The sequence below is a fragment of the Pinus tabuliformis genome, chromosome 5_2 (assembly GCF_031772625.1).
Source record: "Pinus tabuliformis cultivar Carrire ecotype Pingquan chromosome 5_2, CPIR1, whole genome shotgun sequence".
In the NCBI taxonomy this organism is placed as follows: domain Eukaryota; kingdom Viridiplantae; phylum Streptophyta; class Pinopsida; order Pinales; family Pinaceae; genus Pinus; species Pinus tabuliformis.
The window spans coordinates 1,082,547,098-1,082,691,276 of record NC_142306.1 but is presented as its reverse complement, the minus strand read 5'-3'; the positions used below and the strand labels follow the sequence as shown (position 1 = coordinate 1,082,691,276).

General features: G+C 40.4%; 1 protein-coding gene across 1 annotated transcript; it reads left to right on the top strand.

Annotated features, from left to right (window-relative positions):
* The first annotated feature begins 67,365 nt into the window (after positions 1 to 67,365).
* Positions 67,366 to 132,978, top strand: LOC149163015 (putative phospholipid-transporting ATPase 11). The gene is made up of 10 exons (XM_089435887.1): positions 67,366 to 67,510; positions 85,086 to 85,430; positions 85,702 to 85,800; positions 85,961 to 86,173; positions 86,393 to 86,458; positions 86,664 to 86,813; positions 97,468 to 97,682; positions 97,788 to 97,957; positions 125,936 to 126,079; positions 132,703 to 132,978. The coding sequence occupies exons 1-10, from the start codon at positions 67,382 to 67,384 to the stop codon at positions 132,927 to 132,929; spliced, it is 1,758 nt and encodes a 585-aa protein (XP_089292013.1). The 5' UTR covers positions 67,366 to 67,381; the 3' UTR covers positions 132,930 to 132,978.
* Positions 132,979 to 144,179: the final 11,201 nt, after the last annotated feature.

Below are 144,179 nucleotides of genomic sequence, written 5' to 3'. Positions count from 1 at the left end.
CTAACACAATAATATTGGACAGATTCACCGGCATTCTGTTTGATTTGCTCATATTCGGACAGAATTTGAAGGGGATTCTTTTTCACTTCCCACCGGTTCAAAAATTTTCTTTGTAGCTCAGCCAAGGTAGTGATACTTGTAGCCGTCAAACCTCAGAACCATTTCCTCACATCACCTGCAAATGTTTGTACAAAGAGCCTCATTGCCACATTCTCCGCATCGATCTCATGAAGTTCATAGAAGTCTGCCATTTTGTCTATAGGTTGCTGAGTAGTAATGCTGTTAGGAGTGCCATAAAAAATTGGGATTTTACTTTGATAACCATTTGGCATGCCATCTAGGACTTGGGGCAGAGCAAGGAGTGTGAAACGGGCAGCCATCATTCTCGGTGGATTTGGCCTTGGAGGTGTTGGAGGAGTGTGCACAATTTGCAAGGGGCTTACAATTGGAGTTTGGGGCTATGCTGCAATGTAATTATCAATTAATCTATTGGCTCTTTCTGTTTCAAGGCCTACAAGAAATTGCGGATTGGGGACGGTATAGTCAACAACCCTTTTGGATTTAGACTCAAACAAAGATATTTCAAATCGTTCGTCAAACTCAAGCTCTTCAAGATACTCAAAAATGTTGGGACATGAATGGGATTTGAACACGGGAGTTATGGTGCTTTCTTGATGAAGAAGTCTTGGGATCAAATTGGGGTTTTTGTAAATATGAGGAGGGTCTGGGTCTGGATTTTCTCTGGTATATCGTCTCGAAGCCAGCGTGCTATTGAGAGAAATTACGGGACACAACCAACTTACTCAGCCTTTACAATCCTAATCTCATCATCCGGAAGCCTAGAATTATTATGAAACAAGGGGATTTGACTTTCAACTTTCTCCCCAGTGAAGTTGCCACTATGTTAGCAACTAAATCTGCTTAGGCTGAAGGAAGGCAAAAATTAGTGTAACCACAAACCACACTCAGTCTGGTAGCTAGCCCTACCAGAGCAGGAGAGGGCTCTCTCCAAGTCACTCTCAGTGAATGGATAAGCAAAAGGGTCTGAGATGACTTACAATGCAATATTTACCTTAGGCTAGTAAGTGAAAGTGGATACAAGAAACATTTTTTATAAATGACCTAGCTTCTGGGATGATATGGGACCGGTGCTCAACAATGAATAGAGAATTTAGTATGAAGGCACAGATTATTCCGTGAGGCAAGGCAGGCGGAAAGTGCAGCAATTTCAGTTTAAGGTAACGCGGAATGGAAAGATTGCTGAAGAGAGTGAAAAGGGCATAGTCGCATGAATCCTTTTCAACAGAAGAATAACATTGTACATGAAATTTTCCCATAGACAGAGAAATATAAATTGAATTCTACCTAATCTCACTTAGAAAATTTCACTAAAATGAAACATGAATTGAATTATGGAACATAACAAGATACATATGGAACATAAGAACACATTTGCTACACTCACAACCACAAGAATCTCATGAAACAGAGCCGATGCCTTTCATTAATTCTCTGTCAAATTTACACAATGAAGAAATAAAGTTTCTTTCCCACAGTCTCCCAGAAGTTACAAGCCAACCAACCCTTTGCAAATAACTTGCATAAAATATATAGAATGTGTGAGGGAGAGATAGAATGCCCAAGGGTTGGGGAGCTACTCGAATCATTGCGAAATGGAGATGGAGAGCCAACCATTAGCTACAGGTGCAGCCGATCCAGATTTAAATAGGAACGCAACAAATTACAGAGATAACCATATACACAAAGATGCAGCTGAAATAATACTTCATTTCATTAATGGAAAATACTAAAATATGCTTACAACCAGAAATGGAAATAAACCAGCTAGGGCGATGGTAGCTTATCTCTGAGAAGAGATGTGGTGGCTACATGCCTATGAACTGTGTTACAATGAGGCTCGAAGGCCTATTTATTGTTGAGAAACAATGGAAAACCCTTAACATTCCAAAACCTAACCCTAGGAGATGAAACGCCAAACTGTGGGCCCCGTTTGGGAGTAAATTGGTAAATCAACTTCCCGGGGTCGTAACTTTGGCATATGATCTCCGTTTGACACGTACAATAGCTCATTAGAAAGATCTATCCGAGCACTATCATTGTTGGAACGGGCAACATCGGTCCATTCCATGGACCCATGTGTTGTTGGGAAAAGTATCCAATACGGAATGACCCTATCCCACTCTAAGGGTGATAGTACCTCAACAACAACCGAATGCAAAGCTATCTAAGATTTCTTCTTTATGAAAGTAAAAGGGGAGAAAGGGATCCACTAACCGATGTCTTCCGCTAATGGTTGATCCAATCTTCTCTCCTTGATGCTTGTTCCCAGCTCCTTGCTTTTTCACCGGCCCAGCTACAACAAGATCCTGCAAAATGACAAGAGAGGGAAACTACAAGAACCATACATTCATAATTGATTCAAGGATTAGAATAAATCAAATACACAAGTATAACAATACATCATTGAGACACATGCATATAGAAGAACCTCGAATGCTTTATTAATGGAAGAAGTAAAGTTCTGAGAGTGTTACAACCATAAGAGGCCCAATCTAGCAACACCTCCCAGCAGAAAGAAATATCCTCTTCATCTCCTTCAAGAAAATCACCCAATAGCTCTATACTCAAACCAACAGCATTTCTTTACATTCACCAAATTCCAGCCTCCTTAGACCTCATGAGAGAGCTCTATATATAGGAGTTTTGGAGAAAGGATGAGTCAGCTTGAGGTTGGCATGAAGCTGACTAGTGTCCTCTCCCACTTCAGTTATTCTTCAATTCTTGAGTCCACTTGGAGTTTCTTGCTTCCACTTGGAGATCTAGATCCTCTTACTCATCACAAGGCGAATTCCCTGATCCAAGTGTCATTTTGGAAGCTTCCTGGGCATTTGACACCTTGAGGAATGACTGTGCCACTTGGCCAATCTCGCCCAGCGCATGTAGCCTTCATTAAAGTTGACATTCAGCACAGGTACAGAGTGGAGCAGTTGACATTCAGCGCAGATGCTCAGTGGAGCAGTTGACATGATCCAGAATTAGCTTGTTTTTGAGTGTTTTCAGGTGGAGAACTGATATTTAGTGCTGTGGTTTGCTGACCTTGTTCCTCTAGGGGTAGGAACAACATGTTTAGGGACTTTGGATCCCTTAGATTATTGACATTTCATGCTTCATGCTGTAAGGCACAAAAATGTCTATAACAGTTGCCCCCTAAAGTATGAGGTCGTTTATCGGGTGAAATGCTTTATCAGGAGGATCCGAAGTTCATTCAATCGCTGAGAGGTGACCTGTAATAAAATACAATACAATACATTATTTTTCATTCTGCTTTCATGATCTAGCTGAGGCGGGCATTCCCATGCTCAGCTTTATAAATTCATTTTGGTACATAGAACAGACGATCGTCTGATGGTAGACTGATAATTCTCTGCTGAAATTATCATCCTTTGAGTAGGATGATCATCTGCTGCAATGATGTACATATCAAATGTCTTTATATTTCCTGAATATATATCGTAGCCCGGATGGATGAAATTAGATCCGGGGTCTTCAAACTCGTTCGATCTTCACTCTAAGTACAAGTCGATCCATGTGAGAATTGTGCTGAAGTCGAACATGGAAAGACATCGCTTGATTACCGGTCAATGATGTAAACCGTTAACAAGCGCGAGAGGAATCAACGATAATGATAATGATCCTCAAGGTACTGCAGTACAATTCACGTGGTGTGAATAAAGGACTTGGCGTCGAACACCACGCAAAATCTTTTGGTCGAAGGTCATTGATGTATACCTGTCGCCGGAAGTGAGAAACTTGCCATTGAGGCATGCAAGCTTCAAAGTACTGAGGGGGGTGTTCCTAGATCAACTTCTTGGATAATGAGCTGAAGTCGACAAGAAGTGATCCGTCAAAGGAGGGCCTTAATGAATCCCACATCAGTGACACGGAACGGAGCTAATGATTTTAGTGGAGGTGAAAACAATCTGTGATATCTGATTCAGGGTGGCGATCATGGGTGGATGAAGGATAATGTATGGCAGTGGATGGGACACGGTTGACTCTTGTTGAACAACATCTCTTGAACATATAACGACACTGATGTGATGGATCGGTAGCATTACCCCAAATGTGGATGGTTTGGCGAAGACCATGGTGATGAGACCAGTGAATGAAACAACCCAACCCGATGTGATACGGAGGACAAAGTGTCATGTTCAAGAGCGACTTGCTACCATTAAAGCTTTGAGGTTCTCCCAATTTTTCCCCAGTCATTTCTGACCAGTACCTCTTTATTTTTGTCAAGCTTGAGGAGGATAACATATGCTTGTTCTATAACCTGCCCTTCAGGCAAGCCCATCGCTACGTTTTAACGAGCCTAGCGATAGGGAAACTCGTTCTCGTCTAAAGACAAGTTTGTCGCTATTTAATCATTTTAACGAGTCTAACGACAAGGAAAACTCGGTCCTTTTCATTTTTAGAGAGTCTGAAAAGGTACAGAAAGTTAACTCCAAAATTCCTTTTTCGTCATCTAATCCCTTAAGTCCGAAAAAGTATAAAACAATACAGAAGGGATGAGTTTTCGATAACTTTAACGAGCCGAATAAAACAAGCGCTCAACCTTTTTGTGCAATAATCCCTCAAATCCAAAAAGATTAAAATCTAGAGGAGGGATAGCTCTTCTGGTCGTTTAACGAGCTGGTAGGAAAAAACTCGGCTATCTTTTCATATTTTACGAGTCAGTGAAAAGAGCTTAAAGAAGACTCGTCTTTTGAGGAACGAGTGATGAACAGGGCAGCAGCAGATTCCAAGTACAGGTTGGAATATTCCAATCACGGCAGTGTCACAAGGATGGCTTAGTGAAATCACTCTTCGCAGTTGTTCCTCAAAATGGGTAAACAATCATATGGAGGTGAACGATCGGCCAAATGAAAAGTGGAGGTGACGGTGCACAAACACGACCAAGGCTTTTATTTTATGGCTGATGGGTTACATTTACCAAGGTTATTTACCGGGATGGGTTCGTTTTTTAACGAGCTTGAACACTGCTCAAACTTATGTTTATTTTTTAACGAGCATGAACATTGCTAAAACTGCTCGAATCCTACGTTTATTTTTTAACGAGCATGAACATTGCCAAAACTGCTCGATGATAAGTTTGCATGCCCCCAGCATAACAACGTAAATCGAGGTGCATGCCCCCCAAGCTTCATTGCATTCAATTTGGTGGATGGAATGAAGGTTTACCTTTGAGATTTGGAAAGGGGATTTGTTTCATTTTTTAATGAGGTTGACACAAGATAAGAACCATCCTCGACTCCTTGTTTCATTTTTTAATGAGGTTGACACGAGATAAGAACCGTCCTCGGAGCCCACTGTATTTACAGTATTTCTATTAGGGCGATGATCCATGCTGACAAAATGTTTAGGAATCTTCCGAATCCATTAGATATAGAAGATTTCATATTGTAGGTTTCCACTGTGGCCATTTCTGCCAGATTACTTGCAGGCGATAGGGAAAAAGTACCCATTAAGGCAGGGTCTTTTAGGAGACCTACTCCAATATTTTGAAGCGAATGATTGCTTCCATGGATCATTGGAATGCTTCCCGTAACTTGTGAACTGTCGGGGAGGAAAGTTTGTTGGTCGATGACTATAATTCCTCCTTGAAAGGGAAATGCAATCTTCCTGAAGTAGGTCGACACAACTACGGCCATGGCATATATCCAGGGCCTTCCCAGTAGGATGTTGTAATCGAGGTTTCCATCGATTACTTCAACATCAACTTCTACTGTTTTGCCCCCCAGTTCAACTTGCAAGTTACTTAAAATCCCATATGGAGTGTATGATCGTCCATCAAATGCTTTTAACGTCGTTGACGATTTTGACAAGGGTGGTGAGCCTAAATTTTTCCAGCAACTCATCGACATAAGACATGTAGATGCCCCCTCATCAATAATTGTTCGATGAACAATTTTGTTGAGGGCTTTCACTTGAATAAGGAAAGCTAGTTGAGCTGGTAACTTAGGGTCATATCCTTTATGATCAAAGGCCACAAGATTGGAATCCCTTGGGCCAACCCCACCTATTGCTGATAATAAAACCTGCTCTTGGGAGAGGCAATTTTGCGGTACCTCAAGTGTCGACATAGCGGACGACGATTGGGCCAAGTCCTCTACTATATTATAATTCTGTGCTACTTTGGCACGAGGATTAAATGTCGATTTGTGTACTCCTCCCTTTGGCGACTTTATCATTGGTTCAGGAATGATGGGTGGCACAACTTCGGTCAAAGTTGTCGTCGAACTACTAGGTTGTTCATTAGCCTTGTTATTCGACAGCTGTGGATTCCCGTAATCTTTATTCCTTGTCAAAGCATCATTTTGTTGTTTTGAGACAGACAACATAAGCACTTGGGATCAGGAAGTATTTTGATTAGCAACCAGTTTGGTTCTCGGGTTTGGAAACGGATCTGCTGAGGTTTTTGAATTCTTAAAGAGTTTCTTAACTTCAGCTATATGTGGACAATCTTTCGTCCAATGATCCTCACCGCATATATGACACCCCGTAGGGGGTTTCCTTTTTCTCCCTGATTTTTTCTTCTTGCCCCCTGGTTGCTTCAGTTGTTTGCCCTTGTCGGTCGACGTGGCATTTACTTCCGAGGCAAGAAGTTCCTCATTTGCATTTTGACCGGAAATCTTACAGACCCTTTTAGATGTAGCCCTTGTCGATTTCGCGTTTGTCATGCCAATCATGCCATCGCCGACGTGAGAGTCATTGTTCGAATTAGGAGGAGGAGGAATTTAGAATTCCGGTCTAGGGGCATCAGGTATTTTGTCGTAGAGCGTGCCAGACTGAGTATAAACCAAGTCTATATATTGTGCACGAGCTATAACTTGCTCTTCTGTTACGACTCCCCCTTTCGCCACATCTTCCGTTATGGCAGGAAGTAATGACTTGATAAACCGTTCAGCTAATAGCTGATCGGGAACGTACGTTTTTACCATCCTACGACGACGTCGCCACTCATGTATATGATCAGATATGTGGGTGGCCGTCGTCTGTTTGAAGTTGGTAAGGAGTTCTGTTCCTGTTTCATACCTTATCAGTAATTGAAAATGGGTTAAAAAGGTTGTGGCTAAGGTACTGAATTTGTCGAACGAAGCTCTAGGCAATTCAATGTACCATTTTGCCGCTGGACCCGTTAACGTCCTCTGAAAAAGGCGAAGTCTATCATTCAGGGTGTTTGATGAACACCATAGATGGAATGTCATCACATGATTCGACGGGTCTTCACCCGGATTTCCATTAAATTTAGGAATATCTGACGGAAGTTTATGCGGAATCGCTGGCCACCAAGGGGCATAAGCAATTGGATCATTCGTCAGCCGGTTTAGATCTGGTAATTCTAGAGTTGCTACAAAGGGCAACTGTTGATTCAGGTTAGGCGAAGCATATCCAGGATAAGATGGAATCGCCTGAGCAGTGGGTCATACCAGCATAATGTTGGCAACTTTGACAAGGTTGATGGGCATAACCATTATAGTATGGTTGCCCATTACTTACAAAGACTTGTTGCTCAGGTCCTTGATATGATTGCTGGAATGGCGGTTGTTGAGTTTGAACCAGCTCTGGTTGTTGAACCATTTGTTGTTGACCAATACTGGATGATTGACCAAGATGAGGAGCCACAGTACTTGTTTGATCCTGAGTCGCTCCAGATAAGGCGGCACTAATCTGAGGTTGTGATTGAGTCATTGAGACAAGAGGCTGTTGTATGGCAACCTGAGAAACTTGGGGTTGACATGCAACAGGTAGCGCTTGTACTTGCGATGCAATCACCATACCAGGTATAGTGGCAACATTCGACACAGGGTGGACTGGTTGCATTGAATATGCAACCCTTGGTTGCTGAGGCAGTATTGGTACCCATCCGCTGGATGTAATTCCAGTTTGACCTGAACTTTGTTGTAAACTCCCATATGGTTGTTCTCCGGGGGGGAACAATGAAAAGGCATACTGTCCTCCATATGGTGGCAATCCAGTACTCAAAGGGTAGATTGGCCTTTGAAGACACATTGGATCGATTTGTTGAGTTTCAACATAAGAAATACCAAATGATAATCCGGATGAAGAAATAAGAACTAACCTTGTCGTCGAAGCAGTCCCTGATGGGACTCCGGCTTGTTGTTGATAACTTGCCGGGACAGATGGTATACCAGCGAACATCGTGGGAGTAGCAGCAGGAGGCTCTGCCGCTGCTACGTCTGATGACACAGTCCTGTATGTCAATGGTTGTTCAGACATATCTAGTCTATCCAAAAGATTTCTCTAGCGATTCTACAAGAACTTCCACTCGCGGTAGAGTAACTTCGAAGATCAACGAGGGAAAGGTGATGATTATTCCGTTTAAAATAAATTTTATTAACGATGCTTTAGACACAACTTGCTTTTTCAGTTTTAAAGAGTCGAGAAAAAGCTAAAGATGACTCTAGTCTGCTTTGATGTTTTAACGAGCCTGAAGTGACAAATGCTCGGATGGACTTTTTCTGTTATAGAGTCTGAAAAAGGCCAAAAGAAACTGCTCTGGAGTTCTAGGTAGAGGGTGTGCCAAACTCTTCGCAAAACCACAGAATACGTTTTATGGTACGGGTGGTCGATCTTCGTGAATGCTGTGTTCACTGCATTGCGAATCGTAGGGCGGCTGACACGGCTTCCTATGGATAAAGGCTTTATTCCTATAGGGGTCTCCCAATATATACGCGACGGTACGTGGGAGCACAAGTCCGTATTGATACTTATTGCTTCACCGTGGAGGAATCACCCAACCACTCAACGCTAAGATATCACGTTTAACGACACCGGAACACGTCTCTAGCTTAGACCTCTATGTGTTTGCGTTATGTTTCAATGCGTTGTTATGTAAATTCAATTTATTTTAAGGTTGATCTTGTTTAGCAGTTTGCCTTTATGGATCACCACGAGATGTATGATAACACTCCTAAATGCAGTCTAAGATGATAAGCAAGCTTTTCAATCTTTCAACTCTGAAAATCTTAACTATTGAGGGAAAAGAAAGACATCATCTTTTCACACAGATCATAGAGCACACACTAATGCACTTTTCCCTAAATCAACATGCAAGCTGTCAAAATGCACATGCACAATGCAGGTATTTCTTTTCTCTTTCTTAATGTTGATGTATTACAAAATGAAAGCTTTTTATATAACTTTGAATTCAATTTCAAGTGAAAGCAAACAAGCTTGTCCAAAATCGAAAGACACCTTAAGATTTACTTGTTTCGATACTAAAAATATATAAATTCAAACCATATGACGAAAGCAAAAGCTCAATCAGCTATGAACAGCGAACAAACTAACTCTTAAGATCAGAAAGACACTTATCACAGGTCTAGATCTAAGAGGCCACAGCAAGACTAGTTCACTTTTCGTTATGGGAAACTGCAAGTGATGTAAGAAATACACAAAGAACAAATACAGTTTCTTTATATAACCGAGGCGGAATAGTGGCAAAGAAAAGTGGTTTCAGATAGGTACATTGACTGGTAACAGGCTGCAAAACAAGGGTGAAAACAGGGCAAGAAACAGCAGGAAACCCCAGTAGCACAAGGCAAGACTGGTTCAGCGCAGGTAGTACACAGGCAGTTTGACCTTCAGCGCAGGTAGCCCCTTCGGGAACTGCGCTGAAATGCAGACAGCCTTCACACAGCCTGCACTGAAGAACGAAACTTTCGTTTCTCTTGGTTTCCGGGTCACAGATTGCTCAAAAATTCACAGTTTTTGGCCAAATTAGAAGCTATCAGTCAAGTACACACTAAGGGATGAAAAGGAGGATGAAAAGCTATCACTAAGAGCTTATCAAAGTCCTTGTGGATCAGCTCTTCAAGTCATAAACATGCCCAGAAACTGAGCTAGAGTAGTTGCCCTCTACTTTGCATTTGGAAGATCCAAATGCTGTTCGATTTGGTACTCCCTGTGTTTAGGAAATGAATAGCAAAAACACAAACAACCAACAAGATACAATCCCCAGCGGAGTCGCCAATTTGTTGTTGGGAAAAGTATCCAATACGGAATGACCCTATCCCACTCTAAGGGTGATAGTACCTCAGCAACAACCGAATGCAAAGCTATCTAAGATTTCTTCTTTATGAAAGTAAAAGGGGAGAAAGGGATCCACTAACCGATGTCTTCCGCTAATGGTTGATCCAATCTTCTCTCCTTGCTGCTTGTTCCCAGCTCCTTTATTTTTCACCGGCCCAGCTACAACAAGATCCTGCAAAATGACAAGAGAGGGAAACTACAAGAAGCATACATTCATAATTGATTCAAGGATTAGAATAAATCAAATACACAAGTATAACAATACATCATTGAGACACATGCATATAGAAGAACCTCGAATGCTTTATTAATGGAAGTAAAGTTCTGAGAGTGTTACAACCATAAGAGGCCCAATCTAGCAACACCTCCCAGCAGAAAGAAATCTCCTCTTCACCTCCTTCAAGAAAATCACCCAATAGCTCTATACTCAAACCAACAGCATTTCTTTACATTCACAAAATTCCAGCCTCCTTAGACCTCATGAGAGAGCTCTATATATAGGAGTTTTGGAGAAAGGATGAGTCAGCTTGAGGCTGGCATGAAGCTGACTAGTGTCCTCTCCCACTTCAGTTATTCTTCAGTTCTTGAGTCCACTTGGAGTTTCTTGCTTCCACTTGGAGATCTAGATCCTCTTACTCATCACAAGGCGAATTCCCTGATCCAAGTGTCATTTTGGAAGCTTCCTGGGCATTTGACACCTTGAGGAATGACAGTGCCACTTGGCCAATCTCGCCCAGCGCAGGTAGCCTTCATTAAAGTTGACATTCAGCGCAGGTACAGAGTGGAGCAGTTGACATTCAGCGCAGATGCTCAGTGGAGCAGTTGACATGATCCAGAATTAGCTTGTTTTTTAGTGTTTTCGGGTGGAGAACTGATATTTAGTGCTGTGGTTTGCTGACCTTATTCCTCTAGGGGTAGGAACAACATGTTTAGGGACTTTGGATCCCTTAGATTATTGACATTTCATGCTTCATGCTGCAAGGCACAAAAATGTCTATAACACCATGTTGCCCCCAGATTCCCCAAAAAATGTCGTTTAGGGCCTCAAAACGGCTCCGGAAGTTCAGGACCCGAAAAACTGCTAAAAATAGTAAGTTGTGCTACAATTAAGGAAACTAAAAATGCTGAGAAAGACAATGGTGGGGTTCCAGGTGGACTTGGCAGGTGGCCACCAATATCCACCTGGATCATTCCTCCCCCCTTAGGAAGCAATGGTCCCCATTGCGTTGAGCTCCTCCATGAGATGAGGAAACTTCTGCTGAACTTGTTCCCTGGTGAGCCACTTGCCCTGGTGAAGGAGTTGGCCTGCTTTGACAACTCGATACAGTTGGATATTCTGTTGGCGAGTGTTCCTGATCTGTGTGTCCATGATCCGATCAGTTGCAGCTTGTTCCATGCAATCCAGATTTAATTCTGTGGGTTTGAGCTGTTCTGCAATGTCGGATGTGTCTAGCAATGGTGGAAAGTATGGCCAAAGGCGGTCCACATTGAACACTGGGTGCAGGCCAAGGAATGGGGGAATGCTGAGCTCAAATGCATTGTCTCCCATAGCCTTAGTAATGGTGTAAGGACCATATCGGAGTGGTCTCAATTTCCGATAGGCTCCAGTAAGGCGTTCCTTTTGCAAATTCAACCAGACTTTGTCGCCCACCTGAAACTTGTGTGGCACCCGATGTTGATCATGTCGCTGCTTGTACTTAGCATTTGATTTCTCAAGAATGTCATGGACCTACTGCCGAATATGTTGGATGCGCTCAATGAAGTTGGTGGCCTTATCTGTTTCGGATTGGACATGAGCTGAATTCATGTGAGTAGCTGCAAGTGGCATGGCCACATCAATGGGGCATAGTGGCTGGAATCCCAAACCCACCTGAAAAGGGTTATGGCCAGTGGAGCTGTGAAGAGCTCGGTTGTAGCTGTGCTGAACATAGGGGAGGCTCTCGTCCCATGTGCGTGGATGCTTTGAGTTATACATGCGCAGAATGTGAAAAATCATCCTATTGACAACCTCTGTCTGGCCATCAGTTTGAGGATGGAAGGCTGTGGACTTCGTGAGTTTGGTGTCCAGCATTGACCAGAGACTGGACCAAAATGTGTTGAGAAACTGACTGTCCCGATCTTAGATGATAGACTGTGGGATCCCAAAGTGCACCCACACTCGTTCAAAGAAGAGTTTAGTAGTGGCTTCTGCTGTGATATTCTTCTTGCAGGCCGCCATAATGGCCATCTTCGAGAACCTATCGACGACCACAAAAACACAATCATTTCCATACTTAGTGGAAGGAAGGCCTGACATGTAATCCATGGAGATGGATTCCCAAGGTCGACTAGGGGTAGGCAACGGGGTATAGAGGTCGTGCTTCTTAATGGTCGGTTTGGCAATGGCACAGGCAGTACATGATCGGATGTACTTCCCAACATCTTGTCGAAGATTCGGCCAATAGAAATAATTTTGCAGTACTGCCACTGTTTTCTCGACCTCGAAATGCCCAGCAGCCCGACTGTAGTGTGCTTCCCAAATCATCTTGGCACGCTCGCTTGAAGGGACACAAAGGTGACCGAGGTGGCATAATAGGGCATCCTGGAGGTGAAAATCTGCAACATGCCGACCCTCCAAGAGTGTCTGGTATGTGTGGCCAAATTCTGGGTCGCTTTTGTAGAGAAGTGGCCACTCAGAAGTCTCGTGCCCACAAGAGTTGAGCACGGTGGTCAGTGCCATGATCGGTGGTCGACTGAGGCAATCTGCAACATTATTGGTGCTGCCCTTTTTATACTTGATATTCAAGTGAAACTGTTGCAGGTATGTAGACCACTTCTGATGGCGATCATTCTACAATTTCCCTTGGGTCTGTATGAACTGTAGGGATCGGTGGTCTGTGTGGATGACCGTTTCCTTCCCCAAAATGTAATCCTTCCATTGTCGGCAGGCCTGTACAATGGAATACATCTCTTTATCATAAGTGGGGTACTTCCGGACTGTGTCTGAAAGTGTTTCGCTCTGATATGCCACTGGATGTCCATGTTGAGTAAGGACTGCCCCAATAGCATAGTCAGAGGCATCCGTCTCGACCTCAAATGGTTGTTGTAAATCTGGTAATGCGAGCACTGGTGTCGTGCAGAGGCGATCCTTCAACTCCCTGAATGCCTTCTGTTGAGATTCAGACCAAAAGAATTTTGCTTTCGCCCCTCCCTTGGTGACTTGACTCAAGGGCCAAGAAATATGAGAAAACCCCAACACAAACCTGCGGTAGAAGTTGACAAGACCTAGAAAGCTGCGGAGCTCTGTTAGAGTGGTTGGAGAGGGCCAATCTCGAATGACTTGGACCTTGGCTGGATCGACATGCACCCCCTGTTCATCAATGATGTATCCCAGATACTGAACCTGGGTCATGCCAAAAGTGCATTTCTCCAAATTGGCACATAGCTTGTGTTGCCGCAGTGTTTGGAGAACTTGTCGGATGTGGTGGAGGTGCTCTTCCCAACTCTGACTGAAGATCAGAATGTCATCCAAGTATACTACTACAAAGGAGTTGGTGAATGGCCGCAAGATGTCATCCATTAGCCTCATAAAGGTTACAGGAGCATTCGTCAATCCGAAAGGCATGACCAACCATTCGAAGAGGCCCTCCTTGGATTTGAAGGCAGTCTTCCACACATCTGAGGGTTCGATTGGTACCTGGTGATATCCTGACTTCAGATCGATTTAGCTAAAATATTTCACCCCCTTTAGTTGGTTTAGGAGGTCATCAATCCGCGGGATCGGGTACCTATTACAGACAGTGATCTTGTTCAGTGCCCGATAGTCAATACAGAGTCTCCATGTCCCATCCTTCTTCTGTACCAACACGATCGGGCTCCCACAGGGCGATGAACTCGGACGGATGTGACCTTTCTGCAGGAGCTCCTGAATCTGCCTCTTGATTTCATCGTTCTCCAGAACAGAGAGCCGATAAATTGGACCATTAGGTAGCGGCGCACCTGGGGTCAGATCGATGGAGTGCTTAACTTGACAGTGCAGAGGAACCCCTGCCGGGGAGGTGAAGATGTCCTCGTACTCCTCCACAATCTTGTCCATCTATAGTTGTCGTGCAGAGGGACCCCGTTTGGAGGCCGCAGCCACTGTCTTCTTCTTTCCTTGAGGGCGTATCATCAGGAAAACAAATTTCCTGGTTTTGGAAATGATCTTACTGCATTGTTTTGCAGTAATCAAAGAGATGGCGGCAGGTGGTGCTACCTCTGGTATCCTGAACAACTTATTTCCCAGTGTAATAATAACAGCACGGGGCCTTGATTCATACACAACATGTCGCTTCCACAAGTATGGTTGTCCTAGTAATACATCACAAACTTCAAGGGGAGAAATGTCACACAATACCTCATCCGTGAAGGGCTTGATGTTGTATGGAAGGCGACACTGCTGGCTCACGCGAAGATCTCGTCCTTGGTGAAGCCACCCAATGGTGTATGGTTGTGGATGTGCTGTGGTCGGTAAGCCCAACCGCTTCATGACCTCTGCCGAAATGAGGTTCTTTTGACTCCCGCTATCAACAATGAACTGTATCGGGGAGCCCTTTACCCACATCTGGGAGTGGAAGAGACGCTCCTCCTCCTCTGGACCTTCGGGTTCATTTTTCTGGATCTTTGCGGTAGCAACAGTGGCGCTGGGATCCGCATCAATGATCTGCTTCCCTTTTTCATACCCCTTATCGGGTTCTGACTCAGAGTCGGCACATACATCTGATTCTGAAACCTTTAGCTCAGCCACCAGTGACTGCTTGGCCCGACACTCACTTGTGTTGTGAGTGGAGCTCTTATGGAACTCGCACCATTTTCCAGTGTCCTTTCTCGGCTTTGCGGCGTTGTTCTTTTCTTGCAGCTTCGGCTGGTTGTCTTGGGTTGTCCCGCCTTGGCTTTGTCCTTTGTTCTGTGGTTTAGGAGCACCTTTCCCCTGCTTTGGATTCGTAGATCCAAAGTCTCACTTCTTTTGTTTAAACTTCTGCTCGACCTTGACGGCATATCAGTATGCTGCGCCGAGCGAGGGGATGTTTAGGAATTGTATTTCTTCCTGGATGTACTTGTGCAGGTAGCCACGGTATTTGAGTATCAAATGTTGCTCCGAATCCTTGATACCCAACTTTGTGCGAAGGGTATGGAAAAGATTGGTGAACTCCGGCACGTCTTGGTCCCTTCCCTGCCGCAGCGTGGTCCACTTTATGTATTCATCCTCATAGCTTCCGACAGGGTAGTACTGCTCCTTGATGGCATCCCGAAACGAATCCCAGGTGGGTGCGGCTGAAAATAGTGAGCCAGTACTTTCATCCTTCTGCTCGCAGTAGGTTTCCCACCAGTCCTTGACGTGGGGGGCTGCTTTGAGAAGAGAAAAAACAATCTTTTCCCGACTCGAAAATTCATGAACAGAAAAATAACCCTCTAGCAGATTTAACCATTTATCTACGGCATCTGCGTCTATCTGACCCTCGAATATGGGGATTTCAAAGTTAACTTGTACCTTAAAGGGTGTGGTGTTTCCAGAGTAGCTGCTGGAAGCCGATGCGTTGCTTCTGGGTAGCCGATGAAGGATCTGGGCAAAGCTGTCCATCATCGCGTTCTGTTGTCGCTCGAGGGCTTCTTCGAGCAAGATTTTGATGGGATCTCGTGCCCCCTCGTCTTTCTTCTCGTCCGCCATGGGAGGCCGTCGGGATTTGCGAGGCTGGTCTTGCAAAGGTTCAACCAGTTCAAGCCCTAAATCCTTATATCCCGACCTTGTTGGGGACATGCAAAGAAAAACATAGAAAAAGCAGACCGCTCTGATACCACTGATCCAGATTTAAACAGGAACGCAACAAATTACAGAGATAACCATATACACAAAGATGCAGCTGAAATAATACTTCATTTCATTAATGGAAAATACTGAAATATGCTTACAACCAGAAATGGAAATAAACCAGCTAGGGCGATGGTAGTTTATCTCTGAGAAGAGATGTGGTGGCTACATGCCTCTGAACTATGTTACAATGAGGCTCGAAGGCCTATTTATTGTTGAGAAACAATGGAAAACCCTTAACATTCCAAAACCTAACCCTAGGAGATGAAACGCCAAACTGTGGGCCCCGTTTGGGAGTAAATTGGTACATCAACTTCCCGGGGTCGTAACTTTGGCATATGATCTCCGTTTGACGCATACAATAGCTCATTAGAAAGATCTATCCGAGCACTATCATTGTTGGAACGGGCAACATTGGTACCATGTTGCCCCCGGATTCCCCAAAAAACGTCGTTTAGGGCCTCAAAACGGCTCCGGAAGTTCAGGACCCGAAAAACTGCTAAAAATAGTAAGTTGTGCTACAATTAAGGAAACTAAAAATGCTGAGAAAGACAATGGTGGGGGTCCAGGTGGACTTGGCAGGTGGCCACCAATATCCACCTGGATCAGCAGCGTTGCAAACATGACATTTGGCATTGGGGTGACCATTTGCCTTCCTTCGCCACTTGGATAGAAGCCCATCTGGAGAAAAAAATATTTAAATGCCGACTTTGGTGCCAAAAAACCAAAGCGTAGATGACCGGACCCACTTGGAGAAGTCGTGACCCGAAATTTCGCGAAACGAGAGCAAATATGCAGTTTTTTTTCCTTTGTGCGCCGCGCCAAATTCACTGTGTGTCGTGCCACTTTGGAGCCTGTTTTGGGGCACTTGTAGGTGTCCAAAATGTGGCAAAGTGGGCTTGTTGGAAATCCTGTCCTGTCTACTTTCTAACCCCACTGGAATTTCCAAATTTTGTGCTCATTTGTCCCTCCAAATCTTCATTCTCCCCAGACTTCTTTCTGTGTGTCAAAAAAGTGGTAGAGAGGCCATTTTTGGGTGTTTTTTGACCTTTAGGAGACCCAGATCTTGTCAAAATTTCTTGCCCAGACACCAGTAGTCATAATTGTTTATGCTGAATCCAAATATGCAAGTCGTTCCTTGATTGGAGCCCTAGAATTTGACCATCGCGCCAGTGGCGCGGAGCACAGGGAGGAATTTCCTGTTTTTTGTCCAAAAAATCACCATGTGACCAAAATTTGCCCAAATTTTTTGAAATTTGGGTTGGAATTTCTCTATGAAGTGCTATGTTGTGCTACGAAAGCCTCAGCCAAGATTCGAAGCCGATATTGCTCCTTTGCCTCCTTTGCCTCTTTTGTCGCTTTGCTCAATCTTGCCTTTAGGCTCCTGATTCTTGCTTTGGAGCTCATGTTTTGGGCCATGTAGTGGTGAGTCATGCGCCTCAGCATGTCTTTCTCCATGTTAGCCTTATCCAACCGCTGCTCGAAGTGAACGATCACTTTCTCTAACACTCGTCTCTTTGCTCCATAGGTCTGCCTTGTACTGCCAGGATGTGTTTCCGGTTTTCCTTGATCATTTGCAACTCTGTTTTAGCTAGCCGATCCTCAAGTTGCTTGTTCCTCTGCTCCGGATACTGTACGTTCCACTTGGCCCTTTCTAAGTCCAGGGATAAGTTCTCATTCACTGATTGCTGCTCCTAAATGATCTCCTGAAGCTCAGCATTTGTTGGTTCTGCATCTGTCTCATCATCCTGGAGGAGAAAAAACTCGGTCTCTCGCTCACCTAATGGCCCTTCCTCCTGTACTGGCTCCTTGCCCTTACCCTACTCTTGTGATGCTGATGTCGGAAGCGAGGCCCCTTCCACCCCGGGTGGAGATAACACTCGCTTTGCTGCTGCAAATAAGGGTTTATTGCTTTTCTGATAGGTGATGTATACTGGCATGGTGGTAGTCTCATGGCACTCAAACTGATGTGAAGGAACCCCACCTCATGCTCTGCCTCTGATACCACCGATGGAGCACTGAAGAAATCACAGGAGATGAAGTCCTCCAAAGCAATACCCTGCAATTCCAACTGATGGTCCACCAAAATCCGGATGAGAGAAAAATGATAGACACTGTTTAGCTGCTGTCGAGGGGTCTTGTGCTGCATGAAGTTTTTCATCTTCTCAATGTTGTTGCAAATGAAAAATGGGAGGCTCATCATCCACAACCTGGTGAAGTGCATGAGCAACCTGATGTGATAGGAATAGAGGCGGGAAAACCTTCCCTCACAACTGAAATACTTCATGATCAACCTCATGAGTGGGGCATACTCATCCCTCAAAAATCTGAATGGAAAAACTCTGGTGAGCTGGCTCAAACAGCTGTTCTTGATGTAACTTAGGAAAATTTTAAGGATGGAAAATTTTCTTGAAGTTTAAAACATTGGCGAATCTCACTAATCCCTAATATGCAAATTATAAAATGTTTATTGATATATTTGTAAACTTATTCAAATTTATAATGATTTTATATATAGCCTTTATATAATGTTGGCGATTTTTAAGGTAAAATAATTTTATATTCTAAAATTTGGGCGAATCGTCTTTTATAAAATTAGGAATTTGCGAATCTTTTTTGTGGAAAAATCATGGAAATTAGCCCACTGGGCGAACATTAGCCCCTAAAATTTTCCATGGATGTAAGGCTCATAATGATGCCTCTCCACCTTCTTTTTCTTGTGCCATTGTTCCCCAATGTTCGGTATTCCTGTTGCCACTGATATGGTTTTCGGTGTCAATGTGAAAGTGAACCCAACCAGGATAGATTGACCTCCCTATAGATGAAGTGCAAAAAGATGAGCCAACTCATGATGGACTCTAACATTTGCCACCCTTCGAAAAAATTCATAGCATGCCAAGTGCTGAAAACAAGACATGGCAAGAGGGCATGCCTGCGGCTCAGTGAGGGTGTTCGGCTCATCTCTAAGATGTCTGCCACTCCGGTGATGTCTCCTATGGGCCCTCTCTCCTGAAGATGTGTCGCTGTGGGTCCTCTCCTCATACTTTGATGAAACTTCTGATGGCATTACTGATGTTTGTAGCCTGAGTTTTATGCTGCCCTCTGAATCTAATGGAACTAGTAAAAGATCTGAAAATATGTCACCAAGGGGACAATAAAACAGGGAGTATTAGGAGAGGAATGATGAAATGGTTATAGGGGCTAAAGGGAGAGATTTATCATGGATTTGGGAGTGTTTTGGGGTATGGTGTCGATGGGGTAGGGTTTTGAATTTGTTTTAATAGGTTTGGGTTTTTGAGTCATATGAGGAGGGGGAAAAGAAGGGATATGATTTCAGCATGTCTTTCTCCATGTTAGCCTTATCCAACCGCTGCTCGAAGTGAACGATCACTTTCTCTAACACTCGTCTCTTTGCTCCATAGGTCTGCCTTGTACTGCCAGGATGTGTTGCCGGTTTTCCGTGATCATTTGCAACTTTGTTTTAGCTAGCCGATCCTCAAGTTGCTTGTTCCTCTGCTCCAGATACTGTACGTTCCACTTGGCCCTTTCCAAGTCCAGGGATAAGTTCTCAATCACTGATTGCTGCTCCTAAATGATCTCCCGAAGCTCAGCATTTGTTGGTTCTGCATCTGTCTCATCATCCTGGAGGAGAAAAAACTTGGTCTCTCGCTCACCTAATGGCCCTTCCTCCTGTACTGGCTCCTTGCCCTTACCCTACTCTTGTGATGCTGACGTCGGAAGTGAGGCCCCTTCCACCCCGGGTGGAGATAACACTCGCTTTGCTGCTGCAAATAAGGGTCTATTTCTTTTCTGATAGGTGATGTATACTGGCATGGTGGTAGTCTCATGGCACTCAAACTGATGTGAAGGAACCCCACCTCATGCTCTGCCTCTGATACCACCGATGGAGAACTGAAGAAATCACGGGAGATGAAGTCCTCCAAAGCAATACCCTGCAATTCCAACTGATGGTCCACCAAAATCCGGATGAGAGAAAAATGATAGACACTGTTTAGCTGTTGTCGAGGGGTCTTGTGCTGCATGAATTTTTTCATCTTCTCAACGTTGTTGCAAATGAAAAATGGGAGGCTCATCATACGCAACCTGGTGAAGTGCATGAGCAACCTGATGTGATAGGAATAGAGGCAGGAAAACCTTCCCTCACAACTGAAATACTTCATGATCAACCTCATGAGTGGGGCATACTCATCCCTCAAAAAACTGAATGGAAAAACTCTGGTGAGCTGGCTCAAATAGCTGTTCTTGATGTAAGGCTCATAATGATGCCTCTCCACCTTCTTTTTCTTGTGCCATTGTTCCCCAATGTTCGGTATTCCTGTTGCCACTGATATGGTTTTCGGTGTCAATGTGAAAGTGAACCCAACCAGGATAGATTGACCTCCCTATAGATGAAGTGCAAAAAGACGAGCCAACTCATGATGGACTCTAACATTTGCCACCCTTCGAAAAAATTCATAGCATGCCAAGTGCTGGAAACACGACATGGCAAGAGGGCATGCTTGTGGCTCAGTGAGGGTGTTCAGCTCATCTCTAAGATGTCTGCCACTCCGGTGATGTCTCCTATGGGCCCTCTCTCCTGAAGATGTGTCGCTATGGGTCCTCTCCTCATACTCTGATGAAACTTCTGATGCCATTACTGATGTTTGTAGCCTGAGTTTTATGCTTCCCTCTGAATCTAATGGAACTAGTAAAAGATCTGAAAATATGTCACCAAGGGGACAATAAAACAGGGAGTATTAGGAGAGGAATGATGAAATGGTTATAGGGGCTAAAGGGAGAGATTTCTCATGGATTTGGGAGTGTTTTTGGGTATGATGTCGATGGGGTAGGGTTTTGAATTTGTTTTAATAGGTTTGGGTTTTTGAGTCATATGAGGAGGGGGAAAAAAAGGGATATGATTTCATTGGTGCTAGGGTGATGATTAAGGGAAAATGATACAGGGAAATTAGTTAATAGGAGTGGGGTAGAAGGATACTTTGGCACCACTGTCACTGTAGCAAAACCCTAGTTCCTTGATTTTTCTTTGTGTCTTCTTTGGTGGGCTTTATCGAAACTTTTGCATTTAATTCATAGTCTCAAAATCATGTTACTCTTCTCAATTTTGAAGTAAGAGTGAAAGTAGTTGGTTTGCCTTTCAAGTTTAATAGGCATTCACAAAAATTTTAGGAGAATTTGTGGTTTTATGGGCTTATATGTCTGTGCGCCGCGTGCTCTTCCCAGTGTGCCGCGCCAGTGGCAATTTTACACTGTGGTCGGGCTCCCAGTGTGCCGCACGCCCTGAGTGCACTGCGCCTCCTCGTGTGTGCGCCGCGTGCTGCCAAAGTCACCTAGACTTGCTTGGAAGAATAGGGGGAGGGTTTTAGTGGTGGATCTAGGGCACCTGTAGGGAAAAATGGTCAAGGGGAGATGGGGAAAAATGAGAGGAGAGGGAAAACAAACAGGGGAGGGGAGCGACCTTGGTGCTAACATCATAATCTTGCAACCTCATCCATTGTTTTTCTTGGTGATTTTTCATGGTAGGCCATTGTTCTTTATGGTACCATTTAAACATCTTATACAAACCATATATATAACAAAATTGATGGAGAAGAGGTGTCAACAGGGAATACCTCTTGTTTTTCTAGCCCTCACCAAGATTTGAAGCGGTTTGGCAATTTTTTTATGCCTCTGGCTATGTGTGTCGCGCGCCAGGCCCAGTGCGCCGCACGCTGAGTGTACGTCACGCCCTTGAGAAAACTAAATGGTGGGCAGGCTGCGTGTGCGCTGCGCCCTCTGTGTGTGCCGTGCTCCTTGGTGTATGTGCCGCGTGCTCTGAAAACCAGCTCTCCTTCACCCAAACTCTCATGATTTCGCTCTCTCACCTTTGGAATGTCTCTCCAAGTCTTGCAAGAGCACAATGGCTTTGATTTGCAAAAAAACAAGTATATATAGGCTTGGGAGAGATGGGTTTGATTTTTTCTTCCTTGAAAACCCACTTTCTAATGTTTGTGTTTTTCACTTTTTTAATTGACTTTAAAACACCCTGATTTTCATTTTTCCTTTGAAATTTTGGCTCACATGATGGGATTTTCGGCATTTATTTGCGGGGATTGTGTGATTGGGAATTTGGCCATGGGAACCATGGATGCATCTGAAAAATCAACTAGTGCATTTTTGGAAAATTTTGTCATAAATGACCTTGTTTGACTTTTCTTCAAAACAGAGTTTTGAAGAAGAGTCGAAGTCTCTTCAGGTGATGATGAAGCTTTCTGAACCATAGCTGTGTAAGGCCTCCCTCTGGCCTGCATGGCTTGTTCTGGACATGTTTTCAAAGACCAAATTGATGATTTCCTAGACCCAATCATAAAAATGACTTTGCCCTGTAAAGGACCAGACCTTGATTGTCACGAGCTTCAGTGACTATGGATAAGACCTAAACCAGCAGGGGCCAGACATGAGGGAAAATGACTAGCATGACTTTCTCCGTCAGATCATGGCATGTCCCTAGCGAAATGCAGCTGAGTGAATGGAGCGGGACACCTAAAATTGAAATGCACAAAGATTTTTGATCTCTGACGAAGAGCTGACCAGACCGACTCTAACAATCCCCTCCTCCTTTGGTAGGGGGAAACCTATTGTTGTTGTACCTCAAATCGGTAATCAACATTATTATACTCCTATTTATCTTGGAATGGATTCCAGTGTTTGGAAACTTACTTTTCCCATTCAACTTGGTTCATTTTGGGACTGATTGTTGAATCCTCAACTTGGTTCATAGTATGGCGTAGTCCCAATTGAGCCCAACTTATCATTAGGCAATGAAAAACCCCATTGGGAAACAATATGGACAATATCAAGCACCTTTTCAAGGAAAACAAGCCCAAACCCAACCATTCCAACATCTTTATCATCATTGTGCAGCTAGACAACACAGTCACTTGTATACTGGTTATTTGAATCCTCCTTATCCTATTACCCAGGTTCCGTATCATCAGAACCCTCCTTATCCAGGGTTACAAGTGCCTGGTACTCAGGCTATTCCTTCATACCCAGTTCATCCACCTTTGTTATTTGACCAACAATTTCCTTTTGTGTCTACTCTCGAATTGCCAAACTTGACTCAGCTCACTAATGACCCCATCACTCATTCACCATGGTGTCCGATTATTCCCACTAAACTGTCACCTGATATCCCAAAATTCAATGGGAATCTAGGATAAGACCTGTCGATGCATGTTATGACATATCATATATGGTGTTCTTCAAACTCCCTTATAAATGATTCCATTAAACTTCATATTTTCCAATGAACTCTTAAATGTACAGCAACTAAATGTTATATTGAATTACCTAGAGATTTGTTTCATGATTTCAACACTTTAGCCACCACCTTCCTCATGCATTTCCAACTGCCCATCAGATATGAAACTGAAACGAAACTATTGACCAAATTTAAACAATCAGATTCCACTCACATCTCATATCACATTCATGAGTGGAGGCATCATCACCTATTAGTCCAGACTTATGTTCCTGATTAGTTGTTAGCGGAATGGTTTGTCAATCTCTATTAGCTCCTATAATAGAAGACATGGCTAAAGGTGGAGTCATGGTTGAAGAGAAATTTATCGCTCATGCACAATATTTGGACCTTGTTTATGTTATGCAACTTGCTCACAAAATAGAAGAAAAGATAGATCAACGCCATCAAAATCAGCCTCTTCGAGGGGGAAGCCTCCTTTACATTACACAAATGAATGATTCTTGGATGATACAAATGAAAAAACCTCCTTTATATATATAGGAGTATAAGGGGTCACAATATAATCAAAGCCAGCATAACAATAATAATATAAGGGCACAAAAATAACAATAGTGGGATTCTATGGGCACAATAATAAAAATATGGGGATAATAGGGGCACAACAGTAATAATAAGGGCAACAATGAAAATAGTAATGGGGGAATCACTAGTATTATAGGGACCTAACATGCCCCTCTCCTTCAAAAAAGTTTTTTCCTCAATGTTTGACTAGTTATGGATGCTTCTGTATAAAATTCGCACCCTCCCATGTGGAATCTTCAGTGGGTAAGTTCTTCCACTTGATGAGATACTCCAAAATTGATCGATTTCGTAGTTTTCAAGTTCTTGTTTCTGCGACTTCTTTATGTTCCAATAAAATTTTCCTTCCTCATCAAGTTTTGGAAATATTGTTTGAACTGGGATTTTGTCACCTACAACCTTCTTTAAGCATGAAACATCTAACACTAGGTGCACTTGGGAAGCTATAGGAAGCTCCAATTTGTATTCCATAGTACCAATCTTTTGCAACACCTTGTACAGACCATAATACTTTGGTGATAATTTATTATCCTTCTTAGCTTACTTGAGGGACATATGTTTATATGGTTGTAGCCATAGGAATACCCAGTCACCTACATCAAAACTTCTTTCACTACTATGTTGATATGCCTGTTCTTTCATTCTATTATGCGGCAAAGTGATGTTATCCTTTAAGATTTGGAGAACCTAGTGTTGATGCTCGATGTGACCTTCCACCCGTTGAACCTTATAATTTTCTCTTAAATATGATGGGATGGAGGCTTGATGATATCCATAAAGTGCCATAAATGGGGTATTTTTTTTGTAGTATGGAAGGAAGTGTTATACCACCATTCATCTAGAGGAAACCATTTGACCCATTGTGTTTGTTTATCAGATACAAAGAAACGAAGATATCCTTCCAAACATTTGTTTATTTTCTCAGCTTTCCCATCAGATTGAGCATGATAAGATGAGCTATGAGCTAATTGAGTACAAACATAAGAAAATAATTTTGTCCAAAAATTTCCAGTGAAAATGGGATCTCTGTTGCTTACAATAATATTTTCGTTTCCATGTAGCTTTTGAATTGTTTCCATAAATGTAGTAGACACTGTACTTGCTTTAAATGGATGCAATAAGGCACAAAAGTGTGCATACTTGGTAAGTCTATCAACTACCACCATGATGACACTCTTTCCTTCAGACTTGGGTAAACTTGTGATAAAATTCATTGAAACCTCCTCCCAATGTTGGCTTGGAATGGATAAAAGGTTGTAATAGACCTGGGTTCTTAATTGTTTAAAATTTATTTTGTTGGCAAACCAAACATTCCACCACAAACTTTTGAATATCCAATTTAAGGCCATCCCAAAAAAATTCCTTCTTAACCCTGTGGTAATTTTTTAAAAATCCCGAGTCACACTGTCCTAAGGGAGAGGTGTGAAATTCCATAAAAATCTTTTGTTTGAGTTTGGAATTCTTACTTGGGTATAAGCGATCTTTGTACCATAACGAATCATTTTTCTAGCTAAATGTATCAGATGTACTGAGATCTTGTTTTAACTTTTGAATAAGTGCCCACACTTCTTCGTCATTCTTCCATTCTTCCATTCATCCCTTGATTAATTTATTCAATCTGGTTGGATAATAGAAATGGTATAAAGAAATGCTTCCACGTCCTCATCCTTTCTTGAGAGTGCATTTGCCACAACATTTTGCTTCCTTTTTTTGTAGATGATTTCAAATTCATAACCCAACATCTTTGTGACCCATTTTTTTTGCTATTCTGAAGATAATATTTGTTATAAAAAGTATTTAAGATTATCATGATCTATTTTGACCTTGAAGTGTCTTTCCATTAGCTAGGGTTGCCATTTTTTAAGTGCATGCAATATTGCCAACATTTCCTTCTCATAAATAGCTTTGTGTAAATACTTTCCTTTGATTGGATAACTTTCGAAAGCAATGTGTCTTTCTTCTTGCATTAAAACAACACCAATTCCATTTCTTGAGGCATCACATTCCACAATAAATGTTTTTGTGAAGTCCGACGTAGCTAAGACTAGTGCTTGGCACATTGCCTCTTTAAGATGTTCAAAGGCTTTCGTTGCTTTCGGAGTCCATGAAAATTCATCTTTCTTCAATAATGTTGTTAGAGGTGCTGCTATTCTTCCATAATTTGTAACAAACTTTTGATAATACCCTGTCAACCCGATAAATCCTCGTAGATGCTTTATGGATGTGGGTATTTTCCATTCCTTAATGGCTTTAGTTTTTCTAGGTTCTACCTTAACACCTTCATGAGATACAATATGACCCAGATATTCCACCACTTGTACTCCAAAGAAACATTTGGAAAGTTTTTCATATAATTGTTTCCCCAATAGTTTGAGCACCCTCTCAACATGTTGAACATGATCCTTCCACGACTTGCTATATATTAGTATATCATAAAAAATACTAACACAAATTTTCTAAGGAAGGGTTTGAAAATGGAATTCATCAAACCTTGAAATGTAGAAGGTGCATTGGTAAGGACAAAAGTCATGACCAAAAGTTCATAATGACCCTCATGAGTTCTAAATGATTTTCTTAGAATGTATTTAGTCTTCATTCTGATTTGATGATATCCTGAATGAAGATCAAACTTGGTGAAGTAAATTGATCCATGAAATTGATCCAATAATTCATCAATGACAGGAATGGGAAATTTATCTTTAATAGTGAGCTTTTTGAGATCCCTATAATCCGGACACATGTGCCATGACCCATCCTTCTTGTGAACCAATACTACTGGAGAAGAGAAAGAACTTTGGCTAGGTTGAATTATACCGGCCTCTAACATTTCTGCAACCATATGTTCAATTTCACTCTTTTGTGCATAGGGATATCCGTAAGGCCCAATGTTTGGAGGAACACTTCCTAAAATCAAACGAATAGAATGATCATGATCATGAATATGTGGGAAGCCTTTGGGAGTCTAAAATACCTTGGAATGATTGTCCAAGACTTTTTGGAGATCTGGAGAAATAGATGATTTCAATGTGGGAACCTTTAGAGAACATAATTGTGAAATTACGCCTCGTTGTTATTTCTTTAGAAGCTTTGTAATTCTGTTAGAGATGATTATCTTTCTTGGTTTCCTTTCAATACCCCTTAATTCATATTCCTTTCCTTTCGAAGAAAATTTCATAAAAAGTTCTTGAAAATTAAAATCTATTGTTCCCAAGGATTGTAGCCATTGGAATCCTAGTACAACATCAACACCACCCATTGGAATGGAAATAATTGGGCTATTCAATACATATTCTCCCATGGATAGCTTGATATTATGGCACTTTCTAGAGAAATTTATGGTTCCTCCACTTGCAACCATCACTTGACACTCTGGTGCTAGATATAGGAAGAAATTCAATTCCTTGGCTATCTTACAATGGATAAAATTATGGGTACTGCCCAAATCAATCAACATTATTACCTTTTTCTTCTTGATATGTCCTTCTATATTGATAGCTTGAGGAGTGGTAATTCTAGCCAATGCATTACAAGATATGGTTGGATTCAATTCTTCTTTCTCTAGGGTTTGTTCCTGGTGTATATCCTCTTCTTTTAACGTTTCCTATTCCTTTTCTTCCCCTCTTCACAATCTATGTAAAATAATTTCTTCTCAACACACTTATGACCTTTAGTGTATTTTCTATCGCAACTGCAACAAAGCCCTTTTGCTCTTTTTTCTTCCAATTGTTGTGGTGTCAACCTTGTAGGTTGTGGAAGGTTAGGAGCAACAACACTTCCATCTTTATAGTTGTGAGTGGTATGCTCCCTTGTTGCCATAATTTTTCTTTCCAACCGGAATGCATTCTCTAATGAATCAGGTTCCCAAAGGCGAACCTCATCTTAGATGTTATCCTTTAAATTCCTTATGAACATGTCAATCCTATTCTCCTCTGGAATGTCTTTTACCCTTATAGTCAATTTTTGGAAGTCCTCAATGTGCTCCATCATTGAACCCTTTTGTTTGAGATTTATCAATTGTATAAAAAGGGTGTTTCTTTTTGTATCCTCATAATTTCCTATCATTTATTCTGTAAAAATTTCCCAAGTGACAATTTGTTTACGAGAGAAAAGCCATCGATACCATTCAAATTGATTTGGTTCCAAATATTAAGTTTCAATGCGTACCTTTTGTGTGTTTTTCACATTATGGAAATCAAAATATTCTTCCATCTATAGTATCCATGTTACAGGATCCTTGCCATCCAATTCCTCATATCAATATTTGGAACATGATGAGTCTTTTTTGCAATGTTAGAGTCTATGAATTCATGATTAACATTTATTTTGTTTTCATTATGAGTTTCCTCTACTACCTTTTCACCATTAGGAAGTCTTTCTTATAGCAACATTGCCAAACCTTCCTTCAACCTTCCATGTATTTCTTCCAATATTCAATGTTGTCTTTCATACCATCTATCTTAGCTTCCATGCCTTTCTTTAAACCATCCATCCTAGATTTTGTTACTTTTTGTGAGAGTGAAATTTGTTGCACTTGGTCTCGTAATTTTGATATATCATGTTGCATTTCTTCCTCTTCTTCATGAGTCATACTGGAGATTTTATATTGCTTACTAGTTGTTTCCATTTTCTTTCTTTGGGGCATCAATTAATGATAAAAATGCTTCACCATGCCCTTTGAATTCCTTCAAACTAAATTTTTAAACCAAACTTCTGTAAAATTAAAAAAAAAACCACACATCTTTTTTCGCTTTGTAGGATCTCGATATTGAATCTATTGTATCACTGTAATTTAGGATATCCAAGGTCTGAAATTGAGTCCCGCGGTAGCCCTCTGAGTCCTCTTTCTAACCATATAAGTATGATAAATATTGGATTCTCCAAGAAAATTTTATGTCAAATCTCCCACGATGACCTGATTATAGACTAGTTCAGTAGTGCGAACTTCTACGAAGTTCTACGTGTTATTGTTTCGACCTTAGGACCTAAAATCCATACACAAAAAACTAAAGGCCATTTCCTTTCTGTAACTTCTGACAAAATTTCAATGTGCTGATCAGAAAGAAATTTATGACGATTTTCCCTAGGTCACTTGTTTGAGATATAATTCAGGACCCTGCAAAAACCCTAGTTTCCTTGGATCATATCTCCAAAAATAAGGCGAGACAAGATCTGAAATTCTGACCTAAGGTTTAGAGAGATTTCGGCTAAAATGTATTTTTATTTTAGCTTCTGAAACATCATAGAAAAAAAGTTATAGAGAAAATACCACGATGACCTATTTGGAGCAGAAAAACCCTAGAATCCAGAGCTCTGATACCAAATGTTATGCATCCCACTCACAAAATAGAAGAACAGATAGATCAACACTTTCAAAATTAGCCTCTTCAAGGCAGAAATCTCCTTTACATTACACAAATGAACAATTCTTGGATGATACAAATGAAAAAATATCCTTTATATATATAGGAGTCTAAGGGGTCACAATATAATCAAAGCTGACATAACGATAATAATATAAGGGAACAATAATAACAATAGTGGGCTTTTATGGGGCACAATAATAATAATATGGGGACAATATGGGCAAAACAATAGCAATAAGGGCCACAATGACAATAGTAATGGGGGAATCACTAGTATTATAGGGATGTAATAGTTTATACCCAATCAGGCACGCTCTATGATTAGATACCAAATGCTCTAAGACCTTTGAATATTGTTCCTCCTCCAACTGGTAAGGAATCTCATGTCACTGATGGCATAATTAGTTTCACTAGCTCACAATTGGTGAGTAAACCATTTGGTATTTCTCTTACCGTATCTACTCAATACCATTAATCCCATCCTCTTGTAGCTTCTTCTTCCGAGATTAATGTCATTTCATCTGATAAAGGAAAATCTCAACAAAAACCTGGAAGCAAGAAGAAAGGTAAATGTAAGAAGAAGAAAGACCCCTCTTTGCAGGACAAACAAACACATCATTCCTCCGATGAGAAACAGAAGCCTCGATACTCATGCTTAATTTTCAACAAGGATCACTTTACACATGATTCTCTACACCGTGCTAAAGTGAATCATTTTATTAAATCCTCCACTTCTCTTTCCATGTTTACCAACCCATTTCCCAAATAGGAGACTCATATGGTTTCCTGAGACCCTTCTTCCTCTAACACAGTTTTGATTCTTTCCTCCTCAAATATGAAGTCTGATGTTATGATGGTTGCTTGGAGCAAGGACTATGGTAATGTGAATCGACCGAACGGTCAACATACTAGTCAACCTGCCAGTTCAACAACACATTCATCTGATCCTACTCCACCTTTGATTCCTACGGAATTGACTATCAAGCCTCGGAAGGGTGTTATTCATAAGTCTGATTTCAACCCTCATTGAAGAGATGCCCAGAATTATAACGTAGTTGAAGACTTGGTTCAATCTCCATCAGCTATGTCAACTCTTGAGGTGTTGTGAAATTTCCTCGCTCAATAGAAGGCCTTGTTATGAGCTATCGAATGGGTCGATCCATCGAATTCAAACCTAGCGGTTTTCTTGCATGAAAACTACACCCCTTTACTTCCAACTCAGTTAGCCTTTATAATACAGGGTGTCTTCTGTGGAAAGAAAATTCATATCTCTATTGTGGATGAGGGAGCCTTGACATACATTATGTCCTTGTCTTGCTGGAAGGCGATTGGTTCACCTCAACTGAGTCAATCGACCACCACATTCAAAAATTTTGATGGAAGAACTTACTTGTGGGATTTCAAATTCCCTCCAAGTAGAACTCAAGGAAAAAACCATTTCCATAGAAGTCAAAGTTATCGATGGACCTCTTGATTACAATCTTATACTGGGATGTACATTGGTTTACGCCATGGCTATTGACATTTTGACCTACTTTCGTATGATCGCCTATCCTCATAAAGGAGGGATTTTAGCCATATATGAACTCACCTTTTTCGCCTTTGATTTGGATGTTACTAGAAGTATCCCTCTTGTAGGGGAAACTCTACATTCCTATCAAGTTGTTGGAGTTCAATTATTGAAGGATTCTTCACTTATGGGGACACTTTCGCTACCTCCTCCCATCCTTCCCAAAAGCTCATATTTGGTTGCTTATATCAACATGATATCATATTCTATTGTCCTGGCTTATCCCTAGATCGTACCTAATGAAACTAACATCCAAAGTTTTGGCGACCAAATTCTAATTAACCCCATTGAGCTAGATTATAAAGCCATCTATTCAGATTGTGCGACTTCCACCTTTTCTTTGATTAAATGGGTAGATTGATCACTAGATTTGCATGTCTTTTTATCCTTCCTCTTGCATATTCTCTACTAATGAGAGCATCATGGAGATCATGATTCCAGATCATGGGCCATTACGTGAACATCATCACCATTCCTCCTTACCAGATTCCATAGATGATAATCTCAATCAGGTATATTTTCCTGATTTTATCGAGCCCTTTACAAATTCGGCCTCTATTCATGAGGTCGAATCTGAAACAAACCTTTTGAATATCGAAGAGACAATACCTCTTGATATTTTGAGCAAACTAGGAATATTCAAAAATTTATACATTGGAGCATCTTGTTCTCCATATGAGATCGAGATTTATACAACCCTTTTCTATGAGTTTCAGGATGTCTTTGTCTGGTCTTATGAGGAAATTCCAGGCATCGACCCAAATATCGTAGTGCATGACATTAAGATGTATCCTAATGCCAAATCTGTCTGATAGTGCCTCCGTCTGGTCAATCACTAGAAGGTTATTGGGATTAAAGCTAAAGTTGAAATGCCTCTTCGGGTTTGTTTCATATATCCCATTCCTTTAACTGATTGGGTATTGAAAATTTTCCCTGTTATGAAGAAAATTGACATGATCAAAGTATGTGTGGATTACTGGGATGTGAATCATGCTTTTCTAAAGGAAAACTATCTGACCCCATTTATTGACCAGATTTTTTATGAATGCGCTGGCTATGATAATTATTATTTCATGGATGGATTCTCGGGCTATAATCAAATCAAAATTCTTCCAGCGGACCAACCTAAGACTGCATTTATTTGTCCCTGGGGTACTTTTTCTTATCAAAATCTCCCATTCAATCTGAATAACGTTGGGGCCATTTTTGAGTATTCCATGGATTATGCTTTCCATGATATTAAACATATCATGCAACCATATTTGGACGATCTCCCCACTCATTCCAAACATCGAGATGATCACCCAATGCATCTGAGGGCTATTTTCTACCATTGTAGACATTACAAAATTTGACTTAACCCACACAAATCTGTGTTCTGCGTAGGTTCTGGTCAACTCCTGGGTTTGTCATTTCAAAAGAAGGAATTTTTATTGATCCTTTGAAAGTGCATGAAATCGTTGACTTGCCTGCACCTTATTCTCTTGTTTAGTTACAAAGACTCCAAGGGATAGTTAACGTCGTACAGAGGTTTGTTCCTAATTACGTCAAGTTGACCAAATGATTCACTCACTTACTAAGAAAGTGGGTCGACTTCCATTGAGACGACGTTGCACATAAATCATTTGATGCCTTGAAAGATGTAATTGTTCAGGCATCTCTTTTATACACCCCTGAATATCATCATGATTATTTCTTGTATCTCGCTACTGCCATTTCTACTATAGAAATGGTATTGGTCCAAGAAGATGATATAGGGATGGAAAATCCCATTTATTATCTAGTTCATATACTTAATGATACCGAAATAAGATATGATCATGTAGAAAAGTTGGCTTTGGAGGTCATTCAAGCCGTCCAAAGATTTTGCCATTACATCTTGCTTAAGAAAAGTACAGTAATTTTGGATTGAAACCCTATGGCATACATATTGTCACATAAAATGCTAGGGGGCAAGTACTCTAAGTGGACCATTATTCTCCAATAGTTTTACCTAGAGTTAATCAAGTTCAAGTTGAAGAAATCCCTAGTTTTCGCTGAGCTAATTGGTGATCTCCCTTCCCCTATTTTGAAATCTACATCTGAAGATTCCATCCCTGACAAGTCATTGTTTCTAATTTCGTCATCTAACCCATGGTATGGAGATTTCCTAATTTATCTCTAGAACTAGACTTTCTGACCTAATACGTCTCTCTCTAAGCAGCAACGTATTCGACACCAATACTATAATTACATTATTATCGGCGACACCCTTTACCGTTGTGGTATCGATACAATTCAATGGATGTGCCTCACTCTTAAGGAGGCTGATAAAGTCTTGAATGAAGGCCACTCGAGGGCGTGTGGTTGACATCTATTTGGTTACGCTACCATGTAGACAATCTTACGCATCGGTTACTTTTGGCCTACTATCTTTTGGGATTGCATTCTCGCTGTCCAGAAGTGTCACGCGTGCCATATCTATGATTGTAAGATCCATGGTATGCCTGCCCCATTGCATCTCGTTGTAGCTCTTGGTCCCTTTGTGAAATGGGTTATCAACTTTATGACATTTAATCCTCACTCGACCAGGGGGCATGGATATATATGATCCAGGTGGATATTGGTGGCCACCTGCCAAGTCCACCTGGACCCCCACCATTGTCTTTCTCAACATTTTTCAGTTTCCTTAATTGTAGCACAACTTACTATTTTTAGCAGTTTTTCGGGTCCTGAACTTCCGGAGCCGTTTTGAGGCCCTAAACGACGTTTTTTGGGGAATCTGGGGGCAATGATAGTGCTCGGATAGATCTTTCTAATGAGCCATTGTACGCGTCAAACAGAGATCATATGCCAAAGTTACGACCCCGGGAAGTTGATGTACCAATTTACTCCCAAACGGGGCCCACAGTTTGGCGTTTCATCTCCTAGGGTTAAGTTTTGTAATGTTAAGGGTTTTCCATTGTTTCTCAACAATAAATAGGCCTTCGAGCCTCATTGTAACACAGTTCAGAGGCATGTAGCCACCACATCTCTTCTCAGAGATAAGCTACCATCGCCCTAGCTGGTTTATTTCCATTTCTGGTTGTAAGCATATTTCAGTATTTTCCATTAATGAAATGAAGTATTATTTCCGCTGCATCTTTGTGTATATGGTTATCTCTGTAATTTGTTGCGTTCCCATTTAAATCTGGATCAGTGGTATCAGAGCGGTCTGCTTTTTCTCTGTTTTTCTTTGCATGTCCCCAACAAGGTCAGGATATAAGGAGTTAGGGCTTGAAATGGTTGAACCTTTGCAAGACCAGCCTCGAAAATCCCGACGGCCTCCCATGGCGGACGAGAAGAAAGACGAGGGGGCAGGAGATCCCATCAAAATCTTGCTCGAAGAAGCCCTCGAGCGACAACGGAATGCGATGATGGACAGCTTTGCCCAGATCCTTCAGCGGCTACCCAGAAGTAACGCATCGGCTTCCAGCAGCTACTCTGGAAATGCCACACCCTTTAAGGTACAAGTTAACTTTGAAATCCCCATATTCGAGGGTCAGATAGACGCAGATGCCGTAGATAAATGGTTAAATCTTCTAGAGGGTTATTTTTCTGTTCATGAATTTTCGAGTCGAGAAAAGATTGTTTTTGCTCTTCTCAAAGCAGCCCCCCACGTCAAGGACTGGTGGGAAACCTACTGCGAACAGAAGGATGAAAGTACTGGCTCACTATTTTCAACCGCACCCACCTGGGATTCATTCCGGGATGCCATCAAGGAGCAATACTACCCTGTCGGAAGCTATGAGGATGAATACATAAAGTGGACCATGCTGCGGCAGGGAAGGGACCAAGACGTGCCGGAGTTCACCAATCTTTTCCACACCCTTCGCACAAAGTTGGGTATCAAGGATTCGGAGCAACATTTGATATTCAAATACCGTGGCTGCCTGCACAAGTACATCCAGGAAGAAATACAATTCCTAAACATCCCCTCGCTCGGCGCAGCATACCGATATGCCGTCAAGGTCGAGCAGAAGTTAAAACAAAAGAAGCGAGACTTTGGATCTGCGAATCCAAAGCAGGGGAAAGGTGCTCCTAAACCACAGAACAAAGGACAAAGCCAAGGCGGGACAGCCCAAGACAACCAGCCAAAGCTGCAAGCAAAGAACAATGCCGCAAAGCCGAGAAAGGACACTGGAAAATGGTGCGAGTTCCATAAGAGCTCCACTCACAACACAAGTGAGTGTCGGGCCAAGCAGTCACTGGTGGCTGAGCTAAAGGTTTCAGAATCAGATGCATGTTTCGACTCTGAGTCAGAACCCGATAAGGGGTATGAAAAAGGGAAGCAGATCATTGATGCGGATCCCAGCGCCACTGTTGCTACCGCAAAGATCCAGAAAGATGAACGCGAAGATCCAGAGGAGGAGGAGCATCTCTTCCACTCCCAGATGTGGGTAAAGGGCTCCCCGATACAGTTCATTGTTGATAGTGGGAGTCAAAAGAACCTCATTTCGGCAGAGGTCGTGAAGCGGTTGGGCTTACCGACCACAGCACATCCACAACCATACACCATTGGGTGGCTTCACCAAGGACGAGATCTTCGCGTGAGCCAGCAGTGTCGCCTTCCATACAACATCAAGCCCTTCACGGATGAGGTATTGTGTGACATTGCTCCCCTTGAAGTTTGTGATGTACTACTAGGACAACCATACTTGTGGAAGCGACATGATGTGTATGAATCAAGGCCCCGTGCTGTTATTATTACACTGGGAAATAAGTTGTTCAGGATACCAGAGGTAGCACCACCTACCGCCATATCTTTGATTACTGCAAAACAATGCAGTAAGATCATTTCCAAAACTAGGAAATTTGTTTTCCTGATGATATGCCCTCAAGGAAAGAAGAAGACAGTGGCCGCGGCCTCCAAACGGGGTCCCTCTGCACGACAACTACAGATGGACAAGATTGTGGAGGAGTACGAGGACATCTTCACCTCCCCGGCAGGGGTTCCTCTGCACTGTCAAGTTAAGCACTCCATCGATCTGACCCCAGGTGCGCCGCTACCCAATGGACCAATTTATCAACGCTCCGTTCTGGAGAACGATGAAATCAAGAGGCAGATTCAGGAGCTCCTGCAGAAAGGTCACATCCGTCCGAGTTCATCGCCCTGTGGGAGCCCGATCGTGTTGGTACAGAAGAAGGATGGGACATGGAGACTCTGTATTGACTATCGGGCGCTGAACAAGATCACTGTCCGTAATAGGTACCCGATCCCGCAGATTGATGACCTCCTAGACCAACTAAAGGGGGCGAAATATTTCAGCAAGATCGATCTGAAGTCAGGATATCACCAGTTACCAATCGAACCCTCAGATGTGTGGAAGACTGCCTTCAAATCCAAGGAGGGCCTCTTCGAATGGTTGGTCATGCCTTTCGGATTGACGAATGCTCCTGCAACCTTTATGAGGCTAATGGATGACATCTTGCGGCCATTCACCAACTCCTTTGTAGTAGTATACTTGGATGACATTCTGATCTTCAGCCAGAGTTGGGAAGAGCACCTCCACCACATCCGACAGGTTCTCCAAACACTGCGGCAACACAAGCTATGTGCCAATTTGGAGAAATGCACTTTTGGCATGACCCAGGTTCAGTATCTGGGATACATCATTGATGAACAGGGGATGCATGTCGACCCAGCCAAGGTCCAAGTCATTCGGGATTGGCCCTCTCCAACCACTCTAACAGAGCTCCGCAGCTTTCTAGGTCTTGCCAACTTCTACCGCAGGTTTGTGTTGGGGTTTTCTCATATTTCTTGGCCCTTGAGTCAAGTCACCAAGGGAGGGACGAAAGTAAAATTCTTTATGTCTGAATCTCAACAGAAGGAATTCAGGGAGTTGAAGGATCGCCTCTGCACGGCACCAGTGCTCGCATTACCAGATTTACAACAACCATTTGAGGTCGAGACAGATGCCTCTGACTATGCTATTGGGGCAGTCCTTACTCAACATGGACATCCAGTGGCATATCACAGTGAAACACTTTCGGACACAGTCCGGAAGTACCCCACTTATGATAAAGAGATGTATTCCATTGTACAGGCCTGCCGACAATGGAAGCATTACATTTTAGGGAAGGAAACGGTCATCCACACAAACCACCGACCCCTGCAGTTCATACAGACCCAAGGGAAATTGCAGAATGATCGCCATCAGAAGTGGTCTACATACCTGCAACAGTTTCACTTGAATATCAAGTATAAAAAGGGCAGCACCAATAATGTTGCAGATTGCCTCAGTCGACCACCGATCATGGCGCTGACCACCGTGCTCAACTCTTGTGGGCACGAGACTTCTGAGTGGCCACTTCTCTACAAAAGTGACCCAGAATTCGGCCACACATACCAGACACTCTTGGAGGGTCGGCATGTTGTAGATTTTCACCTCCAGGATGCCCTATTATGCCACCTCGGTCACCTTTGTGTTCCTTCAAGAGAGCGTGCCAAGATGATTTGGGAAGCACACTACAGTCGGGCTGTTGGGCATTTCGGGGTCGAGAAAACAGTGGCAGTACTGCAAAATTATTTCTATTGGCCGAATCTTCGACAGGATGTTGGGAAGTACATCCGATCATGTACTGCCTGTGCCATTGCCAAACCGACCATTAAGAAGCACGGCCTCTATACCCCATTGCCTACCCCTAGTCGACCTTGGGAATCCATCACCATGGATTACATGTCAGGCCTTCCTTCCACTAAGCATGGAAATGATTGTGTTTTTGTGGTCGTCGACAGGTTCTCGAAGATGGCCATTATGGTGGCCTGCAAGAAGAATATCACAGCAGAAGCCATTGCTAAACTCTTCTTTGAACGAGTGTGGGTGCACTTTGGGATCCCACAGTCTATCATCTCAGATCGGGACAGTCGGTTTCTCAGCACATTTTGGTCCAATCTTTGGTCAATGCTGGACACCAAACTCACGAAGTCCACAGCCTTCCATCCTCAAACTGATGGCCAGACAGAGGTTGTCAATAGGATGATTGTGCACATTCTGCGCATGTATAACTCAAAGCATCCATGCACATGGGACGAGAGCCTCCCCTATGTTCAGCACAGCTACAACCGAGCCCTTCACAGCTCCACTGGCCATAGCCCTTTTCAGGTGGGTTTGGGATTCCAGCCACTATGCCCCATTGATGTGGCCATGCCACTTGCAGCTACTCACATGAATTTAGCTCATGTCCAGTCCGAAACAGATAAGGCCACCAGCTTCATTGAGCGCATCCAACATATTCGCCAGCAGGTCCATGACATTCTTGAGAAATCAAATTCCAAGTACAAGCAGCGACATGATCAACATCGGGTGCCACACAAGTTTCAGGTGGACGACAAAGTCTGGTTGCATTTGCAAAAGGAACGCCTTACTGGAGCCTATCGGAAATTGAGACCACTCCGATATGGTCCTTACATCATTACTAAGGCTATGGGAGACAATGCATTTGAGCTCAGCATTCCCCCATTCCTTGGCCTGCACCCAGTGTTCAATGTGGACCGCCTTCGGCCATACTTTCCACCATTGCTAGACACATCCGACATTGCAGAACAGCTCAAACCCACAGAATTAAATCCGGATTGCAGGGAACAAGCTGCAACTGATCGGATCATGGACAAACAGATCAAGAACACTCGCCAACAGAATATCCAACTGTATCGAGTTGTCAAAGCAGGCCAACTCCTTCAGCAGGGCAAGTGGCTCACCAGGGAACAAGTTCAGCAGAAGTTTCCTCATCTCATGGAGGAGCTCAACGCAATGGGGACCATTGCTTCCTAAGGGGGGAGGAATGATCCAGGTGGATATTGGTGGCCACCTGCCAAGTCCACCTGGACCCCCACCATTGTCTTTCTCAGCATTTTCAGTTTCCTTAATTGTAGCACAACTTACTATTTTTAGTAGTTTTTCGGGTCCTGAACTTCCGGAGCCGTTTTGAGGCCCTAAACGACGTTTTTTGGGGAATCTGGGGGCAACATGGGTCCATAGAATGGACCGATGTTGCCCGTTCCAACAATGATAGTGCTCGGATAGATCTTTCTAATGAGCTATTGTACGCGTCAAACGGAGATCATATGCCAAAGTTACGACCTCGGGAATTTGATGTACCAATTTACTGCCAAACGGGGCCCACAGTTTGGCATTTCATCTCCTAGGGTTAGGTTTTGGAATGTTAAGGGTTTTCCATTGTTTCTCAACAATAAATAGGCCTTTGAGCCTCATTGTAACACAGTTCAGAGGCATGTAGCCACCACATCTCTTCTCAGAGATAAGCTACCATCGCCCTAGCTGGTTTATTTCCATTTCTGGTTGTAAGCATATTTCAGTATTTTCCATGAATGAAATGAAGTATTATTTCCGCTGCATCTTTGTGTATATGGTTATCTTTGTAATTTGTTGCGTTCCCATTTAAATCCGGATCAATATAATTGTCACTATTGACTACTTTACTAAGTGGGCCGAGGCGATGCATACATACAAAAAACGGGGGGAAAAAATACATACTTTTCCTTCAATCACGTTATTTCTAGGTTTAGCGTCACACAAACTATAGATTTGAATTACATAAAAAAATTCCAGAATCATATGATGACCGAACAAACCGCTAAGATGGGTCTTTCACATGAAATTTCCACTCCCTACTATCCTCGGGCTAATAGACAAGTTGAGGTTATTAACCAAGTCCTTAAGACTATGCTTCAATGCATGGTAGGGGTCCATAAATCGGGCTGGAACTTGATTCTTTATGATGCCTTGTGGGCATATCGAACCTCAGTTAGGACTGCTACTAGATTCACACACTTCCATTTGGTCTATGGTATGGAAGCAATCCTGCCCATTGAATTTGAAATTCCATTGCTAAAACTAGTTGTCGAACTTCTTCCTGCTACTTCCATAGATGAGGAGCATCTCTTACATTTGACTCGTTTGGATGAGACTCATTGCGATGTTGCCTTAGCCAACGAAGCTCATAAAAGACACGTCAAGGTGCAATATAACAAGAGTGTCAAGCCTCTTATCTTGTCGAAAGGAGACATAGTTCTCTTATATGACCAGGAGGCTAATAATTTAGGTCTAGGAATGTTCCAACCCATGTGGTTGAGTGTAAAGTTTTATAGATGTTCTATGCTAAGAGAAATTTCACTTTTCTCACAACAATCATACAAGTAGTTAAGCAAAATGCAGATAGAACATATAAGCAGATCTTACAGAAGACAAATCAGAAATAGGAAAAATGTGTATGTTCGTTTCGGCGGTCAACGGGATGCTTCAACCAGCAAAGTCTCTTTTTGTCAGCCAGCCCAGCATGTGTCACAACAACCCTCCGACCAGTAGATGAGTCAACCCAAGTCAGTTCTACAAAAGTCAACGCTGTCCTGAAAAGTCAACGCAGGGGCAGCAAGCTAAAAGTCAACACAGCAGCAAAACGGTTAACCCATTGACCTCGATTTTTATGCCAGGTAGTACGGTCTTCAAAAATCGAACCTCCCACAAGTTTTCAGCTTGTTTGGACCAAGCGTTGACCAAAGTCAACGCTGGTCAAACTTCTGCGAAACCCTAGCAGCAGAAACCCTAGCAGCAGAAAAGTCCTCTTCGTCCTTCCCACGTGTGGCTGAAATTCGTCCTCCAGGTAGCTCGTACTCTTTAGGATGTGAGAGGAAGATGTGAGTTGTGTTGTGTTCAAATTCTCTCCAACTTTTCCTGTATATATATCCATCAATGAGGGTGTGTGACACATCTGTTGGGCATGTGAGCCTACATTACAAAACTGGCTGACCTTGCACATATAATTTATTAAGAATAATAAATTCAAAATATAAGTTCTGCTCATCGGATTAAGACTATTTTTATATGGATTTTACACCTCTCAGAAAGAGGAATCCAACAAAAATATTAGCCTCTTAATCTGAGCATCAGAACATGGAGTTTGGACCTAGTTGTCCAAATTTAACACTCCCTCTCAACTAGGGAGAACTCCATCTATTAGTGCAATTAACATCGTGAGTCATCCCACTGAAACTTGCTTTGCTGGCTTCTTTATTTCAGAACAGAAGTGGGTCAGTCACAAAGACATCATTCCCCGACTGACATAATCAGTCCAGAGGTCCCAGACCTCACAAATCTTGATCCCAGATCAAGTGGTTGGACCATGCCATCCTAGATAGGGAGTATGGCAATCTCTGATGTGTCCATCAGTCTTTGCTAATAGTCTCTAGCTTTTCCACACCTCATTGGCCAAATGAGAGGTACTTCCCATGAGCCCTGAACTCAATGGGTAGGATGCATACGGGGCACAGATTAAATGAGTGGCGAACCAGCTCAATAATCACAAGGGTGGGGTAGAAGCATTATGAGTGCTTATAGCTCCAAGAAGCTATCCCCAAAGCCCCCCAGAGCTCCCAGAGCTCATCGTCCAACAGGACCCACATCATAGGGTCTTTCCACGACACCAAGACTCTCACGGAAGGTTAGGAACTTGACCTTCCCCAGGGGCTTAGTGAGAATATCCGCGACCTGCTCATCAGTTCCTATATGATCGAGCCTTACGGCGCCTCGCTGTACCATATCCCAGATAAAGTGGTACATGATATCAATATGCTTGGATCGGTCGTGGAACACAGGATTCTCAGTCATACGAATCCCACTCTGATTATCACAGAGTATTACAGTGGTATCTAGCACATGTTGGAACAGCTCACTAAAGAGCTTCCTCAACCAAACTGCTTCACAACAGGCCATACTAGCAGCAATGTATTCGGCCTCCACGGTGCTCAAAGCCACCGACTTCTGCTTCCTGCTCATCCATGAGATCGAAGCAGAACCAAGATTGAAATAGCATCCGGATGTGCTCTTACGATCCACCACACTGCCAGCCCAATCGACATCAGTATGTCCCTGGAGTATCACACTCCCGGCAGTGTATCTCAGCCCATGGTTTATCGTGCCCCGAAGATATCTCAAAAGATTCTTGGCACCAACCCAGTGAAAATGATGAGGCTCAACCATCTGTTGACTCAAAGTATTCACTGAAAAACATATGTCCGGACGGGTGTTCACTAAGAACATCAAAGCTCCTATGAGTTGACGATACTCAGTAGGATTGGCCAAGATAGGCCCTGCAGCGCTGCCACTCAACTTTTTAAAGTTGAGTTCCATTGGTGTCAACACGGACTTACAGTCCACCATCCCAAATCTTTCCAGAAGCTTCACAATATACTTTCCTTTGACCAGGTACATAGACTCTATATGCCTTATAAGTCTCACTGTAGCCCACAAACATTCCTTTCTTCCCAGTAGCATCCAGCTTACTTCTCTTTTCTTTCGGCACATGAAAATAGACAGGACATCCAAAAATTCTAAAATGTGAGACATCGGGTTTCTTACCAGAGAAAACCTCTTCGGGATTTTTGGAGTCCAAAGCGGAATGAGGGCATAGGTTTTGAATGTACACAGCAGTATTTGCAGCTTCTCCCCACAGAAACTTTGGAAGACCCTGGTCACATAGCATGGCACAGGCAGCTTCCACAATAGTCCTATTCTTGCGTTCAGCAACACCATTCTGCTCAGGAGTATATGCAGTGGTAGTCTCCCTCTTAATGCCAGCTTCTCTGCAAAAGTCTTTGAACTCATTTGACTCATATTCAGTGCCATTGTCAGTCCTCAAAATCTTGATCTTCTTTCTGGTCATATTTTCCGCCAAGGCTTTGAAGGTACGGAACCACATGAAAGCCTCATCCTTCTTCTTCAAGAAGTATATCCAAGTTTTGCGAGAGAAGTCATCAGTAAATGTCATATAGTAAGAACATCCCCCCAGGGATGTTACAGGCAACATACCGGAAAGATCAGAATGGACCAGTTGCAATATCTCAGATGTCTTTGTGACATTGGAGGGGAAAGGTCCCCTTGTATGTTTTCCTTCAGCACAGCCCTTACATACACCTTTATGATTATTTCAAAAATCAGGCATTCATGTCACCACCTTCCTTGCTTCGGGAAGAGCCTTATAATGAAGGTGTCCAAATCTTCGGTGCCATAGTTCGGTTTGACGGATAGTATCACAAGTCATAGCTCCCAACGGACTCCCTCCAACCTGGTAGAGTGTACCAACTCTAAAACCAATTGAGATAGCTTCCTTGAAGCTCTTCTTCCACATGAGTACCTTTCCATCAGAGAAAGTTACATTGAATCCTTTGTCTTCCATGGCAGATACAGACACAAGGTTCTTCTTCAATTTGGGTACATAGAGTACATCTTGTAGATGGAGGACTTGTCCTTGAGACAAGTGGAGGGTCACAGTCCCGGTCCCTTTTACAGGATAAGTGGCATTATCCCCAAGGATAATTTCTAGATTAGTATCCCTTTCAACCATGTCAGAAAGTGCTTCCTTGAATCCGGTGATGTGTCTTGAGGCACCACTATCGATTAGCCAGACATCCATAGTGTCGGGCGGAGATGCAGCTGAGAGAGCAGATATTAGAATATACTCATTTCTTTTATCAACAACATTAGACTCCTCATACCTGGTATTTCTGGTCCTTTTAGAAGGTGGATTGTTTCCTTCAAAGTGAGCCTTCCTCTTTCCTTTGGATTTGTCATTTCTTTGATTCCCATTCCTTCGGTTGTTGTTGTTGTCGTCACTATCGAGAGAATTCTTGTTGAAGGGGCATTCTCTAGCATAGTGTCCAGTCCTATGGCAGGTGAAACATTTACCCTTCTTGTCTTGAGTCTTAGTCCTTCCTTTGTCCTTGGAACCACCAGAGTTCTTCTTTCGGGAATGAGCAACATAGGCAGCATTTCTTTCATTATCAAATTCCTTCATCCTTGTTTCTTCTTGCATACATCTAGACAGAAGCTCATCAAAGTTAGGGATGGTATTATTGTTGAGAATGGTAGTTGTGAATACTTGCCATTCATATGGAAGTCCTCCAAGTGCGGTGAGAACCATCTCACGATCAGCTATTGTCTCCCCAATAGCTAGTAGATTGTTCCTGGTTTCGGTCAACTTCATAGACTCGTCTCGGCCCTTCTTCATATTCTTCAACTTGTTCTTGAGGAATAGCACTTGGTTCACATTGTTTACTCGGAACATAAGTATCAGTTTGTCATACATCTCCTTGGATGTGCCTAGTTCAGATATGTAGGCAACCAGACTCTTATTTATGGATTCCCTGATCAACAGCTTTGCTCTGATTTCTCCCTTCTTATACTTGGTTCTAACAGCAGCAGAGGCATTTGATGGAGGTTCTTGAATCTTCCCTGTCACATGATCTAGGAGATCATGATCTTCCAATTTGAGATCTAATAACATCTTCCAGGCATGGAAGTCATCTCTTCCAGTCAGCTTGTCATTCTCCCTGAATTCAAGGCTAGTCAGCTTGTCACCCATTTCCTTCGATGATGATTGCTATAGATAGAGTTTGTCTTCACCTCAGCTCTGATACCATGTAAAGTTTTATAGATGTTCTATGCTAAGAGAAATTTCACTTTTCTCACAACAATCATACAAGTAGTTAAGCAAAATGCAGATAGAACATATAAGCAGATCTTACAGAAGACAAATCAGAAACAGGAAAAATGTGTATGTTCGTTTCGGCGGTCAACGGGATGCTTCAACCAGCAAAGTCTCTTTTTGTCAGTCAGCCCAGCATGTGTCACAACAACCCTCCGACCAGTAGATGAGTCAACCCAAGTCAGTTCTACAAAAGTCAACGCTGTCCTGAAAAGTCAACGCAGGGGCAGCAAGCTAAAAGTCAACACAGCAGCAAAACGGTTAACCCTTTGACCTCGATTTTTGTGCCAGGTAGTACGGTCTTCAAAAATCGAACCTCCCACAAGTTTTCAGCTTGTTTGGACCAAGCGTTGACCAAAGTCAACGCTGGTCAAACTTCTGCAAAACCCTAGCAGCAGAAAAGTCCTCTTCGTCCTTCCCACGTGTGGCTGAAATTCGTCCTCCAGGTAGCTCGTACTCTTTAGGATGTGAGAGGAAGATGTGAGTTTTGTTGTGTTCAAATTCTCTCCAACTTTTCCTGTATATATATCCATCAATGAGGGTGTGTGACACATCTGTTGGGCATGTGAGCCTACATTACAAAACTGGCTGACCTTGCACATATAATTTATTAAGAATAATAAATTCAAAATATATGTTCTGCTCATCGGATTAAGACTATTTTTATATGGATTTTACACCTCTCAGAAAGAGGAATCCAACAAAAATATTAGCCTCTTAATCTGAGCATCAGAACATGGAGTTTGGACCTAGTTGTCCAAATTTAACATTGAGTCCATACATTATCAAGCAAGTCCTTACAAAAGGGGCTTATGAGTTTGTAGACTTAGATGGAGTTCCATTGAATGGGTTGTACCTCAAAAAACACTGTGCTTGATCCCATGCATAGTACAATATGTACATACTATCTATAAGTGTGTTAAGTGTGTTTGTAATGTGTTTTTCAGAGTTTCCCATGGTTTCTATTGATCCCTTTTATGTTTGGTTTGCAAATGTAGACCTCTCTCGAACAATATATTGGTTATGTTGATGGTGCTAGTCATAGTACTCATAACCTATCTTCCGCAACATGGGACATCTTTGCTCCAAATGGTGAGCTAGTGAGTATGTAAGGGATTTTCATTGGTCGCTCTACTAGAAACATCGTTGAGTATAGTGCAATGGTGGAGATACTATTTGATGCTATTTTACATGGTATCTACCATTTAGTCATTAGGCTCGACTCACAAATTGTAGCACTACAACTTGAAAATATATATCAATGAGAAATCTCTCCATCCTTCGCACAGTTTTGTGAGTGCATCTTCTGGAAAAACATTTCAAGTTCATACGAGATGAACATATTTCTAGAAACCTTAACACATTAGCAGATGCCCTTGCCAATTACATTTTAGATAGACATTTGCAATGAATGTAAATAAGCTTCAATTCACATCACATCATATTGAAAGCATAATAGGAACTAGGGAACACTGAGGAGATGTATACATTAAGTTTGGTTTTAAAACAATTTTTGCCTCGAGACACATATGGATACATCACCCATATGAAAAACTACATGCAGAGATCTAAGTAGACAAACCAATGGTGCTCATGATAGAATGACATTGTGTGATCTATTTTGCATAGTAATAGACCAATACATCTAGGCACTCCAGTAGTGTATCGTTGAAGTCGCATCAGGATATGATCGACCATGGTCTCATCAATCTCGTGTGTTAGTCCCTCCATGTGGTACTTTACCTCTAATAGGATCTCAACTACCTAGTGTTTCCGTAGCACATCTCATCCTACCACAACCACCTATACTAGTTCAACTTCCTCCTCATGTGGTTGTCTCTATGCTCGATGGAGATATGAAGCACTCACTAGTTTAACTGATCTAATATCTGCATGAAAACATCAATAGTTTAGTCTCGTAAAACATAAAAAAAATACACACACAACAAATTGTAGGGCTTTCAAAAACTTAAATGGTTGAAATATTTTACCTGAAGCATCCCATTTCTAACCCTCAAGCAGCATGAGCTCAAGATCATCATGAAAATCCATCCCTGCATAAGGATAGTTGTTAATCATGATGAACTATCTATGCTGGCACCCAAAGAAGGCTAGTGAAAATTTTATCACCCAAGTACTTGCATGTCGGGCCATGTGATGTATCCACCTTTTCATATCTAGGATCTTTAGATCGATAGGCTCGATTATGATATGTTGAGGCTGAAGTAGTGGCATCGGATCTAGATAAAATGAGACTAAGATCAAACCATAGCCGAAGTTCTTTAACTTACCCTGTCTTAATTTAGTGAGTTTTTCTTTCATATTGCCCAAATCTCCCTCACTCCAGTTGAAGATTGTTGGATTTAGACACTCCACTCTGTACTACATGTACTATCTAACTACATGAAGTGTTGAGCTACCTATCAATATTGCAATAATGAACAAGATCTTTCTCAAAGGTAATTGGGTTACATCTTTTATGTTGATCTTTCAATACCTAGTAGGTTGGGCTCGAGGTATACAATAGATAGTGATATAATCTTTCACTATCTCCCCACCACTTCTCCCACCTAGGAGAGACACGAGGGCACCCCTTTTGGATAAACCTATCAGAAAGTAGACATCGTCTACCTTTATCTTGAGAATATTTTCCCAAAACATGAATTCTTGTGCCTGAACATCCCATGAAAGAAAAAGATATTTCAATAATTCCATCTATTGCCTCATACCATGAAGCCAAAATAATGTTAGCAATCCACACTCTTTTAGTGCCTGGATGGTAGCAGGATCATTTGTTGAATTCAAATTTTGTTCCTTGTGTTCTCTTTCTCTCCAAATGAATGCCATTTTGTGTTGATGAACACCTGAAACATCAACCAAAGATTCATTAGGTTCACTTTCATGTAAAAAACCTTGACAAAAATTGAGGGAAAACTGATAAACAATGTAGCATTATGCGTCCAATGTACCTGAGTAGTGCATGACAGAGAGTTTCACCTCTCCTAGCAATGTTAGTCTGCCTAGGTGCAACACATATTTTGATACTAGGGGGGTGCATTGTTCCTAGGAAGTATTCTTAGAACCCCAGGGCCCTCAAAACCTCAAAAACATTTCATGAAATCACAAAATTAGACCATGAAAAGAAAGGGAATAGTTTTCTCTCCTACCTAGATGCAATGGTACTCAGAATGATCCACTGGATTGGCCACAATCAATGGCAAAAGATCGAGGGAAAAAGAGCTCAGAGTTCTCATTGTTAAAGGTAAATGTGAAATGGTGAAAATGAATAGTTGTTTTGAGTATTTATGGTCATTTCTCACATTATTTTATTCACATTTAATGTCGTGACCTAGATATTCTTCATTTTTACTATGAAATAGGTATGTTTAATCCTTCTTGTGGTGTTTTGAGTAGGTCGACAACTGTTAACAGGTTATTATCATTCTTTAAACACGTTATTTTGACCAAGGATCATACTATTATCTCTTTTTTAGACTCTGTAAACCTATGAAAAAGGAACCCCTTGGAGTTGTCTTTCAACTCTTTTCAGATTCCCAAAATATGAAAAGACCATCAAGCACCTGTCTTTTCAAATTCGTAAAAGTAAATGAAAATACATCCACTCAGTATAAGTTTAACCTTTTTCCAAATTGAGCTAGACTATTTATAAAAAAGGAAAACCTTAGTCAAAGATGGCTAAGAGGTTCTCTTGAGTATTGTTTTCTACCTTTTAATACTTGAGAGACTATCTATGAAAAGGTACATCTGGATTTTTCTTTTTTGCGTCTTTTTCAAAATCTCTAGACATGAAAACTATGTCGAGTTATACCTTCGATGGACTCATTAAAACATCAAACAATGGTGGAATTATCGAAAATGACAAGGCCAAACCACTCCTTCTCAGGGATCATTAAATATACTCAAAGGGATTCATCTGGAGGATGGACTTATAGATCAAGCATATGTTAACCTCTTATTGATGGTGCTAGACCCGCCAACAAGTTAAGGGGATCTCCATGACAAGAAGTCCCAATTATACCTTAGATCGTTTGGTGTAGGATTCCCAGCAGTGGATCATAAGGTAATGCCTTGACAGTGATGTCGCAAATAGGAAAATAAGATAACTCTATCAGTATCAAGGGTGTGACTGATGCTGTGAGTAAAGGAATGAGTATGAGAGGTTCCGACACTTCAAAAGGGAGAAGGAAGGTGAAGGTGAGTTCTAGGTTGAAAAAGATCAGTCCCAACTCTGCTAGGAACACACCACACAAACGGACATGCACAACTTTCGGTAGAGCAGTTGACATGGATGTGGTAGTCCCAACATACAAGGTAAGATAACCTGAACAACACTCATGGATCAGTTCGAGACAAGTGTGACGATTGATATAACATGGTTCAGAGAAAGGTCTGTCTGGTGTCTGGTAGAGCAGTTGACACAGACGGTGACAACATTAACAACATATGCAACACATTAACAACAAGATTAATATAATTGTATCTGAATCATTTCATACACAAGCACATAAGTTAAGAAACATATATCATTAAAGAAACTGGAGCAGTCCAACTATAATAACAACATATGCATGAAAATGTATTGGCTTTTATTATATAAAGAAGTGTATGTCACATTCGTACAATACACCATGTAAACTTGCTAGCCCTATTAGTAGAAAGTTACAATCACGTCCGCCTGCTCCTCCAAAGAGATGTACAAGCTCCATGTAGTGGAGAAGCCAAGGCTCATTACAATACTATCCAAGTCTTCTCCAACATAGTCTTAGTAGAAGCTTGGCTGACCAAAAGCCTATATAATGAGTTATGAGGTACTATTTCCCTTTGTGACAGTTCAACTACCCTCATGACTCTTCACCTACGCTATGACTGTTACATCCAACTGTTTACACTGAAATTCCACTTGACATGACTCAATGTTATAATGCACATGTAATCATGTGAGATAACATGGCTTGAGCAAGCCTTGCAAGACATCAATGACACTCGGTCCTCTATGGTGAGACCAACTCTTTGACATGCTTGTGATGGTGAAGCTAGTGAGCTGATGCCAAGCTTGGTCATCCATGATGGTGTGCATGCACCTCATGGCAACATCTTGCTAAAGAAAAGTCTTGCCTCCATTGCAATCAGTGCATTGGTTAGGCCCCTTCATCCAACTCGTCTTCTAACATGCGGACGGTCTTCTTGGGTACGATTGAACTGGCCACACACTGATGTATAGTGTCCATGCTGATCTTCAAGTGTGTGTTGGTGGTCATGCACCTCAAATTGCTGATGTGCATGTTCAACCCAGTTGGACTTGTTGAGAGCACAAGAGGTTTCTCCAGTGGAGAAGTAGTTTATTGTATCTCTGATGTGCCTATTAAGGTTTTCCCCCTCAATTTAGTCTACTTGACTGAGTTGACAAGGGTTAACCCAAAAACAATCGACTAGAGAGGGTGACACTAGTTAGTGCGCAAGCATTGTGTTTACACCAAGGTTCACTTCGAAGAGTACATATTTTCCTTTGACGTATCATGGACTAAGAGTAACAAGTTCATCATACAGAGGCAAGATGAGAGATAACCAAGAATTGATAGTTGTATAAGCCCTCCTATACTTTACCCAACTTGTTTCATGAGGCATACATGGTTTCATGAAACTAACCTATGAACAAAACAGGAAAACAAACTAACAATCAACAAAGAAAAACGAGAGCAGAAGCAAAAGTGAAAGAAAAACAAGTAAACAAGCAAGAAATCAAATAAACAGGCAAACAAAGCATGTAAGCAAACAAGCATGTAAGAAAACAACTGAAAGAAAACACTACTCCTACTCCTAAACTAATGGTGCATGGGCCTGATCACGTGAAGTGATACTTCCAATGCAGTCATCGGCAAATTGGTATACCCATGTGAGTGAAGGCTTGGTCTACGAGTGACCCAATTGTGTGGACCGGCATACAATAAATACATGACAGTGAATACAGCCACACTTCGTGTTTCAAAGTGCCCATAGGACATAAGTGAGTGCATGTGCATGATGGATAGTCTGTGGACTTATCATGGTGCTTTGTGACACTACGTGAAACATTGAAACACAAGAACACTCTTGATTATGACATGCAAGCAAATGAAAGAAACAGATGTAACTTTTGTTGCACACGATTTCTTGCAATATAAGACTCCTCCAATGCATGAGCAATGGGATCTTGCAATTCGAGTGGACGAAGTATGATCTGAGTGTTAGATTGATCTTGAGTGCATACAGATGAGTGATGAGGAGCCTCGAATGTTTGATAAAATTTCTGATTGGAAGTGAAACCAACCTCAGGACAATAAGGTCCTAACATAACCATGAGCTCAGGCTAAAGTGCCTCGACAGTCTATGGGGTTTCGACTTCTTTGAAAGATGGATCTTCGTAGACCAGTGGCTTAGACGGATTAACAACTAGTGAATCAACATCGTGATCGGATGATGAGGGGAGGAGATCACGACAACCAAGATCAGAAAATTCAGAATTTTGGTCAACATCCTCATGATTTGATGAATCACACAGAGGGGTAAATGAGAAGGAAGGACGCTCACCCTCTTTGTTTCCGAAAAGAGTAGATGAAGGATCAAGTGGATCTTCAATGAATAACTTATCCTCTTCATTTTCGAATGATGGTTGAGCATCTAGTCAGTCTTGCAAGTGATAAAAAATGGGTGCATCTGTAGATGAAGACACACATACAAAATCATGGATGGCAGGTTCACCAAAGAAACTAGGAAGGAATGGAGGGGGCTCTAATAGAAGGGAGTCATCCTTCACTGCGTGTTGATTTTCAAGATATCACTCATACTCTTGATGAATGACAACACATTTTGGTTGTGAAAAACCACCTCCATTACTGGATTTTTCATCATTTTACAACAAGTGGAGAGTTCGGAATGGATGAAAAGAAGACAACATCATCCGGAGGAACACTTGGGTGCAAAGACAAAGATAAAAAAGGAATGCATATGAGAACTCGAAGGACTCACAACCAACTCTACGTGAAAATTGAGTGGAGTGATGTTGGGACGATGCAAAGGTTGAACATGTGTACAAACATGATCCTCAACATCATTAGGTAATGGTGGAATTGTTGAATGAGAGGGAGGTGAACAGTCCATTGGGACAGTGTGTGCTCCCACATGGGATTGCGCAGTTCCATCAATGAAGAAGGTTGAGCAAGATTTGACATCAAGCTTCCTCTTGGATGGAAAGATTTCTTAAGACAGTACTCGAATCGGTTCGAGAGGTAAGTGAACTTCATCTGGATCTTCGGTGCTTGAAACTGTAAGTCACGGAAGTGCTTCCAAAAATCAATAAAGGATTTGTTAGTGTCGGTCTTGAAGCCCTCCATCAGCGATCAAAGCTCTTTGCATTTGCATAAATAGGTGTCTCAACAGTGTCAAGTTTTGCATCCCGTTAGGCATGCCATAACCCTGATGGAGGAGGTGGTCTATTTATACCCCTCTTGGCTTTGCTGGATCAGGTCATATCAGTCATTAAGTGCTTTCAAGCTTGTCTTGATTTGTCTTGAGGTCGAGGTCCTAGGTCTAGGGTTTTGGTCATTTATCTCTGCAAGGTCATGTCTCTGAAAGTCCATGAGTGCTCAGCAAGCCAGAGGGAGGATTGTAAGCATGTTTCTTTGATATTTTTATCTTGTACAGTGAACTTTCACCTTGGATTTAAAAACTCTGTTTTTAAAGCCAAGGTCATTTTCTAAGTTTTTGTAAATAAGTGATGAATTTTCAAAAGTTTTCAGAGGACCAAATGCAACCCTGGTCCCCTTGCCAAGATCCCTCAGATGATCTACCTGCAAAAAGAATCAAGTCAAAGCACTCAATGAGTCAAATTCAAGACAAAAGAAACCAAAAGTCAGTGTTATAAAAGTGTCAAAGACAAACTTTAGAAAGTGGGTTTATGAATGAATTTTTTTCAAATGAAACTTATAAAAGCCCAAATTCCCTCCTTTCACTCTCATTGTGCATCCTAACGCTTGCAAGAGAGGTTTGAGAGAGTGATTGAGAGAAAGGAGCAAAGGCAGAGCGATTTCGGGCAGCAGAGAGGGGCGCGACCCATCCAGCCAGGTGTGCGACCCGTCAGGTGCGCGCGACCCGTCAGAGGGTCTCCCACAGTTCAGAAAAACAACGGGCGCGACCCGTCAGAGGGGTGCGACCCGTTGGGCGAGGTGCGCGACCCGTTGAACCGTCTTGCTGCAAACTTCAAACAAATTGCCCAATCTTCCTCCAAGTCATCAAATTTGTTCGAGGTAGGCTCTTTACACATCACTTTGGTGGTTGATGATGAATGTAAGCCCTCATGCTTGTATTTTAACCTAAAAACATGCAAGTGAAAAGACATTATGTGGCTGCAATGTTAATGGGCAAACTGTGCTAGGGTTTGTGTTGTTTCAAGCTATTTTTCCCTTTGTGTTTGTTTCCCTCCTTCCCCTTTCACTCACACTTATATGTACATCTCTTTTTCCCCATGTTATTTTATAAATGAAATGCAAATATTTCCCCATCCCTGATCACTAAAATGCAAACCCTACCCCTCTCCCAAAGCATCAAAAATCCAAACCCTAATTTCCCTCCACCATATGCATGTATAAATAACAAAAAATGTTGGTAAATATGTCAGCATGTTTTGTGCATGGTTTCCCTATTTCCCCTATTAATACATGTATGCATATTCCCATGTTCACTTTTCACTTTCATACATGTTTTTTCCCATATGCAATGATCTTTGCAAATGATTTCCCAATTAAAAATATGAATTCCTATATGAAATGATTGTTTGCAACATTCCCTTAAAAATTCCCTGTTATATTTATATATTCCCATTCCTTGTTAAAAGATCCCTCCCCTAACATTTCCCTCATGTCTTTTTCCCCTTGAAACAACATAGGGTTCAACACTTTTTGCAGGCAGAGATAGCAGTACAGTTTGTCCACTTTGCTCCTAAACCATGTCAAAAACCGAAACTTATGAGCAAAGTGATGACCATTCATCATCTACAGAGATTGAGGTACAGAGGAGGCCTCGTAAGGGTGGTAAGGGTGGACATCATAAGCGAGAGGAGCCCACCTCTTTGGCAGAATTACAGGCATGTCCTATGGCAGTTACTTGTTTTCAGTACATGTCTTGTTATCAGTTTTGTGAGAGGATCTCTCGGATTCAACATCACAGAGAGTTGGCCCGCCTCTTTGTTTTACATTTGCATGATGGACATGTCAACCTAGCAGGGGTAGACTTTGCATTGACACCCGAGGTGATCTCACATGCTACAGGGATACCTAATGTGGGTGAGGTGTGGCCTAAGCGCAAGTTGCTAGATACTGTTCACTTTGAGCCCTATGTCCGGCCACCATTCATGAGACATTTGGCGGGTGTTTTTCCATTCAGATTTCTCCGGAGCGAGTATGCTCCCATCATGAGGCTTACCATGCACTATTTTACATGTGAGGGCAGATTTTCATAGGTCTACTCATATCACATTCGCCTTTTGATGCACTTCACCCGAGTGAGGATGATGAACATCCCGGTTTTCTTCTTTCAGAACATTCAGAGGATGGTGCCCATGTTGCAGAGGAAGACCCCGGCCGAGCAGTACAGGAGCTTATGTCATTATGGTTTGATTCAGCTCATAGTCTTGCATCAGTTGACTCAGCAGGACAGCTCATGGGAGGAGTTCATTTCCCGTGAGTTTTTCACAGCACCACCCCAGCCACATCCTGAGGTCATTCAGGAGGAGGGAGGACCATCACAGCAGCCTGATATTCCGGTCACTCGACATGTCAGTTCCTCACCTCAGCTCACCTATCAGAAAGGCCCAAGGGCCTTATTTGCAGCAGCCAGGCGAGTACTATCTCCACAGCAGGTGGAAGGGGTCTCGCCTTCATCATCAGCACAGCGAGTGTTATCTCCACACCAGGTGGAAGGGGCCTCGCTTTCTTCACCAGCACAGGTACCACAGAGGGGCAAACAGCCCATGATTCATGAGGGTCCATCAGGAGTTCCCGACACTGAGGTGATTGATCTTAAGGCCAGTTCTCCTAGCCGAGAGGCAAAGGAGATCATTCAGCATCTCAGAGCTGAAAATGATGTTTTGCCGAGGAGACTTGAGGGTGCCCAATGGACTATCACTTACCTAGAGCAGCGGAACAAACAGTTGGAGGAGGAGAAAGTACTTGATGAGTTATGGAGGATTCGTAGTGACCGAGTCCTGAACTGAAGAAGACCCGGTGATCCATTGCCTGCTGACCGAGAGTCTATGCTCATCCAGGTGAATGCACACTTAGAGAGGCTGTTGTCTAAGGCCAACCAAGAGAAAAATTTGCTGAGGAATATGAAAAATCATTATTGGGCAAGGATGCATGTGTGCAAAGCCAAAATGAAAGTGTTTCAAAGGAGGTTGACCGAGGCTCTAAAACGGAGAAAGAAGCCAAATCCCCTCCATATCTTGGCTGAGGCTTCACTCAAAGATCATGGCATTCATTAGCCTAGCCACAGCTCAAATCCCAAAAAATTCTGAAAATTTTGGGTAATTTTGACAATTTTTGGAAATTTACAGGTTTTGGCTCCTCAACGGGTCTCACCCCCCGCGCGACCCTTCATCAGGGCAAACCCTTTTTGCAAAAACTCAGAATTTCTAGATTTTTCATGCAAAGTTACATATGCCTGTGGATGGACTTGAGTTTTTATGGAGTTTTGGGCCTCCAAAAGGTCACAATACATGCAAAATTTGAATTTCTGCCCCTTTTTTGAATTGCAGAAACCAGTCTTGGGAGAATTAACTTTTGACAGGGCAAATGACCTCCAAATTCAAAAATTTCAGTTGGGTTGGAAAGTAGACTCGCAGAACTTTCCAACAAGCCCATTCATCGTCTAGTTTTGGAGAGAATTCTGGGGCATCTTCGATTTCTTATACGTCTGATTCATCACTGTCTGATTCATTAGTTTCTTCACAGTTATACAAATTCTTGGTCTCTTTTCTTTTAGCACACCTATGTTTAGGGTCCCACTTTTTGCCACAACGTTTGCACTTGCCCTCTTTCATCCTTTGCATTTCCATGTTAGATTTTTCTCCTTCACAAAGATGTGTTGGAACATATTTTGTGTTATCTGTATTCACAGGTCGGGGAAATCTTCGTATCGAATATACTTTTTTAGCCTTTGACCACAACATCTTTTCAAATTTATTTTTAGCAACTTTTTGCTTTTTGTCTTGCTACTTTTATCGACGTAATGTCATGAAGCTTAGGTTCTGCTCGTAGATGGGTTTTAAGTCCGAAGATGTGCGATTGGATTAGACGAGTTTCTGATAATCCAGGCAGTGTTGTTAAAAGTGAGATTAAATCGCGCTTTTTTCAAAAAAATCGCGCTTTTTTCAAAAAATCGCACTTTTTTCAAAAAATCGCGCTTTTTTCCCTAAGACGATTTAATCGCGCGTTTTATGGGAAAAAAGCGGCTAAATTTTCTTTGTCGATTTTTTCCGAAAAAAGCGTGGGGTGTCGGGGCAGCGGGTTTTATAATCCGATTTTTGATTTTTTTTTGTTCATTTGGACTGTGGGCGCGCGTAGGAGGAGGAGAACGTCTTGGAGAGAGCAGCTGGAGGGTTTGTGAGCAAATCTAAGTGCTTGTAGGACAAATTCAAGAGGACCAATTTCTCCATAAAAGCAGTATGTGGATTAATTTTTTTTTGTTTTCCTTGTTTAAAAACATTGTTTTTCATTGTTTTTGGTTGGGAAACTTCATATGGGCACCATTTTCCTTTTGTTTTCATTGTTTTTAAAGAATTTTTTATATTTTTTCATTGATTTGGGATGGGTAAATTGGTATGACTATGGGAACCAATTTTTTATTTATTTTTTTCATTTTTTTTAAACATTGTTTATGTTTTTTCATTGTTTTTGGCATTTGCCATTTGGTTGGGTAACTTGGGTTTGGAACTTTGGATTCTAGAAATTTGTAACTTGTAATTTTGTAAATGCTAAATTGTAATCCTAAATTCCTATTTCCTAATCCTTATTTTCCCATAGGTTTGCAAATTTCTTAATTCAAAAACAAACATGCCAAGGAAATTGGATCCTTTCTGGGAATATGGTGAACCTAAAGCTCCGAATGATAGACAAAACTTGAATTGCAAGTTGTGTGGAAAGGAGATACGCGGGGGGGTGTACAGGTTGAAGTTTCACCTTGCACAAATCCCTGGACATGATGTGGGCAAATCCTGAACTTATCCAAAGAGCCATGAGAGCATTGGAAGAATTAGAGCACACTAGAGAGGCCAAAGAAGAACTCAAAAGGCAACTAAAAAGGTCAGCTGAAGGAAGTGGGCCAAGTGGCACTGGTTCTACTGCAGCATCAGTCAATCCGGTAGCTGCATCATCATTTTTTGTTCCTCGAATCACACCTGGTTCACAACCATCTATCGGTTCAATGCTAAAAAGAACTGAAAAAGAACAAGCTGACAGGTTGATGGCAAAATTTCTACTCTGGAGTGATATTCCTTTCAGCATTGTAAGGAATAATCCATTTTTCCAACGTACTGTTGATGCTATTGCCAGTGTTGGCCCGGGGTACAAAATCCCTTCTTATCATGATTTCAGAGGCTGGATTCTTCAAGATGAAAAGCGTGACTGCACCCAAAGATTGGAGGATTTTAGGGCATCATGGGCACAAACAAGATGCACTGTTATGTATGGTTGGACTGACCAAAAGGGGAGAACCCTTATAAAATTCTTGGTTAGTTGTCCCAAGGGGACTATGTTTATCAAATCTGTTGATGCATCTCATCAAATCAAAGATGCAAGAACTTTATGTGATTTGCTGGATGTGTTTATTTTGGAGGTGGGTGAACAACATGTTGGCCAAGTCATAACGGACAATGCTGCAAATTATGTTGCTGCTGGTAGAATGCTTATGGACAGGCATCCTACTTTATTTTGGACACCTTGTGCTGCCCATTATATTGATTTGGTGTTAGAGGACATAGGGAAAATTCCCTTTGTCAAAGATATTGTTGACTCATCAAAAAGCATCACAAAATTTATATATAATCATACATCTGTGCTTAGCTTGATGAGAAGATTCACCAACAACAAAGAGTTGGTGCGCCCCGCCATTACACGGTTTGCCACGAGTTTCATATCTCTTCAATCCCTCGTGAATTCTATGTGGGATGTGAAGAGAATGCTTCTTTCATAGGAGTGGCGTGCTATGTCAATGAACCGCAAACCAGAAGGAGAGGCCGTATGCAGACTAGTTTCATACTAGGAAGACTTTTGGGCGGGAGTGCAGGAGGTGTGCGCCGTTACTGAACCTTTGGTAAAGGTTCTTCGGTTGGTTGATGGTGAGAAGCCCGCAATGGGCTATTTGTATGAAGCCATGGACAGGGCCAAAGAAGCCATTCGGGCCTACTATGATGATAAGGGAGATGATGGGTTTCAGAAACAACTCCTTCTATGGGGAGTGATTGATGAGCGATGGAACAACACACTCCATCGTCCCATTCATGCTGTTGGGCTTTTCCTGAACCCTGCATTTTCTTATGCATGTGGGTTTGATTTTGATGCTGAGATCATGGATGGATTCTTATCCTGTGTCCAGAAGATGGTGCGATCTCCAGAACAACGTATAGAGATCTCTAAACAAATTGAGACATATAAGATGGCAAGTGGCACATTTGGCTTTGAGATGGCTATCACTGATAGGACGATTAAAATTCCAGGTATTTTTTAGTTTGTAACTTTGTTTCAAATTTCATTGTCTCTTCAAATTCCATTTTTTTCTTATGTTTATTTAGAATTTTATTTGTAATTTTGTTGTAGATGCATGGTGGAAGATGTATGGTGGCAGAGTACCCCTTTTGCAAAAGCTTGTCGTACGCATCCTCAGCCAAACATGTAGCTCCTCAGGATGTGAGCGCAACTGGAGTGTATTTGAAAAAATACACAACAAGAAGCGCAACAGGTTAACACTTAAACATTTAAAATATTGCAAATTTCCAAATAAATTTTTGAATTCATTAAACAATATTTTTTTTATAATATTAATTATTAATTATTATTTCATGATCTTTGTACAGGTTGGAGTCCCAGCGACTTAATGACATGGTCTACGTCTACTACAATATTCAATTGTGGGTGAGGCAACTTGAGAGGACACCTGATGTGGATGCCATCTCATTGGATGGGATTGACACCACTGCTGCATGTAGGGTTGAGGCCGAGAGGCCTCTCATGGATTCTGCTGATGATTGGTTAGTGCAGGATGTAGTGGAGGGGGAGGAGGAGGAGGAGCAGGAGGAGGAGGTGACACCGCCTACCCGGGCTACCACTGCCACCAGTAGAGGACGTGGTCTACCTCCTGTAGCTCATACTTCTAGTTCTTCAGCTTATAGAGCACATAAGACTCCACTGCCATTTCCACCAGCACAGGCACCAGCATTTACATCTAGAGGGAAAGGGAAAGCTGTGACATTTTCTCGCAAGAGGGGCAGAGGAAATCAATAGGATTAGACTTTCATTTTATTGTATATGAGTCTATGACATTATGACATGATGAGATACATTATCATATTTTTTGTTGATATTTTGAGGCTGAGCTGGGACTCAGGAGTCAGGACTTACTATTCAGGACATGATTCAATGTTATGTGTGATTTTAGCGCTAGAAATGATATTAAACATCTTATATATTAGTTTTTTTATCATGTTTATGTGTCAATGTATTTATTTTATGTTGTAGATGGTTTAGATATGAAAAAAATGAAAAAAAATGAATATTTTTGTACCAAACGCTTTTTTCCCGATTTTTCCGATTTTTTCTGCTTCATTCCCGGTGTCGATTTAATCCCGCTCGCGCTTTTCACAACATTGAATCCAGGTACTCGTGTTGCTAAAGTCTCCCATTCTCGAGTGTATTCATCCACATCTCCTTTTTGTCGGAATTTGGTGAGTGTTGAAAATAACTCTTCTTCTTTGACACCTTGGAACCTTTTAAAGAACACATCCTTAAATTTTCTCCAACTGATAGCAAGTGTTGTCTTCTTCCACCACATATACCAATTATATGCTTCACCTTCCATTTTCATGGAAGCATGCCTAATCTTTTCATCATCATTGTTAATATCGTAAATCTCGAAATATTCATCTGCTTTATTGAGCCAAGCAATGTTGCATTTTTCGTTACTCTTGAATTTGGGTAGCTCGATTTTTGCTCTTCGTTGATATGGCGCAAATGGTGGATCGAAAAAAGGGTATTGATTTCAAAACGACATATTGGTGAATGGATTCCAGAGTTGCTTATTTTGAAAGGTTGTGTTACTATTTTCTTGATTAAACGTGGAAGATGTCTTCAGAGACTTGGGTTTCTCATGTGCGTCTGATTATTTTGACGAATTTGGAGAATTGAGATGTTGAGTCGCTTCATTATTCTGGGGTATTTGATCGGTGTAATCTTCAGGCTGGTACAAATACAACCCAACATCACCATAGCTTGATCCACCTTGACTGAAAGGTCTGCCTAATCCTTTTTAAATTCATTCTTGTTCTCCTCAAGCTAACTCTTTATTCCATTTGTTGTGTCCTACAGTGTCTCAATTTTATCGCCATGTTCGGTCACCTTAGCCTCAAGTTCTATCAATTTTTTATTGAAATTGGCCATTGACATTGATGCAACCATTGATCTGGTATGCGGCGGAGTATACTTATCTAGCCTTAGCTTTTCGTATATATATATATATATATATATATATATATATATATATATATATATATATATGTATGTATGTATGTATGTATGTATGTATGTATGTATGTATGTATGTATGTATTTTTAACTATATAATTAAATTATAATTATATTATTATATAACTTAATTATATAATTAAATTTTAATTATATTGTTATATAACTTAATTATATAATTAAATTTTAATTGTATTTTTTTTTTCCACTGGAAAAATCAGTAATTTTCATTAAGATTAGAAAATTACATATAGTAGATGCCATTGGCATTGCTGCTGTAAAGCATATGCTGTAACAAAACTTGTCCTGCTAAACAGGAGCTAATAATCAATCAAATAGACAATCTAAACTTTCCTACCCTTCTTTTTTTCCACTTTCCGCCAACCTTCATTGTTAGGCGGAGCTGTTACAATAATCATTTGTGTTTCATTTGTGGCAGCCATGTTGTCCTTTTCAGAATCTGTGCTTGTTGGCGAGTATGCTTGTTTGCTACCTCCAATTTCCTGCCTGGTGTTCTCATATTGCTGCTGTGGGTTACCTGCATTTGTGTCTATTGCTCCTTCGATCAGATATTCATTATTCTGTATGTGGTGTGGATAGCTTGCATTGCTGATTTCTGGGTTGTTCTTTTCGTCTTCATTTTCTTGTAGATTGCTGGTGGCTTCCGCATTCCTTTCCTCTTCTTTATCCTCTTCTACTTCCTCTGCCCAAGTGGCTGAAAATTGCCATCCTTTCGGTTTTGATGGTTGTCTCTTTTTCCTATCTTTTTTGTTTTGAGGGCATGTACTCTGTAGATGACCTGTTTGTCGACATATGCGGCAGCGAAAGGCGGTGTTTTCATAATCCAGTGGTTGTGCCCATTGTTTCCCATTATGTATTAGGATAATGTGTTCTGGTAGGCCTTGACTCAGGTCTACCTCCACACATATCCTGGCGAATGTGTAGATATCCTTGGATAGGCGCTCATGATCTGCTTTTAAAAAGGATCCCAGGGTATTGCCTATTCCTTCCAGTACTTTATAGTGCCAAAAGTGTATAGGAAGATTAAACAATTTTACCCAAACTGGCATTTTGGTGACCACCATGCTGTTTGGATCGAAATCCGGGAACCAAGGTTTCACGAAAAGGCCAGCATTTCCCCAAAACCATGGTCCTTCGTTCAAAGCATATTCTTTGTCCTTTATGGTGTCAAATTTGACAATAAAGAATCCTTTTGAACAGAGATGGATATCACAGTTTTCTGTCCATATGGAGTAGATCCATTGACGAAGGGCTTCCGGTTTGGGCCAAAATCCATTGAACCTACATATCACTGCTTTAGTTAAATAATCAATTTGTATTTCATTTACCTCTGGTATGGAGATTGCTAATGCAGGGTTTTGTGTTGTCTGCTCAACAATGTATGCCCCTGGTGCTGTAGCTTGTTGTTCTGGTTTCTTTTGTGGTTCCATCTTCCCTTTGACTGCATCTTTGAAGGAGACAGGTCCTTTTGAACTTGAGCCGGGGCAGCCTCCGCGCAATCTTGAGCTGAGATAGATGGTAGAGTCTTTTGCTATACCATATTCCATTAGTTTGAACCCCTCCTGTATTACCTTCCCTGCATAGATGAGGAGTTGTTTGTATGGTGGGATTCCAGTCTTTTCATGTATCCTCTGTTTGAGGATTTCTGTTGCCTCCCATGTCCCTATTTCGATGCATATTGTGCTCCCTCCCATAGATTTAATAAAGAGAGAGATTTTTTTATCTTTACTTGTCTTTTCTGGTGTGTGTGTTTCCAGATCTGACCTGCATAGAGGTAGATCTGCTCTACAGAGGTCTAGATCTGGCAACCTATGACCCGATCTGTTACTAAGTACTGTAGATCTATGTGCTGCTTTACCTGAGTATCGGTCTTCTGCTGCATATTTGTTTTCTAGATCTAGCTGGGGCCAAGTTATTGTCCTCACCTCCGCTTTACCCGTCTCTGTTATCTGCTGCGGCTTCTCAGTCCTCATGAAGACGGCGTGAACCGAGCAAGCTTCCCACCATCCGATCCATGTGCATTCCGGCAATATAGCCGATCTATTTGTGCCGATTGGGGGTTTACCACCAATTTCCGTCTCCCGTAACAGATCCGGCCGGATCCGAGCCTCCGTGCTGCGTTTGGACCTTATCTCCTGCGAATATATTGCAACCCTTGCTCTCGGCGGCGCAGAGAAAGCCAGTGCTGGTCTTGCAGTTCCAGGTTGTTGGCTTATGGGCGCATCGAGGGTTTTACAGATGCGATTTGGGCGTAGAACTATCTCTAATGCAGGGATCGATACCCCTTCCGCCTCCGCCTCGAGTCTGTGCCCTTGTTTGAACGCTGGAGCCATCGACGATCGAGCTAAACCGCAGGTCCCGGGGACGAATCCGTGAAATTTTAATTCTATTATTATGTAACTTAATTATATAATTAAATTTTAATTGTATTGTTATGTAACTTAATTATATAATTAAATTATAATTGTATTGTTATGTAACTTATAATTGATGGTTCGTGGTGATGGACATTGAACGTATGTCAGGGATGGTGGAGAAGACGATTGGGGAAATGGGTCAATGGAGAAAGAAAACCGTGGCAGAAGAATCGGTCTGCAGGGAGGTGAAAAGGCGACAAAGACCGGTGAAAGACGTGGAAGGAATGCGGATAGCGGAATAGCGGGTAGCGGAATGCTGTGATTGGATAGCGGAAATGATGGCGAGGTTGGCATGCGACTGGCAGGGATGTCGGGGAGAATGGCGGCAGGCGGACGGTGCAGGAGAATGCAGGCGGGGGGAATGAGATGAACACGGTGGTGGTTACGATCGGTGGAGGGTGGAGCTCGGTCGGGGCACAAGCACAGTGAACGAATTGCCCACCTGCACACACCGAGGAACGAACAGGCTCTGATACCAGATGAAGTAGAAGAACTCAACGATTCAACAGACATATTTTATTATTAATAAATAGATAGATGATGATACAATTTGTGGGAGGCCCCTGGCTTTATACTGCCTTGGGTGCCTCTTGGTGAATGGGCATGATTTGTGATCATGCCCTTTTGCCTATTTTAACTAATTGTTACAGATATTAATTAATTTACATAACAGTATGTTTGGACAAATTGCTATTGGAAAAACGCCAGTGTGGAGAAGACCAGTTTCGTAGATGAGGGTTTATATTATTAATAAATCTTCAACAAAATTGAGGAATACAATAAGCTTGCCTCTCACTTGCAAAGCTCTGACATACAATATCTCCACTGGTGAAATCAATTTGGAAACCCAAGTCTCCTTTTGCAAAATTAACTCGGCCTCCTCAACGCAATTTGCACTCCCTGGCTGCTACCCACACTGGATGAACTAGAAATGTGTGTGGCCCTCTTTGGAACTCGCACTGCCTCTAAAAATTAGCTTGGACAATATTCTTTGCCTCTTGTAAATCTACTAAGCAACTCACACCTCCTCCCACACCTGTCTCTGGCAACTGGAAATCAATTTGTTGCCCAACTCTGCACACTGGCTAATTCACACTGCTTGGTATGATCTCTCTGCGGAATAATTTGGCCTCCCTTCCTCTCCCGGAATGCTGGAATCTCTGTGGAGAATTTCTTTGGAAATTCTCTTCCCAATCTCTTTGCTAAAACCCTAATACTGGTGTCTCCCTCCGCGCCCTTGCTATAACTGCAAATCACTATCTTTGAGTGTCTCTGTGTGTTCTCCAAAGCCCCATCGACTCGTTCTTATAATCTCTCGTTAAGCAATCAACAACCATGATGGCTAAGATCATCTTGACTCCATCAAGTGACTTTTCCGGAAGTCTATAGAGCAAAATCGATTTATCTCAATTAATCTGATTTAATTGACCTGTTTTCCAAAGTTAGGAAAATATTTAATAATTGGCTAATTAATCTAATTAAGGCATTTCTTGTGAAACTTTTTCTAGGTATTGGAGAAAATGTGTTCCTTAGCCTCATAGACACCATAGAGACTAGAACACCTGTCCAGTGCTACCAAAAACTAACAACACCAAGCAGTGGAAAGAGGGTACTTAGGTGAATGTCAAGTTTTTATAGCACTTTGGCTAGAGTCAAGTTTGTGTAAGTAAGGCCCTTAAAAAAAATAGTTTAAATACCAAGCAGTGGAAAGAGCGTGCTTAGGTGAAGCTCAAATTCTAATAGCACTTTGGCTAGATTCAAGTTCCCATAAGTAAGGCCCTTAAAACAAATAGTTTAAATGCGAAAAATAAATTCTCCAATTAGCAGGGAAATGTTTCAAAAGTAGTCACCCTTCCTGATCTAAAATTAACACAAATAACCCCCAACTTGGTGCACAAGAGAAATTATAAAGTACACGTAAAAGACACCCTTTCTACATGCATTAGTACTTATTAGTCTGGAAACAAACATGGGTTGGCCCATTGAAAACTAAACAAATTCATGTTGGCTCCAGGTTGAAATTCCAATAAAAATTGGCTTCATTATGCTCAAGTCGACTCTCCAAAGGCACCCCTAGTTCCGCTGTCAAATACACTTCAAAAGAAAGGCAAAAAACCTTGAAATTGCACACTTTATTTCTATTAGTTTTTGTAGCATCAAAGGTGTTATAGTCTCGAAACTTTGTGGAGAGGCTAAAATGCATGAGCTCTCCATAACTCAGAAACCGTTTTTGGAAATTCCACCTAGAAGTGTCTCAATTAGATTATTAGCCTATTTTTAGATTCCGAAGTCTAAACTTAGGAAAAAGGGTTAAATAATCAAAATTAATTGAGATAAGGTGAGAATTATCTAGAAACTCACATGGATCGACAAGGAATTAATCTGGGCCATCGATTATGTTTTAATCTTGGTCGTTGATGCTTCAACAAAGGATTATAAAAAGAAGTCGATGGGTAGATGGAGAACACACTTGTGAGACACACAAATAGATCGATTTCTTTGGAGAGTTCGATTTTTCCAGAGAGCCAGCATTTGTTGGAAGAGTTCGAGCTTCAGAAAGGAAGCAGAGATAGAGAGGGGCAAGGCTAGTGAATCTGGAGGAAAGTTTTTCCAGATCTGAAGAGTCAGCTACAGGAGGTCGAATTCCTCAGTGAGTGCCGACGTAGAAGCTTTAGAGGCGGACTTTGATTTAGCTAGAAAAATGGTCGATTCAGTTGCTAGAGGTCGGGAAGATTTCCGAAAGGGGCCAGCGAGTCATTCTCAGAGGCTGAATTGGGCAGACAGCTTGATCAGTTGCAGTTCCATGCAGAGCGTCCTAGTGCCTGTGCAAACTTGATGTAGAGGCTGACGCAGGGGTTTCGTGGAGCCCATTCAGAGCCTGTTTTGGAGCTGGATAAATGTTGGGTGAGACAAAATTTCTCTCACTAATTTTTGTGGCTATTTTTCCTTTAGTGGATTTCCAGTTTCGACATCCAGTGGTACTCAGAATTTCGCTACTTCTTAATAATTAAAACCCTCAACTGTTGCACCGGTTTTCCCAATTTGGGTATTTCCGGAGACTTATGTCCAAAAATAATTGTGTCAATTTTTATGCGTGTGTGCTAGAATATTTCTCAGTTTCCAGCGCTATTATTTTCCGTAGTTTTATGTGTGAAGGTTGCAGTGTGATTTATTTGATATTTGTCGTAGCAAATAAATTGTTAAATTAATTAACAATTAGAAGAATTAATTCCAGTTGCTGCAATAGGATTTTCACAAATTTTCGAAATAATCAACATATCAAAGCTGATATTCATATGAATCTATTGTTCTTGACTTTATATTCCTTCATTTCTGCATTAGAAAACTCTGTTATGAATCCATGGAGAATCACATTCAGGTTTTGATTTGAAGTGCAGATTACTTGCTACAAAGTGGCTGGTGGGTGATGCCTAATTATGGGATCTACTCATAATCACCATAAGATAAGATAAGGCAATTTTATTAATGTCCAATGAATGACCATAAATGGGACTGAAGGATACAACAGTAAATTCTTCTTGAACAATTGCAACACGATTTCCTTGCCATAAGTAACCCAAACCAGAAAATCCTTGAGTTTAGTTGATGATAAAGCAACACATGCATGTCAAGAATATAAGTGCTTTTGTTGATCGTAGTTCTGCCATAACATGTTTAATCTTCCTTGAGCTTGCTTGCATGTACTTGATGCTAAATTTGCATTGGGCAAATCCAGTATTAATAAGTTGCCAGAGGTGTTTGATAGTTCATCCATTTTCAATGTTGTAGACTTGTATTCATTAAAGGAAGGAGAAACTATCACATATGAGGAAGACCAGAGTGTTGAGTTTGATTGGATGAACTCGTTTAAACTGGCTGTTTCTGGGCCAGCTGGCTGGTTACATATTACTTCCTAGACCTGGACACCTTTTTAACTCATATGCAACTCAGTTGCAACCCACTATGGAACTCTCCCAATGTGGAGGCATTTCCAGTAGCCCCCTGAATTTGGCATGGCCATCATATCCATATGAAGGATGTCTTATTTGGCTCTTGTTGCTTAATGTTCATTTACTGTGGTTAGTTATGACTAAATATTCTAAATCCTCAGACCTAATCGGGTTGGTTCGTTCTATCTATCAGACCTCACCTAATCGACAATAGTTAATCAACCTTGTGAGCTAATGCCTTCTTGTGCCTCTGAGCTATCATTTGTTTGTGGACCATGATTTTCCCTTGTGTGCAGTTACTTCGATATGTAATGATAAACTTCTACATGCAATTATGAAGCAAATTATGCAATTTCTCAGATTATAACAATGGTCAAGTTTGGCTTTGTCTTTGTTAGACGTGGTATTTTGTCTTAAAGGGGATTTCTGAGCATAAGCAATTTTGTCCTTGGATATGACATGTTGGTAATATGGTGCCTTTATTTGTGCCATTAATTTGGAAATGCTGTCAATGTTTCTTCCTTCAGTTGAGTTCTTTGCATGCGATGTAGAAATAATCTTCTTAGAAGCTAGTTAGTAACAAAGGTCCCTTTTACAACATTTTGTCTGTATGCATTCCTTACATTTCTGTTATTTCGCTTCTCGAGCAACTTGATGCATGGACTATTATAAAAACAGTCATTGATATATTTACCAGAAGGAAAATAGTAATCACATCCATGCTTTTACTTATAACTTTCTTTCTTTTTATGGTTTCTCATGTGTTGAAAATTTTCAGTTGTAGAGTTATCTTGCATAGTGATGTTATATTTTACAGTAGTGATAGATTATTGCTGCAGGCAGGTGGATTGAAATATTAGATATGGCATTTGCAGGCTGGTGTCCCTCAGACTATTCATAATCTAGCAAATGCTGGAATCAGAATCTGGGTTTTGACTGGAGACAAGATGGAAACAGCGATAAATATAGGTTATGCGTGCAACATTTTGCAGCATAACATGTCAAAGCACATCATACACTTGGAAGATAATAGCACACTTCATGCAGAGACACTAGGAGGAAAATCCTTAAATGAGGTTACGGCTTTCCCCCTTACATGATGAATTTTTTTTTTTTTATAGTGGTTGATTGTTTTCTGCTCAAACAGCCAATATTTTCAACCTAGAAAAATGGAAAATAGAAGCCCTGCAATACTTACTATGTTGTATTTAGTCTTTATTGACATAAACGTGGCCAACAAAACTATTATTATTATATTGTGATGTATTTTATTACTTTATGAGTGGGTTGCGATGATGTTACAATGCTAACATTATCTAAACACATTAAGAAGTCCTTATTGGTAATTCGTATTTAGTTGGGTGAATGATTATGTTCCCCAACTGTTGTTTACATAGACCCTTTATGCGTTTAAAGAAGCCCCCTATCTTGATTTGTGTTGTCATTGCAAATAGAGAAAACATCATTGTATACTGTCTATCTACATGTATCACTTGAAGTTGTCACTTGAGAAATCAGCATCAAGAGGTAATTGAATGGACAATTTAGGGAAGGTGCCTGTGTTTCCTAGGCCCTACACAATCTCTCTCGCTTTTGAGTTAGTGCCTCTCTGACTTGAGGGGATACCCCTGTCAAAATCTTGAAAATTGTGATTGACTTGTTCGAAATCAGCTCTGAAACTTAAAATTTAAATCCAATTTTATTGTGACAGGTGCTTTAGTCTGTTTGGGTGATGTCTACATATCTAGTTGATAGTCTTGATCCTTTGTTGATTTGCCATTGTAAGGCTTTCTTCTGGTGGCCTAAGGATAGAGTGCTTGAACTTTGGTGAAGATTATCTTAGCCCTCCAGGCTTTGCTAGTACGCTATCCCAACCATTAGACCTCATCCATCACCTTGAACCATTCTTATTGAATTGCCTTGGGTGATCTTGAATCTTGATGTGGAAGCCTCCCTTGTGGTTCAATATACCACTAAATAGTTGGAGAAAGGCTATTGAGGTGAAGATGGTAGCCAATCTCTTGTTGCCCTACGGTTTGGATCTGCCTTGTGAGGCTTTGTACTAGGCCCAGTAGATTTTGTGACAACAGGGAACAAGGGAGGTGCATCATGATAAAGAGAAATAATGGGAAGAGTATAATACACAATTACTTTTACATGGCTAAACAAGAAGTGTTCCTATAAATCATGAGTTCTAGTAGGTCTACTTCCATGGTGCTCAAATACCACCCTAGGGGATAAGAATGCACATCAAGGCAGGGAGTTACATCCCACCAGGGGGATGCCAGTAGTTGTGAAAATTCCTTGGAATGCAACAACTGGAATTAATTCTCCTAACTGATTATCAATTTTTTTATTTTTTTGATTAATATCGAATTAATCACACTGCAATTTCTTCACAAACAAAATAAACGTCGTGGAAATAAAAATGTTGGAAAATGAGAAATGCTAGCACACACACAAAAAATATGACAGTTATTTTTGGACAATTGTCCCCAGAAAAACCGAACGTGGGAAAAACGGTGCAGCAACTGAGTGTTTTGTTATTAAGCCGTAGTGAGAAATTTTGAGTACAACTGGATGCCTGAAACTGACAATCTTCTGCAAGACAAACTGGCCACAAAAATTAGTGAGACAAATTTTGTCTCACCTGACACTGATCCAACTCCAAAACTGGCAAAAATAGGCTCCATGAAAGCTCTTGCGTCAACCTCTGTGTCACCCTTGCGCAAACTCTTGTACGCTCTGCCTGGAAACTCCAACTGATTAAGCCGTCTTCCAAACTCAGCCTTTGAGAATGAGTTGCTGGCCCCTTCTGGAAATTTTCTCGGGCTCTAACAACTGAATCGACCCTCTAATTGGCCAAATCGAACTCTGCCTTTGAAGCTTCTGCGCAACCCCACTGAGGAAACTCAGCCTTCCTGTAGCTAATTCTCTGGAACTGGAAAAATTCCTCTGGACTCATTGTCTCTGCCCCTCTCTGTGTATCCTTTTTGGTGCAAACTCTTCCGACAGAAAGTTTCTCTCTAGAAAATTGAATTGCCTAGGGAAAGTCGCTCTCGAAGTGTCTGTCTCTCCATCTACCCATCAACCTCTTCTTATAATCTCTAGTGGGACTCCAATGGCCAGGATGAAAACTTAATTGATGGTTGAGATCATCTCTAAGTCTATCTGTGTGAGTTTCTAGAGAATTCTCACCTTTTTCAATTAATTACTATTAATTAACCATTTTTCCTAAGTTAGATTTTGGAAAATTTTAACTATGGTCAATTAATATAATTGAGCCATCTCTATGTGGAATTTCTAGAAACAATATCTGGGTTTGGAGAACTCCTGTGTTTTAGCCTCTCCACAAAGTTTCGAGACTAGAACACCATCTGATGCTACAAAAACTAACACTCCCTCTTAGTGAGAAAGGTGTTCTGTCTAGTGTTGCTCAATTGCCACAACACCATGTCTCTGCATCATCCTCGCATACACGCTGCTGATGTCTGACAACTGTAGCTACCTACCACTGTCCACCAACCACTGCGCTAACTCTGATTCATTTGCCACTGACTGTAGCTGAACCATGCTGCATCTGTGATGCTGCTGATACTGCACTGTACAATTGTACTGTTGCCAACTCTGCATATGCACTGCAACTCCCTCTATCTGTTGTTGCTGCTACTGCAACTACTACAACTGAGAAACATCCAAAATACTGAATCAAATATGTCTCTGTGTTGCAACTGTTTCCTGAGCATCTGACTGCTACTAGCCTCTGCACTGTCCACTGAGAAATCTATGCTGTTGTTGATTCCGCTATCGAGCTTCCTGCTTTGCTATCAACACTGCTTTGTGCTCCTCAGCATCCGACTGCCACTAGTCTGCAACTATCACTCTGGAATATGACTACATCAACTAACACTGATCCGCCTGCTACTAGACACTGTGGGCCCCTTTAGCAAGGTAATGATCGATGAGGAAACACCATCTGATGCTTGCCTCATTGGACCCTGCCCAAATCTCTGCGCAACTCTAGGACTAAAGCTCCATATTGCCCTACCTCATTCTTGGAGGTATAGCTACAAACATGGTGAAATCTTCCTCCAACCTAGAGGACAATTTGTTTATCTGTGTGGATCTTGTCGCTTGATCTTGCTTCTCCTGCTTGCCCTTCTTCTTTTGAGGACACTCAGTTTGGTAGTGGCCAAACTCGCGACACCTGGAGCACTTGATCTTAGATATATCCTTCTTCTTCTTTTTCTCTACCTGCGAGCCTTGTCCTAGATTGGAACCTTTTTCTTTCTGCTTTGATGCAAGGGCCACATTGTCTTCCTCCTTCACACCTTTCGATCCCTTGTTGCTGCTACCACTAATGGAGACCTTCACTAGCATTCACCTCATCTCTTCCTGTTGTAGGTCTAACCACATCTTGTCCATCCTTGGTAATGTGTATCGTCCTAAAATGCCTTAGATGAAGATTTCCCATTCCTCAGAGACACTGTTCAGGGCCAAACACACTTGCGCTGTATCTTGAGGTGCTTCCCCTATGGCTGCAAGCTCATCCCAGATATCCTGAATTTTGGTGAGAAAGAGATCAATGCCTTCACCCTTCTGCATCCTTGCGTTGCTCAGCTTTTCCTTTAGGAACATCTTCCGCTACTTGAAAGGATTCTGATATAGCCTTGAGAGAGCATCCCACATTATTTTGGCAGTGTTCTTGTCAGATATATGTGAGACTATATGGTCCTAGACTCCGTCCTGGATCATCCGCCTTGCCTTGGCCATCTCTTTCCTATATTTTTTCAGCTGGTCTACATTAGTAGGTACTGCCACAACATTATTTGCATAGGTTTTCAGGCCATGTTCATCTAACAGGAAGGACATCCTGGCCTTCGAGATGATATAGTTGGAGGCTCCCTCCAACCTTTCTTGATCTCTAAGCCCGATTGTGGCCATCTCTGCAAAAACTCAAACTGGGATGGAAATCTCCCTCTTTCACTTGCTTAGCTGCTAGCTTTGCTATTCACACTCGGCTTTGGAGTGAGAAAAATTGTCTGTTGGGATTGGAAATATTGGATTTCTGAACTAGAAACCCTCTGAGAGAAATCTCCCTATGTGTGTGCACTTTCTCTTCCACCCAATGTTGATTCTGCGCTAGCAACATGCTGCAAAACCCTTTTGTGCCTAGACAAGAAATCTGCTCAGTGAAAATACTGAGCTGTTGCTCCCTCTGCCTGCTGGAATCACTTTCCTGGACAAAGTGAATTTTCTTGCACCCTGCAACTAGAAAATCGACCCCCTGTCTAGCAATTCACATTGCTTTGCTAGGCACTGTGCAACCTTGGAAAATTTCAGCCTGCTGCTCCCTCTGAACAACAAACTTTTGTTCTTTCACCTCCGAGCCTCTCATCTGTAAAATATGCTCTGATACCATGTAAAAATTCCTTGAAATGCAGTAACTAGAATCAGTGTTGCGAACATCATGATCAAGATGAAATCGACGAGGGTCCGAAATCGGAAAAAATCGAGAAAAAATCGGCAAAAAAGTGACAAATACAAAAATATTCATTTTTTGTCAATTTTTTAATATCTAAAGCATCCACAACATAAACTAAATGCATTGACACATAAATATGAAAAAAGAAGTAATATCATGTTTAGTGCTACATCAAACATAATAGTGAATCATGTCCTGAATACTAAGTGCTAAGTCCCAACTCAGCCTAAAAATATCAACAAAAAATATAATAATGTATCTCATATCATGAGTCATAATGTCATATACAATGAAATGAACCAAGTAACTAATACTAGTGATTTCCTCAACCCCTCTTGCGAGAAAATGTAACAACTTTCCCTCTAGATGAAGGTGGTGGTGGGGCTGGCAGTGGACTCTGCTGTGCTCTAGAAGTTGAAGAACTAGGAGCTATAGGAGGTAGAATACGTCCTCTACTAGTGACAGGGGTAGGTGGTGTCACCTCCTCCTCCTGTTGCTCCTCTTCCTCCTCCTGCTCCTCCTCCTCTACCCCCTCCACTATCTCCTGCTCTAACCAATCAGGGGCTGACTCCAAGATAGGTCTCTCGACCTCAACCCTCCATGCAACAGTGGTGTCAATCCCATCCAATGAGATGGCCTCCACATCAAGCGTCCCCTCAAGTTACATCACCCACAATCAAAGATTGTAGTAGACATAGACCATGTCATTAAGTCGTTGAGATTCCAGCCTGTACAAGGGTCATAAATTAATAAATTGTAAATAATAAATTAATAATTATAAAATAATATTATTTAATGAATTCAAAAAATTAATTGGAATATTTTAACCTGTTGTGCTTCTTGGTGTGTTTTTTTTCAAATACACTCGAGTTGCGCTCGCATCCTAAGGAGCTACATGTTTGGCTGAGCACTCGAATGGCAAGCTTTTGGAGATTGGGTACTCTGCTACCTAGCTTCTCCACGATGCATCTACAACAAATAAGATAAACATAAGAAAAAAAATGAAATTTGAAAGTTGAAGCAAAGTATGAACTTGAAGAGACAATGAATTTTGAAACAAACTAAAGCTTACCTGACATTTTAGTCTTCCTATCATGGATAGCCATGTCAAAGCTAAAAGTGCCACCTGCCATCCTATATATCTCCATTTCTTTGGATATTTCTGCATGTTCTGTTGGAGATGTCACCATCTTCTGAACACAAGTGAATAATTCATCCATGACCTCAGCATCAAATAAGAAACCACAAGAGTAAGAAAATGTGATGTACAGATCCCTGCAGCATGAATGGGATGATGGAGTGTATTGTTCTATCGCTCATCAATCACTTCCCATAGGAGTTGTTGTTTCTCAAATCCCTCATCCCCCTTATCATCATAGTAGCCTTGAATGGATTCTTTGGCCATATCCATGGCCTTGATACAGGTAGCCCATTACGGGCTTGTTTCCATCAACTAATCGAAGGACCTTTACCTAAAGGTTCAGTAATACTACAAACTTCCTGCACTCCTTCCCAGAAGCTTTCCTGGTATGAAACTAACTTGCATATGGCTTCTCCATCTAGTTTGCGTCTATATGACAAAGCATGCCACTCCTCTGAAAGAAACATTCTCTTCACATCCCACATAGAATTCATGCGGGATTGAAGAGATATGAAACTAGAGGCAAACCGTGTAATTGCAGGGTGCACCAACTCCTTGTTGTTGGTGAATGTTCTCATCAAATGAAGCACAAATGCATGATTCTATATAAATTTTGTAATGCTTTTTGATGATTCAACAATATCCTTGACAAAAGGAATTTTTCCTATGTCCTCCAACATCAAATCAATGCAGTGCGCAACACAAGGTGTCGAAAATAAGTTAGGATGCCTCTCCATAAGCATTTTGCCAGTAACAACATAATTTGCAGTATTGTCCGTTATGACTTGAACAACATGTGGACCCACCTCTTGAATGAACACGTACAAAAAATCACATAATAACCGTGAATATTTGATATGTGCAGATGCATCAACATATTTCATAAACGTTGTCCCCTTGGGACAATTAACCAAGAAGTTAATAAGGCTTCTACCCTTTTGATCGGTCCAACCATTTGACATCATAGTGCATCCTGTGTGTGCCCATGATCTCCTAAACTCCTCCAATCTTAGTGTGTAGTCAACCTTTTCATTTTGAAGAATGCACCCTCTGAAGGCATCATATGAAGGGGCTTTGTACCCTGGGTCAACAATAGCAATAACATCAATCGCAGGCTGGAAAAATGGATTTTTCCTTGCAATGCTGAAAGGAATATCACTCTAGAGAAGAAACTTGCCCAACAACTTGTCAGCTTCTTCCTTGTCCCTTTTTATAATAATTGACGAGATAGATGGTTGTGCACCAGGTGTGGTTCTAAGAACAAAAAATGATAAGGTAGCTATGGGGTTGGGTGTAGATGCTGATGGTGAAGTAGGACTGGTACCACTCTCACGGTCACCACCCAATCCTGATGCTCCACCCTTTGCTATTTGACTCTTTAGAGCTGCCTTGGACAGTTTGGTTGTCTCTATTTCTTCCAATGATATGAGGGCTCTTCAGATGATTTCTGGATTTGTATTTGAGCAAGGCCCTACCTCATGTCCAAGAACTTGTGTAAGGTGGTACTTCAATCTGTATACCCCCCCGTCATATGATGCCCACATAACTTGCAAGTCAAATTTAATTTGTTAAACCCTCCATCAAGCTCACCAAATTTCCACAGAGAGTCCAATTTCCTTGGCATGTTTGTAACTTTGTTGAATCTTGAGTTTTAAGTTTGAAGTTTGACCTAGGGCACAAGAAGAATTGCAAGTTAAATAAATGAAATTAAAATTTACATACAACATTTTGAATTTAAGACAAAAAAAACCCTCAACTCAATGCAACAATAATGAAAAAAAATACACATTCAAACCCAAGCAAAAATGATGGAAAAAAACTAGGGCACAAGAAGAAATTAAACAAATAAAACTAAAAATCAAGATTTTGCATTTTTGACCAAAAAACCCCCTCTCCACTAAATGCAACAAAAATGACCAAAAAAACACACTCAAATGCAAACAAAAATTATGGAAAATAAATGGGTGATAGAAACCCAAGGAAAACCAAGAAACAATGAAAAAAGAAAGGGTCAAATTTGATGCACATACCTAAAAACCACGCTCTGCTGAAGAAACTTGGTCCAAACTTGATTTTTTTTCTTGGGATGCTAAATTCCTTCACTTTTCTCCTCTCTTTCCCTTGTAGATGAGTTCTACTCCTACTTAGCTCTCATTCTTGCCCTCTGTGTGCTAAATGAACAAAAAAACTGAAAATTGCCTTTAAAAACTCTATGTTTCCGCAACCCCCGATTTTAACTCGTCGACTCGCTATTTTTTCTCGATTTTTCAACTTGAAAAATCACCGATGTTATTGGCTGATAAAATTGTCAGCTCAAAAAAAGTTCGCAACAATGACTAGAATTAATTCTCCTAACTTATTATCAGTTTATTAATTTTTTGATTAATATCGAATTAATTAAACTGCAATTTCCTCATAGATAAAATAAACGTTGCGGAAATAAAAATGCTAGAAACTAAAACATGCTAGCACACACATAAAATATGACACAGTTATTTTTGGACAAGTGTCCTCGGAAAAACCCAATGTGGAAAACCGGTGCAACGACTGAGGGTTTTGTTATTATGCAGCAGTGAGAAATTCTGAGTACAACTGGATGCCCAAAATTGACAATCCTCTATATAAGAAACTGACAACAAAAATTAGTGGGACAAATTTTGTCTCAATCGACTCTGATCCAACTCCAAAACTGGTACAAATAGGCTCCACGAAAGCCCTTGCGTCAACCTCTGCATCACCTCTGCGCAAACTCTTGTACGCTCCTCTGTTTTAAGAATCGGCCGGCTCGGAACCGACTCGGCCGAGTTGGTCCGAGTCAAGGCCTCACCGGGTCGACTTGGCCATCTAACCGGTTCGGCCGGCCATGTTATTATCAAGCTGGCTCAGTGACAACGGCTCATAAACTCAAAAAACAACGATTTTTTTCTTGTTTTTGCTTTTTTGGGGACCCCAACTAGATTTGTAATTTGTCTATAGCTTATTTGAGGTCCATTCCCCTTTCCTAAACCCTTTAAAACCCACCCAACCCCTCTCATTTCCTCATAGCCATCTCATTGCATTTGAGTGAGAGTTTGTGAGGAGTTGTGGAGTTTGTTTTTGGAGCAGCAGTGAGGAGTCTTGGGCAAGCATTGTAGCAGGAGTGAGGAGCTTCTTGGGTAGCCATTTGGAGCAGCGTTGAGGAGTTGGTTTGTTGGAGCAAGCTTGAGGAGGCAGTTTGTGCCTGGAGGTATTTTTTTTCACTTGTAAAACTCTGTTTTTGCTTATTAATTTTTATGTGCAAATCTGGAAATTGAAAAGAGTGTTTTTTGTGAAAGAAATGAACATTGAAACAATGCTATTTTTTTGTTTTCATTTTCAAGTCAAAAAGTGGCACCTAGAGTGAGAGATGCTGCTTGGGCATATGTTGAAATGGTTGATAGTCAAATGCATTGCAAATTTTTCCATAGAAAAATTAAGGAAGGTCCTGGGGGCATTAATAGGTTGAAACAACACTTGGCGGGGATTAGAGGCCAAATTACTCCATGTGAATCAGATGAAATTGGGGAGATTAGGAAGGAATTGTTAGCCAACTTTGAGAAGTTTAAAGAAGAAAAGGCTAGGCAAAAAGAGTTAGAGGCTGAAATTGGGAGGAAGAGGAATATACAAAAAATGCTGGCTACCAACCCCCATTTTGATTTTGAGGGTTCTTCCTCTATCCCTTGTACTGATGCATCCAACCCCTTCCGATATGTTCCTCCCTCTTTGGAGTCTATTCAAGAAAAGGGTAAGGGTAAAATGAAAAAGAAGGGTGATATGAATATCAAAAGTTATTTCACTGTCACACCCTCCTCTCCATCATATGCACATGGTCCTCAAGCTAGTAGAACTTTGCAACCCACTTTAGATGACCATTGGAAGAAAGAATTGAGGGAAATTTCTTGTGATTACATATGTAGATGGCGGTATGATGCTGATATCCCCTTCAATGCTTCCCGTTCACCATATTATGAGCCTATGTTTGATGCCATACATGCTGCTGGAAAAGGCTTCAAAGGCCCTACTATGCATGAGATAAGGGGGTATCGTTTGCAGAAGGAAATTGCCTCCATTAATGAGTATTTGAAAGATTTCAAAAACTCATGGGCAAGAACAGGATGTACCATCATGTCAGATGGATGGACTGATCAAAGAAACCGTACCATCATAAACTTTCTTATCTTCTGCCCACAAGGAACCATGTTTCTAAAATCAGTTGATGCATCTGATAAGGTAAAAGATGGACAATTGTTGTTTCAGCTATTGGATGAGGTTGTTGAGGAGGTGGGGGTGGCTAATGTTGTTCAAGTCATCACAGATAATGCCTCTAACTATGTTCTTGTTGGTAAACTGTTAGAGGAAAAACACAGAACCATCTTTTGGACCCCATGTGCTGCACATTGCATAGACCTCATGCTTGAGGATATTGGCAAATTAGATTGGGTCAAAAACCTGTAGATCATGCCAAAAGCATAACAAAACTTATCTACAACCATTCATGGATTTTGTGTCTGATGAGGAAACACACAGGGGGCAGGGATATTATTAGGCCTTCCATCACTAGATTTGCTATTCATTTTTTGGCATTGCAATCTATGCTTTCACAACATAGAAACTTGCAAAAGATATTTTTCAGTGAATAATGGAATCAAAGCTAGTGGTCTCACAAACAGGAAGGCAAAAAATTGAAAAAGAAAGTTAATGAAGAAATATTTTGGAGAAAGGCAGCAGAGATTGTGAAGCTTGCTAAGCCACTTGTTAAGGTGTTGCGGTTGGTGGATGGGGAAAGATTGGCTATGGGCTTCATTTATGAGGCTATGGATCAAGCAAAGGAGCAAATAAAGAGGGAATACAAGGATAAAGTGGCTAATTATGGGCCCATTTGGGCAATCATTGATGAAAGATGGAACAATCAACTCCATCGCCCTATACATGCAGCTAGGTATTTTTGAACCCACGGTATCATTATAAAGCTAAGGAGGCAGGAGCTTTGAATGGGGAGGTTAGAGATGGATTGATTGACTGCATTGATCGCATGATCCCATTGGAGTGTGATCAGCTGGAAATACACCGAAAGGGCACAACCTTCAGCAATGCCTCAGGTACCTTTGGGAAGAACCTAACAAAGATTGCAAGGGAAGCAGATGAGCCAGGTAAACAAAAATTTCAATTTTCAAATTCTTAATACTTATTTTGTTAAATCGTTTATAATTTGAAAGTTGGATATAATTTGTAATTTTGTTGAGCTAACTCATTACACTCCTATGTTTTTTGCAGCACAATGGTGGGAGGCTTTTGGTAGCCATTGTCCTGAATTGCAGAAGTTTGCAATTCGTATTTTGAGTCAAACTTGCAGTGCTACTGGGTGTGAGCGCAATTGGTCTGTCTTTGAGAGGATTCACATGAAGAAGAAAAACCATTTGGATAAAAAACGGTTAAATGATCTAGTCTATGTTCAATACAACCTCCGGCTTAGACGCAAACAATTGTTGAACAAAAGACCTGATTCAGATCCCATTGTATTGGAAGACATTGATCCAACATCAGATTGGGTAGTGGAGAGTCATCTAGCATAGTTTGATTCTGATGAGGATCTTGATTTGGATTTACAGGTGGAGGCATCACTCGAACATAATGTTTAGTTGCATGCAGATCTTGATCCACTTGTACCAGCCTCAGCCTCAGGGCCAGCAAGTCCTCCAGTTGCAGGCGCTTCCTCTGCTCAGCCACGACAGAAGCGCATATCTCGTCTATCTCAGCTTGCAGCTGCTGCACAGCTTGCTATGGTTGCAGTTGGAGATGATGATGAGGAGGAGCCATGGGGGCCCCTGCCTAACTCTAATCCAGAGGTTGATCCAGATGATCTTGGCTCCTCTAGCAGTAGCTAGTAGTACTGGTCACAATTCACTTATGTTGTAGAGGCCATTTCTAGCCTCCTTGGTTATGTGTTTTGGTTTTGATCTCTATATCATCATCATGTATGTATTGGACAATGCACTGGGTGCCATTTTGATATAATTGATATATTCATGAGCCTACTTTGATCACATGTCTTCTATCTATATTCTAATGCTGTGTGTTTGGAAACATGAATGAAAATCTTTAAAATTATGTTTTTTTATAAAAAAAATAAAAATTTAATGTATTTTTTACAACGACCGAGTCATGGAAATTGAGTCAGTTGAGTCGATACCGAGTCAGAGTCGGAGTAGGAGTCGACCCTTGGCCGAGTCAGAGTCGACCCTTGGCCGAGTCGGAGTCAGAGTCAGAGTTTTAAAACATTGGTACGCTTTGCCTGGAAATTGCAACTGATCAAACCATCTGCTCAACTCAACCTTTGAGAATGACTCGCTGGCCCCTTCCGGAAATTCTCCCGACCTCCAACAAATAAAACGACCCTCTAACTGGCCAAATCGAAGTTTGCCTCTGACGCTTCTGCACAGGGCCTGCGCAACCCCATTAAGGAAACTCGATTGATCCAGGTGCATGTTGGTGGTCACCTGCCTATTCCACTGGGACCCCCACCACTGTCTCTTTTAGTTTTTTAGTTTCCTTAATTGTAGCACAGTTATTATTTTTGGCAGTTTTTTAGGTCTTGAACTTCCGGAGCCGTTTTGAGGCCTTAAACGACGTTTTTTGGGAAAAACGGGGCCAATAGAGGATATAGACCAGTGTTGGCCAATCAAAAGTTGTAGTCCTCAGATAGATCTTTCTAATGAGGTATTGTGTGCACAGTGCTTCAAACGGAGATCATATGCTAAAGTTACGACTCTAGGAAGTTGATGTACCAATTTACCCAAATGGGGCCCATAGTTTTGGCGCTTCATCTCCTAGAGTTAGGGTTTTGGATGTTTAGGGTTTTCCATTGTTTTTCAATAATAAATAAGCCTCCGAGCCTCATTGTAACACAGTTCAGAGGCATGTAGCCACTACATCTCCTCTAAGAGATAAGCTACCATCGTCCGAGCTAGTCTTTTTTCCATTTTGTTTGTAAGCATATTTCAGTATTTGACATTAATGAAATGAAGTGTTTTTTGCTGCATCTCTGTATTTATGGTTATATCTGTAATTTGTTGCATTCCTGTTTAAGTTCGAATCAGTTGTATTAGAGCGATCTGTGCTTGCTCTGTTTTTCTTTACATGTCCTCAACGAGGTCGGGATATAAGGAGTTAGGGCTTGAACTGGTCGAACCTTTGCAAGACCAGCCTCGCAAATCCTGACGACCTCCCATGGCGGAAGAGAAGAAAGATGAGGGGGTAGGAGATCCTTTCAAAATCTTGCTTGAAGAAGCCCTCGAGCGATAGAGGAACGTGATGATGGACAACTTTGCCCAGATCCTTCAACGGCTACCCAAGGGTGACGCATCTCCTTCCAATAGCTACTCTGGAAGCGCCACACCCTTTAAGGTACAAGTTAACTTTGACATCCCCATATTTGAAGGTCAGATAGATGTAGATGCCGTAAATAAATGGTTAAATCTGCTAGAAGGATATTTTTGTGTTCAAGATTTTTCCAGCCAAGAAAAGATTACTTTTGCTCTTCTCAAAGCTGTCCCCCACGTCAAGGACTGGTGGGAAACCTACTGTGAGCAAAAGGACGAGAGGGAACCCTCACTGTTTTCAGCCGCACCCACTTGGAATTCGTTCTGGGCCGCCATCAAGGAACATTACTACCTTGTGGGGAGCTATGAGGATAAATACATAAAGTGGACCATGTTGCGACAGGGAAGGGACCAAGACGTGCTGAAGTTTACCAATATTTTTCACACCCTTCGCATGAAGTTGGGTATCAAATATTTTGAGCAGCATTTGGTACTCAAATATTGCGACTGCCTACACAGGTACATCCAGGATGAGATGGAGTGCCTGGACATTTCGCTTAGCACGACATACCGATACACTGTTAAGATCGAACAGAAGTTTAAACAAAATAAGCGAGACTTTTGAATTGCGAAACTGAAGCAAGGGAAAGGTGCCCCCAAACCAGAGAACAAAGGACAAAGGCAAGGCGGGGTGACCCAAGACAACCCGTCGAAGCTGCAAGAAAAGAACAACACCACGAAGTCAAAGAAGGACACAGGAAAGTGGTGTGAGTTCATAAGAGCTCCACTCACAACACAAGTGAGTGTCGTGCCAAACAGTCGCTAGTGGCCAAGTTGAAGGGTTCAGAATCAGATGCATAATTCCGACTCTGAGTCAGAACTCGACAAGAGGAATGACAAAGGGAAGCAAATTATTGACGTGGAGCCTAGCGCCACTGTTGCCACCACCAAGATCCAGAAGAATGAGCCCGAAGATCCAAAGGAGGGGGAGCATCTCTTCCACTCACAGATGTGGGTGAAGGGTTCACTGCTGAAATTCATTGTTGACAGTGGGAGCCAAAAGAACCTCATTTCAGCAGAGGTCGTGAAGCTGCTGGGCCTACTGACCACACCACACCTGCAAGAGGCAGCAGCAGGAGGGCTGAGTTATCCCAGAGAGGCAGTGCAAAGGCTCTATGCAATAGCTTTAGCAAGGCAGATCAATTTGTTGGTGAGAAAAATCGTTTTCCGTTCCAGAGGCCGGGAAAAGGTTTCAGAAGGCCAAAGAGACAATTTCATCAGCAACTGGAGGAAGAACGACTTCATCAGTGGCAGTTTCGAGCCACACTTGTGGAAGACAACGCAAAGGCAGTGTAGGAGAGGCTCACGCTGGGATTTGGAAGTCAAGTTTTCTGAAGGCAAGTTGTGCCAGAGATTGCCTATGAGAGGAGGGAAATTCCCTTAAGTATTTTGCCTAGATTTTCTTGCTGTGGATTGCTAGTTTTAAGCATCCAGATTGTACTTAGATTTTTCACTGTTGCATAATATTAAAATCCTCATCTGCTGCACCGGTTTTCCCAAGTTGGGTTTTTCCAGGGACGTTTGTCCAAAAACAATTTTGTTATTTTATGTGTGTGTGCTAGCATTTCTTCCAGTGTTTATTCTTCTGCAGTTTTATTTGTGTAGATTGCAGTGTGACTTATTCAGTATTTGCCGTAGCAAAGAACAAATAAATTGTTAAATTAAATTAACAATTAGGAGAATAATTTCCAGTTGCTGCAATAGAATTCCAGTTTGGAATTTTCACACAAACCTCATTCGGGAGCTCATGGAAAAACAATTATAACCAAGCAAATACAAAGACAAGAGACTCACCACGGAAAATAACAATAATCAAGGGCGAAAGATATGAAGTGCTTATCTCTTGATTAAGGAAGAAATTGCAGAGGGTTGTAGGAAATTTTCAATTCCTTCTCGATCCTTGCCTCGCAGAAATTAATGAAGCCCATTTGCAATCTTATCAAACTTGGATTCCTTGTCTTCTTTTGAGGTGGATGCTCATCCTCATCCTCACCATAAGCTGCTGATGCATGTTGCTTTAATTTTTCTTGCATAAGAGCTAGGGCTTTTTTTCGTCATGTGGATTCAAGTTATTCCAATAAAGACTCAGTTCCCTCTGGTTTCTCTAATTTAGCACACAACACCATCCTTTTTGGCTACAGGGATCTCATGTACACTTACCATCAATTTCACACACTCTGAACAGTCATACTCTACTCTGCTCAACAAACAACTGCTCTCAACATCCAGGTTTCCAACAGCACATAAACTCACAAACTCTACTGAACATACAAGCAACACTGAACAAGACATCATACTGTCCAATTATAGCACCATACTCCACTCTAACAAATTCACTGACAAGACTAGCAGCAGCATATCAAGTTCACCAACAAACAAATTAAACCCTAGGCAACAGCTCTGATCATCCTTAGCACAATAGTCAGCATTGTAACAAGCAATTCTGTCAGTAGCACTTAGTTTATAGTCGCAAGCAATCTCAGTCATACTATTTGAGTCAGCGGACTTCAAACATCAGGCATTTCATCACTATCAATGATGAATTATCTTGAAGAGAGTCAGTAGTTTTCATATATTGAAACCAATAACTCTGTTACTGGAGAAATGTCTATCTCTGCGTGAAGATTCCAAAAGTTCTTAGACTGAGGGTTCGATTATCTCCTTTCAAATCCTAGAGGCCTGCAACTACAAGAATTTGTGTTCAATGCATCTTTTTTGGCAAAACACTAAAACCTGTGGTTACAAGAAATTGAATTCATTTTGTTTCCTCTGCCATATGCAGCATGCTACAGACCTGTAAACACAAAGATTAGGGTTCAATTACGCCCCCTCCCTTTTTTTTTACTCTACAGCCTTTGAGACAGAGAGTATATGTCCTACAGACTTGAAGGGGTCAAAACATTGTTACATCCTTTGACCACGCGAATTGAAAGGAATGATGTGTTTCCTCTCCTATAGGCAAGCCAATTTCGAACAGTCCACTGGCTGAATTTCCCCAGAATTATTCCAGGCAAATAAACCCGCTATTGAGAGAATCAAATGGTTAACTTTCGAGGCATCATTCGATTTAATGTTGAGTAACTCCACTATGTAGAGTTTTGACCCTATCTCAATGAAAATAACTCAGATAGTAGCCTATAACAATCTGTGTACCAAGTCGTGGCTTTAAAATAAACTTGTAGCGACCTTTATATCTCTTAATTGCAGACATAAAAAAGTTAAGGAATCTGCATCTCTTTGGAAATGAATGATTTTTGAACTCAACAGGAAAACATTTTCAAAATAAAAAAATAATAATTGAATGCCTCAGACTGATTGGAACAACACAGGTAATGCCAAAGCTTTTATTGAAATTTTTACAGAGCTCAAACTATCACAAAAGGTATCACACGTATTGAGTTGCACCAGATCAGAGACAAAGCAAAAATCAATTGAGCACCGGTTTGCGGACTGGGCTGTCATCGATCACTGAAAATGTTCATTGTTCGATTCTTGACCTGTATTAAGATTTTATCCCTTCAACCTCACACACATGCACGTTCTTTGCACATAACTACGATCGAACTATCAAGAGCCTTGGTGCCAATTCAGAGGTCATGCTACCAATATTTCATCATGCCCGATCCCAAGCTTTCAGAATCACGCTTGTACGCATTAGAGCAGAAGATTACTTCATCGATTTGCTCTGTATAAACCTGACCACCATCAAATCACAACATATTGACTTAAGCTCATGATTGATCTTAAGACTACCTCCAGAATAATCACCATCAGATTGATTCACTCCATCATAAACGACCACCTATGCCATAACAAAAGAACTAAAAGGGATAAATAAAAAATGCACCAGAACTCTCAAAACCTGATCCTCATCATGGTTTTAGATGCTCTCGACCTCCTTTTTTATCTTCTTCAATATGCGGTTAGGGCATCGACCCTCATTCTCCACAGTCCAAAATTGGCCAGAGCTCAGCCCTTGATCAACGAACTTACAACCAACACAGCTTTGTTTCTAGGGACATTCGAATGGCTCCTCTATCAATCTCGCTCTGATACCATGTTGAATTTTCTATAATAATGCACAGTAGAAACCAATTTTCTGATCTGATACTTACTTCTAATGTTTTTCAATTAATTTATCTTGTGCCACATATATCATCCAGCAATTATACATAGAAAATGTCAACAATAATACAGCGAAAACAGTAGAAACAAATAATATCATAAAGAGACAGCAGAATTCAAAACCTTTTATAGGGCTCCCTTATATCTTACTTGTAGTGCTTTATCATGTTTTCCTTGCATGCAGATGCGTATGTTTTCTCTTCTATTGCTTTCATAGGAACTTGAACAGTTGTATTATCATAGTACAATTCAGGTAAAAGTATTATGCAATCTAGACTCTAGAGACTCTAAACGGCTACAAAAAAACCAAAAACCAAATCAACATATAGCTTCATCTACTGAACCATTACATTTGCTATTTTTGAATTTTGTATAATTCACAGTATGTTCTACTTTGCATATGTTTAAAAATGTATTTCTCTGGTTCTTTCAAAGGCCACTGGGAAAAAAATTTGTTGCTAAAATTTATAGATGTAACCAACACAGTCATGAATCTATTTCAGGTTTTTGCATCGTTTGTCTCTGAGCAAATTAAAGCAGGGCAAGATGTTTTGGATGCAGCCATAGCTCATAAAGAAGAAAATTCACATGCAATTATTATTGATGGAAAGTCACTTGAGCTTGTTTTCCTGGACAACAACCTTAAGCAAATGTTTCTAACATTAGCTCTTCAGTGTGACTCTGTGATTTGTTGTCGGGTTTCTCCAAAACAGAAAGCACTTGTGACAGAACTTGTACGCCATGATGGCCATAAAATTTGTTTAGCTATTGGTGATGGTGCAAATGATGTTGGTATGATTCAGAAAGCAAATATTGGTGTTGGCATTAGTGGTGTTGAAGGGCAACAGGTATGTTCTTGTCCTAAATAAGTTAAATCATTCTAAGAAGGATAGCAGCTCTGCTTTTATCCTCAATAAGTTAAATCATTCTTGCTTTGATTGTATCACGGGGATGAGGTCTCACATATCCCTTTTTCTTGCTTTTTTTTGTATCCCTAGTGTTTGTTTCGGTGCATGAACGGTATGCCATGACATACTGATACATTTGCATTTTGATTTCTGTGCAGTTCTTAGGATTAGTGAAAAATGAACTTGACATGACTATTATGTTATCATACAGGCATCTATGGCAGCAGATTTTTCAATAGCACAGTTTCGCTTTCTTGAACAACTTCTTTTGGTTCATGGTGGATGGTGCTATAATCGGATCTCATTCATGGTATTTAAGAATGCCAGCTTTATAGACATAGTTCCCTATTTTGCATTTTAAGCCACTTTTAAATTATTCTATGCAAAATGTCCTTGTGGGAGCTCATTAAAATTAAATATTTGTCAGCATTTTTAATCAAATTTCACTGCAACATTCACTTCTATTGCAGGTGAAGTACTTTTTCTACAAGAACTTCGTCTTTGGGTTTTCCATTTTCTTCTGCAATGCATTGACCATGTTCTTGGGACAGTCAGCATTTCAAGATTGGTTTTTATCATTGTACAATGTACTATTTACAGCATTACCTGTTGGTGTGGTAGCCGTTCTTGACCAAGATGTGAAATCAATTTATCGGTTGAGGTATCCAGCTCTCTACATGCAGGTAGAGTTTCAGTGCTGATACCAACAATTTGAAATCTGGCATGTTTCAAAGTCTTTTATGAAGCTCGTTTTTTATGTGAGTTTGTGAAAGCTTATGTATCTGTATTCTCTTTTGAAATACTGATCTCTCAAAATATGAATATGCCTGTTTATGCAAAGTATGCTATTGTTTTTAATATATAGAATAAATCAATTGAACACAGCTCTGGGTCACGTGCAGGGCCAAAGAAATCAATGCTTCACAGCATGGAAAGTAACTCTGTGGCTAGTAAATGGCATTATTCAGGCAGGCACTGAGCTTATTTTTCCTTGAAGTTTAGGGCCTTCTTCCCTAGATGGGCGTGGTTTATGAAGTTTCTCAAATTGTGTTCTATAGACTGCTCTGTAAAACTACATTTTTATCTTATTTTTATGTTTTGTAGATTTTTTGGTGTGTGGTCTTTACTTGGTAGTGTTATCATAGATTCTCATCAAGTCTGATATGATGGCAGGCACTTCTTTGTGTTTCTGTCGTTTTGCTCGGCTATTCTAAGTACTCTGACAGGGAAAATGGACAAATGGTGGGCATATACACAGTTGGAACAACAATGTTCACAAGCATTGTACTAATTGTGAACCTTCAGATGGCGATCACAATCCAGGTGTTATGTTTTTTTTGCTGAAATCATATCAGTGTGTTTTTTCCTTTGGTAAAATTTGCATATTGTATACAAGGGATGAGACTTAAAATTAAAGGAGAGCAATTAGCATTTCAAGGCATTGAAACAAAATCGAATTTCTCTCATTTATGTCTGAAATATTTATTAATGTGATTCATGCTAAAGTTCCAATGTCAATGGTTGCAATGAGCAAGACCTTTATGCACATAAGCCCATTGAAGTGATATACGTACATAATTTGTGTCAATCACAAGTTCCTAATGTGTTCAAGCATTTTGTGTTCATGGTATTTACTATTTATACCTTTCTATGGAAGTATCTAATGACGTTTTATATCATATGAAGACGGTGGTGTCTTCGTTAGATGATGTGATTAATTCTAATGGAAGAGCTTTAAGGGGTTCTTGTTACATTCACAAAATTACACTAATTCATTCTTGAGCAATGAACTAGAAGGCATAGAACATGACAAATTTTGAATACTCAAACAGAAATGTGTTGAAGTTTCTAAGTCTACCAGTTAGAAATGCTCCATGCACTTTACTGATTTATTCCTACCTACTTGTTCCGTTACTTAACAAGTTATTTACAATGTAAATACTGAAAATAAACAGTAGTGCATGCTCAACATATTACAAATCATCAACTGAAGGAAACAAAAACAAGCACACAAAATGACACTATTATTTTTGGACCAATGTCCCCGGAAAAACCCAATGCGGGAAAACTGGTGCAACTATCTGAGGGTTTTCTTATTAAGCAATTTCAAAGTACAATCTGGTTGCCAAATCCGGCTTACCCAACAGAGAATGCCCTTGGCAGTAGTACCTCTCAGTCTGAGACAAATGTCCCAGCTGAAACCCCGGATAAACCCTCTGGCAGTTCCTCAGCTCCAATCTGCCCCAAAAACCCCAGCGTCTACCTTTTTGGACTGCGTCAGCCTCTCTCTGCCCAACGTTGGCCCTGCGTCACCCTGAATGGGCCTGCGTCAGCCTCAGGAGGCCCTGCGTCAGCCTTCTGGCCCTCTGCGTCAGCTACGCTGGCCTCTTTGAAGCACTGCACAACTCCTGGCTGCCTCTGCGTGAGCCCTGGCTGGTTCTGCGTCACTCTCTCTGGCTCCTGCGTTGATATCCCGACACTATCTCTGCCTCACTGTCTCTCTATACTCACCGCCCCTCAGTTGCAACTTCGATCACTGATTCTATCTCTCTTAGCAAACCTTGCTCTAGAGGATAGAATGACTGATCATCTGGTGTGTTCTCCAAGTGACCCTCAAGCCTCCTTTTATATTTTTCTCGTTGACATATCAACGGTCAAGATTAAGTCCCTAATCAACGGCTAAGATTAGATCTGGCTTGATCCACGTCTTTTGGACCATTCCAACACAGTTTTATATTAATCCACATTAATATTTTAATTTCCCTAAGTTTAAACTTAGGGACTCCATTAAAAATATTAATTAATTTAATATCTCCCAAACTGTTTAGAATCTGCCCAAACCCTTTCTGGGTATTGGAGATTTCATGTGCCCCAACCTCTCCACCAAATTTCGTGGCTAGAGCACATCCGATGCTACCCCAAATCAACAAAATGGAAATCTTTTTGTAGAATGAAAGAATGCTCATCTCTGAAATAAAATTAAAATGAAAGTAATGTCTACGAGTGACCTGTTACCACAAAACCTAGCAGGCGTAGTGCAAAGCCTCATTAGGTTCGTCTAGACCTTGTAGCAACAAGAGATAGGCCACCGCTGTCACCTCAACTGCCTTTCTCCAACTATTTAGTGGCAATTGAACCAGATGGGAGGATTTCCTATATACAAATCACCTAAGGATATTCAATAAGAAGGGTTCAAGGCAATGTTGCACAAAGTGGGGACGTTTTTTGGAAGCGGATTCGCAGAAGCGCCATTTCCCAAAAATCTAGGAAGCGAAGCGTCTTAGAAGCGTCCACTATATATATATATATGTTAATATTTTTTGCATTTTTATTCAAAAAAATATATCAAAAATACCAAATTAGTTGTAGAATACATGAAAACATGCATATTTTTACATAAATCAAGATAGATATGGCATCCATTGTATATCAATGATTAATTATTCCAACATCAACCATCTAGATGCATCAACTATCTAGAATCTAGATTCCTCTTCTCTTGTCTAGCCTTTGCCTCTACTTTGATTCTCTAGGGATTTTAGTGAACATTCCCCAATTTTGATCGAACGGCCTAATCCAACCCTTATAATATGGTAGATAAAGCTTAACATGTTTGATCAATGATTTTGACTTGAGTGAAGGGTATATTTTTGCTAAGGCCATGACAAAGGAGTTCAATAATCAACAACACCAACACTGGGGTACATATAGGGCTCAATGCTCTTGATTAAATGCCGATCACATGTTGTCATACATGATATAATCCAGTGAAACACCACAATCCCATTGACCCTAAAAACTGTTAAGTTTGTTGGATTTTGAATGGGATATGAAATTCTATTTGCTCAATATGAAGTCTGACGAGGTTGGAACCTCTCAAACATCCTGAGTCATTTCATGGTAATGTCAAAAGTGAGTGTATTCTCCTCTATCTTTCATTTTCATCCTTTTACTTTAAGAATTTAACATTACCATTAGGGAGCATCTAGGAAGCGTGTAGGGAGCAACGCTCCTCAGGACTGTGTGAACCATCCACCTTCTCTTAGATCCGCTCGCAATTCGCAGTGGATACATGCCTGAACCTCCACGGATCCATAACTGATCCTTTCTGGATCCATCGATCGGGTTAGCCGAAACTGCGGGTTAGGTCCCCACGGAGCTGATTTTCCAAGAATTGCCTAAAAATGGCAGAACCATAGATCCGAGTTTCGTAGGAGGATCAATGGTGGATCCGTATGGGACGTGGTTCCACATCGATATCCTTGGGGAGGGGTTGCGGATCCTGCAACATTGGTTCAAGCTAATGGATGAAGTCTACTGATTGGGATAGGGCACTGGCAGAGTTAGGAGGGCTAAGATAATCTTTACCATAGTAAAAACATTTTGTCCCTAGACCACTTATGCAAATTAGAGGGCTGTTATAAATTAGGATTTGATATATATTCAATGATGGGGTATGCAATATCGTTTAACAGCTAGAAGAAATAGCCTTATGATGATAGATCAATAAAGTATCAAAACTATCAATTATATATGCAAGGCTTAGGGTATATAATTGATTTTTTATGGCTGAAACATGCATAAAACAACAATATAATGATGACATCAACCCTAGAAGTGGGGTTTACAATGCAATAACTGCTAGATTTTTCTTTTTGACAATTATTTAATGAAATTCCTACTTAGAGGACAATAACATATCAAGTAAAATTAATTTTTAGCTAACATGGCACGTCCTCCCCCCCTTGTGTCATGTATTTCACGTTAGACACAACACGTGTGACACATGTTTGACGTGAGTTTGCCTCGTGCCCTGTTTGCAAGACACGAGTTTGATTGGTGTTGGACACGGGCTCTTCTGGTGTCCCGAAATTGGGACACATGTCCAATGAAAAAGCATCATAAAATCAATTTATTGCCTCGTTCTCATGTAATTCAGTCACAAATTTGGAGCTCTCAAAGGTTTTGGAGTACAACTAAGGGTGATTAAGCAATGTTAGAAGGGATTGCAAGTGTTAGGAACTGGATTTTTCCAGGCCCTACCAATGCCATGCATTTAATGTTTATGTTAAATTCTTAAAGTAAAAGTGATATTCTCCTTTATCTTTCATTTTCATCCTTAATCTTTCATGGTAATGGTAAATGAAGGATAAAGGAGAATGTCACTTTTACTTAACTTTTTCACATTACCATTAGTTGATTCGGGATGTTTAAGAGTGGTTCCGACCTCATTGGATTTCATATGGGAAAAGTAGAATATTAGATCCCACTCAAAATCCAACAGACTTAACAATTTTCAAGAATTTAGGATTGGAAGAATTGCAATGTTTTTGTTGGAGTATGTCATGTATGAGGGTATGGAACTAACGTTTAATTAGTAGGATCAAACCCTCTATGTACCTAGATGTTGGTGGCATTGATTGTTGAACTCCTCTATCATGACCCTAGTCAAAATGTACCCATCACTCAAATACAATCTCGATTTGACATGTTAAGCTTTTTCTATCTTATTTTAATGCTTAAAGGGTGATGTTGATGATGAGGATCCCGATATAGGCAATGATTTTGATGTTATGTAATACTAGTTATCTATTGTAGCATGATTTATTTTGGACTCTACAAGCCATTTAGGGTCTCTTTGTTGATGTATTTTTGGTTCAAAGATGGATTACACTTGTGCTATTTTGGTTACATGGATTAGTTGTATGATTGAATTTGTATCATCATCATGTAAATGTTTTATATATTTCGTCTTTTTTGTAATTCACTAATTTGTCATATTTTTTAATATATAATATATAACGTGTCCTTTATGTCATGTTTTGGGGGGTCACCATGTCATGTGTCGAAGACTTGTATTTTCTTGTCCTCGATGTCTTGTGTCCTCATGTCATGTGACTTAGTCTTTTAGCAATATTCCAAAGAAACTCTCTAGATATCTAGAATTTTAGAGATAAAAGCGAAAAAACAATTAATGTAGAGAGATTGATCACCACCACCTAAACTAGTGCCTTGATCTAAATGGGCAATGAGTTACCTATGGAAAACTCAATGGGGATTCTCTTGCTAAAGAGGGTGAGAGGGCTAAGACCTCTTCTTACAATCCTTAGTGGCTTCCTTAATAGGGAAATTTTAAAGTCAGGAGATGCACAAATCTGAGTTCTCTTGAATGATTTAAGGAATTTTTTTTTGCATAGCATAGAGATGTAATATTCCTAGATAAATATAACAATTTTATTCCTTGCATCATGGGTTTCATGAGCAAGATGTGTGTACCATAGGTCAAGGACATCTTCTTGATGTCTTTAGGATTTTGTGTCTTAACATAACTATTATGTAAGTCATGTCAAAAAGATCTACGCTTCAAATGAATAAGTGTCACTATCCCTTGCAAGTTGGCCTAAAATGAAAAACAGTGATCTCCTTAAGTCGGCCCAGCTCATGGCTCACATGTCGGCCTAATATATGTCAACGCTGACTCATATACATAACGCATGATGTGGCATTACAAGCTCAGAACTTCGGATCATCTCTGAAGAAGAAAAAGCGAAGAAGGAAGACACAAAACCGCATTAACTCGGAGAAGCTCGGATAACAATTCCGTCTCTCGGTGAAGTGCAGAACACAGTCTATCCAATGAAGAAATCATCACAGTAAGGACTATCTCTCGGTGAAGTCTATCTCTCAAACACAGATGATCTATACTCTCTAGGTGTAAGACTATCGTATCACTCCCAACATATCGAAGAATTCAACACATTGTCAAGTGAAGAATTGTGGTAGCCGAGAAGCAATGAACTGTGTTAAGAAGACAAATGCATTAGGAGGCCGAAATCTTAAGGAGTGTAGTAAAGGCTAAAGACTGTGAAACAAAGGTCGGATAGTACAAGGGATAGTGACAAGCATATTGAAGGTAATCTTGAGTCAAAGATTTGTCAAGGGTCTTGGTATTCATACACTAAACATCTATAATGTTGAAGTTTCTAAGTTTACTTAGTTAGAAACCCTCCATGCACTTTATCTGATTTATTCCTACCTACTTGTTATTTTCCTTAACAAGTTATTTACAATGTAAATACTGAAAATAAGCACTAGTGCATGCTCAACATATTACAGATCAACAACTAAAAGAAACAAGAACAAATACACCACATGACACCATTATTTTTGGACTAATGTCCCTGGAAAAACCCAATGTGGGAAAACCGGTGCAACTGTCTGAGGGTTTTCTCATTAAGCAATATCAGAGTACAATCTGGGTGCCGAAACTGGCCTACCCAACAGATGATTTCCTTAGCAGTAATACCTCTCTGTTTCTGACAAATCTACTGGCTGAAACCCCAGATAATCCTTCCGACAGCTACTCAACACCAATCTGCCCCAGAAATCCCAGCGTCTGCCCATTCTGGACTGCGTCAGCCTCTCCTAGCCTGATGCTAGCCCTGCGTTAGCATATCTTGGCCTGTGTCAGCCCCAGGAGGCTCTGCGTCAACTACGCTGGCCTCTCTGGTGCTCTGCATAGCACTTCGCTGCCTCTACGTGGCCTTGCGTGAGCACTGACTGCTCCTGCGTCACTCTCTCTGGCTGCTCTTCTACTCTCCCGACACTATCTCTGCCTCTTGTCTCCCTGTACTCAATGCCCCTCAGCTGCTTTTTGATCACTGATTCTATCTCTCATAGCAAACCCCGCTCTAGAAAATAGAATCACTGATCACTTTGGTCTGTTCTCCAAGTGACCCTCAAGCCTCCTCTTATACTTTTCTCTTTGACAAATCAACGACCGAGATTAAGTCCCTAATCGATGGCTAAGATTAGATTTGGCTTGATCCATGTCTTTTGGACCACTCTAACACAATTTTATATTAGTTCACATTAATATTTTAATTTCCCTAAGTTTAGGCTTAGGGACTCCATTAAAAATATTAATTATTTTAATATCTCCCAAACTGTTTAGAATCTGCCCAAACCCTTTTTGGGTATTGGAGATCTCATGTGCTCTAACCTCTCCACCAAATTTTGTGGCGAGATCACATCCGATGCTACACCAAATCAACATATAAGAAGAGATTCAAGGGTTTTACTTTCAAGAGGAGAGGTTTTGTCCTGGCTTGGAGCCAACATACTGTGTATATGTTCTACTGTTGATCTTCTATTTTGATAACTGTTTGAAGAACACACTAACATAACGAAGATAAGCATATAGAAGAGAAATACAACACAAATGTTATCAATAAGTTTGAAGAAGAATCACTACGCCATTATTTGCCCTAGATTCTTCAACAAGATTTACTACTACATAATAATTAAAACCCTCAGCTGCTGCACCGGTTTTCCCACATTGGGTTTTTTTGGGGACATTGTCCAAAAACAAATGTGTTGATGTGTGTGTTTATTTCTCTCCAGTGTAGTATCTAGTTTCCGCAGTATTTTATTTTGCATAGGTTGTAGTGTATGTATTTCAGTATTTGCCGTAGAAAATGGCAAGTAACTTGTTCAAGTAATTTAACAAGTAGGTGAAATATTATTAGTTTGTTGCAGTAGGAATCAGGTAACCGATTTTTCACACATTTCTCCCACATGCTTGCTATAGGTGATGTAGGGCCTCCTTTGGATGACTACATGGAGGAGGAGGCACCATTTGGAGTTGTAAACATGCACTTTAGGACTTTATTGGAGTGAGGAGCACACTTGGACCATTGTCTCACGGTCCTTGTTTCCTTCTTGATTATCTTGGAGGATGACATCATGGTGGAGACTAATTTCTTCCACGTGTTTGGGTTATTTTTTGCATTATGTTATGTTTTAGAGCTATTTCATGGTCGACTTGTGACCTTTGACCCAGTTGAATGGTCAAGTAAACTTTTTAGGGGTTTTTCTTGTAATGTCAATGAAATAAGATGTGGTTACACTCATGTAAAATTGTAAATAGAGGGAAGCCTTGTTCATTTTTCCTCATCATTCATTTGTCACACTTCCCTCTTTTTATAAGTGCACATCAGCTCTTTGTTGCTTTCTTCTTGGCCACAATGTGATTTCTATTGTACAAATTACTCTTTGAGGTGGATCTTTTGCTTGAAGTTGGTTTTTTGGGATTGATTGAAGAGATTCTTGTGGAAATTTTGTAAGTTTATTGCATTTCTTCTATATTTTGCATGTTATATTGTGTAAATTAGGGTTTCTACATGTGGCATGGTTAAAATTGCTAAATTTATCTAGAAATTTTGATCTTCTATGCCATGCAAAATTGTTTTCCTTGAATCCTTTAAGAGAACTCCAAGTTGTGCATCTCTTAAATCTAAAATCTCCCTATTAAGGAAGCTGCTAGGGTTTGTAAGAAGAGGATTTAGCCCTCTCACCCTCTTCAACAAGGATGTCCTCATTGAATTTTCCCTAGGTAACTCTATTGCCAATTTACATCAAGGCACTAGTCTATGTGGCGGGGATCAAACCTTCTACTTTTACTAATTTCTCTCTTCACTCTTAAATTTTAGATATCTAGGGTTAGGGATAGGGTTTCTTTGAATTACTGCTGAAAATAATTTTGTTAGATGTGTTATTACTCTCTAAGTATGATTTGCATTAAATAATTGCTAAAAAGAAAATCTAGCATTTATTTCATTATTGAAACCCTATTTCAAGTGCTTACATCATCCTTATATTGCTATTTTATGCATGCTTTAGCCATAAAAACTCAATTGCAAACCCTAAACCTTGCATATCTCTTTGATAGTTTTGATTCTTTGTTGATTTATTATTAAAAAACTATTTCTTCTGGCTGTAATATGACATTGCATGCCGTATCATTGAAAATCTATCAAACCCTCTTATAACACCCCTCTAATTGGCTTAAGTGCTCTAGGGATTGAGTGACTATACTTTAGTGAAGATTATCTTAGCCCTCCTGGCTTGCCAATACCCTATCCCAGTCATTAAACCTCACTTATCACTTTGAGTCCTTATTGAATATCCTTAAGTGATCTATGTAGGGAAGCCTCCCTTTTGGTTCAAACACCACTAAACAGTTGGAGAATGCTTGCTGAGGTGATAGTGGCAGTTGATCTCTTGTTGCACTATGGTCTGGATCTGCCTATTGAGGCTTTGCAGTAAGCCTACCTAATTTTACGATATCAATACCAAATGTGAAAAAATAGAGCACATGACCACATCACATAACCATAGAAGAAAGGATATTTAAGTACACATGCAATGACAACCTACAATTATACAATAACACTCCGATTCACAGTGAGGACATAAATTAAATGACTTCGAGTACCTGTATTTGTACAATTCTCTTGTTCTTGGTTTGTCCACCTCTTTGTTATTTATAGTGAGATTCTCTTTGATAAGTGTGATGGTATATTTTTATGAAAGATTCTTTGCATTTATCACATATGAAACATTGCCTGACAATATTCTCTAGTGATTTTATTCGTACGTAGCACTCCTTTTTCTCCTTTCAGTTGTATTCTATTTCTCATGGTCTTAGAATTCATGGCTTTACTATTCTTTTATGTCAAGGACTTCTATCTTTTTAGCTTTGTCAACATTTGAATTTGACCGACATTCTGAAGTTTTTTTTTTCCCTGGGAAAATCCGTAAAAACTTTCATTAATATGAAGAGATTTACATATATATCAGTATATCAGGATCTGTGATCACTGTAGGATCTGTACAAAAGTTCAAAATTTACATCAATACATTCTATCAATTGTCTGTAAATGTGTTGTTTCAATTTCTGCAACTATTCTGATAGCATAATCCTTGTGAATTTTCTGTGTTTGCTGTGCAAAATCAGTGATCTGTGGATGCTGTTTCCTTATTTTATGCGAGGTGAGGACCCCCTGTTGGGTAGTCCTGATCTATATATGGCCGGTGGTAGTATTTCTGTTGCTGCTGGTCCAAAACTTCCGTAATCTCCCAGATGCCACGATCCATCACCGCTGCCTCCTTGGATAATTTGTCAGCGTCCATATTATGCTCCCTGTAAATGTGTGTAACAGAGATATGTGAGAAAGCATCTTTTAATCGCTGCACTTCATCCATGATAGCTCTGAGTGTGTGCATGTGACAAATCGTGATATCATTGAACCAATTTATAACAGTCTGCGAGTCCCCAAAGATGTTAATTCTAGTGTAATGATGACATAGTGCAAAATGCAAGAGGTGCCGCAGTGTGATGAGCTCTGCATAATTATTGGTTCCAATGCCCAAGCCAGCTTTGATGTGAAAGGAATGAGTAAGGTTATGATGCAAAATGATGCCCCCCCCACAACTCTGAGCATTTGCCGCTCCATCAAAGTATGCCCAAGGGGTGGATTGATCAATATTGGGCGGAGGATTTGGATGGCGAATTTTTGGGGGAGGCGGCTCAGGTAACTCTCTGTAAGCAGAGATGATTCCAGCTTCGATGAGGGGCCAGTGGGGTGCTATATCCTCAAATGTCCATCTGTTCCGAACTTTCCACAAAGACCATAGAATGATAACAGGCAGGTTGATCAGTTTCGTGCCCTTATGCCTCGCTGTCCAATCTATCCATGAGCTGATCGGATCGGGCCCGCTCCAGTCGCCATTGAATGGGATGAAGGGTTTTATGTTCTGCCAGATCTGTTGCATCATCGGACAGTGAAGGAATAAATGAGATATGGTCTCCGAGTCAGATTTGCAGAGAATGCACCACGGCGGGCCCTGTATGGCGCGCCTCATAAGGAAATCACCTGTGGGAACCTTGCTCCGGAGTACACACCAAGTGAACATTCTGAAGTTGTAAACAAAGAAATATTAATGCCAACAATAAATCCTCGCCATAATCACCTTTGCCTCACAGCATTCTATCAAGCCAATTTGGTTTTTTTTACATGTCATAAGCTTCAAGTTAATTCTATCTTTTGATGATTTATTCTACTTTCTTGCACATGATGAAGCTTTTCACTTTTTAAATGACATGAGCTAAGATTAAATGTCTTCATTGTTCCAGTATTGGACATGGATTCACCATGCGGCTATTTGGGGAGAATGTTTCATCTGGTTCATGTTTTTGCTACTGTCGGGGGAACTACCACACGGAAGGATGATTGAGCTGCACAAACTTTTTATTTCAGTCCTAGCACCAACTTGTAGTTTCTACATTATTGTTATCATGGGAACAGTAATTGCATTGCTCCCTAGTTTCGCAGTTATGTCTGTTTTTAGGTAAGTAACATTAAAATATTTGTTCTAGAAACAATGCTCCTTTTCATGATAAGAATGCAATTTCATTCGAGTAATTGTGGTTCTCTTCTCTGATATCATTTGCAGAAATTTCTTTCCAGAGGATTATCAAATTATACAAGAGATCGAAAGAAATGATCAGAGACATGTTTCAACTTGCACTAAGAAAACTTCTTCTGAACTAGGATTGGAACTTACACAACCCAGAATAAATGGAAGTGCGGCTTCACCTGGTTTCAAATATGCTCACTCAAGTGGTATGTGCATTAATTCTTTTTTATAATAGTCTTACTGACACCACAGAAATCACTCTTTGCAATTGATTTTGTTACCACCTTGCCTTCCTGACTATTATTAATTCTTTTCATTTCATTCAAAACCGCTTTTGATTCTTTAGAAAAATCCCGTACTTAGATTCTGAATTATTTATAAAGCCACAAGGAGGGAAACATTGCTGATAGAACATCACTGCACAAACCATATACAATGGAGAAAAGATGAGGTTAAGGTCAGGGCCTTGAAATATACGATGACTTACAGAGAATTTCATCTTTTTATTGCACTATAAATGTGCAATATAGACTTGAAGGAACACAAAACAAAATTTGCAACACCATCGCGTCAGTTGCTGTAAATCAGAAGGTATCTAGTTTAGGTTTAGCTTTCTATGACTTCACATGAAACCCAAAAAGTGTTAATTGAAGACTAGAATATGATAACATGCTTTACAAGCACTACGAGCTGTTTTGCTCTTTTGGGTTATTGAATGTGGTGCTCCTATACTGTATTTATCACCAAACCATTTCATCAAAGATATTAGAGCAAATATCCTCGCACATTGACTTGTAAAATATGTTATATGCAAAACTTTAACAAGCTATAAAAATACACCCATTTTCAAACTGGAAAAGGAAAAACAAAGAATTTTTTGTTTTAATTGACATTAAAGTTTCCTTTGACTGTTAAATGAACAATATGTACATAGTTTTATACAAGGAGAGGAGGGTACACTAGGTTGAGTCATAGTTTTAAAAACTGGAACCAGGTTTTGAACTGGCCCCCTATCTAATTGAGATATGAATCAGAACCAGATCAAACTGGATTGAACCGGATTCAATAAACTGGATTTGAAAAAAGTACATAAAATAATTTATTTTTAATGAAAAAATTTAATAATTAATTTTTAAAAATAAACAATTTATTTTTAAGGTTTCAAACCATTAAAGACAAAATATACAAAGTTTGCACATCTATATACCATGTAAGGGTGAATATATCAAATTGGCACAAAGTGCAATACATATCAACAACAAAATACATAATCAATGAGGCTCTAAGTAGCATCTACCAAAAACAATGGTACAAGTTACTGGGCCACTAGCCTACTACAAATGACTGATCACATGATCACTCATCAAACTCATCACTGATTCACTACTACTAGAAATGGGATCATCAACAAGAGCTACATAAATATCATCTAGCTTAAAGTCTTGAGACTTGGATTCCTCAAACATATAATATGGTAGAAATTGAAAAATCTTAACATGCCTAATTAATGATTTTGGTTTGAGTGAAGGATTCATCTCCTCAACTGCATAATATGGTAGAAAAAACTTAACATGCCTAACAATTTATTTTTATTTGAGTGTGTTACCGCAAATCTAGCAGGCCTTGGAGAGGGAAACCCTACAAGACAAAAAGCTAGTCTAAGTGCTAACAATGGGGCAATGGCCCACTGTCACCATAGCCAAGGCCTCCTACTCCTTACGGATTTTCACTGATGGGAGGAGTCCCAGTAGAATAGGATCACGGTCACGTATGAAAAGTATTCTAAGGTTAAGGTATAAGGTGTTCAAGCTAGAGCTGATTTGAAAGAGACACTCAATAATGATTCAAGGGTTCCAAGAAGAAAAATACTCTCAAAGAAAAGCTCTAGAAAACAAGGGTTGACACCTAGGGTTTTGAGATTTTCGGTGAAAACAAGTGTTCACAAGGTCAAGACCAAAGAGGAAGGGTTTCTTGCAATGATAATCAACTACTCCAATGCTCATGAAACCCTCAAGAAAGTCTTGAATTCCAGGGAGAAGAAACTACGGTTTCCCTCTTAGGGCAACATCTAGGGCAAGAGATTTTATGAATGAAATTTGAGTGGATGCCCACCAAAATGATAGGTCATGTAGTCAAGACTTACCTCTTGATGTTTAGGCTCTCAAACCACCAAAAATCCTCCTCCCTAAAATTTCGCTCCAAGCCCAAGTTTTTCTTCCGAGCCTTAAAAGGACCGAATTTGAGAAAATAAATTTATGGAGAAAATTTAAGGTTGATCACCAAGTGATATGACTAGTGCCTTGTCTTATTGGGATATGGATTCTAGGATGTTTAAGATAAACCAAATTCCTTCTAAGGGGATCAAAATTTGATGCCCTAGCTATCAAAATTTCAACAATTATCCACTTAATGGAATAATGGATTTTGATGGAGAATAACGAGAAGTACTCCACTAGGAACATTCATTACATATTACAATGAGTAATGCATACAATATTCATCTAGATATTCTTCAATAAATTGATCTTCAACAAATTATGGCACATAATTTCAACCTAGAATCAATAGTTCCATGCATTAGACATTCAAGAAAAAGATATTCAACAAAAGATTCCACTTACAAGATAACATGCAATATATCCTTCCATTAGACCAAGAAATAACTCCAAAGAATGTCAAAATCAGCTTCCATATATCAAAATGCATCCAAGTATCTCTAAAATCACCCATAAGAAGCAAGTGTGAATTCTCTAAGAGGTCTGAAATTCACAAGTTTGATGATGAATGATCACAAATGAGTTAAGTCACCTGACACGGGGATTTGGGATTCGTAGGATACGAGGATTCGAGAGTCGGATTCGGACATGTTGACCCCCTGGAACAAGACACGTAGGATTCGTTATATATTATTTTATATATATATCTATATATATATATATATATATATATATATATATATATATATATATATATATATATTAAAAATTAGATATTTCTTACACAAAATCTCATTAATGATACAAATTCATTGATTTCAAACATAGATCTTCATCTAGATGTTAGTTTTACTGTTTACAAAGTAAGTTAGTAACATTATAGCATGCATAGTACATACAAAATTCAAATACATGTCACATAAATCATGATTCATAAATGAAAGAAAACTTACAAGATAGTAAGATAAAGACATTGACAACTGTAGTTGTCTCATTAAGTCATCAAATCAAAATGTGTTACATAGGTAATGCAATGCCAATGGCAAATAGAAATAGAAAATATAAAACAACTACAGGTATGCAAGCCTCAAGGCAATAGGTAGCCCATGACTCATGAGTCAACAATCGTCATAGTCATCATTAGAATCAACATCAATGTCCTCATCATCATGGTCACCAGACTCACCACTGCTCTCGTTTGCATCTGTTGGTGTGGAGGATGACTCCTCTAAAATATCACCGTCATCAAATCTAACAGGCTCTAGCACTGGATTATCGAGATCCATGTTGGCCAATGCCAACTCAACACTGCTGTCCAGACCCATATCATCAGGAAAGACATCCCACATCTTTGTCTTTCCCGTCAACCACTCTTCCCTCTGCCTGCAAATAAGACGAAGGTTGGTGTGTACATACACCATTGTCTCTGCCCTGGATTGCTCAAGCCTGCTCTTCTTCACACTATACAAATTCCCATATGTGCTTCAATTCCTCTCGCAACAAGAGGATGAAGTCACCTGAGAGAGGAGCCTCATGGCTAACTGCTGAAGAGGAGGGCTTGTTGCCCCATGATTTGCCCACCAAGAATAGGGCTTTTTAGCCCCCCTGTCTCTAATCACATCATATCCTGCAAATCGACCAATGCTAGTGGAAAACTCTATAAAGGCATCCTCCACCTCATCAAGCAATGCTCTATCCTGAAAAACCCGCCTAAATGCATCTTTCCTCCCCTGTGAGATTTCACCATCCATGTGAGGAGGGAATTTGTGGGAAGGTCCACCATTCAGCCACTCATGGCTGTAGTATTTTGGGTTCAATGAGTGAGCCAAACAATGTAAAGATGTGCAATTCTTGTCCCATCTGCTGACAAGAATATCTTGTATAGTACCACAGAAGGCCTCTGGTGATGTCTCATACTCAGGGCACTCACTCTGTAGAATAATGCTCCTCACAGACTCAATCATGGAATCACCTCTTCAAATATTAGACCAAGGAGGTAGGACCTACTTCCTCCCTGGCAATGACACCAAAAATGTTGCCACACAATCTAGCAGGGGTCCTAGGAGGGGTACCTAGAGACAACTTCTACACCAAGTGACAACAATGGGATAAAGACCAACTGTCACCTCAGTCAATGTCCCCCGCTCTTTACGGACTTTCACTGACGAGAGGAGTATTGGTATGGAGGAAATCAATTGTAATGATGGGATCAATGATAAGGTATAGAGTGAGTCCCAAGGCCCATTCAAGGAGAGGGTCAATTAAAGACTTGATGCAAAGAAGGTTCTCCAAGAAATACCTAGGATTGAAATCGAGGCCTAGGGCTTGAGATAACCCAATGAGGCTAGGTATTCAAGAGTCAAGATTTCAAGATGATAGGATCTCTCAAGAAGCTAATTAGGATGGTTTACTTTTTGAAATATGCTCATGCTATACTTGAGAGAGACCCTGAAGGAAGCCCACACAAGACCTAGGGTTTATGTATTATCGTGGGAGGAACCCCTCCTATGTACTCACTAGATAAGGTTAGAGAATGAATGGGGTCTTGAACAGTGTTGATAATATTGTTCTCGGCAAAATATCGACGAGGGTCCTAAAAACATATTTTCTGCAATATCAACAACAATATTGGCAAAATATAAAAAAATGTTGGCAAACATAAAAAATCATTTTTTTTCTTTAGATTTTTAAACATATAAAGAAATAATGATATTTAGCAGATCTTTTCAAAATATGACGATATATAGCTGATATTTTCAAAATATCGCAATATTTAGCGGAGATTGTCAGAATATTGTGATATTTTCAAATATGAAAATATCATGATATTTACCTGCCGAATATCGCTTGCCTAAAAATCATGCAATATTCGCGATATTTCGCGAAATATCGCCGATATTATCAACACTGGTCTTGAATGATTTATTCCAACGAATACCAAGCTTTGTAACCGCTAAGAAGAGCACCTTATCCAAGGGAAGAAACAACTAGGTTTCAATCCAAAGACACAACTAGGGCATCAAATTTCCAGAGATTTAACTGTGGGAATTCATCCAAACTTGGAGATCTTGTAGAGGAGACACCAATGCAGATACCTATTGAAACGTTTTGAAAGATCACCCCTCTATAAGATTTCGCAAGAAGCCCTAGTTGGCTGTCTAGGAAAAGGGGCCGAAAAGTTTGGAGGAGAGAAAAGAGAAGGAAAAGAAAGGTGACCACCAATTTGGCTTGGACCAGTGCCTAATCCTTGGGCTATGGAGTCTATGATGATTTAAAATTTTGCCAAAATCGTCTTCAAGGAGGCCAAAGAGTGATGCCCTAGCAAGCACTCTTCAACAATTATTACCCAAGTTTTTATGGATTTTCATGGAAGAAAGATGAATCCCATCCACTAGGAACATTCATCTATTGCCATACAATGAGTAACATGTGCAATTGCCAATAAAATAACATTTTACAATGATTTTCAATAAAACTAGGGCACAAAAGCATTAATTAATTGCAACAATTCCACACATTAGATATTATTCAAGAGAGATTTTCAACAAAATAACAATTACAAGATGACAAGAGATATATCCATCCATAGAACAAGAAGTGGCTCCAAGAAAGAACGAAAATTCTAGCCTCCAAAGATATCGAAATGCATCAATAGAAGTCTCCAATAGTCATCCAAGAAAGAGTGCGAATTCATCAAGAGAATAGATCCAAGTGTGATGATGATGCTCTCACAAATGAGAGTCTCATCTATATATATGGTCCTCTAATAGTTCGAATCAGCCTAAAATTCCCCTAATATTATTTTAATGTGCAAAATAACATGTCGTTGGTGACAAGCCTACCAAGTAGCTCATAAAGTAAAGAATATGCCATCCAAAATAAGCCAAAATGATGAAATCATGGTGTAGAAGGGTCGTTGGAGGGCCTCGTTGAGTCCTCTGTTACCCACCACTAGTGGGTGACCCCTATAGGAGAATTTTTATCCTAGATTTTTCTCCAATTGGTAACCAACAGCCCCTATTGCAGCCACATGATAACTTGATATTGTTAAAATTTGCAACTAGGGCCGAACTTCATGTGGGTCTTCTTATTTATGGCAGCTTATATTTTGGTTGGATTCCTCTCGTCGAGAGGTGTAGGATTGATCTAAAAATCATCCGATTCTGACATGTATTCATGGAGATATGAATTTATTTGTGTTATGGGACAATTCGTCAAGTTTGGCCAACAACGAAATTGCCCCCACTTGTGCTCAACGTTTTAGTATAAAAAGAGGTGGCTTGCTAGTTATTTGCACACACTCTACTTGTGAAATCTTCCTCTCCACTTGTCTTTGGGTTTTGGTGGGAGGAGAGATCCTAAGAGATACACTGCCCTAAGAAGAGTTGCCTTAGATGCTGCCTTGGGGAAGAAGGATCTATGCAGCTCCTTGAAGATGATGCCCTAGTTCTATGCATGCCCTAGACCTAAGACGCAGTCATGTTGAAGCTGCCCTCTATGTTGTCATGAATCTAGGATGCAGTCATGTGGAGAAGACATGCCCTAGATCTAGGACACTGTCATCATGAAGCTGCCTAAGACGCAGTCATGTTGAAGCTGCCATCTACGCTGTCATGGATCCAGGACGTAGTCATGTTGAAGCTGCCCTAAACGAAGTCAAGATGAAGTCCTAAATGCAGTCAAATGGTGAAGACCTTAACGCTGTTCTAGGCCACAGTTTGAGGAGAGTTTATGTGCCCTAAACTGCTGTGAGTGCAAGCCCTATCTGAATGTCCTAATCTGCAGTCTCATGTCTGCCCTAGCCACAGTAAAAGAGAAGGTTACAGTCACCAAAATAAAGGACTATAGCAGCTGTCCTATTGTGCTCCTAACCGCAGTCTTGTGTCATATTGGTGCCCTTAACGCAGTCCATGAGGAGGACTATTTAGGAGGATTGTTAGATTTAGGAGGGTTGTTAGAGGCAGTTAAGGAGGACTGTTAGAGGACTTGGTTGCTGTCCTAGAGAAGCTCTCCACTGCATGAATATGAAAGAAGCCTAAACAACCATAGTCTAGCTGCTTTGCTAGGTTGCAAGCCATAGCAAGCAGCTAAGGCTGATAAGTGTAAATAGGTTGCAGCATATTGGATGCTGTATGTGCAACATAATGATATATATTACAGCAAGCATGGATGAGTGTTTGTTGGATGCAGCATGGTGTTAGAGACAACATGTTTGGTTGCAACAATGATTAGTGCAACATGATGAATGGTGCAACATAGTGCACAATGATAGTGGTGCAGCATATAGGTGACAACAAGGATGGGTGCAGCATGGTGCAGTATGGTGCAGCACAATGGTACAACATGGTGATGATAGGCATGGATGTATAACAGCAATACGATGCATTGCAACAGCTCGTTGATGATGAGTACAACATGATGATGTGGTACTGCTCAGTGATGGGAGCAGCATAGTGATGAGAGCAGCTTAGTGATAGTGGTGCAGCACAATGATGAATAGTGCAACATGATGATGAAGAGCAGCGTGTTGGGTACAACATGATGAGGTACAACTCAGTGATGGTGCAACACATTGATGATAGACATGGTATGATGGTGCAACATGGTGCAACACAGTGATAGGTATAGCAAGGTGATGGAATCACCTGAGTCCATATCAGCTACTTCATGTGACATCTTCTTAGAGAAGATCTCTGCTCTTATTTTGATAAGTCAAAATGTTGACTTCTGATGTATATGTACTATCTCTCTCTCTCTCTATTGAACTATTGAAGAACATATAAGAAGAATTGATCAAGGGTTTCCCCACATTGGCGTTTGTCCCTGGCTGGCGCCACATCTTGTGTCCTCCTGTCATGGCTTCTCTTCTGCGATTTATGTTTATGTTCTATCTGCATTTTACTATCATGCTAAATGTGATTGCTAATCTGGAATTGATATTGAGCTAATATGGAAAATTGAAGTAAATTTGCTATCAACATAGAACATACCTAAAATTAACATGGTATCAAAATTGAGGTGAAGACAAAACCCAAGCAAGTGTGAAAGAGCAATCACCGAAGACAGTTAGACAAAGTCAAAAGACTCAATGGGTTCCTCATCCCACTTCAAATTCACCAAGGGTGAAGTCGAAGCAGAGAAGATTATTAGAGTGGCGCAGCAGAAGCATCTGGCGTCCTACCTAAAGGTCACTTCAATGGGAAGTACAGATCTAAGGATGGAAGGAAAGGCAGATGCCTTGCTTGCAATAAGTTCAGCCATTATGCAAAGGAGCGTCCAAATGATAGGGACACATCACTTGATGATGATAACAATCATTCCAGGGACATCTTCAATGATCAAAGGAATGACAGATAATGCAAGTCATCAAGGAAATGGCCGACTCTTCAAAGAAAGCAAGGAACTGCAGGTATGAAGAATCAAATGTTGTTTCTGATAAGCTAAAGAAGTATTATCTTATATTGGCCCTCTCCACTACTTCTCCTCTAGACTCTTTGGGAATTTGGGTTATTGATTGAAGCGCTTCAAGGCACTTCATCGGATAGAAGGAAGCTCTCTCTAATTTGGTAGAGATAGAAACAATCATGGAGATTATACTTGCAGTCAATGGCACCTATCCCGGAAAGGGTGTAGGGATGCTACCCTTCAATTGAATAAGGGTAGCACGATTCATTAACAAGAAGTTCTTTATGTACCTGATCTCAAGAAGAACCTGGTGTCCATTTCAACAATGGAAATCAAAGGTTTTAAGGCGGGATTCATCGATGGAAAGGTACGTGTTTGAAAAGGAATTTTTCAAGATGCTTTTATTGTTGGGTTCAGGGTTGGCAATTTGTATTAAGTTGCAAGAAGTCCATTGGGGACCATGTTAGTTGACACATCTCTTCTATAGCAGCGAAGGTCTTTTTATTATGGGGCCCTACCCAATGTGAGTTAGATGGTGACAGGGATGCCTGAATTTAAGAAGAGCATGAAGGTACATGTCTGAGATGTACCGAAGGAAAATCTTTGAAGGGGACCATTCCCCTCATGGAGCATGTCCACAGGTTTGGAACAACCTGAGGGGTTTGAGATTCATGATTAGGAATCTCATGTATGTAGGTTGAAGAAAGCTCTCTATGATTTAGAGCTAACACCCCGGGCTTGATATGAGAGGATTGATAGCTGTCTGATGAAGCTGAGATTCACTAGGAGTGAAGCCGATCCAAACCAATGCTTGAAGGTTGTGGATGATAGACCTCTCATACTGGCACTTTATGAGGACGACCTCTTTCTGACAGGTGCAGACCCTCTCATTTGCAAAAGTAAAAGGGAGTTCGATTCCGGATTTGGAATGGTAAACTGCAAGTCTGTGACTACCTCGATGGAGCATAACTTTCAGAAGTTTTGTGGTAGCGATGTTGGACCTGATTTGGGAAATGCCTCTGAGTTTCAAAAACTCATTCTAGCATTGATGTTCTTGGTGAACTCCCGTCCGGATATATGTTTTGCAGTTAGCATGTTGAGCTCATATATGGTTGAGCCTCACTATATTGGTGCCAAGAATCTTCTAAGATATCTTCAGGGCACAATCTCTCATGGATTGAGATACACTGCCAGAAATGTGAAGCTGCATGATTATTCGAATGCTGACTAGGCAGGCAATGTGGAGGATCGCAAGAGCACTTCTGGGTGCTGGTTCTGCTACGATATCCTGGATGAGCAGGAAGTAGAAGTTGGTTGCTTTGAGCACCACTGGGACCAAATACATAGCTACGAGTATGACCTCATGTGAATATTCCTGGTTGAGGAAGCTCTTCAGTGAGCTGTTTGGACCCTTGTTGCGAAAATCGCGATAATATCGGAAAATCGCGATTTTTTGAGTTTGGCGATATTATCGCCTGATTTCTACGTTATTTTGTTTTGTTTTGTTTCTTTCCGCAAAAAATCGCGATAACTTGAAAAAATCGCGATTTTTACAAAAAAATAGAGATTTTTGGGGAAAAAATCTTGTATTTTTTTTTCTCCAATTTTTTGATGAGGAGGAGCAACAGGAGGAGGAGGTGACACAACCTACCCAGGCTACCCCTGTCACTAGTAAGAGGACGTCGTCTACCTCTTGTAGCTCCTAGTTCTTCAGCGTCTAGAGCACAACAGAGTCCACTGCCAACTCCACCAACATCTACATCTAGAGGGAAAGGGAAAGCTATTGCATTTTCTTGCAAGAGGGGCAGAGGAAATCAGTAGTATTAGACTTTAGTTATTTGGTTCATTTCATTGTATATGACATTATGACTCATGATATGAGATACATTATTATATTTTTTGTTGATATTTTGAGGCTGAGTTGGGACTCAGGAGTCAGGACTTACTATTCAGGACATGATTCACTATTATGTGTGATGTAACACTAGAAATGATATTACACATCTTATATATTAGTTCTTTTATCATATTTATGTGTCAATGTATTTATTTTATGTTGTAGATGCTTTAGATATTAAAAAAATTGGAAAAAAAATGAATATTTTTGTATTCTATGATTTTTTTCCCTTGCCGATAATATCCCGATAACGATAACTGCAACATTGGTTTGGACACATGTTGGATACCACTGTGATCTTCTGTGACAACCAGAGGGGGATTCGATTATTGAGGAATCCCGTATACTATGATCGCTCCAAGCATATAGACATCAGGTCTGGGATATGGTACATCGAGGAGCAAGAAGGCTCCATCGCATTGGGACTGATGTGCAGGTTGCCAACATTCTGTCAAAGCCCCTGGGAAGGTCAAATTTGTGACTTTTTGAGAACGATTAGGAGTCGTGGAGAGACTCTCTCCCAAGGGTCCTGTATGATATGGACATTGAGCTCTGGGAGCTCCAGGGGCTTGGGGGTACATCTTGGAGTGATGAACAACCATATGGTGAGTGGTTCAGCCTTCCTCTGTGATTTGTTGTATGTAGGGTGAGTGGTTCAGCCCTCCCTTGGGATACCCCTAGCGACATATAGGCAGGATGAGTGGTTCACCCTTCTCCTATTGAGACATCTTTGAAAATTCTATCACTGCAGCAACTGATTTACTTTTCCTACTTATTCCTCAATAAGTTATTTATGAAATTACTTCAGTAAACATTAAAATAAATACTGCTGCAAATATCACATCGTAATACAGAAACAAACATATGCACAAGAGTCAACACATTGACACAGATATTTTTGACAACAGTGCACGGAAAAACTGAATGTGGGAAAATTGGTGCAGCAAGGGAGGTTTTTATTATTATGCAAGAGAAATATCTGAATACAAATCTAGGATGCTCATCTAGCAATCCTTTACAGAGAAAATATTGGCAAAAAATCTAAGTGAGTTTTACCTCACTTCGCCTGGCAGAATTCCGACTGATTTGGCACAAGACTGGCTAACCCCGACTATTTCTGCGTCACCTCTTTTGCTCTCTGCATCAGCTTTCCTGGCAGTGCCGGCTTTTTCCCTCTACATCAGCTTTCCCGGCAGTTCCGGATTTTTCCCTCTGCGTTAGCTTTCCCGGCTGTTCTGGCAGTTCCCGACAGTTCCGGCTGTTCCCGACAGTTTCGACTTCTGCCCTCTGCATCAGCTTTCCCAGTTGTTCCATCAGTTCCCGACAGTTCCGGCTGTTCTCGGCAATTTCGACTTCTTCCCTCTGCTTTAGCTTTCTCGGCTGTTCCGGCAGTCCCTGGCAGTTCCGGCTGTTAGCATTTCCAGCTTCTGCCCTCTGCGTCAGCTTTCCTGGTTGTTCCGGCTATTCCCGGCAATTTCGGCTTCTGCCCTCGTGACTGCTCACCAGACCACTGGTTCAATTTCTCAGCTAACCTCGCTCTAGAAATTGAACTGACTGGTCTCCCTCAGTATGTTCTCCAAGTGATCCTCCAGCCTCCTCTTATACTTTTCTCGTTGACAAATCAACGGTCGGGATTAAGTCCCTAATTAGCGTCTAAGATTAACTCTGGCTTGATCCATGACTTTTGGACCATTCTAACACAGTTTTATATTAATTCACATTAATATTTTATTTTCTCTAAGTTTAGACTTAGGGACTCCATTAAAAATATTAATTATTTTAATATCTCCCAAACTGTTTAGAATCTACCCAAACCCTTTCTGGGTATTGGAGATCTCATGTGCCTTAGCCTCTCCACCAATTTTCGTGGCTAGAGCACATCCGATGCTACCTCAAATCAACACTCCCTCTTAGCGAGGACTGTGCTCTAGTAGTACTCCTTACTGAGTATCACCCTGATCATCTGGCATCGGTCCCTGTGCTGATGCTAAGCCTCCCTGCCCAACATCCTCTGCACTGCTGTATCCTGTGCTGTTGACCATGGCTCTGGATCTGTACGACAACTCCCTCTGCATCCGTGCTGCTATTGGTCCTCTCTCAACACTACATCTGCACTGCAACTCCCTCTGCATGCATGTTGCTGTTGGTCCTTTCTCCCAATACTGCATTCGCACTGCAACTCCCTCTGCATTCGTGCTGCTATCACTCCCATTTCTGCTTCTGAAACGGTTCTTTACCATCCCCATCTTTTCCGTGAAGTAGTCAAACTTTGTCCTTCCAAGGGCCTTGGTGAGGATGTCCGCCACCTGTTCTCCTGTAGGAGTGTAGCTCAACTGTACAGCTCCTTGTTGGACACAGTCTTTGACAAAGTGACACCGGATATCAATATGCTTCGACCTATCATGAAACACTGGATTCTCAGAGAGTTTGATGAAACTCTGATTATCGCACATGATCCTAGTCGCCTCCATATTCCTTCTGAATAGGTTCACAAGTAGTTTTCTAAGCCATATGGCCTCACATGAAGCTATGCTTGCTGCCATATATTCTGCGTCAGATGAGCTTAGAGCCACGAACTTCTATTTCCCACTGCACCAGCAGGTCATTCCTGATCCAATGTTGAAACAACAACCAGAGGTACTTTTCCGATCCATTGAACGTCCTACCTAATCTGCATCAGTAAATCCACTCAAACTGATATCCTTACCTTTGGTGTACAGGAGCCCATAATCGACTGTTCCCTGTAAATACATGAGAACATGTTTGGGTTCCACCATGAACAGACTGAGGGTGTTGACAACGTAGCAAATGTCTGGCCTGGTATTGACCAGATATGTCAGGGACCCTATGAGCTGCCTGTATAGGGTGGGATCGACATCCTTGTCTTCTGATGCATCAATCTTCTTCTAGTTGGTGACCATTGGCATAGCCATGGGTCTACAGTCCTCCATCCCGAATCTTTTCAGGATTACTGTAGCATACCTCCCTTGCCCAAGGAAGATTTCTCCCCTCTGCTGCCAGACTTCCAACCCTAGGAAGTAATGCATTTGTCCCAAATCTTTCATATCGAATTCTGTGGCTAGATTCTTTTTGCAGTCCCCAATGAGTCTGGATGATCCTATCAAAAAGAGATCATCCACATACAATACTAAGATTAGCGGCTCGTTCTATACAACCAGGTAGTAGAGATTCGGATCTGCGTCACTCTTGACAAATCCCATCTTCTGCAAGTAGCCATCTATTTGACCATACCATGCTCTCGGCGTCTGTTTCAGCCCATACAAGGCTTTCTTCAATTTGCATACATGAGACTTCTTCACATGAGTCTCAAAGCCCTCTGGTTGTTCAATGTATACCTCTTCTTCTATTACCCCATTTAGAAATGCCATTTTGACATCCATCTGATGAATCTCCCATCCCATCTGAGCTGCAAGAGATATCACGGTCCTAATAGATGTATACCTAGTTACCGGGGCGAAGGTCTCTTCATAATCAATTCTTTCCTTTTGAGCATACCCCTTAGCCACAAACTTGGCCTTGTATTTCTCAACACTGTTGTCTACAATGTATTTGATCTTGTAGATCCATCTTGAACCTACCATTGATCTGTCTTGAGGCCTTGACACCACCTCCCAGACATCGTTCACCATTATGGAGTTGTACTCCTCTACTGTCGCATCTAGCCAAACTTGACGTTGAGCTGCCTCCTTGAAATTGGCAGGCTCTCCATCCTGAGCTACTAATGCCTGATATCTATCTAGCTATTTTCGCTCCCTCTTATTGTTTCTTGGCGCACCGATGAAGTCCTCTGCATCTCGCAGAATCTGACGAAGTTCCTTGCTAGTCTTTCCTCTGACAGAAGGTGCTTCTGTTAGCTCCTCCTCCTCATCCTGAGAATCTTCCTGCCCTGAGGAGGAATTCTTTACTTATGTTGGTTGAAGAGGCTTAATCAACGGCTCCTCTTTCGATTGCTCCTTGGAAGGCCTCTCACGAGATCTTCTGAAAGCCCTGTTCTCCATGAACTTTACATCTCGTCGAACTACTACCTTCCTGCTCCCTAGAAGATAGATTCTGTATGCCTTAGCATTCTCGCTATATCCCACTTGATATCCCTTTTCCGCAGTTTGATCCAACTTCTTCCCCTTTTCTTTGGGTATGTGGCAATATCCTAAACTCCCAAATATCCTGAAATGACTGACTTTAGGTGTCTTCCCTGTGAAAAATCTCTGGAGTAATCTTGCCCAATGCCCTGTGAGGAGTCCTGTTCTGAACATAGACTATTGTGTTGCATGCTTCCGCCCACAGGAATTTTGGCATTTCTTGATCATACATCATGGCCCTAGCTTCTTCTACAATAGTCCTGTTCTTTCTTTTTGCTACTCCATTTTGCTTCGAATTGTAGGGAGCTGTCCATTATCTTATGATGCCCTCCTTAGCGCAAAAATCAGTGAAGTCCTTATCGACATACTCTCCACCATTATCTGAGCGCAAAACTTTTATTTTCTTCCCAGACAAATTCTACACCAGAGCCTTGAACTCCTTGAATCGACAGAAAACCTCGTCCTTGGTTTTTAGAAAATAAATCCAAATTTTCCTTGAGTGGTCGTCAATGAAGGTAAGGAAATGCTCGGCACAACTGAGAGCTTTGACGGATATAGGTCCGTAGATATCTGAGTGCATCAATCCTAGTACACTCTTGGCCTTGTGTTTGCTCCTAGGAAATGTTGCCTTGGCATACTTTCTTAGAGCGCATCCCCTGCATACACCATCTCGTTCCGTAGTCAGATCTGGAAGTCCTGTTATAGTGCTCCTGAGAATTATCAGAGCTCCATGGTGCAAGTGACCCATTCTTCTGTGCCATAGTTCATTCAAGTCCTTGTCTCCATGACTGCCTATTAGTGCCATTGGTGATTCTAGTTGTAATCTATACAACCTATTACTTTTGATCCCGATCTGCACTTTCTTTTTCCAGCTTGGGTGTTTGACGTATACGTTCTCCTTGATGAAGTAGACGTCATAGCCCTTGCCTTGAAGTTGCGACACGGAAAGTAAGTTCATCCCCAATCCTGGTACATGCAACACATTTGTAGCACGGAACCGTTCTCCCGATTCTGTTTGAAAAACTATGGTACCCTTCCTTACTGGAGTACACTTTGCCTTGTTCGCCATGGTGATCTGAAAGTTCATCTTCTCTTCTTGATATTCTAAGAAACATTCCCCTGATTCCCGTCATATGCCACAAAGCTCCACTGTCTATATACCACACTTCTGACGATGCAGAACTAGTCATACAAGCCACTTCTTCTTCCAGCCTGAAAGCCAACATAGAGAAATCGAAGTCTCTTTCTCTTGTGAAATCTTCTGAAAATCTATGTGAGTCCCCTGACGTGGATGCCTTTGCATCGTGGTCTTGACCCATAACTGATTTTCCCTTCCTGTCTCTGATTATTCCCTCTGATACCATGTGAAAAGTCTATCACTACAACAACTGATTTACTTTTCCTACTTATTCCTTAATAAGTTATTTATGAAATTACTTCAGTAAACATTAAAATAAATACTGCTGCAGATATCACACCGTAATACAGAAACAAACATATGCACAAGAATCAACACATTGACATAGATATTTTGGACAACAGTTCCCAGAATAACCTAATGTGGGAAAACCGGCGCAGCAAGGGAGGATTTTATTATTATGCAGGAGAAATATCTGAATACAAATCTAGGATGCTCATCTATCAATCCTTTACAGAGAAAATACTGGTGGAAAATTTGAGTGAGTTTTACCTCACTTCACCCGGCAACATTCCGGTGGAACTGGCACAAGACTGGCTAACTCGGACTATTTCTGCGTCACCTCTTCTACCCTCTGTGTTAGCTTTCCCAGCAATTTCAGCTTCTACCCTCTGCATCAGCTTTCCCGGCTGTTCCGGCAGTTCTCGACAGTGCCCGCTATTCCCGACCGTTCCAACTTCTGCCCTCTCCGTTAGCTTTCCCGGCTGTTTCGGCAGTTCCGACTGTTCCGGCTGTTTCCGGTAGTTTCGGATTTTGCCCTCTGCGTCAGCTTTCCTGGCAGTTCCAGCAGTTCTGGCTTCTGTGCTCTGTGTCAGCTTTCCCGACTGTTCCGACAGTTCCCAGCAGTTCTCGCTGCTCCTGGCAGTTTCGACTTCTGCCCTCTTGATTGCTCACTAGACGACTGGTGCAATTTCTTAGCTAACCGCGCTCCAAAAATTGAATTGACTAGTCTCCCTCAGTGTGTTCTCCAAGTGACCCTCAAGCCTCCTGTTATACTTTTCTCGTTGACAGATCAATGATTGAGATTAAGTCCTTAATCAGCGGCTAAGATTAACTCTGGCTTGATCCATGACTTTTGGACCATTCTAACACAGTTTTATATTAATTCGCATTAATATTTTATTTTCCCTAAGTTTAGACTTAGGGACTCCATTAAAAATATTAATTATTTTAATATCTCCCAAACTGTTTAGAATCTGCCCAAACCCTTTCTGGGTATTGGAGATTTCATGTGCCTTAGCCTCTCCACCAATTTTCGTGGCTAGAGCACATCCGATGCTACCTCAATTCAACAACATCCTACCTATGCAGTCTGGGACTCATGGGAAGTACCTCTCATCTGGCCAATGAGTAGGGAAATGAGGATAGGGACCATAGTAGTACTGATGGATGTATCGTGTTACTACCGTACTCCCTATGCTAGGATGATATTGATCTGGGATCAATTGGAACTGACTTCGGGTCAGTAAGAGTGATATAACTCACTCTCTTTTGGAATTGATTTCGGATCAGTAAGAGTGGTATGATACACTCTCTTCATTGGGACTGACTTCAGATCAGTAAGAGTGGTATGAGACACTCTCTTTTATATGAGACTGACTTCGGGTCAGTAGAAGATGGTATGATACATTATCGATCACTTCTTCTTCTTCTTAGTTCAGAAGAGCAGAGTAGTGCAGGGCACTGATGACAGAGATAGTATAGTATGACAGATGGATTAGCAGTTGGAGCTCTCCTTAGTTGAGAGGGAGTGTTAAAATTGGCAACTAGGGCCAAACTCCATGTGGGTCATCCTATTTATGGCAATTGATATTTTTGTTGGATTCCTCTCGTTGAGAGGTATAAGATTGATCTAAAGATCATCTGATTCCGACATGTATTCATGGAGATATGAATTTATTTGTGTTATGGGACAATTTGTCAAGGATGGCCAACAACCAAATCGCCGCCACTTGTGCTCAACGTTTTAGTATAAAAAGAGGTGGCTTGCTAGTCATTTGTACACACTCTTCTTGTGATCTCTTCCTCTCCACTTGTCTTTTGGTTTTGGTGGGAGGAGAGATCTTAAGAGATACACTGCCCTAGATGCTGCCATGGGGAAGAAGGATCTACGCAGCTCCTTGAAGATGATGCCCTAGCTCTATGCAGGCCCTAGACCTAAGACACAGTCATGTGAAGATGCCCTCTACGCTGTCATGAATCTATGACACAGTCATGTGGAGAAGACATGCCCTAGATCTAGGACGTTGTCATGATGAAGCTGCCTAAGACGCAGTTATGTTGACGCTGCCCTCTATGATGTCATGAATCAAGGACGCAGTCATGTGGAGCAGACATGCCCTATATCTAGGACGCTGTCATGATGAAGCTTCCTAAGACGTAGTCATGTTGAAGCTGCGGTAAATGCAGTCAAGATGAAGTCCTAAATGTAGTCAAATGGTGAAGACCTTAACGCTATTCTAGGCCACAGTTTGAGGAGGGTTTATGTGCCCTAAACTGCTATGAGTGCAAGCCCTATCTGAATGTCCTAATCTGTAGTCTCATGTCTGACCTAGCCGCAGTAAAAAAGAAGTTTACAGTTACCAAAATAGAGAACTATAGCAGTTGTCCTATTGTGCTCCTAACCGCAGTCTTGTGTCATATTGGTGCCCTTAACGCAGTCCATGAGGAGGACTGTTAGATTTAGGAGGGTTGTTAGAGGCAGCTAAGGAGGACTGTTAGAGGACTTGGTCGCTGTCCTAGAGAAGCTCTCCACTGCTTGAATATGAAAGAAGCCTAAACAACCATAGTCTAGCTGCTTTGCTAGGCTGCAAGCCATAGCAAGCAGCTAAGGCTGATAAGTGTAAATAGGTTGTAGCATATTGGACGCTGTATGTGCAACATAAAAATATATATTACAACAAGCATGGATGAGTGTTTGTTGGATGCAGCATGGTGTTAGAGACAACATGTTTGGTTGCAACAATAATTAGTGCAGCATGATGAATGGTGCAGCATAGTGCACAATGATAGTGGTGCAGCATATAGGTGACAACAAGGATGTATGTAGTGTGGTGCATTATGGTGCAACACAAGTATGGTGCAGCACAATGGTACAACATGGTGATGATAGGTATGGATGTATAGTAGCAACACGATGCATTGCATCAACTTGTTGATGATGAGTACAACATGATGATGTGGTAGTGCTCAGTGATGGGAGCAACATAGTGATGAGAGCAGCTTAGTGACAGTGGTGCAACACAGTGATGAATAGTGCAACACGAAGATGAAGAGCAACATGTTGGGTACAACATGATGAGGTACAACTTAGTGATGGTGCAGAATGGTGCAACATAGTGATGATGGACATGGTATGATGGTGCAACATGGTGCAACACAGTGATACCTATAGCAAGGTATCGGAATCACTTGAGTTCATATCAACTACTTCATGTGACATCTTCTTAGAGAAGATCTCTGCTCTTATTTTGATAAGTCAAAATGTTTACTTCTGATGTATATGTACTATCTCTCTCTCTGTTGAACTATTGAAGAACATATAAGAAGAATTGATCAAGGGTTCCCCACATTGGGGTTTGTCCCTGGCTGGCACTACATCTTGTGTCCTCTTGTCTAGGCTTGTCTTCTGCGATTGATGTTTATGTTCTATCTGCATTTTACTATCATGCTAAATGTGATTGCTAATCTAGAATTGATATTGAGCTAATATGGAAAATTGAAGTAAGTTTTCTATCAGCATAGAACATGCCTAAAATTAACAGATATGCTACTATACATCGCCACCTAAGCCAACCATTGTGTACCCTCGCTCATCTGTTATGATCATATGCTTGAAGGTGGGCCATCCAACCTCGAAGGTATGATTTTTCATTATGTAGTTGGGTATTTATGCTTGTTTTTCTTGGGCACACCCGGGCATGGATTATTGGGTAACTTGGAAGAGTGAAGGGCTTTGGATGGACTCTTGTTCCCTTATCTCATCTTGGCGTTTAATCCTATATCCTAGTCTCGTGGGATCTCATTTATTGGCTACTAGCTTTAGGAGTGGCACTACATGGGAAACCATGATTTTGGTTGCTTGGTCCCGCTTCTCGACACCATATATCTCACTCCCATCTACTCATTACAAGCCCTTTTAATAAAGAAGATTACAGACACTGTATTCAAGGACCTGAAGGATATATGTGAAAAAAAATAGAAGTTTTTTCATTTATGCAACAAAATTCGATGGCCTCATTACAAATCTTTGTGAAGGACAAAGTTACAATTTTTTTCCTTGGTTCAATAGAAGATCACGTTGCCTATGAAGGGACTGAAGATACAAGATAACTAAGGTTTATGAAGCACAACCAAAACAAAACTAGCAACTCAAAGGAATTCCTGTGGTTGAGACTCGAGAGATTCAAGCACTTGTTGGAGAAAGTTGATAGTTGAAAAAGTCAAAATATCCCTGCATAAATGAACAAGGTAAAAATCGAAAAAGGTATGTATATTTTTATCATATCATGCATATAATGTTTGCAAAAGTTGATATAGAAATCCCTAGCATTTTAAGTATCCTCTTGCATATCAACAAAATCTCATGAATAATAAGCATGGTATCTTTAGGGTTTTACAATTAACTCTTTAGTATACAAAACTAAAAAGAAATTGAATTCTAGGGTTTGTAAATTTTTGGTATCTAGGGTTCATAATCCCTAGATGGCTCTTGAATTTGAAAACCCTAAATCCTTATTATTTGTTATAAAGCCCTAGCTCTTAGGGATTGCAGATAGAATCAAGGATATGTAATAAAACCCTAGCAAGGGTTGATGTAAAAGTGAAACCTAGGGCTTGAATGTCAAAACCCTAGGAGAAGTTTTTGCTCAATGATAAAAACTGTAATAAGGGTTAGGGTTTGTAGCCAAAACCTTAGATGCACATTTTTTTTGTAATAATAACCCTAGATTGATAAAATCAACTTCATGCTAATGTTTTTGTATATTTTTTCTTGGTTGTACTTGTCAAGTAAATTTTGCATGGACATAGTAAAGGAAGCAAGATGAGAAGGATGTAAGATCAAATCAAAGCGCACTTGTACTTATTGATTGATTGAAAGTAATGAGCTGAATCATGAAGGAATAATTGATTATGTTTATGCTTGATCAACATCAAGTATAGTCTCCAAAAGAAAATAAGTTAACCTTGACCACTCTAACAAAGATATTACAACTTGGTAATCAAGCTTGATCCTTGGGTAATTTGATGCATGAAGGAAGATTCATATGAATCATAAGGATGCCAATGCTTTAATGAGAAGGTCATCATAATGAGGAATATATATAAAGAATATTGAGGCAAGCTCAACATAAGATGGAAATATAACCTGAAAGAGATCACTTTTTAAAGAAAGCTATGGATCAAATTGAAGTTTGAAAAAGATCATGAAATTCCTTCATTGATGATGACAAGGAGAAAGTGATTGATGACATGAACTCTGTCACAAGTATTAAAAGGAAGGTCGAAGTTCTCCAATGACATGATGATGCTAAAGAAGGAGTTTGTGTAACTACTACTACTATGATCTCCACTAAAAGAACGAAGTAGCTGATGTTTGACACATCTCCCTAGTTGAGAGGGAGCTTGATATATTCCCTTTTGCGTATATCCTCCCTGATTGAGAGAAACTGATAATGGACATACTTCATGTGTCATGCACTAGGCTAGGACTAACAAACGTTTATCTAGTGAAGGCCATGAGGAAAGAATGTGATTCGAAGGATTGGGTAAGCATCTGAAAAAGTTTGACCTTGGTGATGAAAATTTTTACTAGTCTATATGCCATGAGGTTGAAGCACCGATTAGCTCATGGTGACAAGTTGGTGTACCTTTGGCTGAATAGACCGTATGACGGTACTTAGGGTTGGTATCTTGGTAGTTATCCTATACGATACCTAGATCCTTGTTAGGGTGGATATCTTGGTCTAGATGATACCCAGATCCAAGTTAGGTTTGGTATCTTGACCTAGATGATATCCAGATCCATGTTAGGGTTGGGTTCTTGGCAGGTAGCCTAGATGGTACCTAGATCCCTGTTGGTTTCTTGGCAGGTAGCCTAGATGACACTTTGATCCTTATTGAGTTTGTGTCTTGGCAGGTAGCCTAGATGATACGTGGATCCTTGTTGAGTTGGTATCTTGGCAGGTAGCCTAGATGATACTTAGAACCCTATTAGGGTTCGTGTCTTGGTAGGTAGCCTAGATGACACCTAGTGTCTTAGCAAGTAGCCTAGATGACACCTAGATCCTTGTTGGGATGGTACCTTGGCAGATAGCCTAGATGGTACTTATATGGGTTGATACCTTGGCAGTTAGCCTAGATGGTATCTAGATCTCTAACATTCTACATGTTGTTTGTGATACTCTTCTTATGAGAAATTTTCAAAGTGAGTACTGTCCTTGTACTGGTTAAACAATTATGAATACCTCTTTAGTTAAGAGGGAGTGTTGGAAATGTAACTATTAATGGTCTTCATATTTGTTGTTTTGCTCATGACATTATGTAATTCTTATGTAAAGAAAAAAAATATTGTAAAGATCAAAAGAAAAATTATTTTATAGCATGGGTTTCATGCTCAAGTTATTGATCTCTAGGTCAAAGCACCCAATAAGTGCTTCTAGGTTTTTGTCATGAATCATGGTCCATGTCATTATGTAAAAGACCCTTTTGGGCATTTGTATGAACAAGAAAATATTTATCGTGTATTCTAGAAATGTCTATTTGCTCCCAAGAACAAGTCGGCCAACCTTCCACAAGTCGGCCTAGTGTAGGCTTGAAGAGCCATGAGCAAGAATATAAATAAAGGACTTCGACCTCCACTTGGATATAACAAGTTCGGACATCTTGGCATACTGATTTGCAGTTGGTTAAGGACATATGAAGGGCTTAGAAGGCTAGAAGAGCCTTGTGAAGGAAGTAATATATTCTTGAAGAATTCAGAGATCTCTTATCAACTTGAAATAGCTCTCTTATGCAAGGTACCTAGGGTTACCTCAGGTCAAAGTTACAGGAAGTATCATAGTTCGGTCCTGAAGAATCTTGAGGCTCGAAAAGCCTTTGTTTGAAGAAAACCTATCTTGCTATCCTTGGAGACCTTGTGAAGGAAGTCTGGCTGGTTGACTTGGTTGTTGGTGGAAGCAGGGGTCTTGTCTTGGCCTTGGAAGTCTCTTTTGAAACTAATTCTATAAGAAGAGAAGTTCTTGTGGGTTTTCCCCTGGCTTGGAGCCTATATCTTGTGTTCATGTGATCTTTACTGTTTTGGCATTTATTTGATGATGAAAGGATAAGTATAAATAAAAGAAGAATATTCTAATATCACTAGTAAATGTCAAGAAAGGGAAACATTAAATTAATATGTTGCTCTAATGTGTTTTCCAACACCTATGAGTGCCCATTTCATCATTGATGAACCCATGAATGTCCAAACCACTGGTGGGCGATGAACTGCCCAACCTTAAGGGTAATCACTGCTACATCTTACACATCATGCTCTGAGCTCTAAGCAACAAAATGAAGAAAAATCAATAAAAGGCGAAAGAAAAATGAAGAAGGGTGGAAAAACAAAGGTCGAGGTAACTCGTACCATGATTGTGCCCTCCTACATTCATATACTCAAGGTGTGGGCTTCTCTCATCATAGCTACCCTTGTACCATGGCATGTGGCTTGGATCCTTCCCTTGGCCCCACTCCATTCCCTCATCATTGCACATACCACCTGCCACTTGAAAGGTGTACCTTGGACTTGTGATTCCCTTAAAGGTTGAAACTACCTAATAGGGTCCTTCATTAACCTCTCTTGTTGAGTGAGGTAACGCTGGTGCATGTCTAAAGCCCCAAATTTTGAAGGGAAACACCCTATGAAATGTGCACCTCTACCTTTGATTTGCAAGCTTATTTACTCAATTGCACTGATGAATTACTGCATTGGAAGGTGAGGAGACACCTCAGATCTTATATAGGATTGCAGGTGGGTTTCATCTTGGACTTGGCCTCCCTATATGGGATCCAAGCCCTCCAGAGGATTACAATGGCATTTGTAGGGTGAGCCTTGAGAGCCGTGGCCCTCCATTCATGGGGAGCATCGATTGCCACTCCATGGGCTTCTTCAACACCACCACTTGCTTTCTTGTGCCCCAATTATTCAAAGATGATGATGCACTTGGACCACGTTGCCACGCCGACTACACATTGCACCCAACACTAGGCAGCTAATCCAGGGCCTAGAGGAGGTTATGACTTTCCTAGGGAGACATGGGAGGGCATGTGTCATCTTTTAGCCTTCATTGATAGATTGGAGCCCACAGAGCCCAAATGGGGGTTTGGAGATGTTTTGCAGAATATGGAGGGCATCCTCCTCTCCTTCATCATTTTTGAGGCTCCCACTCGCATCCTTAGCACATGAGGCCTCAATGCTGCCCCTCTAGGCCTTGTGTGGACTTAAAAGGGATTTTTTGATTTATTTTTGAGCTATCATGGTTGGCTTGTAACCAGGGGTGGGTTACTTAGCATTTTAGGCATGGAGGGGCCTTGTCTTTTGATTTTTGAACTCATAACTCATTATAAATAGATGAGACCTAGTCTCATTCTAAACATCATCACCTGGGTCTTCGATCTCTCCCTTGAGAATTTCAGGCCTGCAATTGGAGGACGAATTTGGATGTTTTTGATGAACTTTGATGTTTGGATAATTTCGCTATCTTTCTTGGAGCTTCCCTTCGGCAATTTTATGGATGGATATATTCTTAATGTAAGTGCTATTTAATGTTATATTTCTGATTTGATGAATGTCTAATGCATGGAATATTGTCTAATGGTTATTAACCCTAATTGGTGAAAAACTGTCTAAAGCATTGAAACTATTGGGAATTTTGCATGTGGTACTCATAGATAATAAATGAATGAATGTTCCTAGAGGATTCACTGCATACACATCCTTCAAACTCCATTAAATTGTCAATGAAGTGCAAATATCTAGAAGTTGCGTTGTTGTTGCATCCATTACGGGTAGTGAAATTCCTTCTAGGTCTCCTTGAAGAGCGAGTTTCCATATCTTGGTTTATCCTTGACTCCAATTCTCCCAGTAGTTAGGGACTGGGTCTTAAATCCTTGGTGATCACATCTTACTTGAAAATCATACTTCCTTTCAACTTTTCTTCTTTGTCCCTTTAAGGATAGGGAGGCCTCTCTAGGGCTTTGTGCAAATTCCAATAGAGGAGGAGATGTTAAATTTCGTTTGGATAAGATTCTTCCTTAGTGTCTCCTCTAGGCATCCTCAAGTTTTAAAAGAATTTCGACAAGGGAATGTTCATAAAATTGAAGCTATCACTCCAAGTGGGAACCCTAGAAGTTAATCCTTCAACTTGGGGATTCTTTGAAGGCTTGTGCTTTGGTACTTGTTGAAGTATATCACTCATAGCCTTTTCTTTTGACTACCTTGACCTTGGATGAATTCTTATCTCGGTAAATGTCTTAACCCTAGGTTTCGTGTAACCTTCCTTTTAAGGGGTTTTTTGTGGAAAGCTTTACTAGCTTCTCCCAAAGCTTGCACATTTATTGAACCTTTCCATTGAATGAGCCACCTTCCCTCACTTCAAACCTATAATAGACACATATCTATTACAAGTGAATCATATTGGGGCTCCTCTCGTCGATGAAAATTCGAGAAGAGAAAGGTAGTTAGGCTATGGTGACAGTGGGCCTCTCTCCCAAGGTGTTCTTGTGCCCTCTAGCTTTTGCCTCTGCACAAGGCCTACTATTTGTGTAGCAACATCCCCAAGGTACCATAATGAGAGTGAGTGCTCCAGGAATGATAGACAAGGGTGTAGCCCCTTTATCTCTAAGAAAAACATCATGTGGTGCTCCAAGTGGCTCTGGGGCACAAGTAGTGGTCTCATGGGTTTCCTAATGAAAAATAAGCCTGTAGACTGCTCCAAATGAGGGCACAAAAGATGGTGCTTTCCCTCCCATGTCTCAAGGATGAGACAAACCTCCTCTGGGCCTCGAATCAGCTGCCAAACCCTGTATATACTGCTACGCTGGCTGGGGGCACTGTTGGTCCAATTGCATCATCTTGCATATAATGTGTGGTAATGAACAAGCTGCTGAAGGTGCTGAGGCTGCCCATGGCATGAGATAAATGCTTTGTCACGTGATGGAAACCCATAGTTCTCAGTGCTTCCCCTACAAGTGTCAATATGATCCTCTGGTGGGTTTGGGCCCCAATTAAGTTGCCCAACCCATGATGAAACGACCTCCCAATCCTGTATAAGAACTAATGCGTCTTCTCACCAATAGGTACAATAATTCATTAGTGCATCTAAGTGAATCAAGCTTGTTAGTCCAGGACTTGGGGCTTTGAGCATGTAATGGTGTTACCTCCCTAGGTAGGACTTGCTAATAAACAACCCTATTAGGTGTTCCCAACCCCTAAAGGGAAGGACATGTCTTAGGTACATCCTTCAAGTGGTAGGTGTCATATGGATAATGATGTGGTGGATTGGGATACAAGGGTCCTAAGGCCCAATGCCATGGGTTTAAGGGTGGTAATGATGAGGGATGTTGACATATTTGGGCGTATAAATGTAGGAGGGAGCAATCATGGTACATGACTTATCTTGATCTTTGTTTTTCCACCCTTCTTCATTTGCCTTTTTCTTTTATTTTCACAGCTTGGGGCTCTAGGTGATGAGAGCTTTGCTATGTATGATATAGAAGTGATTACCCCTTAAGGTGGGGCAGTTCATCGCCCACTAGGGGTTGGGACATGCATGGGTTCTTTAATGATGTAGGAGGCACTCATAGGGGCCCTAGGAACCAGGGTGATGGCCATAATGATAAGGGGTAGAGATCATGTTTGGCTTTTTCTAACATACTAAATTTCATTGTCCCGATCATCTTTTGCATTATGTGGTATTATTTCCTTTTGTATGTGGCCATGATATGCTCTTATCTTTTCTTTTTTTTTTCGCTGCATCAACCTTCGGGGCATTGTTCCAGGCACGAACCAAACATGTGGACAAGGGGAGGGGGAGCACCAGAGCCTTGTGGACCCAGTGGTCATGTGGACCTAGAGATGGAAGATGATGAAATAGGGCATGTAATGTGTAGAGGAGAGTGAAAAATGTAGAATGGGAAGACGGGACCACGCTACCAAAATCGGGGTTTCCCATGTAGTGCCCATCTTAAAGCTACAAGCCAGTAGGGAGATTCCACGGGACTAGGGTTGAGGATTAACCCCCCATTTAAGGTAAGGGAACAAGACTACAGTTGAAACCCTTTCTCTTTCCAAGTCACCCAATAATCCATACCCAAGTGTGCCCAAGAAAAACAAGCATAAGCACCTGATTGCACAATGAAGAACATACCTTCAGCCTTATAATTAGAACACCCGTATAGGTGAATACAGGGAAGCCCCTTTGTGGGGAAATTCCACTAAACGATAGGAGGAATATTGCTGAGATGACAGTGGTAATCCTTTCTCATCGTTTCCATAAGCTCTGGCCCTTGCCTTGTGATTCCCCTCACAAGGCCTGCTAGATTTTGCGGCAATAGGTACTACACATAACATAAAAATTCACACCCATCTTTGTATGAAGGGGTTTCCATCTCCATGCTCACAACCAATCATTTAAGATGGAATGATGGCATAACATATGAAACTGTAAGCTGGGCTTCAAAAGATTGTTACACAATATGATTTGTTTTAGAAAACATCTCAAAAAATAAATCAGTCCTTCGTTCAAGATCGACTGATCCATCTTCCATGTGTAGTGTTATTGGCTCCATGTTCATCAACATCTCCAACTGTCTTACTTTGTGTTTAAACATGAATTTTGGTTCTTCTTCCTTTAGAAAATAGTAGTATTCCTTTGTTTTCGTCAAATTTTTGTTTCGTTGTGTCACTAAACAGTTCCACTGCAACCAAAATGTTATCAAGTGCGTGTGGTGTTTTGACAACCAGGTGGGTCTAATTTTTGTGTGAAATTCACAACACAGCCTGCCAAAGGCTCCTTAACTGCTATAAATGATGTAGAATCTTAATGATCAAACAATGCAATCGCAAAATCTACAATCATGCATGATAAAAAATATGCAATTTTACTGCTTGTGCAAGAAAAGCACTGCTATCCCTGAACTTTCAACTTGCCTCTGTAAATTCCTTGCCAAATAGAAAAAAACTCTCGTATCCAGTATTTTAATAAGCACAGTTAGCAATCTGTTATTTTGTTTTGGAAGTTCTGAATAAGCACAGCTAGTAACATCGTCTTCTCCTCTGGTTCCGTAATAAGTATGATATAAATTGTAAGTGATTTTTTTGCATGTAACAGGATTATTTGATTCGAGACATGCCATTGAATCGGAAGTGGAATCTTCAAGAGAATTTGATTCAAAAGAACCTACAGATACCCGACAGTTGTATGGTAGCTATAAGAGTAGATCCACGCCTATAGAGAACATACAAATAAGACACGGTAATTCGTTAAGCAGAGCTTCATTTAGAATGATTACAAGTAGAACTTCAAGTTTGTACAGAAAAAATATTATTTTTTTCAAGATAATATCAGAGAATAATAAACTATGTTGAGTTATCATGGCAGTTATTAAGCAATTATCTTCTTGATTTCTTCCTGCTCATCTTACGAGCCAGCATTTTATATATCATTTACAAAGTCACCGTTTTCTTTAATCATTTCAAATAGCCATAAAAAAGGTTCTTCACAAGTTCTATTCGTTTTACTTGTTAATTACGACATTCTATTTAATATTCACAACTTTCCTGGAATCCCAGAACTTAGGACGGAAAAACATTTTTATGCAGATCACAGTCGAGTATGTTGGAATATTAATTCCAACTGCACAGCGGCAGGCGGACGTGGGCAACCAACTCAGCCAGCACGCTGCACCTGAAACCGCCAGAACGAAACCACCCTCTTGTTCGCACCGCCTTTGGCAAAAGGCTGTATCCGCCGGAGGGGCTCCGAACACTTTCACTTGCCGCCACGCGTCCCCAGTACGAACGATGAAACCGCTGTTCCCCGGACGCTAAGGGTCGATTCGTTTGCCCGTGACGTTGTGCGAATTGCGTCGGATCAGCGCAGTGGACCCAGATCCGAGTCAACCTGCGCGGATGTTAACGGCAGTCTCCATGCAGCGCCGTACCAGCAGATGTGGCAGCCAACTCAGCAGTCGTGGCAGCGTCAGGCGTCAAGTCAGAATTTTGCGTGGAGTATAAGGTTTTGTGGTTGACCGCCGTGGAGGAAAATTAATGCATTTACGTAGGATTAGGTGGAGGCCATTTTAAATGGTTATGGGCACGTTATTATATTTTTATGCATGTACGTAGTTTAGGTGTGGGCCTTTAATATTATTATGGGCCACGTTTTTTATATATATGTTTTTATATATATTATGTATGCTTGCGCCCTTATATAGAAGTTTTGTAAAAAAAAGTCAGGGTGTTGTAGTGGCTGCTCGTGTTTTTTTTGGTATTGTAGTGTGTGAAAAGAGGATATGGGGCAGAGTAAAAATGGGAGCAATACGCAGACCATTTTGATAACACGCACACATAAATAAAAGGAGGAACGCAGAAAGGGAATCTAGAATTTGAAGTGTTGCACAGCAGTGCATAAAAAATTAGTTCCTCATTGTAATGAAATGTGAGCCAAATGAAAAGAGCTCGTGGGTTGAATTTTTTTTTTGTGGAGCATTGTAAAATGATGGTGCAGTAAAAGGTGAAACACACAGCAGTGTGTAAAAAGACAAGAACAGGGTTGTAATGTTTAGTGTGGCATTTTTGTGAAACAGAGGTGTAAGAAAAACCATGTGTGGTTTTGCACAGAAGTGCATAAGGAAAATGGTGGAGCGCATTTGTATGCATATGTAAATTTTATTTTACAGCAGTAAAGTGAATGTAAAAGGGGATTTACAGCAGTAAACCCAGCTCAGTAATTTCTCAGGGTGAAAACAGAGTTTTTTTGTTTAATATTGCTTTTGGTGAATTCCTCTCAGCAAAGAGGATGAATGTTTGTATGAGGCTTTATATTTTAAGCAATAGAAATGTTTTTATGCTGTGTAATGGAGTGTTATGAGTCATTTGGTTTTATTAGCTTCGCTGTGCAAAGGTCCTGGAAGAGATGAAACAGAGTATTGTCTCTGTGGTGAATATTTAATTTGTTGGTTTTGGTATTTTCTCCATGTAAAAATACCCAACAGTGGTATCAGAGCTAGTCCAGGCTCTTTGAAGACTCAAAGAAGCTGAAGGAAGGTGTGGTTGCAGCAGTCAAACTTGTCCAGCAGTGAAGGCTCTCCAGCAGTGTGAAGCCTCAGCCAAAGGGATTCAGGTATTCCTCAAAGTTTTTGAGTTACTGTTATAGAGACAGTCAGTTGTTTTAAAAAAAACACAGTCAAGTATTTTGGAGTATAGTTAAGAATGGCAAGGTCAAAGAAGAAAGCCTCCAAGCCTGCTAAAAATGTGTCTCCCTCCTCTACTAAACTAGAAGGAAATCTATTTGAATACATTCTATTTGAAACCCCAAAGTTTGATGGAAACTTTGATGTATGGGAAATAATGATGAGGGCTTTCCTAATGTCTGAGGGGATTGAAGTCTGGGAGTCAGTGATTGATGATAGCAAGATGGATAAAGAATCCATGGAGTATGATGCACAAGCAGCAAAACTAATCTTGGATGGGCTGCCTGATTCTGTGAAAAGGAATCTAGGAAAATACACATCAGCAAAGGATATATGGGACAGACTGCATGACCTTCATGCAAAGGGAGCGCTGACCATGAAAATGAGTCAAGAAGAAAGTCATGAACCCATCATAAAGCTGAGAATGAGAAGGTTGATCTCATTAAGCTTCAAGTAAAAGAAAGGGATGAAGAGCTTGCGAAGCTCAAGAAGGAGCTTGACCAATGCAAGAAGAAACATCATGAAGAAGTCATATCCATGACAAATCAGCTGAATGAAGCAAAGAAGCAGGAAGATGCTTTGACAAGTCAACTTGAACAAAGACACATGAGAGTGAATAAGCTTGTGGAAGAGATTGGACAGTACAAGGAAGAGGTCTCCTCCCTTAAGTCCGAACTAGAAGAAGCCAGGAAGCAGGCACAAGGAGCTGAAAAGAAAATGGAGAGCAGTCAAGCAAAAGATGAAGAAATCTCCAAAATGAAGACAGATATTATCTCCTTCAAAATAGTAGCAGCTGAAGCTACTCGTAGCAAGGAAGAAACTGAGGGACAACTAGCAAAGAAAAATAATGAATGTGAAAAGTTAGAAGAAGAGATTATCCTCCTCAGGAAGAAGGTTGAAGGGATGAACAAGATCATGAAGAGCTCTCAAGCATTGGATGACATGCTTAGCTATCATAGAGCTCCATTTGATAAATCAGGACTTGGGTATGTAGGTGAACCCTCAAACAAGGATGAAGATGCTTTAAGCAAAGGAGATGTGAAGAAGCCAGAAAGAGATGGTGATGCTCCTAGTTCCAGCAAAGGCAAGGAGAAAAATGAAGGCTGCAATAGAAGAGATCCTGCTCCAAGCAGAAAACCAGCTCCAAGAAGAAATGTAGCTGATGGCGAAGAGGCAAGAGGCAATGGTGATCATCAAAGGATCTCAAGGCAGCAAGGCTTCAGAAGTGCATCAAGGAAACCTCCATCTCACAGGTACCAAAGTTCATTTTATGGTTATTGTTATGCTTGTTCAAACTTTGGTCATATGGCAAAACACTGTAGAGCATTTCATAAAGATAAATGTTGTGGTCTTCGACAACCTCCAAGAAACAGTTTTAGAAGAAATCATGAAATGTCATTCATGAAAAATGTAGAATGTTTTAAGTGTCATAACATTGGGCATATGGCACGAGAATGTAACTTAACATGGGCTCCTATGCAAACTAGACCCATGCAAAAGAAGAAAGTCACACAAGTATGGAGAAGGAAGGAAAGGCAATCTGAAAACCCCTTGAACTCCCCAGTGGATCTAAATTTGTTTTGAGAAAACTTGCTAAAAGAAGACAAGCATACATTAAAGGGGAGCTTGTAATTTTTGTTGCTGAACTGTATTAACAGTCATTTGTTGATGGAGGATGTATTGCAGCGCAACAGTTGCAAATGAAATCTTTGTTAATCCCTCTGAAAGGTAATATGCAGCAGTGATGAAATCAACAATGTTTTTGCTTTGTTTTTATGCAATATGCACAGAAATGCATAAAGAAGAAAAGATGGCAGCGCTGAAATGTAAAGAGCAGCAGCGAGATAAGAGAAAAATGCAAAGCATGGAAACCCTCACAGCAGTGGGAAGATAGAACATAAAACAGCAGTTTTGAATTTTTTTTTGGAGCACATGCAAAGAAATGCCTAAAGAAAAACAGGGGCAGCAGATTTTTAATGCTCATGGGTGAATGATAATGTGAGGAAGCAGAAAATTGAAAGGGATTGCACAGCAGTGCGTTGTGAAAATAAAATGAATGAAGCTGAAGATCGTGTGAAGCAAGGGTGCATAAGAAAAGGCAGCAGCCTGTGTTATTTTTTTGTGGAGAATGAAGTGCCAAGAGTATGGGCACACAGCAGTATGATGAAACAAAAGGCAGCGACAGTGCAAATTGCAGAGGCAATGTAGCAGCAAGAAGTTATGGACAACAGCATGATGGCAAGAAGGAGAAGCACACAGCAATGCAAATAAAAAAAAATGCAGCAGCAAGAAGTTTTGGACAACAGCACATGCAATATTTACACACAGCAGTGTAAATTTATAAGTTGGGACAGTGTAATTGTTCCAGAAAAGACAGAGTATTTTGTCTTTGAAAAGTGCACAAGTAGTGCAAGTGTAGACACAGCAGTGTGGGGTAGACACAGTAAAGAAGATGGCACAACAGTGCAGCAGAGAATATGCAGCAGCATAAAAGAAAATTGTAATGAGTTTGCACACACAGCAGTGCAATGGTTGTTTGTTTTGGAACTGCATTTGAGGCAGTCATTTGGTGAAACCCTCTATCAAGAGGATGATGCTTTTCAGCATAGTCATTAGTGAATCCCTCTGTTGAGAGGAAGATGCTCTTTAGCATTGTTTGGTAAATCCCTCTATTAAGAGGAAGATGTTTTTATAACAGGTGAATCCCTCTATCATGAGGAAGGTGCTCTTCAGCACATTGTGATGGTGAACCCCTCTGTCATGAGGAAGGTGCTCTTAAGCACAGTCACATGGTGAATCCCTCTGTCATGAGGAAGGTGCTCTTAAGCACAGTTTCAGGTGAATCCCTCTATGTGAGGATGATGTTTGGGTAAGATTGAATGCCCAGCAGTTGAAATTAAAGGGGAGTGTTGGAATATTAATTCCAACTGCACAGCGGCAGGCGGACGTGGGCAGCCAACTCAGCCAGCACGCTGCACCCGAAACCGCCAAAACGAAACCACCCTCTTGTTCGCACCGCCTTTGGCAAAAGGCTGTATCCGCCAGAGGGGCTCCGAACACTTTCACTTGCCGCCACGCGTCCCCAGTACGAACGATGAAACCGCTGTTCCCCGGACGCTAAGGGTCGATTCGTTTGCCCGTGACGTTGTGCGAATTGCGTCGGATCAGCGCAGTGGACCCAGATCCGAGTCAACCTGCGCGGATGTTAACGGCAATCTCCATGCAGCGCCGTACCAGCAGATGTGGCAGCCAACTCAGCAGTCGTGGCAGCGTCAGGCGTCAAGTCAGAATTTTGCGTGGAGTATAAGGTTTTGTGGTTGACCGCCGTGGAGGAAAATTAATGCATTTACGTAGGATTAGGTGGAGGCCCTTTTAAATGGTTATGGGCACGTTATTATATTTTTATGCATGTACGTAGTTTAGGTGTGGGCCTTTAATATTATTATGGGCCACGTTTTTTATATATATGTTTTTATATATATTATGTATGCTTGCGCCCTTATATAGAAGTTTTGTAAAAAAAAGTCAGGGTGTTGTAGTGGCTGCTCGTGTTTTTTTTGGTATTGTAGTGTGTGAAAAGAGGATATGGGGCAGAGTAAAAATGGGAGCAATACGCAGACCATTTTGATAACACGCACACATGAATAAAAGGAGGAACGCAGAAAGGGAATGTAGAATTTGAAGTGTTGCACAGCAGTGCATAAAAATTAGTTCCTCATTGTAATGAAATGCGAGCAGTGTGAGCCAAATGAAAAGAGCTCGTGGGTTGAATCTTTTTTTTGTGGAGCATTGTAAAAAGATGGTGCAGTAAAAGGTGAAACACACAACAGTGTGTAAAAAGACAAGAACAGGGTTGTAATGTTTAGTGTGGCATTTTTGTGAAACAGAGGTGTAAGAAAAACCATGTGTGGTTTTGCACAGAAGTGCATAAGGAAAATGGTGGAGCGCATTTGTATGCATATGTAAATTTTATTTTACAGCAGTAAAGTGAATGTAAAAGGGGATTTACAGCAGTAAACCCAGCTCAGTAATTTCTCAGGGTGAAAACAGAGTTTTTTTGTTTAATATTGCTTTTGGTGAATTCCTCTCAGCAAAGAGGATGAATGTTTGTATGAGGCTTTATATTTTAAGCAATAGAAATGTTTTTATGCTGTGTAATGGAGTGTTATGAGTCATTTGGTTTTATTAGCTTCGCTGTGCAAAGGTCCTGGAAGAGATGAAACAGAGTATTGTCTCTGTGGTGAATATTTAATTTGTTGGTTTTGGTATTTTCTCCATGTAAAAATACCCAACAGAGTAATACAAGTTTATGGAAAACACAATTTGAAATGCCTTCAAGTTCAGTATGAAATTCACCACATAACCCGGGGAAGACTCCTTACCTGCCATACATGAGGATGCGCAATATTAATGATCAAACAATGCAATTGCAAAGTCTACAATCATGCATGATAAAAAATATGCGATTTTACAGCTTTGTGCAAGAAAAACAATGTTACCCCTGGATTTTCAACTTGCATCTGGAAATTCCTTGCCAAACAAAAAAAATATCGTATCCAGCTTTCTGATAGGCACAGTTAGCCACCTGTTATTTTGTTTTGGAGGTTTTGAATAAGCACTGCTAGTAACATCATCTTCTCCTCTGATTCAGTAATAACATAAGTGATTTCTTCGCATGTAACAGGAATATTTGACTCGAGACACGCCATTGAATCGGAAGTGGAATCTTCAAGAGAATTTGATTCGAAGGATCTCACAGATACCCGACAGTTGTATGGTAGCCATAAGAGTAGATCCACGCCTATACAGAACATACAAAGAAGACATGGTGATTCGTTAAGTGTAGCTTCATTTAGAATGATTAAAATTCGAGCTTCAAGCTTGTATAGAAGAATTTTTTTTTCAAGATGATATCGGAGAACAAAACTGCCTTAGATGTATTATGGAAGTTATTAAGCAATGACGACCTTGTTTTCTTCCTGCTCGTCTTACGAGGCAGCATTTTATATATCATTTGCAAGGTCACAATTTTCTTTTTAATCACATGTCAGATAGCCATAAAATTGGTTCTTTACAAATGCCATTAGTTTTACTTGTTTCTTATGAAATTCTGTTTAATATTCACAAATCTCCTGGAATCCCAGAGCTTAGGATGAAAATACATGTTTATGCAAATCACAGTCGAGTAATACAATTTTATGCAAAACATAATCTACTTGAAATTCCTTAAGTTCAGTGTCTTTGTAATTTATGTACAAAACAAGTAGTTTGTAACATTGTACTAAAATAAAGAAGAAAAAACCTATGCCAAATATTAAGTACTATGCATTGGGCTAAAACTTATGCCAAATATTAAGCACTATGCATTGGGCTAATCGTTGGCATACTGCCTTTCCATTTATCTATTGGATGAGAATAATGTGATATTCAATGGATATGATGGAAAAGCAGTAAACCAATCATTAACTTAGTGTATAGTATGTAATATTTGCTAAAACCTATTGGGGCCTGTATGTGCCTTTACTGTGCAGGGAAATTCCTCTGTTCATGTTTAGGAAGGCTTTATTTCTGTAAATTGAGTCTTCCCATTTTTATTCATTTGAACTGACATTTTTTGCTTGATTGGTCAGTTTTTCCTGAAAAAGCTTGAACCTTTCTTCTCTGCTACCCATCTTCTCTTAAACCTTTTTATGACTTACAAGTTATCTTTCTTCTTCATTTTTTGGAAGACAAAAAACCATGTAAATCTTCTGTGATAATTTTAGGTCCTTTTTTGGGTTGAGGGGTTGAAGTGATCTGCAGAATAATGCTACATCAAATTTGACTTTTCTCTTCTCCCTACGCACCTGAAAGTGAACAGGCACTTCACATGAGTGTATCAAAAGTTTACTATTCTTTATCGCTTTGCTGCTGACTATCCCTTGTTTTAAAGGCGAATGTTACAACTCGATCCATACACTGAATTTTCTTTATTGGTTCAATACTAGCCATCCCTTGTTTTAAAGGTGAAAAACATGTTAAAAAAGATGACAACAAATTAATGTAAATAATAATTATCTGGGCAAATTTACTTTACCGTTAAGTTAGTTTTATAACGAAATGAAGTTATGTAACGAAGTAGCCCATATTAATTGGTGATTGCCTGAGAGGCTGAGTGTAACTTGGAGAATCATTTCTTGAGCAATAAGATTTCCAATCCCTTTCCCTGTGGAGGTTTTCTTGACACATTGTCACGGTTTTACCATGTAACTCCTTGTATTAATTTTTGTGTGATTTCAGTTCCTATTTTTATGGATTTCTTTCTTGTTTGAATGATTAATTACTCCAATTACGAACAAGTGGTATCAGAGCAAAGGTATGAGGGTTGTGAGAGGTTGTAATAAGGGTTTTGCTTGAGTCATTAATGCCGCCGAAGCCATGCCACCACATGCTATGTGTGCAGACCTGAATGTAGTAGAAGAGTCGCGCCTGCCATTCAAACCACTCGAAGTTGAAGAAGAGTTGTTTTTTTTTTAAGCCGTCGGTTGAAGAGGAAGCAACAGTCGCTTGTTAGTCAAACCGGTCGAAGTCGAGAGGAGTTGTTTTTTTTTTTTAAAGCCGTCAGTTGAAGAGGAAGCAACGGTCGATCAATGGAAGTCAAAAGGGAGTTTGTCCGCTGGTTGAAGAGGAAGCAACCATCGTTGGCCGACTAGAGCTTGCAGACTAGCAGTAGGAAGGTGTTAGTGGAGTCCGCTAGCCATTTTTTGAGCCTGTCTAGGTGTGGGGAAATAACTCTGTGTATTTTTTTAAACAATTTTTGAACCGTTGTTGAAGCCACAGGTTGAATAGAAAAGCTGCTGCCGAACGTGCGTACTTGCCAGTGGCGTTGAGAGGGCTGTATAAACCAGTGATTAGTATCTTGGAGAAGCCGCTATCACGAGTCCAGCCAAAAGCCAACAATAGTAAGAAATTCAGGTAATTTTTTTCCAGAAATTTAAAGAATAATTTGGAGTGATATTTGTCATTTATTGGGTTCTGAATTTTCTAGTTAGAGTAAGGAGTTTGATTCGGATATTAGAAAAAGGGAGAACTCTAAAAAAACCAAAAATAAGAAATTTATTGCCTTTGAAATAGAGTTACTCCGATTTTTTTATTTTTTTTAAAGAAACATAATTGTTTTGAAGAAGGTTAAAACATGGTTTCTGTGAAAATTTTAAAGGGAATAGAAAATATCATAATTTCTGAAAGAAACCAAAGGAAAAAAATTCATAAAAACTCTCGCTGAAAGAAGGAAACCCTAGTAGCAATAACCCGTGTAGGAAGAAATGGCAAAAATAAGTAATGCGAAGTTAGAGGTGGAGAAATTCACTGGCAAGAATAATTTTGCATTGTGGAAACTGAAAGTAAAGGACTTGTTGGTCCAACAAGGGTTGCACAAAGTATTAGATGGGGTTAAAAAGAAACCTGTTGGCATGACAAATTTGGATTGGGAGGACTTGGATATCCGAGTTCTCAGTACCATTAGGTTGTGCTTGACAGATGAATTTCTCTTCAATATTGTTGAAGAAACCTCAACATCAAGTTTGTGGGTAAAATTGGAAACATTGTATATGACCAAATCTTTAGCCAACAAAATTTATTTGAAGAGGCAACTGTATAGCCTTCGGATGAAGGAAGGTACTAAAATTGCAAAACAGTTCAATGTTTTTAATACACTTATTTGCCAATTGTCAGATATGGAAGTTAAATTTTAGGAAGAAGACAAAGCTATCACTTTGTTGTGTTCCTTACCCGAGTCTTGTGATCACTTTGTGACTTCTATCAGTTTGAGCACAACTGAATCTTTGGAATTTGATTTCGTTGTGGGAGCTCTGTTATTTGAAGAAGTACGAAGGAAGTCCAACATTGAAACTTTTACACCAGAAGCCATGGTAGCCAGAGGCCGGTCCAAGGAAAGAGGGGAGAAAGCAAGAAATTCTTCTAGATCAAAATCAAAAGGCAAGAAGTGTAAAGCCAAATGCTGGTATTGCAACAAAATAGGGCATCTCAAGAAAGACTGTTGGAAAAGAAAGGAGTCCGTTGAAAACCCAAAGAAGGAAGCAAATCAAGTTGAGTCAAGTATGATTGATGAAGTTTTATCTGTTGAATTAGGTATGGTAGATGAAGCTTTACCTGTTTGCAATGTCTCTCAGAATTATGAAAATTGGTTGTTAGATTTGGTGCTTCTCATCACATGAGTCTACACATAAATTGGTTCACTTCATATGAAGTTGTGAATGGTAGTTTTGTGTTTATGGGTAATAATGTATCTTGTCAGACTGTTGGGATGGGAAATGTCAAAATTAAAACATATGATTATACAGTGAGAATATTGACTGATGTTAGACATACCCCTAAGTTGAGAACGAATTTGATTTCTTTGGGAGTATTGGACTCCAAAGGTTACACGTTTACAGGTCAAAATGGAGTGCTGAAAGTTTCAAAGGGCGTTTTGGTTGTTATGAAGGTAGAGAAGATCAGAAATCTTACAGACTCAAAAGAAGTATTCAGATCAGTGAGGCAACGACTGTATCTGAGAAGGCAGAAGAGGATACTTGCCTATGGCATCAATGACTGGGTCACATGAGCGAGAAGGGTCTTCAGATATTGATGAATTGCAAATTGTTTCCTAATTTGAAATCCTTGAGCTTGGATTTTTGTAAACATTGTGTATATGGAAAACAATGTAAAAAAAAAATTAAAAACTAGAAGTCGTAATAGTAATGAAAATTTGGACTATATTCATTCTGATCTCTGGGGACCATCTCCTACTGTATCTTATGGAGGTGCATTATACTTCGTAACATTTATTGATGATTTCTCTAGGAAAGTCTGGGTTTATATGTTGAAAAGAAAAGTTGATGTATTTAATGTTTTTAAACAATTTAAAGCTATGGTGGAAAAGAAAACAGGCAAATCAATTAAATGTTTAAGAACTGACAATGGTGATGAATTTACTTCCTTAGAATTTGAAAAATATTGCAAGGATGAAGGGATTGTTAGACATAAAACTTCTTTTTTATACTTAGCAAAATGGCGTCGCTGAACGTATCAATCAGTTTGAGCCAGAAGCATGATCAACAATGCTAACCTGTAAAAGGAGCTATGGGCAGAAGCAATGTCTACTGCTTGTTATTTGGTAAGCAGATCACCTTCAATTGTCATTAATTGTAAAATTCTTGAAGAATTTTGGTCGGGTCAGTCTTGTGATTATTCACATTTAAGAATTTTTGGGTGTGATGCCTATGCTCTTATTCCAAAGAATCAACGTTCAAAGTTAGACCCAAAAGAAAAATGTTGTCTTTGTTTGGTATGACTATGCAGTGAAAAGATATAGGTTGTGGGATCCTTTTTCACGAAAAATAATCATTAGTAGAGATGTAACATTTGATTAATGTCTCTTCTAAAATTAGAGGTTGAAAAAGTTGAACAGGGACAGGGATGGCTGAATCAACAAATTTAGTTGGAGGCTAAACCTTTTTTGGAAAGTCAAAAGGAAGGAGAGACTTTTGAAAAAAAGGTGAAGAAGATGCAAATGACACTGTAGAAGTTCAGGACCCAGTTCAATAACCAGTGACTCTAAGGAGGTCTATAAGGGAGATAAGAACACCCAAAATGTATGAAGATTCTGCTTCATCTATTGCATTGGTTACTGAAGATGGGGCACTGTCTTGTTATCAGGAAGCAGTGGATGATGCGAATAGGAAAAGTGAAAAAGGGCTATGGACAAAGAAATGGATTCCTTAGCAAAGAGAAAAAGTTGGGATCTTGTAAAACTTCCTAAAGGGAGAAGTGTTCTTCGATGCAAATGGGTCTTCAAATTGAAGCGAAATGTTGATGGAAGTATCGAAAGGTATAAGGTGAGGTTGGTAGCAAAAGGGTATTCGCAGGCTGAAGGTATTGGCTTTCATGAGATTTTTCTCCAGTTGTAAAACTTGTTTCTATTTGAACTGTGTTAGCATTAACTGCATTACTTGATCTTGAGTTAGAATAGTGAGATGTTAAAACAACTTTTCTTCATGGAGATTTGGATGAAGAGATTCATATGAAACAATTAGAAGGTTTTGTACAAGGTTGCAACAAAATATTAGTTTGCAAGCCCAGGAAATCATTGTATGGCTTAAGGTAGTCTCTTAGGCAATGGTACAAGAAGTTTGACTCCTTCATGGTGAGCCAAAACTTTACTAGAAATGAGTATGATCATTGTGTGTACTTTAAAAGTTTTAATGGCATATTCATTATCTTGGTTTTGTATGTTGATGATATGCTTATTGTGAGCAAAAGTATGGAAGGGATCAACAAATTAAAGGCTCAACTCTCTAGGACGTTTGATATGAAGGATCTTGGAGCGACAAAACATATCTTGGGCATGGAGATACATAGAGACAACAAATGGAAAGCTTTGGTTATCACAACAGAAATATGTGGAGAAAGTACTTGAAAAGTTCGGTATGAACAATGTGAAACTTGTTAATGTTCCATTAGCTTCCCATTTTAAGCTTTCTTCAGTTTTGAGTCCTAGAACTGATGAAGAAAAGAAATGTATGTCTCATGTACCATTTGCAAATGTGGTAGGCAACTTAATGTATGCTTTAGTATCTACAAGACCTGACATTTCACATGCAGTTGGAGTTTTCAGCAGGTTCATGGCAAATCTAGGAAAAGAACATTGACGAGCAGTGAAATGGGTTCTTCGATATTTGAGAGGCACAAGTGACCATTGCATCATCTTTAATGGTAGTGAAGGTTCAGTCTGCAGATATATGGATGCTGATTATGAAGGTGATTTGGGCAAGAAGAGATCTACTACAAGATATGTCTTTACTCTTGCAGAATTAGCTAGATGTCAAAGCTTCAAGAAACAATTACTTTGACTGGATTTAAGACCTCTGTGGTTGAATATTTTTGAATTAGTCACCGGAGAATCCACAGTTAGAACCATTTTCTGCCAACGTTTCGAACCCCAACCGGGATCCATCATCAGGACAACTTGAATGCTTTGATAGAAGAAGAGCAAACTATTAGGGTTTAAATAGAAATGAGGAGGGGAAAGAAGGGAAGAGAAGATCGGCTCTCAATTTTTGAGAAGTCGGCTCCCTCATGATTAAATTGAATAATTAATTTTAATTTAATTTTTTAATTTTTAATTTTTTTTTATTAATATAATAAATAATTATTAGTATATATATATATATATATATATATATAAAAATTAATTAATATAGTAATTTAATTATATTAATTATTTATTATTAATTATATTAATTATTATTAGATAATATAATAGATTATAATTACTTAATATAATTAAATTATTATTAATCACTATATTAATATAATTTATTATTATATTAATTAATATGATTCTAATGAAATGAATATAATTGTTTATTTATTATTATTTATTTAATATAATAATTAATTATATTGATTTATGATTCTAATGAAATGAATATAATTGTTTATTTATTACTATTTATTTAATATAATAATTAATTATATTGATTTATTATTATTAATGTAATAATTAATATAATATTTAATTATTAGTATAAGATTGATAGAAATTAATTAATATAGTAATTAATTATATTAATTATTTATTATTATTAATTTTATTAATTATTATTAATAATTATTAGTTAATATAATTGATTATTATTACTTAATATAATTAATTAATATAATTAATTACTATATTAATATAATTTATTATTTAATTAATGTGATAATAACTATAATTAAATAATATAATTTAATTTAATTAATAAAAATATTAATTATTATTAAATAATATGATTAATTATTATTAATATAATAATTAATTATATTAATATAATAATTAATTATATTAATATAATAATTTAATTATATTGATTTTTATTGACTTATTAATAACTTATATAATTATTAGAAAGAATAAATATTTAATGATTATTATTATTGTGTTTAAAATAAATGTTTTTATAATATGAATTTAATAAGGTTATTAATTATTATTATTATTATATTGATAATGGGTTAATTTTTCTTTGATCAGGGGAAACCAACTTCCACTGATCTCCATACCACTGTCCCTGTTGAGATTATGCGGGTGTTTGATAATTTCAAGAGCTTCTCTGATCTTTCGTTTATGGTGTTGCTCTTCTTTAGCGATAATGGAGGCGTTTTCCAAGAAGACATGGTGCTTAGTTTTCAACGAGTGTTCTGCAAGGGCGGAAGAACGAGACCTTTCATTTTTAATATCAGCTCCATGTTCCTTTAGTCTCGTCTGCAGGGAGCGACCCGTTTCACCAATGTAGCTTTTCCCACATGAGCAATCGATTTTATAGACCCCTTTAAGTTGATGTTTATCAATATTATCTTTAACTGATCTGATACTTTGCCTAATTGTTCCAGGGGTTGAGAATTGCGTGCTTATGTTTTTTCTCCTTAGGACTTTCGCAATCTTATCTGTAACTCCATGAATGTAAGGAAGAAAAACCCTACCACCTTCAGGTTGATCTCGGGCTTTAGGTTCATGAGATAACATCCTCTTCTCGGCTTTCTGAATTGCTTTCTTAATCTCATTTTCTTTGTAGCCTAAACCTTTAAAGGTTGAGACTAAATGCTTCTTTTCTTCATCCAAATGATCAGCGTCAGAAATTCGAAGGGCCCTGATAGCAAGAGTGTTTAGAACACCAAGTTTCTGGGCTGGATGATGGTGGGAGTTAGCGTGGAGGTAGTTCTCTGTATGGGTAGACTTTCTGAAGACTTTGTGCCCCATGGATCCATCATCTTTTCTCATGATGAGGATGTCTAAAAAATGAATGCTCATGTTTTCTTCAAGCTCCATAGTGAATTTTATTTCTGAGGAGATGGAATTTAGGTGAATAAAGAACTTGTCAAGCTCTGCTTTACCATGAGTCCATTTTATATTAGTATCATCGACGAATCGCTTCCCCCATGCTGGCTTCAGGGGGTAAGAATCTAAGGCCTTCTTTTCAAAATATTCCATGTATAGGTTGGCCACGATCGGTGAAAGGGGGGATCCCATTGCCACTCCAGATGTTTGCTCATAGTATGTTCCTTGGAAGGTGAACATTGTTGATCGCAAGCAGATTTCAGCCAATCTTGCAGTCCCTGGATCAGTAACTTCTTTTATAACCTGAATGGCTTCTTCAAGAGGGATCTTGGTAAATAGGGACACAACGTCAAAGCTGACAAGGAGGTCCTCACGCTCTAATTTCTCATTCTTAATGAGCTTCACAAAGTCATGGGAGTCCTTGATGAAAGAGTCAGTGTTTCCAACAAGGGGTCTCAGGATTTTTGCCACGTATTTAGCGAGCTCATAGGTTGGGGATCCAATTGTATTGACAATTGGTCTGAGAGGGACTCCTTCCTTATGGATCTTGGGTAGCCCATAAATCCTGGGGATGCATTCACTGGAGGGAATTAATCTCTTTTTTAATTTTTCATCAAGGTTGGATTCCAAAATTGCCTTTTTCACCTCTTTCATAATCTTGGGGATCGGGTTCTTGTTCAGCTTCTTGTAACTACCACAATTGAGGTGTTCATTCATTTTGCATATATAATCTTCTTTATCTAGGATCACTGCTGCTCCTCCTTTATCTGCCTTGAGAACCACAATTTTTTCATTGTTATGCAGGGATTTGAAGGCCTTTTGTTCTGACTTACTCAAATTGCTTTTGGGGGTTTTGGCCTTTCTCATAATAAGGGAGCTCTCTTGTCTTAATGCTTCCTTATCTTCCAAGGGCAGATTGTTAATCCCATCTTCTATATTACAAATCATTTTCTCAATAGGAAGGTTTTTCGGGGCGACAACAAATCCAAGACCTTTTCTGAGAACATTAATGACCTCAGGTTCTAAACCTTGGGAGGACAAATTTACGACTTTTCTTTTTAGTTTTGATTCTGATGAGTTGACCGAAGAAGTTATTAAATTCTGATCCAATGCATCCTTATTCGAGAATCCAACCACAGCCTGTGAATTATTACCCAACAAATCAACGGAGTCAAGTTGAGTGGGCGCACTAAAAACCTGCTCCAAATCAGAATCGCTCTTGTCCCCAACAGCTACACTCAAGTCTCTATTCACCGAGTCGAAATCAGAGTGCTCCAGCTGAAGGGCCGTATTGTTAACCGAGCTCATTAGACAGTTTTTCGGGCTCCCCAGACAGTCTTCATGTGCATTTTCATTAAGGTAAGTGGAAGCTGCGTTCTTAACGCTACCATTTGCTGTGTTCTTAACGCTACCGTTTCCTGCGTTAGAACCTGCATTCTTAACACTACCATTTGCTGCGTTAGAACCTGAAGCTGCGTTTTTAACGCTACCATCTGGATCATTAATCGAGCTGCAATCATTATGAAATTGCTCCTGCGTTGTTTTGTAGACGGTTACGTTTCTAAAGTCACCATTGAAGACCCACCATGTTCCAAAGATCGATATGAGGAAGTTTGATAGCAAGGATCCCGTAACATGGATACTACAGATGGAGCAATATTTCGATCTCCATAATGTGCAAAACACACAAAAGGTACGCATTGCAAGTTTATATTTGGAACCGAATCAGTTTGTACGGTATCGATGGCTTTTCTCACGTAAAAAAATTGTCACTTCAACAATTTTTATGGAATAAATGATAACACATTATGAGGATACAAAAAGCAACACCATTTTTAGCCAATTAATGAATCTCAAACAAAAGGGTTTAATAATGGAGCACATTGAGGACTTCTAAAAATTGAATACAAGGGTAAAATATATTCCAGAGGAGCATAGGATAGATGTGTTCATAGACTCTAAAGGATACCATCCAACACGAGGTTCGCCTTTGGGAACCTGATTCATTGGAGAAGACATTTAGGTTGGCAAGAAAAATGGAAAGCAAAATTATGGCAACAAGGAAGCCTACCACTCAGAACTATAAACATGGAAGTGTTGTTGCCCCTAGCCTTCCACAATCTACAAGGTTGACACCACAACAATTGGAAAAAAAAGAGCAAAAGGGCTTTGTTAAAGTTGTGATAGCAAATACATTAAAGGTCATAAGTGTGTTGAGAAGAAATTATTTTACATAGATTGTGAAGAGGAGGAAGAAAAAGAATAAGAAATGTCAAAAGAAAAAGATATACACCAGAAACAAACCCTATAGAAAGAAGAAATGAATTCGACCATATCTTGTAATGCATTGGCTAGAATTACCACTCCTCATATTATAAAGATAGAAGGACATATCAAGAAGAAAAATGTAATAGTGTTGATTGATTCAGGCGGTACCCATAATTTTATTCATTGTAAGATAGCCAAGGAATTGAATTGCTTCCTATATCCAGTGTGAGAGTGTCAAGTGATGGTTGCAAGTGGAGGAACCATAAATTTCTCTGGAAAGTGCCATAATATCAAGCTATCCATGTGAGAATATGTATTGAATATCGCAATGTTTTCCATTCCAATGGGTGGAGCTAATGTTGTACTAGGAGTCCAATGGCAACAATCTTTGGGTACGATAACTTTTAATTTTCAAGAACTTTTCTTGATATATATATATATATATATATATTTTTTTTTTTTTTTTAATTTTAATTTTAATTTTTATTTTTTTTACGGAATGAAAGAAAGTTGAATTAATAGGTATCATAGGGAAACCAAGATAGATAATCATCTCTAATGGAATGAAAAATATTCTAAAGAAAGAACAATGAGGCGTAATTGCACAATTATGTTCGCTAGAGGTTCCCACATCGAAATCATCTATTTCTCCAGATCTCCAAAAAGTCTTGGACAATCATTCCAAGGTATTTGAGACTACCAAAGGCCTCCCACCTATTTGTGATCATGATCATGCTATTCATTTGATTCCAGAAAGTGTTCCTCCAAACATCAGGCCTTACAAATATCCCTATGCCCAAAAGAGTGAAATTGAACGTATGGTTGCAGAAATGCTAGAGGCTAGTATAATTCAACCTAGTCAAATTTCTTTCTCTGCTCCAGTAGTATTGGTGCACAAGAATGGTGGATCATGGCGCATGTGTCCGGATTATAGGGAGATCAACAAGCTCACAATTAAATATACATTTCCCATTCTTGTCATTGATGAATTATTGGATAAATTGGATGTGGATCAATTTACTTCCAAGTTG

Coding starts and splice junctions, on each gene's coding strand:
- LOC149163015 (XM_089435887.1), top strand. CDS start 67,382: ATGGAAACAGCGATAAATATAGGTTATGCGTGCAACATTTTGCAGCAT. Junction 85,801..85,960: donor ATAATCGGATCTCATTCATG/GTATTTAAGAAT, acceptor CTTCTATTGCAG/GTGAAGTACTTTTTCTACAA. Junction 97,683..97,787: donor GCAGTTATGTCTGTTTTTAG/GTAAGTAACATT, acceptor TATCATTTGCAG/AAATTTCTTTCCAGAGGATT.